General features: G+C 40.6%; 1 protein-coding gene across 3 annotated transcripts; it reads left to right on the top strand.

The window, feature by feature from the left end:
• The first annotated feature begins 41,248 nt into the window (after positions 1-41,248).
• On the top strand, positions 41,249-129,560 carry fat1a (FAT atypical cadherin 1a). 3 transcript variants are annotated; one of them, XM_034687939.1, is made up of 29 exons: positions 41,249-41,359; positions 44,652-47,941; positions 61,870-62,184; positions 78,079-78,140; positions 84,499-84,828; positions 85,937-86,153; positions 88,376-88,515; positions 97,526-97,801; positions 98,032-98,242; positions 98,859-102,932; positions 103,493-103,689; positions 103,826-103,979; positions 106,238-106,471; positions 111,468-111,854; positions 113,207-113,421; positions 115,676-115,813; positions 116,009-116,152; positions 118,016-118,213; positions 118,926-119,519; positions 119,613-119,835; positions 119,922-120,053; positions 120,164-120,321; positions 121,173-121,641; positions 122,367-122,520; positions 122,833-122,943; positions 123,055-123,695; positions 125,058-125,195; positions 126,913-126,948; positions 127,971-129,560. In XM_034687939.1, exons 2-29 carry the CDS (start codon positions 44,680-44,682, stop codon positions 128,645-128,647), a joined length of 13,887 nt encoding a protein of 4,628 aa, XP_034543830.1. In that variant the 5' UTR covers positions 41,249-41,359; positions 44,652-44,679; the 3' UTR covers positions 128,648-129,560. The 3 variants fall into 3 exon arrangements, with proteins under 3 accessions (XP_034543830.1, XP_034543829.1, XP_034543831.1); XM_034687938.1 differs by lacking the exon at positions 41,249-41,359 and adding an exon at positions 43,047-43,146; XM_034687940.1 differs by lacking the exons at positions 41,249-41,359; positions 126,913-126,948 and adding an exon at positions 43,047-43,146.
• Positions 129,561-144,179: the final 14,619 nt, after the last annotated feature.

Genomic DNA, 144,179 nt, shown 5'->3' with positions numbered 1-144,179 from the left:
AAAGCAGAGCTTCAAAGCCAAACGATGACCGTCGCCATATTGGAAACTGACTCAACATAACTTTCAGTAGACCTAAAAAGAAAGAGGTGGAGTTGAGGCAGGTCTTTCACTTCCTGGCTAACAGCTACAATATGCCCACCGGTTAAAAGCAAAACAAGCCTCTAATTATGCCTAATTATTTAGAACGTGTTACCTTGACACAAGCCGCTTGTTGGTTTTTAGATAGCTGAAACTTATTTGGAGTCACCGCCATGATAAAAACATCATATTGTGACCTCATTTCTGCAAATATTCTTATACTCTCTTGGGGTCATTTTCAGCCATGGGCTCTTGGAATCATTCAAACTTCCCTCCCCCCTAAGTTACCCCTGATTGGAGTCATCATTCTAAATATGGCGACTGACATCTTTTGGTTTCATGAAGCCTCTTCATAAACTTTGGATAACGTTACTGAGACTGGGTCCATCTTTTAAACTGTCCGTGTTTTTGACCGACAGTAAGACTTTCTGAATAAAATACTGAGCAGGAAGCAACCGGTGAGGGAGTCAGGACAGTATCTGCTTTCTGACAGGGTAAAACCACCTTTTTATGAGCTGGATGAAAAATAGAGCCACTAGTGAGGCACACCATCCCTCTACTTGAAAAAAAAGTGAAGGAAATAAATGAGAAAGAAGAGCAGAAAAGGAAAGAACAGTGAACAAAAGAGATGAATAATGTCTCATCACAGAGCAGTCAACAGTCTGACACAGCAAACAATCCCAGTGTGTACCTCTTCAAAGTTTCGACTTTTATCAGTGAAACTTTACTCTTCCCCCTCAATCTATTTTATTTTATTTACATAGACATTCTTTAAACTGACCTTGCAGTTTTTTGCTGTGCAATGTGTGATGAAATTGGAATTGATTTTATCGATCGGAGGTCCATATGCATCTTAGTTTCACTCGGCTGCAGTTACCAAGGACTAAGCTGCAGCTTCTTATTTCCACTGCAGAAACTTTGGTGGGTAATGATCATAATATAGATCCACTGATGAGCATGCGGCTTCCTATAATTGAGGAGTGTAGCATTTCCGTTTCAATAGCCTAGTATGCAGAGTGATAATCACATCACAAACGGGCATAGTAATCTTTTTGTACCCCTTTGTTACAGATGGTGCTGCTAACTGAGTGACATGTCTTTGTGCAGCAGCTAATGATGCTTAGTTATAGGGCAACTGTTACATAGAACTTTTCTGCTCAAGTTGTTAATTATTTTTCTCATTATCTTGGACTTTAACACATTCTTATTCAAGGATGTCATTGCTCTGCAAAAAAAGGTCTTTATGAAGATCGAACAAGTCATAGAAAAGTATTACATTTCATACATAACATCCACATTTCTGATTCAGTGAGAGGCTGCAAAAAATGCAGAAGACAAAGAAGACATTGATTGTCATTGATAAAAGTGTTTGATGGTAAAAACTTGACAAATGGATGATCATACTTATCATGCATCACAGGAGCTTCCCTAATTAAACAGTGCTCTGTTCTGAGACCAGAGAGTTTTGTTTCATTGCTTTTCTGAAGATCTGTAGGAATCATATTTTCCACTGAGATTTTGTTGAGATGACAACCAATCAGTCAGAGTTGAGCTTAATATGTGGATACTGTAACACAGAATTGATTGACTGTGAGACTCTAAAATTAGATATCTGATTTCTTCCATTAAAGCACATATTTAAAAATTTTACCACCCAGCCTTCAGACCTCGCTCCCTCTATGCCCCACTTGTCATCAGGAATGTTTCACAAATCAATTCAATCTGTCTGTTCAGCTGCCTGTCTGCCCCTTTCTCACACCATTTGCATGTGCTCACGCCCACACACTCCACTTTTTTTTCCCATCAGCGATGAGCTCCGAAGATCGCACATAAGAGGCTCTCCGCGCCCCCTCATCCCTAATATCAGCCTGCTCTGTCTCCACTTCATTCGACTGGCAGCGAGGAAATTTTCTCTGAGACTGGGCTGATGCCAGAGACGCTCAGTGCTGGTTCACTTTTAAAGTTTTACCACAGCAGACCATTAGGTCACACGTTTATTACTCATGACGGCCAGAGAGCAGAAGAAAGATGGGAGCAGAGGAGATACCCAAAAGTACAAAAAAAATCTTTTGAGGATAGAATAGACAGAATATATAAGAAAGGAAGAGACGCTCTTGCTCCCCTTCTTGCCTCATCCATTTTCCATACTTCTCTTCTGGGCTGCCCTGTTTGATTCTTGAACATTGAACTTATCAGTCTCATTTTACAACAGAATGAGATGTGGTTTGAGAAAAGGACAGTAGTAAATGGTGGTGAAAAAGTCTGTGCTAAATCTATTAAAAAAGGTTATTTTGACTTCTTTGATTAGCATGATTATAAGCTGTGACGCAACTTTTGACTTTAAGTGATACCTTAAAAATGCATGATGGCAAACATGTTAGCAAACAGCCCCTTATATTTAGAATTTACAGAGCCAAGTTGAGAGCTTGACAAATGGAGGATCAGACTTATCATTCATTACAGGAGCTTCTTGTCCTTGAAGTCCACCGTTGCTTCACTTACGGTGGGGGTTAGCAAGGGAGCATTTAAATCTTGGATGTGACTGCTAGATATTGCTGAAATTCTCATTGCTACACACTGTACCTTCAGCAACAGACAGTCAAAGTTCACAATGTATTCAGCTTCTTCCCAAGCTGACATCTAGCCTAGCCACAGTTATTAATTCAGTCCCTTAGCGCCTGATCCTCTGTATGGAGACTGTCAAACACAACTGCATGAGGTACCAGTGTTGCCAACTTAGCGACTTTGTCACCATATTTAGCAAGTATTCAGACCCCTCTAGCTACTCTTTTTCAAAAAAGCGACTAGCTAAAAACTAGCGATTTTTTTCAGGTGTGTTAATGGAGACTTTTGAAGACTGACGTGAAAGCATGTATCGTTGTTACTCTACTCAACGAGCAGTGGATGCTGCTGTGAGTCCCTCCTAGCTGCATTCAGAGCAGGAGGCGTTCACCCCTCAGCATCCAGACTGCAAATGTATCACGCATGTACGAAGACACCGCTGTCTCTTTTTGGTACATTTAGATAGTTAATGTAGATTGTATACAATGATCATCTTGAACATGTTATGGTTGAAAAATGTATTGTTTTACTTTGATTTGTTGTAGGCTCCTAAGTGTAGTTCTAAACATATTAAGGGTGTTTTTTAACCTTTTTTTTGTCTCATCCTCCACGTTACACGTCTCTCCAACAGCGTCCATTACAATTCAGATTATGCAAATTAAGTGACGTCATTTAGCGACTTCTAGCGACTTTTAGGACAGCCAATAGCTACTTTCCTCACTGAGGAGTTGGCAACACTTTGAGGTACACTTGCCCTCTCATCCTATTTGTTGTAAATCTTGTGTCTTCAGACGATGATTGACAATTTTCTTCTTCAAAGTATTGATGTCGATTTGTAGAAAGTGAAACTGCTGGCAAGCTAACTAGTGTTTTTGTACATTCTGTCATGTTCATGGTGCTTTATATGACAGACTTTTAATCTTGCTAGATTAAGTTAGTTTATTAGCTTAAGCTCTACTTATCAGGTATTAACCTTTAGTACCTATAAATATGTCTACTAAGCTGTACATTCTACAGCATGTTCACCAGCTTAAAGCTAATTTTGTGTTGTCACTTGCTAGACAGTTATCTTGCAGTTTTTTTTCTTTGCCATTAACAGCTAGCTACTGTTGTTAAAAACAAGGCTCTAGCAAGCAGCGAGACTCAACCACACAGCTCATTATTTTTAACTAGCTCTATCTTTTATGTCCATCACAACAATTGCTTGTGTCAACACCTATTAAAGTCATTAGTATAGTACCCTGAACCCTTTTCATAGTCACACCAATGACTGTTGATGGACTACGCCTTGTGCTCATAGTTAGTGGAAGTTGAATTAGCTCATACAGACTGCAAGGGACTGTGAAATGACTTCACACTCTTATCATGTAGTGATTTGTGCCGCTAACTAGAGGATGAATTTGGTTGTGTTGCCTTTGGCTGAACACTAAGACTGACCCATATGAGAGTTTTGTTCTTATTAAGTTACAATAAAATAAATCTCTAGTTTGACGTGCAACCCAAGTTGACTTTAACAATGCTGGTGATAGAGTTAAAATTTTACGTTTTATATCTTGTGCACATTCGATCAATTTATCATGCGCACATTCATAAAATTGGAGGCATTAGTCCGAGATTGAACACTGCATATGAGCATGAGAGCACTTTTTTGAAGAGTGATTCCCACAGGTTTTTCTTCCCTCTCAGCAGCGATTTGCAGAGGCTTGCAGGTTGACTGTGATAAATGTTCAACATTAGAGATTATAGAGTAGGCAGTTTTATGATAAGCTGTGTTTTCACCCTAAATTACTTTGGTCTATGTCCTAAGGCTCACCTTATTTATGAGCAAGTACATGAGCAGCGTAAATCAGCCAGTTAATAGCCTGTTCCACATCAATGCTCTTCTTCTTTTATTGACTGACCCGTATCATCTCTGTTGCTGGGACCCTGATCTCAAGCTGGACGCATGGAAACAGGATCCCATTAATGGTGGAGTCATGTCTGATGTGGGTCAAGGACTCAGTTGAAAAGGAAATGTCACCTCAAAGTATGACCTATGAGGGTAGCTACAATAGAAGGGAGTAAATGGGTCTATCTTTTATCATAAGGTTGAGTTTTTTTTTTCTGTAACTGACATTAGGATAAACCCAGCTTTGTTTTTGTTTTTTAACACGAACATTGGACAACTTGCAGTTACGATTCCAAATTTCAGTTCAATGTAATTTCCTGAAATTACTATTCATACTTGTCCCTCTCAGCGGGCAATTGTTCCTGATAGAAATGCTCTTATAACTCAGATTACTCTGGTTTTTGGAGCTAGGTAGGGCATCCAGGAGGAGGAGAAGGAGTTTGCGATAATACCATAGACTATAGAAAATGGACTGGTGTCCGTGACGCCACCCATCTGTTTCTGAAGCGCTGTTTTGCAGCCAATTTTCGGCAGGTGCCATCTTGGAAATGCTGAACACAACCAAACTTCGTCCAAGCTAGTGTGAGGTAAAGAGGCGGGCCTTTAGCCTTTTTTTGCTAACAGCTACAGGGTGCCCACCTGTCAATAAAGTCAGCCATTTCCTTATTTGGGCAAATCTCCTAAGTCTAATATCTTACAAGATAAAGAGTTATAAAAAAATCCACTCCCTGTACAGTGTGTGCAGCTGGAGAAATTAGCTAGTCAGACCTAAACCGTTTTTTGAATCAGGCTGTTAATGTATTTATTTTTGCTGCAAAGATCGTCTTTTTTGAATTGGTGTGTATGTGGTTTCTGGTCTTTCTGGAACCAGCCTCAAGTGGACGCTCAATGAACTGCAGTTTGTTTTGTTTTTTTTCCGTCTTTTTTTTTATATTTTTCGGGCTTTTTGCCTTTATGATAGGACAGCTGAAGAGAGACAGGAAATGTGAGGAGTAGAGAGGGGGGGAGACATGAAGGACATGATAGCAGTCGGAAGTCAATGCCGGGACCTCTGCGAAGAGGACTATAGCTTCTGTATGTGGCGCGCTTAGACAGCTAGGCCACCAGCACCCCTGAACTGCGTTTTTTAGGCTTTATACAGTGCATTAAGACAGCAGGTCACCCTTGGTTAATATAACTTATTTTGTATGTTTCTGCCATACAACCAGTACGGTAGAAACATCGTCACTAAGCCCACTTGCTAGTGCTGAATGTTCCTGCCTATAACCGTCTGTATTCACTCTAGCTCACCCTGACTTTGTATGGACTTCCTAGGTGCTGGCAAGACAAAGTCTGCTTAAACACAGGGTGAATGGATTCAACAGTTTGCTTTCAAACATGTCCACTCTGACACTGTGAAGACATTTTCAGGGGTGCAGTATGTGTGTGAGGGGGGATTTTCACTCTTCTAACTTCTATGAAAATTATAAAGCTGAGAGAGTTCACCTTTGTTATGCAGGTGTGGGTTTTGACTCTTTTGTACCTTTGAGATTCAGGATCCACAGCTCCCATCACGTGGTGAATATGGCACTTTGATGACTGATTTTACCATTTGGATTTGCTGTCTGTCAGAATGTGTGAAACTGTATTTTAGGGCCAGCAGCTTCCAGTGGAGGCAGTTCTTAAGTTGCCCATTTGATGTGCCAGTTAGGGAGCCACAGCAAGCTCTGGATTTTATTAAAGGCAGAGGGTGTAATGTAAAGGACTCATTAGGTTTTAAATCCAGGGCCAGGGAGCAAGGAAGGGAAGATGAGGCAAAGACAGGGAGAAAGTGGAGGGTGGACGGGAGGAGGAAGGGGGGGCAGTACTTTACAGTTTGACTCTGACAGGGAAAAAATGATCCAAGAGGGAGTCGGAATTGAGAAGGAGGCAGTCAAACTTCCTCAGGGGAGAGAGAGGGAGATGATTATGTTAAATGATAGACAGCTGCAGGGGTTGGATGAGCCGCAATGATAAACGATACATAATCCGAGGCACATGAAAATCATGGGGCCAATTGATTGACGGATAGGCCAATTGGTGGCCGACGAGTGGGGAAGGCAGGCTACAAGTCATGACTGAGTCAGAGTCTATCATTCCAGTTCCCGATTTATTTGTCAGAGATAAATCTGTGTGCCCGGGATGACAGACGGAGTGGGCTGTGTGTGGCACTCAGAACGGATGGAGACGGAGTGCAGTAACTCTTTAATATCCTCACATGCAGGAGTCTGGTTCACAAGTCTGACTGGGATGAATTTACAACGTTAACCATTTTCTTTAGTGGCCTGTGGTTATTTTGTTTTATGCAGTGAAGTGCATAAATAACCATTTTTCTGACTTTCTCACTGCATGCAAACTGCACTGCCCTAAGACAAACATAATGCATCTTTTTTTAGCAGCTCTGAATAAAACTCAGATGAATCATAAGCAGGCTTCTTTTAGCAGCAGACCACTTTTTTCTACGCCATGAAATACAATAAATGAGCATTTTAACAGTGAATGAATAACTTGGATGATTTCACAGTTAATGGAAGCACTTCAGGTCTGATGTGCCGGATGAAGTCTTTATTAACAGAGTGGCTCTAAATGTTATTCATTAACTAACCTGACTCATACAACCTGGGTGATTGGAGTGGATACTGCACATTCTAGTTTTAGGTGTGTGTTTTTCAAGCACTTCCTTTTGAATTTATTAGCAATGTGTTTGTGCATAAAACTTGTTTCTTATTTGTGATGCACTTAAAAGTCAGTAAAATAATATTTCAATCTTGTAGATTTCATCAACCACTTATGTTAAATACTTGATTCTGATTGGTCAAAACCCTCTAACAATGGTTATTAATTCTCAACAGGAGAAGCAACACCAGGGACAACCTGATCATACACACGTCAATTCACGTAAAGGGAGTGCAGCATATTTCACCTTTACCTGTTGACACTGGCTGGTCTTCAGAGACAGGATATTATGACCATTTATGGGCACAAATGTGAGAGCAGCCTGAGGATCTACAGGGCCCCAAGCATCACTGATGGGGACTGCAGCAGAGCGGGTGAGTGAATCTCTCAGTTACTGATCACTACAAAGTGACGTAAACCATAAGGGGTGGTGAGAATAGCAACAATGTTAAAAGCTGTGACATACACCTCATTTAAAGTTGTGCCAAATGTAAAGCTCCGGACGAAGGAGAGCTGAATGAAGACAGAAATGTGACAGTAGAAATTCCTGCAGGAGTTTTGTTCACCTTGTTTTGCGTTTCCTTCGATGGAAATGTTAAATGTAGTGTTAATTATAACAAATACGCAAGCTAATGTTTTAACTTGACTATGCATTGAAATGTTCAGTTTAATGTTAATCCTGCAAGACGACTTATCAGAATCAGCTGCTGCGGAAGCGTTATCAACTGTGAAAGGGACGGTTTCTTTAAGTTGATTTAGAGGGTAAGACAAGACTCTTTCGCATCATGTCGGGTCCTACTCACTCTGTCAGGATTCTGATTTGCAAAACATCCATTCACTATACATTATCACGTACTTCATTGTGTCTGCTCACTGTAGGAAGTTGTTTTAACTTGCACTTTTGCATAAACATCCTATGTTATCAAATTAAAAACTTGTATGCAACATTTTTCCTCAAATTAGATGAACAACAGACTACAATTTATGTTCCAAAAAAACATGTTGCTGTAGTTCCTATTCAATGAGGTTATGGATACTTAATGCAAAACGGTGAAAGAAGTTAACACTACTGTTATGTTCGTTTCTCTGAAACAGCAATAATGTTCCTGCGTCAATTTGTCCCAGGACATATTTAATCATCCAAAAGTGTCAGAACCCCAAAAAAATACCAATGCACTTTTTTAAATCTAATTTTTAACCCCATTACTAACCATTTAAATCAAGATTTAGTCCATTGGTGTTCTTTAATTCTCACAGATCATGGTTCAATGAGGATAACTCACTCGTTTTTCATTAAAATTTGTGTTAAAACTTTTCTTAATGTATACTGGAAAGACCTAAATACAAATACAACAGTTTTACATGACATAGATTTTTTTAAATTCTATTTTACATTTTGATCTTTTTGTTTTTATGAAGTTATGTTGATAGATTAACACATCAGCTCTTTTGTCACATGCTGCCCATATTCTTAAACTGCATTTAGCTGGTTTGGAAGGCATATATTGCCTAAAATAGACTTTAGAAATTGTCAATTTGACCCGCAACATAACAGGAGGGTTAATACATCACCAGATATTGGACAACTTCCTTTGTGCTTCGCAATATTTCATTTTTTCTTTTAAACTAAAACTTGGAGTTGTATGTCCTTTAATTCTCTTCTTTACTTCATCAGTTTTACATTTTTCTTACCCCGAAGTGCAAGATATGATATTTTGGAGAAAAAAGCTGTGAAATCGACATAATTACTAATCCATACCAAAGTAGAACTCAGCATGCACAACATCTAAAATGCCATTTGGTCAGATAAGTTGAATTTAAATGGATTTAAAGTGGCCAGTTTATGCTCCCTTACTTCCCCTTGTTAGTTTAGTTTCCTGTAATGTGTGTATTTGTATGTTTTAGAAGATGACTAGTAAAGCTTTAACCATTCTCCTGGTGTAGAAACAGCTGTGTTCACTGCTGTATAAACACGTTGCTCTTTCAGAGTCATTAATCAGGGCAAGCCTGCTGCAGCAGTACCATATATCACTCACCCTAAACACACTTCCTTGTTTGTTACTGAGTAACTTTCCCTGGGAGCGGATTGGTGCATGTTTGTGAACATCATATGACATGTAAATTATAACGGTTATACAACACTCGTGGAATTTATGGCAGTGTCGAGGTTCTGTATCAAACAGTAAATGGATTCCATTGTATGGCTGATAAAAGACTATCGCCTCAGTGAGTAATTTCCTCACCTTCTCCAAATGTTCCTGCCCCAAAGGTGAGGCCTGATTCTTATCAGAGGAGAGAGGAAACTCTGAAGCTTTTCTTACGGGTGACTTGTACTGTTATTTGATTCCTGTGGAAGGAGTAAATGAGCTGTGAAGGTGAGGCAAGAAAAGAAAGCGATTGACACCTTTCTGACCATGGAAATGTGTTTACACTAAACCCCCCCTTACATAACTCAGCAGCTGGGCAGTCCACACAATACACATACAAAGGCAAACACACACATACACACACACATCTCCTGCTGATAGAGACTTCATTATTCGAGGAGAAACAAGCCTTTGTTTGGAGCACAGGCTCAGCCAATTCAGAGCGTAGAGAAGTGGAGGACCGGTCTATTTTCAGCAGTAAATTAACTCAGTGTGCTATTTGATCTGCCCTTTGTGACAGCCTATTGTATCCTATGGATGTGATTTGAAGGATACTGAATTATCAATTTACAGTTTTCTTTTTCATTCTAGCTGGAATTAATACACAGACAAATTATTTAGACAATATGTCCATTTGGAGAATTTGTATGCTGTCTGAAAGCGACTTTATGTGCATTTGTTCTCCTATTTTACTGCCTTTCTGTAGCTCTGCAGTTTATGGCTGGCAGTGCAGGTGGAACAGCATACTGTGCTGGGACTAAGCTCAGAGGTTGCTAACCACAAATCTGTCCCTACAAGCAATAATCAGCAAGGTAATACAGTCTCCCCTCATTCTGCATATATATGTACCAGTAAATGGCTGAAATCCTGTGACCATAGAGACTATTTTTTATTACAACTCCACACATTCCCCTGCAGCACGCCAGTGAAGCCAGATAAATGTGTGATGTGGTACACAGGTCGTATTCTCAGGGAATATCTTAAAGATTTTTGTACAAATTTTAGGAATAAATGACACACTTTATCATATCTAAGAGGCTTGTATCACACAATGCTGGTGGAAGAACATTTGTGATATATCAAAGATTTAATCAAGACATGTATCAAAGGTAGTTCTGGATGAAGCACTGGACAGAATACTTGAGCTTTAACCAAATGCAGTGAAAACCGTAAATGGATGTTATCTACTTTGCAATGTAGAAAAGGCTGAGGCTTGTCCGTGAATGTTTTAGAAGTGTGTGTGTACCGGATCCTGGAAACTGTAAGCTTATAAAGTCTGAGATGCACCAGGCTGAACAAGGAGATGTGTTTTGTCCTAAATCATTGACAGATTTGGAGATGGCAAGCTAATCCAGGGACTGAAGAATAGCTGTGATGTGTTCAGTTGCTTGGTCTTTGTGGGGATCCAAACGTGAGCTGAAGTTGCTAGATAGTTTATTCAGGGAAACAGGAGAAAAGGGTTTTGTACTAGTATAGTTTACAAGAAATACAAACTTTTCTTCAGCCATGCCTGGAGAAAAAGCCTCTGACTAGGTTTTAAAGTTTACTCATTTGAAGTTTGTTATTGATTGGCTATATATGTGTTTTAAAGCAAAGTATGAAAAACACCTTTTTTTTGTTTTTAACTATCTATTCTATGAAAGAACTACTGTGTGTTCATCAAATAACTACATACGTGACCTTAGTTGTGGAAACAATGCTGTTAAGAATATGTTACTAATGAATTAAAGAGGTCTAAGGAGTAAGCCCTGGGGTACCTCACGTTGTGTTTGGTTCCAAACGATAAAAAGAACAGGCAACTGTTCTCTACAAATACAAACATACTGTATGTACAACACATGTTCACAAACAGTCCATGTAAATGTTTTTGCATAATGTGTTTGTTGGGGTTTGTTTCCATCTGAGGTAAAAGGGTTTGAGAGCAGCAATAAAGGTTATTACATTGTACTGCTGAACGTCTGCAATGACCAATCTGCATAAAAAATAACTCTGATCCATGCACCCTGGAGTGTTTTAAATGTAGCGTGGAGGTTAAACTAAAAATATCCTCTCTGCAACCCTGTGGTGACATTGATTCACCCTTTTTATATTTTTGATTTTACTCCTTCTTTGCTCAGTAAACAAGTAAAGCACTGGTCTTCAGTGACCTTTAAGAGGTCAGATGTATGGATAAAAAAAGGAATGACATCCAAAAGATGGATGTCTTGACTGCTGAATGAATGACATTATAAAGGGATGGACTGACCTATAGAAGACTAGATGCAGATGGATGTGTATGGATGACTGAACGTAGAGAAATAAGGAGGGGCAGGAATGAAGGATAACTGAATTAATAAATAAAAGGATTGGATTAAAGATGGGAGGTGGGAAGGATGAATTTACATACATATGTACAGACAGATGGACAGGTGGATGCATAGGATGCACAGAACAGATTCATGAACTGAATGATTAATTGGTGGATGAGTAGTTGGACAGATGGATGGATTACATGGTTGGATAAATTAATTAATAGATGGATATATATGTTGGCAGAAGGTTGTTTGAGAGATGTATGGGTGGATGGATAGATGGACTGATTGACAAATGTATGCATATAATAATAATAATAATAATAATAATAATAATAATAATAATAATAATAATAATAATAATAATAATAAAGTTTATTTATAAAGCACTTATCAAAACAGACATTACAATGTGCTTTACATCATAAAAACCCACAATTAAGAGAACAAAGCAAGGGGGGGTATATGGGCTGGCAATACAATTTAAGAGGAACAGCTGAAAAAAGAGTAAAAAGAGAAACTACTAAAAGCCATTAAAACAATAAAACAATTAAAATCAGTAAAACACATAAAACAATGAGTGAATAAAAGAAAACCATGAATAAAAGTAGATTAAAAATAAATGTAACATTGTGGATACAACAATATTACAGGAAGGCCTTTTCATAAAGATATGTTTTCAGCTGTGATTTAAAAGAAGATACTGGAGGAAACGGATGGATGGAAGGATTGATGATTGGATTGATGGACAGCTGGAGTAATAGATGGATAGATAAATGAATGGGTGAATTTATCAATAAATTAATGGATGAATGGATTAATTGGCAAAATGAAAAATTGGTGAATGGTGATGAAAAGTGCATCTAAAAATGGATGGATCATTCATGAATGGATGGATGGTCGATTGACCGATGGATGAACATATAAATGGATTGGATGGATGGATGGACAGAAGGATTAATGATTGGATTGATGGACAGATGGAGTAATGGATGGATACATAAATGAATGGATAAATGAATTTATCGATAAATGAATGGATGAATAGATAAATGATAAATTGATGAATGGATAAATGGAAAAATGTATCAAAAAATGGATGGATGGACTGATTGACAGATGGATGAAAGAGATGGATGGAAGGATTAATGATTGGATTGGTGAACAGATGGAGTAATGGAGGGATAGATAAATGCGTGAATAAATGAATAGGTGAATTTATCGATAAATGAATGGATCAATAGATAAATGGATGAAATAATAAATTGATGAAATGATCAATGGTAAAATAGATACATAAAAGAAAAATGGATGGATGGTTGATGAATGATGGATGATGATTTAATGAAATGATAAAGTAATGGCTGGATGGTGGATTGAATGATAATGGTTGGATGTTTAGATGGATGGGCATAGGGATGTGTGTATGGATCTGTAGAAGGATGGATGCCTTTTAATAGCTGAATGTATTGATGAGTGTTTTGACAGTTGGATGGATGTTGGATACACTTATTGTTGGATTAATAGATTGATTGACACACTGACAGATATATGATTGCACAGATGAGCAATAGGAGGTATGATTAATGGCAGATGGATGGGCAGACAGATGGACGTATGCTTGTAGGATGGTTGGGTGGATGCAGTAATCCTCTGTCTCAGTGAGAGATGGGCATCAGTTTTAGTGTCTCTTACAGAGACTGAGTCATGTTTCAAACAATAGAGCTGATGTGCTGTTTGTGTCTCTGTGTGTATCACTGTTACCCCATGAGTACCATTGTATCTTAACAAACCTTCCTTCTCTTCTTCAGAGGCAAACAAGTGATTATGCAGCTAAGTAAGCTTACAGGCAGGATGAAGGGAAGTCTCTGAGGATGTGTGTCCCACCATGCAGAGCAAAGCTTTGTGGTTACAACACAAACACATACCAAATAAATGTGGCAGAGCTTTCTGTATGGGAAAACAACCGACCAGCTATGACGAGACACACACAAATCTCTCTAAACATATAATTTTTACAATAAATGTTTACCCATTCTGTGTAATATTGATGGATTTAATCTAACTTATCTATATTCAATTATAACTCAAGCCAAATTTTGCATTCATTTGAATAAATATTTAAGTCAAAGGATATCATGGGAAGCAATTAAAACATGACTGATAAATCTCATGCAAATTTTCCCCAAATGTATTCATGCAATGTTTTTTAAAGTGAACTCTTTAAGTAAATGCAAAGCGTAGCTCATTGTGTTTTCATGTAATGCCTCACACTAACTAGTGCAGTGTGGATGCTGAGTGGTTAATGGTCCATTGGAGGTGCAGATGCTGAGAGGTCACCAGATATGCCCTCGCATTGTTTTCCGCCCTCTTTTGCTTTCATATGCTGACAAGCCAAGCCAGCTGCTCTCTGCCAATGCCATGACTGCTCCTGGATTTGTTGTTACAGTGAGTGTATGTGCAAGGCATGCATTATGAGATTGTATCTTATAGTTTAAAACTGTATCACAGGTTCTAGCAGACTATTTCCTCATTTACTTCAACATTTTCATGAAGAGTTCAGGTGTATTCAGTGTGTGTGTGATGTAGTCTGCTCAGTGGTATAGGTAAAACACATCAATGTTTGTATCATAACTTCATTAGAATAAGTTATATAGTTCTAAAAAATATGAGGCAAAAGTTGTTTAATCAAGGTACTCTCAGTGTGTTTGATTCCACATATGTACCTCTACTTAGTAGTATCCTAGTCGTAATGATTTACTTTTCAGTTTTTCAGCTCTGAAACTCAAAATATTAACAACAACTAATAATTCTTGATGTTCAAAAGCAGCTGGCGAGTTCTGGGATTGAATTAGACATCAAGCTCCAAACTGTCAACATCAGCTCACATGTTAGGACTGTCCTTTGATGTTGTGCCTCACAGCTGTGATTCTGTGATCTCCATGGCTCAACTAGCACCAGGACTCACTAGATATTTATCACTGGAACATACACAGCGTCTGACACCTTGATGCTCTGCAGTTGGAGGTACTAAAAATAATTTTTACCTTAGGTGAAAAGTTGGTCTATTAAGTATGAGTGCCTGCCATTGAGTTGGACCCTGGATGAGATCAAAGAACATATTTCTGGGGTCACTTTTCTTAACTAAATAATGCTGCTTAAATTTAGGGTACGTCTAGTTGTAATGCCAAGAGTCATCAACATATCTTTACCTCCACCAAGAAGGCTAAAGGAATAGGCTTGAAAAATGTAAAAGTCTTCTTTTTATTTTTAAAAAAGGTACAGATAATGACAAATTGATTATGCTAACATAGTCACGTGTGTAAAGAAGCTTGATACTGCAAGCGTAATACATTCCTCTGTGACATACATGTCCACTGTTGTCTGAAAGTCCCAGGGCTAAAATGTTTAGTTTCTTTTTTGACTCTATGCCGTATATACAACCTCCAGGTGCCTCCAATATTTACCAGTTGGTGTTATTGTAATACTTTCTTACTACACGGCTGTGTTAAATACTTGATTCTGATTGGTCAAATCCCCAAACTACAGGGATTGATTCTCAATATCAAAGCCAATGCAAGGGACAACCTGCTCCCACACGTCATATCAAATCAATCTGTATAAAGGACACTAAACTCTGCTTGATCCCACTGAGGCAAAGTTTTCATTGGCATTCTTAATTGGCAAGCTTTAAATATTAGATGCTGTCCAGTAATCCAAAAGCTGTGATATTTGCTGTATTTACATTTACAGGTATGTCAACTGCAACGCCCAAAGATGGAGAACAGAAATGTCAACATGAATATTCCTGCAGGAATCCTGCTCACAGACTATTGTTACCTTCAGTGAAAATGTTCAATTTGACATGAAGTATAAGAAACGAGCAGGCTGTAGTTTCAACTGGGCTATGAATAGAAATGTTAAATTTGTGTTAATTTGTACAACAAGTAGGCTAATAAAAACCCATTGCCAATGGAAGCGTTACAGACCGAGGAAGGGATGATGTTTTTTTTTGAGGATGAGACAAGACCTGTCTCTTCACATCCTGCATGCTCACCCTCAAGGGATTCTAATTTCCATAACCCTGTGCTCACTATACTTTATCTCGTACTTAATCCACAGCTAAAAATAATCCCTCTCAAATTTGGGTACCATTCGCTCCTGTTAAGGTAACATTATTTTTGTGCAGCCTTCATCTACAGTAAGACTACATATCTGCAATATTGATTGATTGACAGAAAACAGATGAAGATTTACACAAAGAAAGATCTCTTATCACAATAATTCATTCTGATGTTGGTGCCCCTTGGGCAAAGTTGTGCAGTGTTTTCTACTTTGAGTCACAGTGTTTTAACAGCAAGTTCCCATATTGTCTGTTCATTCGACAGGGACTGCTCATGCAAACTTAGCCTGAAGTTTGGATCGATACTCTGTCCTTGCTGTGCATTTGGCTGTTGATTGGGAGTCTGACTGCTAAGATTTGGAAGCATCCCCCCCAATCTCCATCTTCCACCACTAACAAACTTTCACTCTTCAGAAGTAGTCACCTGCCTTCAAGCGTAAAGCAGCAGAGCTAATGTTCTATGTCTGCCTTCCATTGGGCTGAATTGTAAAACATTCAGCCAGAGGCACAGACCAGATCTGGAACCAGGCAAGGAGCAAGAGCTCCTGTGTTGATAATGGTATAACTGTGGGATATACCAGATTACAGTGATCACATACACATGTAGGGGGCCACGAGCAGCACTGGTACAGCTGTAATCATGTGCAGTGGAGTGTAACATAACAGCCCCTATACCACAGTGTAATACAGTTTTTTATGAGGGAGTCACCGATGGTCAGTGCTCCATTTTCTTCCCTATAGCTTCCAGCATCTGTGTCATGACACTGTCCAGCCTGTGACATGTCCACACAAATACACACACATACACACACACACATACACACACACACACACACACAGACACACACACACACACACACACACACACACACACACACACACACACACACAAAGGCACATAAATGAAGACATCACACATACATACTGAGCAGCTGTCTGGAGGTTTCACGCTTTCCCTCGAGGCGTGTAGATGATGGATGTGAGCAGAATGTAACCTTATTTAGAAAGCAAATAACACTCTCTAAATGGGAAAAGCTGACATTTCCACTGTCTCAACTCAGATCTTCTTACTCTTTTTGAATACTTTCTTCTGAAGACCCGTTACTAAAACTATCCAAACAAAATCGGAGTGCTTTTTATACTCGGAAGCTCTCCGCTGTCTCTTTTAGGAGTAATCTCCTGTTGACCCTTTTCTATCCTTTAATCTCAAAATCCTAATTTCACATGTTTTGGTTATGGAAATTAGTCCTCATTCTGTAACCAAGAAGAATAAATAGAAACTTCAAACCACAACAAATTCAAACACTCTGCTTTGGGGAAAAATGTGTTAATGAGATGTTTTATAACTTAGGAAAGAGGAGTTTGACAGAAGAGACCCAATTTTTTTATTCCCATAAGAGAAAAGATGATGTCAGTCAATCCTTTTGTCAGTCAGTCTCAAAAATGACATCAGACATTTCATCAGACAAAACAGCACATAAAATGTATCTATTTATGGCGGTCCCATAGGCCTATGTACTTTATTCTTCCCAAAACAGCCCTCCCTCATCCATAGCGTCTGCTGTTTTCCAGTGAAACCTTTTTTTCCAGACATTCTCTGCTTATATTTTACACTGATAACAGAACCAGTTCTACTTTGTTGAAACAATGAGTCTTAGTTTAGACAGAGGTAGTAAAAAAAACAACAACACATTTCTAGCTAGCATCTTTTTTGCTAGCTTACAATTGTGAGCAGATGTTTTTGAGTTTTGGCTATCTAGCCCTCCTATTACCTTATCCTAGACTGTTAATACTGCTTCAAAATGATTTGATTTTTCAAAAGACCATGTGAAGTTAGTTCAATTATGTTCTCATTAGCTACTAAATGCCATGCTGCAGGACTGAGCCTAAAGCTATCTGTAGGCTCTGGCTTATCGTGTTAGAAGACAAGAACCAGCATTGCTTTGGCATTTTAAGGTGGCTGAGACAAGAAAAAAAAACCTAAATGGTCCCTCACTCTCCTATTGAGACATTTAACTCCAAATATAAACATAGTTAGTGATTCATACATCCTAACTGTTTCTCTGTGGAGTGTTTATGAGCTACCACTGTTGGTTGCCAATTAGCTGTAGATTACACGGAGGCAGAATAAACAAAGTGTTCTGTGTAGACTTAACTTTTTTCTCTGTATTTTGAGATGACACCACTGTGAAAGATCTTAGTAATCATTGCTGATCTGCTCCTACTGTATGAACCATCTGGACCTCTGAGGTCATCAGGTACTGGTCTGCTTTCAGTCCCTAGAGTCAGAACGAAACATGGTGAAGCAGCATTTAGTCATTATGCACCACATATCTGGAACACACTCCCTGAAAGCTGTAGGTCTGCTCCAACTCTCACCTCTTTTAAATCAAAGACTAAGACTTTTTTTATTTGTCACTGCCTTCCTATCTTAGCTCATTTTAACTCACTTTAAACGCAAATTTTATTTTAATTTTAAACATATTTCTAATTTTCCTTTTCTTTTCTGTTTTATTATATTTGTCATTTTAATTGTGTTCTTTTGTGCTTGTCTGAATGTTTCCAATGCTTTTATTGTTTTAATGTAAAGCACATTGAGTTGCCCTCATGTATGAAATGCACTATACAAATGAAGTTGCCTTGCCTTGCCTTACTGCAGGGTAATCAAAGTTTAACAGTTGATGTTAGCTGAGCTATAATCGAACATCACTATTCAGGTCAATCACCAAATGGTGTTAAATGACAACAAATCATAAAGTTATAGAATATAGGTTCAATTCAATGTTTGTTTGCTTTTTTTTTTTTTTCCTATTTCCTTATTTATTTTAACATTTTATTTGTATCTACATATTTACTTTATTTAATTTCTATTAGTATTGTCATTGTAATTTGTATTACTATTATTTTATGCAGTCAATTTTCTATGTTTGCATTAGATGTACTGTATACAGTTTTGGGTGTGGGGTACTGTGCACAGGTTTGTGTATTGTAATTTTCTTAGTTTGAACTCAATAAAAGTTGTTAATATTTTTTTTTAATTAAAGAATCTACCAGTATATTTTTAAATCCCATCAGTACTTTGCCAACAATAATACTGTTAGTAGTAATGGTGTTGCAGATATGTTGCTTTTATCATCTGGTGTTTCACCACAAAACACTATTGTGCAAACAGAGCCTCTCTTTATTTATAGCATACGTATACTATTAGTATGTTTGCTTTTGGTTTAGTTGTTACTGTAAACTAATAAGCCATGTGGGTAGATGTCACTGTATTCTCCATAGGATAGATTTGTGCTGCAGATCAAGGGATCCAGAGAGCAGAGATCACATTAGAATGAATTGTTATTTAATTAGATCTATTTGTCATTGCCATGAGTGTGCCATGGGACTGCACCGACTCTGTACTTGTTGATTCTGGTAGCTGCAGCTGTGGGGGTATCACATTTCCCTGGAGTGTCCGTAAGGCGCGGGCGGGCTGAGAAAAGAGTGAGCGCTTGGTGGCTGAGACGCAGACAGACACGGCCTGCTGACCTTTGAGCCAGTTGCTGATTCTGCGGGTGGTGGCATGAGGGTAAATAATGGTGACGTGCCTGTCACCTCAGGGTACAACTGCTCGGAAGTTTGGGGGGAGGATGCTGTCATAAAATCACTGGGGGCCAGATTGGGTGGTCTGCTGGCTCAACTGAAGAATTCCCATTTAGCTGTGCAGTGGAAGCTTAATGAAGTAAATGCAATTGCAGGAAAGAGAGTAATTTCAACAAATCTCTCATCATTAACGTAGGAGCTGAGGGAAAAGTAAACAGAATGGTTGCTTTGAGTGTGACGGCCACAAGAGGACTAAAATGAACAAATTACATTTGTTCTGTTTTGATTTAAAGCTTAATAATCAATATAGTTTACATTAAAATTGAATCAAATGTCAATGTGTATGAAAGGGGTTGCTCACAGCCATAAACACACATAAATATCACTCAGCTGTACAGCTTAATAGAGCGTTTCAGCCCCATCAGACTCATTGTTTTGCGTTTACTGAACGGTTGGGTCACAGTGTTCTCATCATACCTATTTTCACCAGAGGCAGGCAGAGAGGAAAAACAAGCACTGATAAAGTGATCCACCTTATCAGCCCAGTTAAACCAAACAAGAGATAAATGCGGCAACTAGCTGAAGAAGAAAGCCAAATGTCTGAGCTGCTTAAACCATACACTGTAGGACATTTCAAACTGGTTTAACTTGGAAATGTAAGTTCCCCTGCTGCCTTGAAAATGTAAGTTAATTCAACTCCAGACTAGCTTTGTCTTAAACCCAAAATTAAAGTTCAAAAAGTTGATTTAACTATAATGTAGTATGTTTTAACTTCAACTTTTGATATTTCATTGATTTAACTTTATACTGCAAGTTAAAACAATGAATTGTATAGTTTTATGTGTGTAAGTTTTAAGTGTAAAAGAACATAATAGAGAGAAAATAAATTAACCTTAATAAATAGATATAAACTTGTATCAAAACCCCTATTCCTGCTTCTTTTGTTCTTTTATTTTTTAAACTTAGAACTTGAAAAGGCTAGTTCATTGAACATGACAAAATATCTAAATCATCCAAACAATTCATTCTTGCAATTTTTACATTCCAAAACTCATATAGCCTAGTTCAAAGTCTAAAACTTCTTCAGGTTCTTTGAGTTAAAGAAAAAACGTTAATGGATATAACTAATTGGGGCTATAATGTTTTACAGTGTACCATTATAAAGATATAAATAAGTCATTACATAAAATGTATAAATACTTGAATTAATAAATAAGATTTCCTCGCAAACAAAGTTGTTTTGATTTCCTACACTGTAAATTGATAGAGAAAACAACATTTCTGCTCTCTGCCACACTGAAAGCTGTTCAGTCTCAGGCCACCCCTGCTGAAAAAGGAGACGCACACAACAGGAAGACGTTGAAAATTGCATATAATGCACAATGGCCCCAAAGATAAATGCCTAATTCAAATTCACAAAATCAATTCAGTTCATTTGTCTCCCTCCACTGCTAGAATGGTCCCAGCCCCAACATGCTACTTAGCAACTTCTGAGATCAATACAAAATAAAAGCCTGACAGAGATTTATGGTGGAAGCACCATCTGAAGAATAAATGAGTAGGAGGGAAAAGGGAAGCTTGTACCTTTTTGCCCACAGAATCCGGTCAATACATGGGAAATATATACAAGTCGTCTGTGACAATATAATTGTATTGTGGCAATTTTCTCCTGCAGCAAACACACCCCATTTTTCTTGTCTCTGTGGAAATGGAAAGTTGTAATTTCAGACTCTTATCGTCATTGCGGAGTCTAATTGTTTGATTTTTCTACCCTGTAGATAACGCTCAGACACCGTTTCACTGATTTTATCTTGATAAACCCTGACAAAGAAATCCAGTTTCAGAGATAAACAGTTAAAAAGCACATTACTGGTTTAGAGCAGATCGAGATTTACCATTGCTCCTCATGCAGCGGCCGGTAGACTACTAAAGCACACTGCTGATAGAACAGCTGATGCCCTCACCTTTTAAGGTTACTATTATTTCTTACTATAGTGACAGTTAAATGGATGGAGGCAGATGGAAATGTGGTTGCAGGGCATTTTTATATGGTAGCACATAAATATTAAGAAACAAATTCATTATAAGGACTTTCTGTGATATAATGTTGACTTGAAGGTTGCCACTAAATCCTTACAGTCCTGCACTAGGTTGCACCAGCTTTGCATAAATTCAACATAGCCTAATTAAACGTAACTTCTGATTTTAGGATGGAGATTACACACTACTTACATTGCTTACACTAACTGAGATAGCTCCAGTGCTAGTGAAGAGGAAACACAACATGGTTGTTTTTAGATAATTAATATGACAAAAAACTATTAATTATTGTCTGTTTTTATGAAGGATCTGTAAAACCAAATAAATTACCTAAAGTGATGTCATGTGATGCAGGGCAGAATTTGTAAGTTGTAAAAAATGTTATTTAGAGTTTTGTGTTAAAAGACTAAGATTTCGAGACCTTATTCTCCTCACTTAAAGCTCCTGTGAGGAACTTTCTCTTTGTGTCAGTTTTGGTGCCCCCTGTGGACAAAGTGGTACCTCTTACATCTTTAAGGCTGATTTATACTTCTGCATCTGCCTTTTTACTAGTAATTTGCACCACGACCCAAGATGCCTTTAAATCCGGTTAGGCCTGCTGTTAACGTTCAGTTCGTTCCACATACTGGCGTCAGAGTTTCACTACCTGGCTAACAGCTTAAGTGTGATTAGCTGCAGTTTTAGACTACGGTAGTGTGACCTCCTCCCACAGCTCCACAGTTATCATATCTTTCATATATTCTTTTTTCTGCCCAGTGTATCTCAGTAAACAGGTAACAGGTTTAGATGCTTTCATTGCATGAATTACAGGGAAATGGTATCAACATATTAACATATGTTCAACTTGCTATAAGTTTCTCTACTGCTTCATCACTCTGTCTGGTGTCTCCTTTGTCAGCGCCGTCACTTCTGTGTAATGTTTTTGCAGCCTAGAAAAAAGTCTGTGTCGAGTCTACGGGTAGTTACATTTTGGAGGAGGTGCACGTCAGCTATGTGCGTAGGCCTCTGCGTAGGTACAGGAGCTACGCTGACCCCCGGTGTACGCCACACTGTCTACTCGATGCAAAAGTATAAATCAGCCTTAAGTGATGTTGTCCTGAAATATGTAAGTCATGTTTTCTGACAAAAATATCTCATCCTGCTGTCTTTCACAAACATTTCACTCACTGTGAATATTTGCTGCAGAGAAACAGTATAGCATCTGCTTCTTTAGGGTGCTGTCGGTGTCTCACACCTACCCCCTCATAGGCATTAAAAGCTCTGATATAGAAATTGTCCATTGTCACTGATTTTTATCTCTTTTTCTTTTGTAGCCCATAAAGAGGCATCACCGTTAATATCAGTCCGTTTCATGGCCATTGAAACACTCCCACAGGAGCTTTAAACAAATGTATTTTATTACTAAGCCATATAATAGTCCACACAGCACAGGATGTACTGTATATAATTTAAACATGTTATTTTTAGATTGAGAACAATAACATATGGCTGAGCATAGCGCACAGATGTCACTGTATGAGCGCTGCCCTGCCCTTGACTTGTGGGTCACAACATCCGCATCTGTGAAGTGAATAAATATAAAAATAGAGGAATACGCAATTTGTTTTGTGTCTAAGCATGAACCCACACCCCATGGTCATGTGCTCATGATCCTTTAATGACATGCCCTCCCGCACAGGCTGCAGCCATTCACACATGGAAGAAAAAAACACTAAGGGGCATAAACATGCCAGAGATTTTAAAAGGTTGAAGATTGGACTGCATGTCTGGCTAGCCAAGGGCAATTTCAGGGTGGAACTAAATGAATGATGATGATAATAACATCGCAGGTCACCCCTGCAGTTCTGTGAAATATTTTTGCTCAATCTAATGTATTTTTGATTCTCCAGTATCAGCTGTGTCTAAAGGCTCTCCAGTTGCTGGTGCCCAGTTTGCTGCATATTGTTGGCCTGGGATGAAATGAAAGGATGAAATATTCACTTCAATTTCACTAAATTTGCTAAGGCACTGCAACTTTAATGATTTCTTTACTGCTTGTGATAAAAAAGTCATTTTATCTTTATCAATATTTTAATTTCCATGATCCTCACGCCTCACACTAAAAGATACTGATTCATATTCAGCACACATTACTATAAGAACATTCATCTTTTGAGCTGGGCACATACACTTTATCCTAATGTGTTCTAATGAACATGTGGAAGAAATAAAACCAACTCCTTATTCTGACACTTTCATCAAGTATCACCGCAATGATTCAGTGCTGCAGTGCATTACACTCGCACCACATTATGCCGGTATGAAGACGACTTCTTGTCTCCCTTCTTATGGTCCAGATCTCCTCAGTTTGTCTTCAATCCCAGGGGGAGTTTGGAGATAACGCTCTCTGATCAAAGTATTTGAATGAATCATTCTGTAGTCTGTGGGCCTTTAGCTCTGGGGAGAGTCACAGCCTGATTGGATTTTCCACTTTCAGGAGCAATCCTCTGTAATGTCACTGACACCTCACTAAGGCAACACTGTAATACTCTGTTATCAGGCTCAATATTCTCCTATTGGCGTTTTCCTCTCTGTGAAGAGCAGAGGACATGCAAGACAATGAGACATGTAAGGGAATATGCCCCCGTGTTATTTCAAACCGGCAAGAAAGGGAGGGGGGAAAAAAATCGTGTTTTGTTATATTGACAGAAATACAAGGCGGCCTTTCTCTGAAGGGAGTTGACTGTAACAGCGTTTTGATGCAGGTAGCTTTATATCAAACTGTTAGTACAGCAGCACTTCATCAATTATGCTCAGAGGCTAAACATGCAGGCATACTGACTCTCATGGGAACCTTCAGTCAGATCAGTTAGCATGTGTGTTTGTGTATCAGTATCAGGGTATATAGTAAACGCCTGCTGTGTGTGTTCTACTTGTTTTTGTGGGTACATAAATCATACATTCTCTACAGGAAGTTTTGACAAAAACAAATCTTTTAGCTAGAAAATAGACTTAAAAGTAAATGTGGCATTAATACAGTCAGTTTTTTCCCTCTTGCATTGACTCACCTGAAATATGCTGCCAGCTCAAAAATAGAAGAAGCTTTCCTGGAGATTAGTCACAGCAGCCCGTCAATTGTGCTTATGTTACCTTGCTTTTTTTTTCCATCTCTGAAGAAACTCTCCCTGATGTATGAATATCTGATCCTTCTTAGAAATATTGAAGGCCATATTACATTCATGTAACTCCAAATCCAAACCCTCTCCAGTCATTCTCTTTCTTCTCATTACAGTTTTCCTCTCAGGTGCACACTTCTTCTAGCCTGATGTGATTTTTATGAGGAAGTGCAAATGGCTTTACTTTTCCCTGTTGAACATCATCAAAGTTTGACTGAGACCCTAAAATACTGAGACAGTATAGTCATTTTTTACTCACCAGAAGCCACTGTGAATGCTCCCTCTGTCAAAGTAAAGTAATAAAAACATAAAACTATCGCTAATGTAATGCATGCACTAAAAGGTAAGTGTCTGAAACAGGTGAACAAGCAATTTGCATGAGAAACTGAAGAGCAGATGTTTTACGCTGACCAGTTTTATGTTTTATAGAGACATGGGCAGTTTCTCTTTTCTATATAAGTCATATAGAAAAAAATATATAAGTATATCTGTCTTTTATATCAAATAACACAGAAGTAAAAAAGGAAGTTAAAACACTTTAAAGGAGCAGAGCTCACTATGTGACAACAGTTTCCCCACTTTCTTTTCCTTCCTTAGTTTGTTCCATGTTTCATCATTTTCACTGCAGGAGCAAGAGCACAGCTGGATAAGTACCGTATGTAATATCTTACAATTTCAAACAAGGCTGTCTAAATTAGAAATGAGCTATCAGCCAATCTGCACAATGCAGCTCTGATATGATGGATGCTACGGTGTGATGGAGGATATGATAGTGTCACAAAATAATTTGGTCTATTGTTGGAAGTAAGTAAAGTGTGTGTTCATTGGACATGAAATGTATTAAGAACCAAGCAGCCCTTTAATAAACTCTACCAAATCACAGAATGTGAAAGTGTAATTGCTAAGGTTGGACAGTAAAAGATGATTCAATAATACAGAAATGTGATTAATTTTCCAAACAAAAGTAGTATAGGAGAGTACAACTTTTAACATTTTACATGAATGTAGAATTCGTAATCAGACGTCCCCGGGTACCACCCATAGACTGCATTAAATATGGACATAGTATCCATAACGTCACCCATCTGTTCCTGAGCGCTGTTTTGAAGCCAATCGACGGCAGCAGCCATATTGGAAATGTGGAACTCAACCAGGCAGAGTGTGACGTAAAGAGGCGGAGTTTAAGCCTCCTAGCCAACAGCTATGTGTTCCCGTCCAGGAGTCAAGTCAGTCATGTCCTTATTTCGGCAAAAACTTGTAATCTTAAATCTTCTGAACCGTCTTGTTAGAAAAAAAATTCGCCCTCCGTACAGTGTGTGCCGATAGAGAGATTAGCTACGTAGAGCCAAGCCGTTTTTTGTACCAGGCTGTAAACATGTTTATTTATGCTGCAAAGATTGACCTTTTTGAATTGATGTCTATGTGGTTTCTGGTGTTTCTACAGCCAGCCTCAAGCGGATTCTCGATGAACTGCAGTTTATAACACTTCCGCATGGGCTTCATAGTTTGAGACCGGAGGTTGCGGCTTGGTATCACCACAAACTCCTTAGCAACAATTGGCTATTTGCCTTGTCGGAGGTGGGATAAATGTTGAAATCAATTATTTGGGATGTGTTAACAGACTGTCAATAAATTTCTTTCAATAGATAATTGTTAAAGTAGGAAGTAAAGACAGAGAGGGTAAATATGGTGAATGTTATTAGTTTGTGTGCCCCTGTGGGAGCTTGTTAGCTTGTACTAAAAGGAGGGGAATTGCACCTCCTCATATTTTAACGGTTGTCTAATTTTCTCTGTATCTTCAAGCTTGCCAACCAAAGCTTTGCCCATACAGAGCTTGTACAGCTAGAAGAGTAGACATTTTCTGGAATGCTACATGTGGCTAAGCTAAAATTAGCCTGCGAAAGTCGCTTACAAAATTAAAAAACTGCAAGCTAGCTGCTAAAGTCACATTTAATTTATCTATTTCTACAGTTTTTTAAAATGAAAACAAAGGTGCCACATAATTTTTGGTATATCAGTTGAGCAAAAACAAGTAGCATGATATCAGTAATTAGGTTCTGTCTTTTTGAGTGGTTAGAATTTGATGAATATGTCATAATAATTTTCATACAACACATATCAAAGCAGACATTTAATCATATCATCATATTCCCAACCAGTGTTCTCAATCATTCTGCTTACTATCACAAATCTATTTAACAGCTCCTGATATAATGTGAGTCTAATCCGATTTGAGCAGGTATTTAAAAATGTGATTACTTTAGTATGGGGGGAGTAAGACTTTAAACATTTCAAATAAATGTTAAAATACAGTGTTAGCTTAGTAATAGACTTATAGGAGCTGGTTAGCCTCTACCATAATGAATATAAATTTGCTTCCTCATAGCTTAAAAGTTGTTTTATTTAACATGTTTACATACATCGTGAACTTAGCTAGCTAAAGCTTTGCTAACATAGAGCTGGTACAGCTTTCCATCAAAGATAGTAGCTACCTGGAGGGCTACTTGTATTTAAGCTAACATTAGCTAGCTTGTATCTAAAGTAACATTTGTAAACTATAGGCTAGTTAATTAGAAAAGCAAAGCTACACATACGTTTAAATGAAGATGTGCGGGAATTTTAACTGAGCAACAAAATAAAAGAAGCATAATGTCACTTTTCTGCACAATAACTAAGTTATTTATTTATTGTTAAACTAACTAATTCATTTTAAGATGGTTAGAATATTGTGAATATCTGGTTATGTTTTCAACTAACATTAATCAAGGCAGACATATTGACATATTCTCAGCCAATATACTCCGTCATTATGCTTACTATTACCAATCTATGTTGAGCAGTTCCTGGAAATGATGCACAGCAAATCCAATTTATGTTTGCTGTCTTCATTTTGACATCTGTCTTTGTGGATCAGCGTCTCAACATGGCAAAGGCTGGAGTTTTCCAACAATTTCAGAAAATGAGCATGGTTTTCAAATGCTCACCCACCCTGCAGAAAAAAATGTGAGACTTTCAGTCCTAACAGGATTTTATTGCTACAATGCACCAAGAAAAATGCGATAGTTTGACAGAAATGTGGCTGTGCAAAGCAAAGCTGCTAATCCAAACGTCTGATGTTTCTTAAAGCTTAAATGACAGTTTTCTCCTCACCTCGCTGTTACTCGCTCGCTTTAGCTAAAAACACAGGTAAAATATTGCATTTTTTTTTTTAAATCTATTTTTGTTTGTTTACACACTGGAATACGAGACATGTTTAACATTTCAGTGTCTGCTCTCATTTCCCTTTGCAGGGCAGGCTGTTGTGTTGCGCTGACAGTTCTGCTCCTGGACTCTGGGAAACTGCCACCATGCAGAACAGCCTGTTCCCAGGTGCAGTCATATCAAGGCTTGCACACGACAGCGATGTTTGAACACCCTAATCCTCAGCCTTCATTCTTCCCAAACTTCAATAGCCGCCGCTGTTGCCTCTTCCCCCCCACCTCCACAACAACTGCCTCTGTAGTGTTTTGCACACAAACCCAAAGAGGGCCCGGGCTGTGAGGAACGTTCGTTAGACCTTCAAAGAGGAGCCGAACCTGCTCGATGATAAAACACTGTTTTGCCCCATCTCTTTGAAGACTGTTACAATACATGAACTGTACCAGAGGCCTGAGTACACATGTGCTGTTCAAACTCTCTTATCCACACATACCCAGACGAATACACACACATACACACACTCACACACATGGGCTTACATACAAAATGACACAAGCAGAAGATGGATAGCAGAAGCAAGTACAGTCCATTCTGCAGCAGCCTTCAGATCAATCCAAAAAGGGAAAGGGCAGGGTTCTCGGCCTATCCGTATAACAGAGTCTGCTGACCTTTTTAAATGAGTGAAAGATACGCTAAGGTAAAGTAAACAGTGGTTTGTTTGCAGCATCATGGCAAGCTGTATTGATCCCTGTTCTCAGAAAAGGTCATGCACTTGAGAGGTGATTGTTATTAGATAAGCAAAAAAACAGAGCGTGAACTTTTCAGTTTTGCGAGCACAGAGCTAGACAATGACATTTAATTGTTTTAGCTGCTCACAGTTATTCCAGCACTAGGAGTTTATTTCCCCTGAATGCACCTTGTTGCATTATGTACGGTACTTTGTATGGGCTTTGGCCAGACCTTTGCTGAATCAGCAGTAGAGTTGTGTGTGGCAGGTCATTAGCTAACGAGGGCCAGGCTAATGTCTGCTAAATGGCTAATAACTTCAGTCTGAGGGACCGCGGCCAGGAAAAGGATGAATGGACTTTCAGCAGTCTTCTTGCGCTGCATTTAATGTCAATAATGCTTTGTAGTCCATTTGAGGGTTAGGTCACTTTTAATTTAGTCAAATTGATAGTTCCATAAACACAAAGATCATAAATCTCCCTGTCTGCTTCTTTCTTTCTCTTTCTTTTATGTTTATATCTAAAGCAAAAAAGTAAACAATTCTTCAAAAAGCATGTAAAGTACCTTCTGTTCCTCTTTTCTCTCTGCAGGTGGTACTTTCTGTTTAATCTCTGTACTCTAATTAACAGCGTAGACGATCACGTGAATATAAATGAAATGGACAAAGGCAGGTGCGACCCTGGCAACAAAACATTTAGGGCTCTTTGGATTTAATTCAATTTAATTGCAATCACCTCGGGCTAATACCAGCTAATTCAACTCCTAACATGTGATTAGGACAGCTTTTTGTTTCAGTACGACAGCATCGTAGGGGAAATGTATTGACGTGTTTGCCGTGATTGACAGGTGTCTCAGGCCATCACTCTCAGTCGGCCTTTTTTCCCCTCTCCCCAAATTTAAATTTTCTAGGCTTCAGCTGCCAAAATGACAGCAAAGCAAATCCAAGACAACTTCAGACTTCAAAACATCTGCTCAGGAAGTCACACGAGACGTCACAGATGCTGTGTCCTTATTTTTTCCTAACATGATCAACATAGCACATATTCTAATGGCAGATGTGAGCAGCTGTAACTCTTAGCTGGCTTTCAACATAATGGGGTAACATGATGTCAGAGTGCCTGAGAAACCGTCATATTTAATCTCATGACTCTTGCACCTCGTTGTGTAATTATTTAAAACATCTATTTTGCCACAGGGCATTATCCACTTTAAAAAGATACAGTCTGTAAAACATGAGCACTACTTACGCTAGCACTCTCTGTTATGCTGATGAGGTGTTGTATTGAAAATCACTCAACTGACCTGGCTGATGTGTGCAACGACCTGAGCATCTGCATCCACATAAGAATTATATTACAGCAGCATTACCAGTCTTTTTTTTTTTGATCACATTTTTTACTTTATTTAATAAGTTAACCTCACACAAATGAGGGGAGAAGAGCAAAAACAAACCACAGTCAATATAATAAAACAATATTAATAAATGACAATAATAAGAAAATTAAGCCCAAAACCTCATCCCACCCCCCCCAACCCCATTCCAGGCCACCATATATCAACATAATCAATGTAGAAGGGTTTAGAGTTCCATAGAAATCAGTTGCCAAATCTCTATATTTGCTTCTTTCGCCCCGTGAACTCTGGCTGTTGAGAGTTCAAGGTACACGATATCTAAGTATTTTAGAACCCATACTCCAAAGGATAGTACATGCGGGGGTTTCCAGCTCGTTGCAATTAGCTTTTTCACTGCTGTGAGACCAGCTAGGATCACCGTTTTTTTATTAATTGTTAAGCCTGTATTAGCGAGATCATTTAAAACAAGTGTAACAGGTGAAAGCGGCAGCTTGTTCTCAAACATCTTAGATAGATTGAAGGCAACCATCCCCCAAAAACTGGACACCGGGGGCAAGGGCGTAGGATGGATTTTGACATTGGTAGGGACGTAGCGAGAAGGAGTTTTGTGTATAGTACATCTTTGTTGAGTAAATGAATAAAGTTGAAAGAAGAAAAACGTCCTCCCAGCGTCCGCCTGTGTATCTTGCTGCAACAGAAACGATGTTTTTCATTCATTAGCGGTTGCCTATGAGGGGGGACTGTTTTCCTCTGGTGACTTACTCTTTGTTTGTTGAAATAGCTTCTAATGTCCATCTTTATTTTCTTACCTGCCGACATCCTCAGACACGAGTGCACCGTCAATACTGGCGAAACCTGCAAGCAAAACAGCCTACTGGGAGCTAAGCCAATCAAAAAACAGACTGGTCTCAAAAACGTATTTTTAAGGAGGCAGTGCCGAAGTGGGAAAGGGTTTAACCCTTTGTGTCGCATGAAGCGCATTTTTTTTCCCCCTTCAACCTTAATATTGGTGGGGACATTTCAGCCATCGTTTGAGATCGGTAGGGACACGTCCATACAGTCCATACACAATTCTACGCCATTGACCGGGGGGCATTCCCAAAACATGTGTGTAAAAGTACCAGAGGCGTTCTCTCTGGGCACAAAGTGCAGGAAGGGTCAGAAATCACTTTCATTGAACACAGCTTCCTTGGTGTTAAGTAAACTCTGTGAACAAAGTGTATAATGTATCTGTTGATGGTCTAGGTTTCTAGATGTCAATAGAATGTTTGCCCAGACTTTATCCCAATCAAAAGCTGGGTCAAGAGCATTACCAGTCTGAAGGGTTCATTTGTGTTTATACCACTGATACAAAAACTTTTAGATTACACTGTAAAACTGCTACAGAGGGGACAAGTCCATTCTGCAACAAGTATCAAAATGCCACCAAGTATTGTGTGTGATGTCATTCTTTTTAAGGAGAGAGGGTGGAAACTAACGTTTTAAAAATAACCATGGGCACTACTGCAGGCACATTTTACCCCATTATATTTAATTGAATGACAGAAAAAGCTTTCACTCATAGAGCAACTGAAAAGCTCTTGCAGAGCAGAGGAAGTTACAAGCTTTTCAGTTAGGGTCTTTTTATTCTTTTAAAATGTTTACATATGATTCAGAACAAATATGACACGGTAATGACCGCCTGCGCTCAGATCGACTGTGTGTGTTTGCCTCTTCCTCGTCTCTCCGTGCGGTCCTGAGTTCGCCAGATTGCCACTAAGAAAGAACGAAGCCAATCAAACATTGATGAATGCCACTCTCTGCCTGCTGCTCCACTGATTTGCATCCCTGGCTCTGATTTCCTGCTCTGGGTCTCACAGAGGGGACTTCAACACGCAAATGCTCGTCAATTAAAGTCGGTATCTTGGAGCCAGTTCATTTATATTAAGCATGACAGGCACAAACACACATACACACACAGACACACACACACACACACAAACACACACACACACACACACACACACACACAGAGGAGGAACATTGCGATGTATTAAACTGAATATGCTGTTAGGGCCTGAACTGCAGCCCTCTTTGTGCATGTCTTGAGGGCATATTATTTGCCACTGAAGCACTTTGCTATTTTACTTCTGCAACTTTTGGAGGAGAGGAGTACAGATGATGTTCATTTGACAACTGGCTTGTATGCACATACTGTATATATGAGATGGTCCTGATAAGTTAATCTGATTGTACAAGAGGCATTGTATAGGTGCTGATCTTGTGTACAATATCACTTTGTCCCTTTAATGTTTGCTACTTTGGGAGTCAAGTACGTTCAGTCAGGTAGACTACATTTGCACATAGCCTACTTCTCCTTCTCCCTCTCTCACATGCTCACTCACTTCTTCCTGCTGTCATTGTCAAAGGCATCATCATTGGTTAATCAGCTGCTTCATCTGCACTCTCTTCAACCAACCTCTCTTTTTGAATATGATTCTTTCTCTGACTCTCGTTCCTTCATGGGCCCCCGCCCGGTATCCGCAGAATCATCAGTCTTCATTCATCATCAATCCAGTCCTAGCAAGTCATCAGCCATCACCACCACCACCAGTGTCCGGACTCCAAGGGGGGATTTTTTTGCTGCTGCTCATAATCAGACGTCTCAAAATCTCCCTGTAAAGACCTTTTGTCAAGTCACATTGCTTCAATATTTTTGTAAGAAATACCTTTCATTCTTGAACTTGTCTTTCCTGATTGAAAAATTTTTGTTTTGGACCAACTGATTTAAAGGTAATACATGTAATTCTTACGTTGATACAGGGGTCAATTTACCATTCCAACTTGTTGATCGCTTTCAAAACTCCATGAGTCTGATTTAATGCAGTTTCAAAAAAGCTATCTTGTTCATTCTCACAGAAAAAGATCTGAGTAAGGTACACGTTGATTCTTAAGCTTCTGTACTTAGTAGCCTACGCACCCTCACTACCTGATGATCTATTAAAGACATAAAATACAGAATTATTTTATACTGCAGTGTGAAGGACGAGTAAAAAATATGTATTACTTTGAGTTAGATGTAAAAAACATGTAAGTAATATTGTGTTTAATAATGCGGTTTCATCCACATCTTAGAAAATAAATTACATTAACAACAAATATATAAGTTAATGATCAATGGTTATTTGGCAAATGTTACACTTGTTTCATTTCAATCAGGAGAGACACAATTTGAAGATTAAAGGTTATTTATTACAACTTAATGAATAATGAAACTTGACAGAAATCTTTGGCGTAAGGATTCTATGTGGATAATTTTGTGAGCGTCCAGACACTGGTGGTGGTGGTTGATGAATTCCAGGACTTGAAGACTTTTTGGAGACCCGCTCGAGATGGGGAGGTGGAGAGGTGCGCTCCATCAATGCAAGAAGGATCTAGCTGGAGAGAGAGACACATTTAAAAAGACAGCAGAAAGTTGATAGGCTGACGATAAGGGCGGGCCACTGAGCTATTGGATGACAGGCACCACTGATTAACCAATGACAGCTCCGGAGCATGCAGCTGGAAGCGGGTGAGCTATTGAACGAGGGAGAGGAGAGTTAAACAACTGCTGTGATCGCTTTTATAGTCTTCCTGCCTGAACTTTCGCTAGAGCTACATTTGTATTACAGAAACCTTTTGAAATTACAGTTTTCACATGGTCGCCATTTTCCCCTTGTGCTAGATCATGGTCGATAGCTTATGGCTATAATGTAGAACTGCTGTATTTCAAACATAGTGCATGGTCAATTTGTTTATTCTCCACATCAAAAAACAACAGTAGATGGCAAAAATCCAAAGGGACATTGACACGTTTCAAGGTATAACATCATATTTGGCCGCCCATTTGCTTCTGTGGGACAACGACTGATGTTAGCATTCAGCCACTTCCAAGCTAACATTATTGTTTGAGTGTTACTCAATATGTTTAGGAAGGAATCAGTTAGTTCTGTAATGCTGCTAGCGTAGAGGTTGTTGAGTGGCACCACTGGCTGTTTAAGATTTTCTCTTAGCATTGTTGCTGATAAATTGGGAAGTGGGCAAATGGTAATAACTTACATGAGTTCCGACATTTAGGGGTACAGCTGTATTAAATGTAGTAAGCCAGTTAGCCACAAATGCTAACATTTGTAGTTTTCAACTTTATCAATTTCTCTTTTTTGTTTTGCTTTGATAAAGGCTAAAAAGAGATGTTTTCTAATTCACATGCCTTGTGTGCCTGGTCGTGGTTGCTACGCTGTGATTGGACAGTGCTGTGTAGGGGAGGGGTTAAGCAAATAGCTAATTTAGCGAGAAAACCAACACATTTCAGATTACCTGTGACAAAGAACTTGTGATTCACAGACTTCAGGAACTAGACGCTCACAATCACACAAGTCTTATTTGTATTTCCTATTATTACATTGTCTAAACATTGTGGCCCGTCTGTTTGCAGTGGATCAGATTACACAAAATATCGCCTGCAGGCAGCACCCATCCTCTGTTGTGACTGTGCCAAAGATGTACACACACATTATTCCAACACTTAGTCACAGAAATGTTGTCTGTTTTCTACATAAGATGAAGAGAAAAGGGGAAACAAGGGAAACTGGTCCTTTTATTCACTCCCCAGATTGATATGACGTCCTCCAGATCTGAGGATTAGGAAGTAGCACAGGGGGCCTGTGGGCATTCTCTAAACTGTCTAAATCTGAGACGTGATATGGCTCCTATTAGATAAGCAAATGTGTCTGTAAATGCATAATACATGACCGCCAGAGGACTATGATTGGCTTGTTTTGGTTTAAAGAATGTGACTAAGGAGGGAGGCGATGTCTTGTGGAACCATAATGAATTCATTGTGAAGTACTTAATGGTTTTGTTTTATTTGCATTTTTCTTTCTGAACACCAGTTTGTTCGAGGGAACATGTGGGCTGGGTGAGAGTGAAAGGCAGCATCATCCTCAGGGGGTTCAAAGCACTCCCAATCCTCTGTATCACTGTCTTAAAGCCCTGAGCTGCAAGTGATCATGCAGCATTGGGTGTCTGTTGTTTTAAATGGCTCGTTGACATGTGAAACCGTCCTTGTAAAGCACAACGCTTCCGACTTTGGCATCTGTTTCTTGCTGATATATACAAATTCACAACTTTTATGGCAATGAGAAATTATTTGTGCTCCCCGGGTGGGAGATGAGTAATGTGTGTTAACATGAAGTGGATCATTTTAATGTGCGACAACAAGAAGATGGAGGTTTCTCTGCAAACACGAGCCTCCATTACAAGGCTTTGCTAATCCATCCATGCAAATCCATGTCCAAAATGCGCCTTTTGTGTATAATCCCGACACAATTTCTGTGGGATTAGGATTTAGCGAGGGAGAAAAATGACTAGTGGAATACAGTACATCAAAAAATATCAGTCAGTGTTGTGTTCAATTTGTTGTTTATCCTCACTGCCTCTATATATTACATCACATCAAAGAGATGGCCTCTTGAGGGAGAGACAGCTGAAGGAGGTGTGCTCCAGGAAAATCAAACCGTATTCTGTGTGTTGGCATGCTGCTTTCGTGCGACAGCAACATATATACTGCAGATTCAGAGAAGGAGTCTGCATGTAAAAGCAGATTAAATTGCTTTATCCTAAACCATAACAATTTATTCTACTTCAGTCTGACTTTTTGCTTGACACTGCATAATAGACTGCACTGCATATGGAAAGCAGGCATGATATGTTTAGCTCACACTCTTCAGAGATATTATCTCTCCAAGCCACCTACTCTAGTAGTCAGTCAATCAGCACTCCAGAGTCCAGAGCCTCTGGAGGAGAGAAGGTAATTTGACAAAAAGCGAAGAAAAAAGACACTTCAATGCCACAGAGCTTCATATTTAACAAGATCAGTTAAAATCATTCACTAATGCGCTTAATGGAATAGTTTTATAATAAGAGAATCATTGCTTATTCAGGTTATTTTCAAAGGTGACGTGAAAATGGAGACAATCCATTTTTTTTCTATTTACTATGAAACAACAACGAGCAGTTTACCCAACATATGACATATTAGATTAACTGATAAGCCTGGGGTTGGTTTGATACCTCCGGGAAATGTTAAGCTAGCTTTCCCCACCTACTTCCAGTCAACATGCTTAGCTAAGCTAACCAGCCACAGACTTAAACTACATGTGTATTACCATCAGTGGATGTCATGTGAATGTGACGAGTAGTGTAAAAGTGTTTTCAGTGGTTGTAAAGACTAGAAAAGCGTTACATAAGTAAGTCCATTTACCATTTATCAGGCATGTAAGCTGTTTCCAAATTAAGGTTAGGATCCAGCTTTTGTTAGCTTGCGCAGACCGCGGAAATGAGACGAAAAATGACATGTGAAAAGTGACATGAAATAAGATGGTCTCAGGTGATTGTTTGGGTCTCCAGCTGTTGCCGCCCTTGCATTTGTGTCACAAAACACTATCCCTGTAGCCTAGCAGAAGGTAGCTACCTGTTTAACTAGCTAACATAGATAATATCACTTAACTTAGCCACAATCACCATCATTTTAAAGATCATTTTAAATTCCAAGGTGTCAGTCTTTAACACTTGTTTTGCTCTCTATTCCATTGAGATGAAACCAAATGCTTATATTCAACAGTGTATTACTTGGCTGTGTCCACCATCTGGTTTGAACTGATACTCGATAAATCCCAGGATATGTTGGGCCATGAAGGTTTCACAAGATGCATCCTTCGCGGAAGTGAAATGAACTGAAAGACGCATTTGACGGTCACATTTAAAGAGCGTTTGATATGTTACAGCCTTCGATGACGCTGTGACGCATTTTCTTTCATTAGCTAAAAACAAAATCGTACTGCCAAGTAACCTGATCTTTCTATATTTGTTTGCTTTTTAGGATTAAAATAAGGCATTATGTTATTAATAGTTAGCTTTACAGTGACTGGTAGAGAGGTACCAGAACCACTGGACCCAGCTATGCTAGCTGATTTCTCCTGGTCTTAAAACTGCTCTTTAAGCTAGTTCAATACAGCCTCCTATTCCACAAATTAATATGAGAGGGGAGTTAATTTTCTTGTTATCACAAGAATGTGAAAAGCATTTATCCAAATTGCAAAAGTAGTCCACTTCATATTGTCTGCAAATGGTTGAGTAACATTAGTATTGTGTTTAGTTAGAGGCCAAACTGTGACACAGCTTTCTGTGTGGTTGAAATGCAGAAACAAAAGTACTCTACAAGAGAAAATTAAAAAGATTAAATTATTATCAAAGCCTTTTTCTCCTTTTGTGACTAAATGGACTTTGTTTTCCGGGCTAATGAGTCAAACACTGTTTACAATACATTTTGAATGTACTACTGCCATCCACCTGGGGACATCCCCAGGGACAGCAGTGTTATTTGGGATATGAACCAGTGAATAACAAAGAGCTTCAGCATGCAACCCAGTCCGAGTTAAATGTAGAGTTTATTAGCAGGGAAAAGGGGGCTTATTGATTTCCCAAAGGGCACAGCACAGGTATTCATGATGGCCTTGAATGCAGAGAAAAGTGCACCAACCTATTTCACAAATTCTCTTTTTCACTTGCATGCTCCCTTAAAGTAACAACGGCCCGATAAATAATGCAGTACTGTTAAATCTCCAAACAGGTTGCTCCAGATTTAGCGTAGTGTATTCTTGTGTCTTTTTTTTTATTTTAGGTAATTACGGAAGCTTCTACAACCAAGGGGCTTTGCTTAGATAATCTCCTGCTTTGCTCGAGGCAATAGAAGACTTTATTTTCAGAGCACAGCAGTTTGTCTCCAGCTGCAGGGGAAATGTCTCTTTTTTTGTTATAATTTTCAGATATTATTACACTCTTTTCTTTTTTAAAAAAACCTTCCTGTACCAAAATAGTGTGAGGTGCAACGTCAAAACATAGTTAATTTTCATGGCAAAAACATTACTTTAGATGTAGCTCAAGCTGCGATTAAGTATCCTCTTTCTCTTTTTGCACTGAGGGTCATCTTAAGCACCAGGGTCAGTGTCTTTACTTGAGGACACTACAGCAGGATGGATATTGAATTATTCTAATCTCTCTTACAGTTAAGCTCTGCCTCAGGTTCCAGATTCGGCAGTGATTGGATGGTGGGAGAAACAGATACCTGGATGCTCCATTGCTGCAGGCGCACCACAAATCATCTGTATCTTTTTCTTGATCTCTATCCAGTTTCAAGTCGCAGGGGGGGGAACCTGCAGCTTAAGACATTAGTCACAGGGAAAAAGGGAGAAGTAACTCACTCAGCAAGCCTGCCCATGCCCATTCCTAACACCTCTTGACAATGTAAGGACGACATGTAGTGGATAAGGGTGATTTTAAGAGGAAATTGAGCCTTGGAGTGTGTTACATGAGAGAGAACATACAGAAACGGTAGATGTTAGCATGACACATTTGAACTCACCTGCTGTGCTCGGATGACAGAATGCTGTGAAGAAGAGCACTAGTAATAAATAATGTTCTCACATTGTTGTTCTGTGCTTTTGTTATTTATTTTAATGATGCTGCTTAAAAATAGGAGTTTAATTACGTGTTTTCTATTTCCTATGCTGTATTCTTTCGTTTGTTGCTTTGCACCAAAACCCTGCAGATAAATTGCTTGTGTAGCACCTAACTTCTATTTCAATTTTGATTGTAATCAATCACAACTCATCAGCGATCGTATGCGTAGTATATGGTGTGGTGTAACTTCTGGGAGTGATAGCCAGCTTTCTACAGCTTCCAGTGAAGCCAGCTGTTACACAACGTCCTAACATATGGCGCCCAAGCGGCAACCTCCGGTCTCAAACTATGAAGCCCATGTGGAAGTGTTATAAACTGCAGTTCATCGAGAATCTGCTTGAGGCTGGCTGCAGAAACACCGGAAACCACATAGACACCAATTCAAAAAAGACAATATTTGCAGTATTAATAAACATTTTTACAGCCTGGTTAAAAAAACAGCTTGGGTCTACATAGCTAATTTCTCTATCGGCACACACTGTACAGGGGGGTGAATTTTTTTAACGTGACGCTTCAGAAGATATTAAAATTACGAGTTTTTGCCCAAATAAGGACATGACTGACGTGACTCCCGGACAGGAACACATAGCTGTTGGCTCGGAGGCTCAAACCCCGCCCCTTTACGTCACACTATGCCTGGTTGAGTTCTGCATTTCCAATATGGCTGCCACTGTCGTTTGGCTTCAAAATAGTGCTCAGCAACATGGGTGACGTCACGGATACTACGTCCATATTTTATACAGTCTATGATGGCGCCATACAAACAGTATGCAACAAGAGCGAGCGTCATGGAAAAACAACAGTGACGCACAGATTGGACAGGAACTGAATGTGAGTTGGATGGAAGTGAAGAAGAAGTGTAGGTCAAAGCAAGATTGGTTTGTTTGAGCAGATTCTTGTGGATGGATTGTTAAAAAAACCTCACAAAAGAAAATACATTTGAAATTTGATGGGTAGCTGCACAGAGATGCAGAGATCTGCAGATATCTGCGTTAAAAACTTTAATTGAAGCTAACTCATTGTTAGATGACCATTGATGAGTTCTGTGACTGGACTACAACTGGTGCATTTTGCCACATTGCTCTCCACGTGGACTGTTTTTCTGTGTACAGCAAATGTTCACTGACATGCAAATGGATAATAATACTTTAACTAAATAAAACCAGACTACCCCAGATACCCAAATCCTTTCCTATGCCCACAGATTGGTTACTTTCATGTAAATAGAGATTAGATGCTAAATTTGATCAGTCATTGAGCTTTCATGCAAATGAAGACAGAGTGACAGGAGAAAAGGAAGTAATCTCCAATAAAAGCCTCCCCAGTACCTCCTGGTTCAAAGTAATGTTGATTTTTCTCTCTGTAGTTGATTTAACTTGTGACTAAGGGCCTGGAAGTTTTCCCCAATGCAAACAGTGCACATCCATAATGTCTATAAGGCACTCGGACCTGACCCCCAGCAGCCAGGACTGCAAACACTCTGCAAGATCAAAGCAGTGGAACCAGCCCTGGGCATCACCTGACCTGAATTCAATTAAAGCTTTACAGGCAGATCAGAGAGGAGGCTAAGAGGGAGAGAAAAAAAAACGGCTGTTTCAGACATCGAACATTGTCCAGGACAAAAAACTGGGCTGAGAGATAGAAGTGAGACCAAAAAGAGAGGAGAGAGAGATGAAACATTTCACACTTCGCTCTCTGACACACAAGCTTAATCTTGTCCCTCCCCGTGTGCACACACCAAACCCATAGGTCTTGTTCGTTTACTCAGCCTGTGGGCAAATGTGACTTTAATGAGCCAGTGCTGAATGGACATTAGGCAGAGATTCTCACGCTGGAGCTGAACCGCCGGCTCCAGCAGCCCCTCCATCCCCCCCTGACTCCGCTTTGCCATGCTCTGGCATTTTTTGGCAGCAACTTCACAGCACGGTGTCAAGTTTAGTCTTTAACCACATGTTCGAGGAGCTGGATGAAGACGCTTGCCTTTCCGATTCTCAAGTGTATCTGCTGATTACTATTAGAAAACCAGGCAGTGGTTTACGGTTCTTGAATAAAATTAGTAAATTAAATGAATTGAAAAAAAGTACAAGAATTCAGTGAGGCGGCTGCTTTGATTTGTACAAGATAAATACAGCTAAACAGCAGGATGCACACTGAGCTGGGCACGCAGGGAATAGGAGAGAGGGATCCCAGACGTCAGATCCAAACTGAAGGTGTCAAATCCCCTCTCTCAAATCCTGGGTGGCTTCAGGATATTCTGATATTCCTTTGCTTTCAAGCTTTGTTTTTTATCTCTGACTTAGACATGTGTTTTTAGGAATAGATATAATAGAAAAGAAGCCATTAAAATATGTTTTAATAGCTCTTCATTATTAAAAAAATGCATTACTCTTGGCCAGGCAGAAGAATAAAATATGCACCAGACTTGCAAGTCACGTTTTCATTAATGCATTAGCCTAAGGGGGATTTGTCTGACAAATAATTAGATAAGCACAAATCCAAAGAAGAAACATATGGCCCAATAATCAAATACACCACTTTCTCCATCATGCTGTTGAGTCCTTTCACTCCGCCCCCCTCAGAGGCTCTGCCACTTTTCCAAACGGGAGACAAGGAAATCAAGACAGCTCTTTCCTTTTTTTTCCCACCTTGTGCGCTCCTATCTGGGATGCGATATTTCCGATACCACCTGAAGGCAGCAACAGCATGCCACTCCACCTGAACCGTTGTGCAGGAGAGGAGCGAGGCAATCCGTAGCCTACAGCTCTACTGTCTGAAGCCACCAAGTGGGATGACTGTGAGCGGAGCGGAACAGAGGGCTCAGAGCACCGAGAAAGGACTGAGTGAGGACAAAAAAATCTGACGGATTTCCACAAAGAGAAGCCTCCCGCATCTGAGAGATGCTTGCGAAATATATTCATCAAAAACTGCTAGGATTCATGTGAAGTTTTGGAGCGGCAGCCGGCGATCATCCAGCTGGTCTGGTGAGTAGATCTGAGTCAGATTTGAACACATGGGGATTGGGCTTTTCTACTGTAACCGAGGTTAAAGCGACTCTAAAACTTTGTGCTCAACTCGGAGCATCTCATAGAAGACGCAAAAGATAAGTACATGTTTCTGTATGACTTGTGCCAGACATCCAAGCGCGCAAATACGCACGCTTAACGCGCTCACACGCAGGCAGTAACAGTACAAGTTGACAAGTTGTCAAGCTGCATGCAGCAAAGGCTTTCTGCAAGCGCTCCAGCTGTATCACTGCAGTCCGGGAAAGAGCAGTGAGACAGCGCCATCAATCGCATAGCAGCCTCACTCCTGTAGCTCCTGTAGAAGGAACGTGGTGCAGCTCTGGTCTTGGAGGCAGTCTGTATGTCTGTGAGGAGTGGGGGGTTGATGGGATCAGCGTCTGCATGGCGTGTACCTCAACCATCAGTCACCCTGCTCTAATGCCAAAATACAAGCCCCGGGACGCTCTGCTGGGCACTATATTTCCAGCCTAAACCAGGATTTTAAAAACAATACCATTAGTGAGAGTAATGAGAGGAGGATAATCTCCAGAATTGATGTGAAAACTCATGAAATGCAACAGCACGCGCGAGGAAGTTTGCATTTGCAAGTATTATAAGCCTATTTATCATCATCAGGGATGCCCCGAACTGCGAGCTCTGGTTGGAAAATAGAGTTTCTTCTCCTCTTTATGCTGACAACTAAATTATGATGTGAAACCACGGGTCATTTTTCAACAAAGCGCGCATACATTCTCATCTAATTGCAACTGTCTTTGTAGTGTTTGTTTCCTCACCACAAGCTTGAGGTCACAATAAACTCACCTTTTTGCGCTTTAAGTGAACTGGTAGCGGCACATAAAGTGTGTTGGGCTGCATTTGAACACTTGAACAGTGGATTTAGGTTAGACCCATATGGGATGAACAAGGTTTTGCTCTGTTTAGGGACTATCTCATGTGCGGTGACCTAACCACAGGGAACTAGTTAGATTTAGCGCAATGATTTGATAAGTTAAGATGGAAACACGCACATGGAATGAAACTGAGCTATATGGATGGGGGAAATTACATTTATATGGCTGAATAACACATAACCTTACAATTTAAAGGGCCAGAATTAGATTATGGGGAAAGGCATTATTAATACTAATTATAATTATAATAATAAAACTAATAAATCAAGCGAGTGAACGAGGTTTGAAAGTTTGAGAGGTAAATAATTCCTGTAAAATGACCCTTATTAAAGAACATGTTCTTATTTGTACAAGTTAAGATCGATGTGGTTTTGTGTAGCTCAATCTGTGTTTAAAAAGAATACTTCACAGAAAGTAGTCACAGTAAATCTAAGGAAGGTTTAGGCTTCTACCCAGGTCCTGGGTTCACCGTGGGGAGGTTTGGTCCCGCTGCGAGACAGTAAAGTAGATCCGGACGTGCGCAGCGCGGAGAGATACCAGCAGCTCCAGTGTGGGAGAGAGAAAAGGAAGCGGTGAGGGTAGAGAGTAAGAGAGAAAGAGAGAGAGAGAGAGAGAGAGAGAGAGAGAGAGAGAGAGAGAGAGAGAGAGAGAGAGAGAGAGAGAGAGAGAGAGAGAGAGAGAGAGAGAGAGACTGCCTGCCTGCCTGCCTGCCTGCTTGCTTGCCTGCCTGCCTAGTGGTGGTGGTGGTAGATGGAGTAACGGAGAGGAGACGGGTCCACGTATTACCATGCCGAGATTTGGACTACTCAAACTACATGCAAAACCTCCAAATATGCGAGATTAATACAAAAAGAGGTATGTAGATGGTTGTTTGTGTGTATGGTGGTATTTGAGTCTTGAGCGGGTTTGTGTCTCTGTCTGTGGAACGTGTTGAAAAGTTGAGGTAGGTTCGCTCTCGCTATTGTGGACGCGTAAAGAAACCAGGCGCCGCTCTGCTCTCTCTCGCTCTGCTTCTCCGGGGAAGTTCAGCCTCTACAGAAGTGTCCGTTTATCACCGTTTGAATAACTCTCGTGGTTTTATTCCCCACAGTTTAATCCGGACAGTAGTTCTTGCGTTGCTTGCTGGAAAAGTGTTTGGAGCATATTTCTGCTCAGCGCGAGGCTTGCCATCGTCTCATAAAGTGAAACGGGTTGAAGTTGGGGGATGGGGTTTGAAATGAAACAGTCTGGAGGCACCAAACTTTACTTCTTCAAACATCCCGTGCTTTATGATAAATAAAAAAAGTTTATTCCGCGTGCAGATGAACTGAATTGCGCAAATTAAAAAGCAATTTCCGTGCATTTGACGCAAAAAACTAAAGTAGAAGAAGCTGAGATTTTCACTGGAATTTTTTTTTTTTTTTTTTACAATGGTCGCCTACAAGCAGATGGTTCTTTTGTACCTGCAGGCTAAACCGGGATACATCAAGATCTGAGGTAACTTAAGCAAGACTCTGTTACTTATTAACCCTACATGATGCATTAATAACTAAACCATGGTTGGGTCATTTTTACTACGCCTAAAGTAAATAATGTCGCGTTTATATCCATCACTCCTGTGCAGACACAGCAGCGTCTTGCTGTGATTTGTCTTTGTACGGACTCCCACGCAGCTCAGGAGGTTATGAAGCGGCTGTAAACGAATGAATGTGCAATTTTAAAGCAGTTTCACCGCAATCTCCCCCAGTTGTTATACCATTGACTGTATTCGATGAGTTGGAGAGGTTTTCTGTAAATGTGTCACTGCTGGTGGTATCGGTGTGTTATACAGTTGTTGCAAGTTGAGTAAAATAGACTTTGAAATCCTCAGTGTGTGGACAGATTTGTTTTATTTTTTCTTGCATGCAAGATAAAGATAATGCATTACTAAATGTGTAATCAAATGTGCAAAGAACATTTAAGATGTATTTGCTTTTACTGCCAGTTTCCCCCTGAACTCATTAGCCTGTGTTTAAATTAGACTCCTCTGTCATGGAGTGCACATAGCTGGCATCTGGTATTGTGCAGACAGGGGAGCAGAAAGCACAGATTTAGATCCCCTCACCTGACTGCCTGCTCTGCTTTATCTTATTTCCACATGGAACATATTTGGCTATTCATCAGCTGGTCTATCACTTGTCAAGACTTTAAAAGGAGTCTAGGAAAGTGCACTGAGAAGAAAGGAATATGGTTATAGCATTAGGAGTATCTTTCCATGGGGGATGATAGTGGAAAATGATTTCATGTGCTGTTTTAATCTGTTTTAGTTTAAACCCCACTTTGCTTCATTTGTACTTTATTTTGCATGTTTGATACTGACCTTTTTTATTTTGTCTTTCTAGGTGGTTCTGTGAAGATCACGGTACGATAATGGGGAAGCACTTGGTTTCACTGCTTGTGCTGCTCCTGCAGCTCCTCTGTGGCTGCGCAGGGAACCAAAGGACGGTGGGGGCTGACTCCATGCAGTTCACCCACTCTGTTTACAATGCCACCATATACGAGAACTCTGCTGCTAAGACTTACTTAGAGAGTCACACCAAGATGGGGATCTACATCACAGACCCAACCTGGGAGATACGGTACAAAATCATCTCTGGAGACAATGAGAACTTGTTCAAAGCAGAGGACTACCTGCTGGGAGATTTCAGTTTTATGCGAATAAGGACCAAAGGAGGCAGCACTGCCATACTGAACCGGGAGGTTAAAGACCACTACATGCTGACTGTTAAGGCGTCAGAGAGGAGCACTAACTTTGAGTGTCGCACTAGAGTGAAGGTGCAGGTACTGGACACCAATGATTTAAGACCTCTCTTCTCGCCAACATCCTACAGCATCTCTCTGCCTGAGAACACGGCCATACGTTCAAGCGTGGCCAAGGTCACGGCAACAGATGCAGACATCGGTACAAATGGAGAGTACTACTACAGTTTCAGGGAGTGGACGGACATGTTTGCTGTCCATCCAACAAGTGGCGTGGTGACGCTGACGGGTAAACTTGACTACTCTGAGACAAAGCTGTATGAGTTGGAGATCCTCGCTGTGGACAGAGGGATGAAGCTGTATGGCAGCAGTGGTTTCAGTAGCATGGCCAAACTCACAGTGAGGGTGGAACAGGCGAATGAGCATGCACCTGTAATCACTGCGGTAACCTTAGCACCCTCCGACGCAGACCATGACCCCACCTATGCTATTGTGACAGTGGAGGATAGTGATCAGGGACCAAATGGAGAGATAGCATCATTGAGTATTGTAGCAGGTGACCCTCTTCAGCAGTTCAAAGCTGTGAGAACCAGCCCCGGGAGCAAGGAGTATAAAATCAAAGCAGTCAAAGAGGTGGACTGGGACAGCCAGCCTTTTGGTTACAACCTCACTTTACAGGCGAAGGACAAAGGCAGCCCCCCTCAATTTTCATCTGCTAAATTGGTACATGTCACTTCAGCACAGTTCAAAGTGGGCCCTCCTGTATTTGAAAGGGCCGTTTACAGAGTCAATCTGAGTGAATTTGCCCCTCTTCACACACCTGTCACTATGGTAACAGCCATGCCAAAGCATCCACAGCTAAAATATGCTTTTAGACACAAATCTGACAAGAACAGATTTACTATCAATCCAGATACAGGCTTAATCAGCACATCAGGACCAATCAATGCTGACACTGCCCCGCGATTTGAGCTAGATGTGATTACCAGTGACAAAAAAGCGGCCACAAAAGTAATCGTTGATGTGATTGATGTGAATAACAATGGACCCGAGTTTCAGCAGACGTCTTACAAGGCCACTGTTGATGAGAATGTACCCATAGGGACCAGTGTGGTTACAGTTAAAGCTACAGATCTAGACAAAGGCGAGAATGGCTACGTGACCTACAGCATTACCAATCTGATCCCTCAGCCATTTGTCATCGATTACTTCTCTGGTGTCATCAGTACCTCAGAGGTCCTCGATTATGAGCTCATGCCAAGGATTTACTATCTAAAAGTGAGGGCATCTGATTGGGGATCCCCTTTCCGGAGAGAGGTGGAGGCGTCCGTCACTGTAACATTAAATAACCTCAATGATAATAAGCCTCTGTTTGAAAATGTGGACTGTGAAGTGACTGTGCCCAGAGATCACGGCGTTGGAGAGCAGATAACAACAGTATCTGCCATTGATGCTGATGAACTGCAGCTGGTACGGTACTATATTAAAGCTGGGAATGACCTCGATCTGTTCGAACTGAACCCAAACTCTGGCATGCTTTCACTCAAGCACACGCTGAGTGAGGGGGAGGCAGCTAAAGTGTCCCTTCATAGTTTACGGATCATTGCGACTGACGCCGAACACGAGACTCAACCTATGATCATGAACATAACTGTCATCACGGCACGCAAGCCTGTCCAGTTGAAATGTGTTGAAACTGGTGTCGCTACCATGTTGGCGGAAAAGCTACTCCAGGGCAGCAAAATCCACACGCAGACTGAGCCGGATGACAACTTAATGGACATTCACTCAGTAAACCGGTACTCTCCCCAGTATGCAGAGTCTTTCCCCAGTGTTATTGAAGTTAAAGAGGACCTCCCTGTTGGGGCCCGGATTGTCCATTTGAGTGCCACAGACTCTGACAGTGGCTTCAATGGGAAACTAGTGTATGTTATCTCAGGAGGAGACACAGAAAGTCGCTTTATTGTAGATATGGAAACCGGTTGGCTTTTGGTTTACTCTCCTCTGGACAGGGAAATGACAGACTATTACACTCTCAACATCACAGTGTATGATCTGGGCATACCGCAGAAATCCTCATCCCGCCTCTTGGGCATCAAGATCACAGATGCAAATGATAACAGCCCTCAGTTTCTGCAAGATTCATACTCTGTTGAAATAAGCGAGAACACACCTGTTGGAACAGAAATCATCCAGGTGGACTCAACAGACAAAGATCAAGGGCATAATGGAGTTGTGAGGTACTCTATTTTGGGAGGGACCAATCATTTTTCGATCAATGAGGAAACCGGTGTGGTGACTGTGACCAAGCCGCTGGATCGTGAACTCCATCCAGTTTATGTCTTGAAGATCGCAGCACGTGACCAGGCTGTGAATGAGCCTCAGCTAGTGTCCACTGTGCCGCTTAAAATCACCTTGGAAGACGTGAATGATAACCCACCAAAGTTCGTTCCCCCAAATTACCGTGTGAAAGTTCGCGAAGACCTTCCCATTGGTACTGTGATTATGTGGCTGGAAGCTCATGATCCTGATGTAGGACCTTCAAGTCAGGTACGATACAGCCTTACTGATAATGGAGACGGGAATTTTGAAGTGGACAAACTAAGCGGTGCTCTGCGGATTGTGCAAAACCTAGATTACGAGACCAAGCAGGTGTTCAATCTGACAGCTAAAGCTAAAGACAAAGGGAAGCCCATGTCCTTGTCCTCAACCTGTTTCATCGAGGTGGATGTCGTGGACGTAAATGAGAATCTGTACCGGCCTTTGTTCCGATCGTTTGTGGAAAAGGGATTTATAAAAGAGGATGCACTCGTTGGGACTTCTGTGATGACTGTATCGGCAGAGGATGAGGACACGGGACGAGATGGAGAGATCAGATACTCCATACGAGATGGATCCGGCCTGGGGATATTTACCATCGATGAGGAAACTGGTGAGTTTCTTTTCTCATTTTATGTGAAGCCTGTTATAAATCCTGAAGTGGGCAGCTTGAATGAATTTGCATTGGGAAAGCTTCATGCAGTTGGAGTTTATTCAGCCATGATGCTTTGTGGAACAGTGAGGTAAAGGGAGTCTTCCTGCAGACGGTTAAGGGTCCTGATTCCAGTCATTTTTCTTCTTTTGGAGAATTGACGGCATGAGCAGATGGACCAGCTGTCTCTCAGACCTGTGTTGACATTCCTGAGTGGTTGCTGTGGTACTAGGAAGACTGACTGATTTCACCTCTCTGGTGTGCAGCTATGCTCTCATTCTGTAAGAACCTTTTGAAATCGCTCCAGTTGTAAATTAGTAATATCTTTTGGACCTAAGGTTAAAATATTCTAATAGCATTCCTACACCAGCACATTTCCAATACTGGAGGCAGGATTTGCTTGTGGGTTTCTTATTATTTTTCAGAAAAATGTTAATACGTACCCAGCTGCCCAGAATGATTTTAACAGCTGACTCAAATTAGCTTAAAATAAGCAGTCTGGAATTCCAGGAGTTCCTGCCCAAAACCTTGCAATCACCTGATTTGGATGTTTTGGACTTGGCTGGCCGCCCCCCTTTTGAATGTGGTAACCACATTCCAGGGCAGCTTAATGCTACTTTTTCCGTGAGACTAAATTTCTCTCTGAATTATACATATTTAATGTCTAAATGAGGCGGTGAAACTCAATGCATAATACATTGATTTCTCTTCACACATGTAACCTCAAAGGTTCAAATCTGCATAAGAAAGCTGGGAATGAAATGTTATGGTCTGCTGCAGACTTTTACTGCCGCAAAAGTGACATATAGCTCTGGTTTAATGTTTATTACAAATCAGGTGTATGTGAATTATTCAGGAAGCTGACAGGAAGACTCTTCTGTTGGGACTCTGTTGGGAAATACTTTCTACTGCCTGGTAAATTTAGCACGAGAAGATGAGTCTTTATGAAGGATTCGTCCTCCAGGGCTTTGTGTCAGCTGTGATGTGTTTGTGATTATTTCTGTGGTCGTGGTTGGGTGTCTGATTTTGTAATAATACCTGTTTTATGAGCAGAGATGCAGAGATATTGAAAGATAGGCTCTCTCTGCTTTCATGCAAGTATTAAAAGTAGCAAATGCGGTCATTTTTTGTTTTATTTGAATAGTAAATTGACTGTGATAGAAGTTGGATATGCATAAAAAGGAATGGAAGATGGACTTCAGTCCTGCAGACCAGCATCTAGTTCACACCCAACTCTGCATCCTGAGTCAGTTACAGCATCATGGAGCCAGGTCTGATCTCCTTCTTAATCCCAGAGGGCCTATATTAAGTGATCGTCATGAGGTGCAATAATTGCATTATACAGGGTGGGGTCCTGTTATTATAGATTACATCTGAGGTCAGTAGACAACTAAATACAGCCAAGGTGGTAGTGCCCCTCCTATGATTTAACTGCATGTAGGGTGCGGTTCTCCAGGCTACCATATGCATTTAGAATATTTGCTACTTCGAGGAAAATATAAGCGCATGCAACCCGCCATATACCCGCTGCTGCAGCTGCATGTTGTGAACTTAAACCATAATGTTATAAATGGTTTAAAATTGGAAAACAAATGAAAAAGCGGTGTGAGGAAAAATGCCAAGAGCCAAACACCTTCAGTTATGGAATTAGTTTGTGGGAATGAGTCAAGGATGGAAGTGTTTTCTTGTTGCACTTGATGCTTGTGATGCAGTTGTGTTTGTACCTAAGCCTGTTGCAGGGTTTCATCTTTTGTGTAGGGCTTGGTATTTTTAAGGATCTCACAATTTGGAGTGGGGCTTCTTTACAATGGAAATAATCACTTCATGGATTGTCGGAATCCATATTCGGAAAAGAAAAATATTGCAATGCACTGATAAATTGATTGTTTTTACTAAGCCCTGCTATTTTGTAGAGCATTGTTTGCTCAATCACCACATTATGCATTTCCGTTCTTTTAGCTACTCTCTTATAGAAGGATCCAAAACAACAATCCACTATCAACAATACCACTTAGTGGGTAACTAAGTGTTGGTGTGGAAAACACTACACTCTGTAGTGCTTGATGCTAGAAGACAGTGACTGAATCTCATAGAGTAGGTGTCAAACATTTCTGAACAAAGGTTGTATTTTAGAACTCGCTCTGCTTGCTACCCACTTCACCAACGTTCCCAAACCACACGAGGAACAATTAACTTAGTTGTTTGCTTAGCATTGCAATTAATTTAAAATGTAGCTTGTGTGATTGTGGTTTATTTTAATGTTATCCTGTTTTTTTTTATTTGCATCAATTACAAGTAGAACCGCTTGTATGCAAGCCACGTCCTTCTCTAGTTATGGGTACTTTTCTGTCAAGCTGCTCTGGGAGTCCATGGCAACTGTTGGCCCAGACATTCTCTGTGTTATTAAAAGCTCTGTGGTCACTGGCTTGGTGCCATCTTAATTTAAACTTACTCATATCAATACTCTTTTTTTAGGCCCATTCCCATGCTGTAAACCAAATTTACCAATCCCTGTTTTTATCAGGAACATTTAGTAATAGTCAGGAGATTAGAGACTAATAAGGACCTAGAGGACTTGAAAAAACACGACTAAACTTTGACAAACTGAAATCTTTTTTAAGAGCAGAAATAAATTAAGTTTTTGTTCAGCAGAAAAAGAGGGGGATGGATCTTCTGCTGTTGAATATAAATCTTATATTAACTTGAGTCCTACTTTATTCAACTTAAGAAATAGATATTAATCTCATAGTTTGTGAGAGTTTTAGCTCCCAGTCACCTTTTTCACTTTTCCCCCATTCCATAACAGGAAGGAGGCATGCACTTCACTTTTGATGGCTTGTATGTCTAAAGTAGCCAACTACAGCTTTACATGCTGCTGCCCTGGAGGTCAGCCGATATGGGTTTTCAAGGGCTCATGCCAATTTTAAAAAGGCAAGTGTGGCAAATAGCCGACATGATGATTTTTTTTTTTAACCAGTTCCCATCAGAAAGGCCTTGCAGCTGGTGCTCTAAAACCATGGAAAGCAATTTTTAAAGATGTTAGCGCTCCCTGGCTGGACTCCCACCCTCAACTGTTAACGTGGCTGTAGAGTAATCCAAAGGAGCACTGCTTTCAGTATGTGGGTCAGTAGTTAAGATAGTTGTGAGGATTATAATTCTTTGTACAGGGCCCACATATTAGATATAGCCTTTAAAGGCTCAGCTAATTTTTCAAAAAGCTCAGAAATTTAAAGGTAGTCGATGAAACCATTTAAGGTCAAAGTCCAGCGCTCATTGAAACAGATGCATAATAAAGCTCTTATCATCATGAGCCCTAAGCAAGTCTAAACTCCATAAAACTCACCTGACTCACTCAGGCACACCTTGAAACAGGCACGCTCAAGCAATAAAACAAAGGTGAGGGCATTTTTTTATTGCCAGTGAGCAATCGTCTTCTTATTTCCTGCCGTCTGCAATGACTGATAAAGGGCTGGGCCCTAATCAATCAAAAGTTAAGGTAGATCATGCCAGGAATATGGTCAAGACAAAGGGAAAGGTACAATTAACAAACTCATTAGAGACCTTTCACCACACTTTTACATTAACCATTGTATGACTATCTTATGCTGTAGGATAGATATGGTTGGTGAAGAATCTTGGTGGCTTGAATTGAAAAGTTTGAGACCATGATGTGCTTGGAAAAAGAGACCCAAACTAGTCCAGAATCTGTATCTAGGACTATTTGAGGCCAAAATTAACTCTGAAATTAACTCTAGTGCTTTAATATCCTATTACTTACAAAGGTCAAGGGATAGAGAGGATTTATTAGCTATGTCTGATTACATGTGATGGATGGTACTCTGCTATTTTATACTCAAATGTAGTACCTTAGTCATTAACCATAGCTACTGCAAAATGTGGTGTATAAGACATACTTTTAATACAAAAACATCTCCAGGCGAATTGTTAGTGGTCTGTACCTCCCAGCTATCAAAGTTACCCTAGTCTAAGCTTAGGTAGCATACTGGTAGCTACAGGGATTGGGAGCTCACAATGACAAAAACAGATGGTACTAAAAGGACCAAACAGCTGCACAGAAACTGCACATTGTGGATGTTACTGAACCCAATGGAAACCCTCACCAATAAAGATAGTTGAAGCTTTTTCCTCTACAAGATCCCCCAAAATTGACTTTGTCTTACAAACGTTTGCAACTTATTGACTAGACTTAAACTGAATATGTTTACTGATGATAATGAATTTCATTACATGCATACATTTTTAGCTCAGTACAATGGTTATGTGGATGTTTAGATGGATTACTCTGGAGTACATGTTGTGGTATACTGTATATCATCCAATCCTTGAGGTTATATCAGCTAATGTTGGTCAAAGGACAAACAATATCTGTGCGTTTCCATCAAAGCACCTCAAGGTGAGTTAAAGTTAGAAAATAGACATGAGTGACTTTGAAAAATGCCTTCAAAGCAGCTTGCCTTTGTGTCTGCAAGAAAGTAGACATTTTTCCTGTAGAGAAGGTGAGCAGACTAGTGCGTGTTCAGTCAAGATTAGACACAGATGCTGATTGTATAATGTATGCAATGACCTTTCTTGTTGGATAATATATGCATTGCCCTTTCACTTGAAGCTCTTTGCAGCCTGTGCTGTAAATGCGTCCTTTGTGCAAAGCAAATGAAACAATTTTGATGCGCAATGACAAAGTCCTGTTAGTGTTGCTTTCCATTTCAACCCCCTAAAAATGCCTGTCACTTAACTTCTTTTTCCACTGCTCTCTTGTTAAAGCAAACACACTCTCCCCAATAATGAGGGGACGTTTGCTCTCTTTTTGTGGTGTGTCTTTTGGTATCAAGTTCAGTTTGCTGACAGTTAGAGCAGTTGCCTTCTCTCCCTAATTTTCCATTCAGTGCCTACATGTTTGAGATAAAAGTGGGACTGCTAAGTGGCACATGATTCCAAATAGTCTTTGCTTGAGTGCTGTTACTGTGGAGACGGGACCAGGAATGTGCAGCGGGACCAAGTTGATTGTAGGTTGCTAAATGGAAAACACACTTCCCCTAGTTAAAAGTATGTTGTTCTCTCAGTCCATTAAATCTTTTTAAAGAAACCTTTAAGGCTGCCTTGTGCAAAGGATGGGCTTCATTGTGTGTTAATTATTGTCATGCTAACACTCATGAATAAGATCAATATTTTTAATTCTGTTGATGCACTCAGGATTGAAAGCAGTCTCTTACAAATGGTCCCAAGGGAGATCCATAATTTCATTATCGTGTAACACACATCAGCTTATTCAATTAAATAGAACTCCAATGCCCCAAAATATTTAACCAACACTTTCAGTTTGTTATTTCATACTCCAAATACTTCACATCTTCATCATTATCTGCAGTGATGCAGGAGCATTTTCCCCATAGACGCATCCAAGCATCTTTACCAGGGGCTCTTATTCTCTCGCTAAGCTAAATTATGTCAAAAACATAAGAGATACTGACAGGCTTTTATCTCTTTATTCAAATTCTAGCGACCATTTCAGGCATTTAAAGCCAATTTCATGCTGTCTGATACTTGACGAGTGACAGTCCTGACCACAGATGCACTCAGGTGCTAGGAAGTGGGTGCACAAAAATACACTGCCTGTTTGTCAAGTAGTGTTTTGTACACCATTGTTGGTGTATATATATTTTTTTCCTTCTTACAATTCAAGTTATCCTCTTAATCTTTGGTGATTTACACATTATACTGAAAATAATGTTGCACAGTGTTGGCAGTTTTAACTTTTTTTTTTATGTTTTCCATGGTATGGAACAGAAAGTGATAGAAAAGAGAGAAAAGTCACTGTTTGTGATTGTGTGTTAAACAGGAGTCCATTTAAAAATCCCTGTGAGACCAGAGTCTTAAATTAACAAGGACATTACACACAAATTTAGAACGCTGGGAGGTGGACAAAACACCCAAATTTACTTGCATTAAAGACATACCCTGAAATACAGAATATAAGTTGCACTGGTATATAAGATGGAGTAGTTTTTGGGGATGTCCCAGAGGGAAAAAAATGTAAACCATACTCCAAAGAAAGTACTTCCATTGCTTTCACCAAGTCCACAACCTGCAGATTCTGTGCCAGCTACTACCTGCTAATACCATCTGTTTTCGCTATCTTGGATTTATTAACTAAATAGTATACCAACGCTTTCTTTAAATGTATGATTATGAGCTAATGAGAGGGGAAGTTTTTAACAACTAGTGCTGCTAAACTCAGATTACTAGCTATGTATTCAGCTTACTTTGGCAGCAAAGTGGTCGCTTGGTTCTTTGAGAGCCGGGTCTGAACAGACATGAGAGTTATCAACCTTTCATTGTATTTTTGGGGAAGAAAAACATTACTTTTTATACCCTGAAACTGTAGATTTATTGTTTTAAATGGGATTATGATTCTGATTTTGAAAACATTTAACATTTCATCATGTTAAGTTTTGTTGGTGATAAAACTTGTTCCAACCATCAAAGCGGCATTGATCTGTAGTCATAGACTTCTTTGGTTAGTTTGGCTTTATAGATTTAAAGCAACAGTTTCACTATTGTAGTATCTTCAGAGAATCTCCCCACATAGTGTGCTGCCAGCTGAAAGACCACATCCAACCCTATCAGGGTTGCAGTACACAAAGAAAGTGTATAGAAAGCAACTGTGTAGATAGATACACATAGAGAGGAACGGGGTGATAGAAATGAGGATGGACCCTGTGTTCCCCCTCATTGTTATCAGAGACACATGCAGAGAGCTCTTCAGGGCTAGAAGGTAGAGTAAAGTCTCCTCAATACGACTGTGATATTGAATCAAGGAGCACGGCTCTGAGGCCTGTTCAAAAGCCTTTGAAATAACGCTGTTCCAAGTAACAATGGAAGCTTTGTATTGTCAGCTAACTCCCAAAAGCTATCTCAACTGGAATTATTAGGCAATTTTTTAAAGAAATAAGGAAAGAAAACCCCATTCAGTCAAGCATCACACAGATGCAACAACTGTATCAAAAGCATTTTTTAAAGTCACGTCCCCACGCTCACAGTCAGTGCACAAATAAATGATTTTGATGTTCTCTTTAGACTTGAGTTTTACTCCGGCTGAAGAAATTCTGAACTCATTTTGACTGCCGGCTATGAAGCAGTTTCAGATCCCACTTTGAAACAGACAAACAAAGAAATGATAGGACTACTTTGCTTTACAGAGTATCAGGATTCTCCATTGTTTGCTGCTAATGGAGCTGGTCTTAAGTATACTTTTCCCTTGAGCCAGCTGTTGACAGCAATTTTTATGTCAGGACTGGATGTATACAGCCAATGCAGTGACGCATGAAGTAGTGATGGCTCAGTGGATATTGAAAGGGATAAGAAAGACAGGGCTTTTTGTGTGATACTGGATCATCATCATCATCATCATCATCATCATCATCATGATAATCTCTCAGCCCTGTACTAATGTAGTATGACCTCTGTGTGCCCTTAAAGCAAAACAGAGGAATTAATTTAAGTCAGGGCACCGTGTAATAAAAGCCTGTACACAGCATTACAAACAGTATTCATTCTAAGAAGATCAGCGAACATTGAACTCTGAGGATATCAAATAAGGAATATTTACATTTTAACTACAACATCAAAAATTTGCAATGTGGTTGTATGCTAAAACTGAGCATTGCTACTTTTTGTTAACTAAATAGAGATTTTTAAAAAAAGCTACATTAAAATGAGTTATACTTGAAAACGTAGTTTAAGGGCTTGTGTCCACTGACAGCATTTTCCTTTTGCATTTTTTGCACTTACATTTCAGAGCCCTATTTCTATTGTTATAACAGCAGGTAATCATGCAATGGGTTAATGTGACATGTAATGTTGAAGCACTTTGGATGCTTAAAAGACAAGAGAAGGGTTTATACAAACACAGTCCATTCATTTAGAAGAGACAATGGTGACACTTGCTTCGTGAGTGCAGGCATCAACCAATGCTTATTATTTCAATATGCGATTAATCAGCTAAATGATTCATCCATGTGCCTCTAAAAGATCCATCTTTTATACACAAACAAACATATTTTTGACAACAATTTAAAGCCTGTTTTGTTTTTTCCTTAGAACTACCGCACCCTGACGCACTGGCATGATGAAGTCAGTGCGTTTTTCATACAATAACAACAACACATATTTTTGTGTTGACGTTTATTTGGAGTTTTTCATCAGTTCAGACATGAAGACCACTAGACTTAATATCTTTGAAGAATAGATCAGATGTCTGTGAATTTAATGATGTGATATTAAGTAGTTGGGTAACAGAACGTTATGGACTCTTTCTATTACATTAGGCCTAACAACGTAGAGGTGGAATTTGAAGCATTCTGCCTGGGCTGTGGACAGAGAGGGGGGAAACGCACTGGGAAAGTTTATGTAAGCATGTGAGCTAGAGGCCTGAGAAGGCTGAGGAATGTGGGATAGGGGTGAGCAGAATTAACGAAGGTAGTTCAAAGCAAGCCCCAACTTCTTCAGCTGCATAATGAACAAGGAAGTCGTGGTGTTCATGTTACTGGCTGCTCAGTATCACAGATGTCTGAGTGAATAGTTAATGGTCAAATAAGCTAAGTTCTCACAGTCATGAGGAAATATATAATCAGCATGAGAAACAACCTGGGTTTTGTGCTCTTCACCTCATATTGACATGATATATACTATATTTAGTCCTCTACTTTGTTTCACTAGACAACTTGTGACCCCGCAGTGAGCAGTTTCAAGCAGCTTCTCAAAAGCAAATTTCACCCCGTTCAAACTGTGGCAAACTGAACCTTCACTGTAAGTTGCAGAAGAATATAGTCATTGTGAATCTGCACAGGATGTGGCTTTAAAGACAGAGATACGTAAAATACCTGCTGGCCTTGATAATTCGTAATCCTCTGGCTGTCTGAAGACTCCAGCACTCTGCCACTGTGCTCAAGTAACTTTGAAGAACAAAGCCAGAGGGAAAAGAAAGGAGCAAGAGGGGGGGAGGAAAAGCGGAAAGCAAATCTGGCAGAGGCTTCTTGCACGGTCTGTTTTTCTTTCTCTTGTGGCCTTAGGGCAGGTTTTTGCCTCTGCCTTAGTGGGAAGGCAAGGTATATGGGATGGGTGTGGCTTCTGAATTCTTCAGATTCACCTTTCAAGTGCTTTGTTTGTAACTTTTCAGCCACAGGCCATGGCAGATAACCTCTCATATTCTGTTTTTCAAATGTAGGGTAAAGTTGATCTGTTTCTGAGCTTCTGCAGAGATACATTTGGACAATGAAAGCTCTTTGGCATTGACATTTAGTTTAAAATTCACAGTAACCTTCCTCTTGCAGCTGCAGCTGCATTCATGTTGCAAGTTTTCCCTGCTGCAAAATATAAAGATATCCCCCGCATGCTGATAGATAAAAGGTTAAGAACTATGAGAAGGAAGCATGACCCTGCTGAAAGTGGAATTGTTCAGCTCTGCTGGTGTCAGCCAGTCAAACAGTCGAGCACTCATGCATAGGCATCTCCCTGGCAGAGGCACAAGAGATGTCTCATACTTTCCTTTTTGTCTCTCCTTTTCTTCTTTTGACTTCATCTTAGAAGCTCACGTGCATGTGCATACACGACAGTGATTTTCTCAGCTGCACCTCCTTTCCTCACACCATCCCTTTTTACCATTCTCACCTGCCCATTCTTGTCTTAAGCACTCTCTATTTAATGTCCTCTTTACCCGCTAATTCCCTCTCTGCGGGTGGCTGAAACGTTTATCCTCCTTACCCTTTGTGTCTCTGCGCCAGTTTGCTCACATAGCTCTGCATTTCTTATTTATATCTAATATTTTTAGTTACCTGCACATTTTTTCTTCCAGTAGAGATTTGTAACATCCGTCGCAGCTTGTCAGTAGGCTCATAACTAAGTAATTAACACATTTTTTTATTTAGTTATTTTTGTGAAAAAGTCCTTGGTTGCTTCTTCAGCTTCTAAAAAGTCAAGTTTTGTATTCTGTGTGTATTTTCAGCTTCAAGCCATTAGTTTGATTATACAAAGTAATCTCATTTACATTCCCGATATACCTGCCAATGTTGTTTTTGCTGTGGGACCGCTGGCTTTTAGGAAACATTAGGGAACTACCTATTTTTTCCCTGCCTGACTACCCTTCTTATTACATGCCTCGAGCTAAATTGAGAGAGCTATAATGATGACTAATGACAAGAGAGGATCCCAGGCCGAAAATGCAGTGACGCTAAAGCAAAGAGGGGCGGGGGAAATAAATGAGCTGTGCCAGCCAAACTCCCCTCTCCGTGTTAAATTTGAGATTTTTGTGGCAAGCCATTAACAGTGTTAACTCTTCTCTGACAAAATCTGTCATTGCTGAAAGCAAGTTGTTTGACTGGTCTCAGTTACACTCTTTCATAGACGTTCATCGAGTTACAGTGAGTGAAGAAAGGCAGCAGCAAGTAGATAGTCTGTGTAAACCGTTGGGAACTTTGAAATGTTTGCTTATGTGAATGCTTTTGTTGAAGTCCCTTCTTCTTATCTGGACCACAAGGAAGTGGGAGTGTGTAATAGAACCATACCCATTGTAGAAAATGGAAAACACCCATACTTTAACAGCAGTGATAAGACTTTGCCTATACCATGAGTCACTTTTATTCTTTTCAGATAATAAAAAGCAAATATAGCTGTAAATCTTCATTGCACTTATCGAGGTTATACAGCCACAGCAAACAACACAGACACGGAAAATGGGTGTTATTATAAAGTTGTCATGGTTTCTTTTGTCTTGAAGATATTTGCGTTTATCAGGCCGAGCTGCTCGGTGCTTTATAGCTTCTTGTTCAAATAATGGGACCTCAACAACGCAAGTTATCCACATAATACTGTTGTTTCATTATCAGCAGCTCCTTACTCTTTTCCCCCTCACCCCACCTTTCCTTTATATTTAAAAAAAAGAGAGGAAAACACATCAGACTGTTTTAAGCCTTTATTTACAACTTAACGTGACTGTAGCAAATAAACAAGGTAATTATACCGTGGTGTAGTATGTGTGGTAGTGTGAGAGTTTTGTATTGTGTTAATGTGGTAGTGTATTACAGGGGTTCCAAAGGTGGGGGTCGGGACTCCCTGGGGGGTCTTGAGATACTAATGGGGGGTTGCGAGATGTCTTCCAGAATTTTTTAATATGTTATTTTAAGTAATCTTAAATTGCATATTTCCCCCATTATTGTAATAATATCAACAAAAAATAGAAATTAAATTTGAAATAAAACCAAATTTTTTCATTATTTTCTTTGTTGACAGATGACTCCTAAGGTTAGGGTTATTTAACACTTAATTAAGCATCATTGGCAGCAGGTTAATTCATAACAGCACAGGAAATACAACCACATGTGCAGGAAGGTAGCTAATTTTCCGCAGAGCAGCCAAATGAAGTATGAAGCAACATTAAATCACTTTGAGGGACAGTGGGGTCGCAAGTTTCTAGCACCTATATATTGGGGGTCCTGGGTTGAAAAGTTTGGGAACCCCTGGTGTAATAGTGTGGTAGTGTGGCAGTGTAAAGTTGCTTGCAGAGGGAAATGTTATCTTAAGATTATGTTTACCAGAAAAGGGTTATGTTAGCTATTTGAAGGGAATTCTTATTAGCTACAGTTAATGTTAGCTACTTGAAGGGAATTCTTATTAGCTAAAATGTACATTAGCTACCTGAAGGGGAGGTTAATTAGCTTACGTAAATTATAGCTACCTGGTAGGGATGTTGATTAGCTAAAGCAATGTTAGCTATTTGAAGGGAATATTTATTACCTAAAGTTAATTTTATCTATCAGAAGGGAATGTTTTTTAGCTAAGGTTAATGTTATCTATTTAAAAGGAAGTTTGAGTTAATGTTAACTAGCTTCAAGTCAGTTAAACTAGCTAAAGTGAATGTGTATTAGTCAAAGGTAGTGTTTGTTACAGAAGGTAAAGTTAGCCATAAAGTGGTTTATTGCTAAAACAGATAAATCATCGTAGTTTGTCAGATTTTGTACATGTAAAGTAGAACATTAACCTGAATTTGATCTTCACACTCTTAGCATAAAATGAAAGGAAAATGGCCGCTATGAATGTAGCGATAGGCTATATGGTCAATAAGCCTTTTTTTTTTAAATTCTAAGTGGTGTTGATTTACACTTGCCTTTTGGTGTCTTGTTAATCCGTTGATGAGGTTCACTATGTTCCTGTCGAGGCTTGAACAAAATAAGAGTAAACTAGGATGACACAGCATTGAGGCTTGAAAATGTCAAATAAAGCAGCTGCTGTATTCCATCAGTTGATTCTTTTCTTGGGTCTTTGCTTCGCTTGCTTCACATTCAGCTAAATACAACCACTTTGTACCATAGTTAGCCTTTTTCCACCTTTTCACAGAAATTCTCAGGGGGGCAAATTAGATGCAAGTGAGATCTGCTTATCTGGGCAGAATAAAAGCCAGGTAATGAAGTGAAGGTATTCTAAAACTGGACTAAACACTGACACTGACTATCTGTATTGGACCGATTGATTTGACTACTGAATGTTTCTGTTTAAAGGCATTCAAGGATGTCGTAGCCATCAGATCTGTAACACCAAAGACAAGAAAAATGCTTCAAGTTGATGAAAACACAATTGGTGTTAATGTTTTCATTGTTTCATATAGCACAGCAGTCTTTGTACAGTCACCTCAGACATAAAAGCAAAGCTACTCTTTGTTTATACAAGCACGCTTTGCATCCCACTTTAATTTATGACATTTTTATTGCTCATGAGGAAAAAATAAAGAAAGTGCAATACTTTAAAAGATGTAGGCCCACTTAGATCTGTCACTCAGACCACGCTTACTCCAATTTAGGGCGATTAAAGGGTAAAATTGCATGTGACAGCAGCAATTTAGTTATCATCTCAGGCTGGTTGTATTTGAATCATTAGTTTGCAAGTAAACACATTAAGAATCTCTTTTCACCGGCACACCGAAACATAGGAGTGTGCATACAGACTCCCTCACCCTTTAACCCTTTTAAACACACATAAAAGTGAAACAAACACTCACACACTTCTCCCAAATGTACCTGCTGAGCACCTGGTGAGTGCTGGTAAGTGGGGTCGGGTAGAGATGAAAAGCACTAAAGCAAATTCTTCACTCTGAACTTTTTCTCGGAAGGATCAGCAGAAACATTCAAGCTGTTAGGCAGTTTCAGCCATTTTAACATGTTATGCAGTGTTTACAGGTGTTTATGTGCTTAAAAACTGCATTATTTTTGTTACATATAACTATTATGTTCATGTAAACATACACCTTTGATTATTTTGTTGGCAGGAATAAGACTGTTATACCTCCTTGAATAAGTGCTTGCTTACACAAAACATCTTTCTGCTATTTAACCTTGTTTCATAACGCATTTAGGGACGTTTAGTCTCTCAGTTAGCTCCATATTTTCATAAACCCACTTGTAGTTGCTTCATATTGCCAGGCTTACCCATCCTCCACTCCTCCATTTAATCATCACACAACTCCCAGGCCTCTGAAAGCTCTTTTGTTTGCTCAGCTGAAGGCTACAGCCCCCACATGGCAGTAAAAAAAAAACTTCCCTGCCAGTGAATGTAAACAGGAGAGCTCTGCCTGGTTGTTGTTAATCTATCACCTTGACATGTTTCAGTCAACGCGGCCTCAACCAACCCGTACAGCTGCCTGATCAGGGTCCACTGGTGTTCCAGTGTCTGTGCACTCCGTTGCAAGAAATCGATTCTTTTTTTTCCAGAGATCAGTGATAGTGCAGCAAGTGATGTGAGACTCAGGGCACGTGTTTCACAAAAAAAAAATCTCTTACATGACCAAGGCTAAGGAGTTTGTTTACTTCTCTCTCCTCTCTTAGGTGTTATCCGAACCCAAGAACTGCTGGATCATGAGACGACCCCTCACTACTGGCTCACGGTCTACGCCATGGATCGTGGCGTGGTGCCGCTCTCCGCCTTCGTTGAGGTCTACATGGAGGTGCAGGACGTCAACGACAATGCCCCGCAAACCTCAGAACCCGTGTACTACCCTTCTGTCATGGAGAACTCCCCTAAAGATGTGTCAATCATCCAGATTAATGCAGTCGATCCGGACGCCAAGGCCAGTGATAAACTCACTTACAGAATCACCAGCGGCAATCCCCAGGGTTTCTTCACCATCAATTCCAAGACAGGTAAGACTGCTGTTACTGTGTTGGCTATTGATGTGTCTTTTAATTCGAATCCTCAAAGCAGGAAGCCTCATTCTGAGTCAAGAGTTTTTATTATATCCCTTTGACTAAAGTCAACCTTGGATATGCCTGTTATCTTCAGAAAGGAATGTTTAAGTACTAAGAAGAAATCATCTTATGAGAAAAAGCTTTAAAAAGAAGTCTTTTTCAAGTTTATCAAGACTTTGAGTTCTAAACTATTTAATATTAAATGCTCCTGATACAATATGTATTATTACGTAACGTTATGTTACATAGCAATACGATACAATATGTTCTGATACTTTGCAGTATGATATGATATGCTACTTATTGTATCGTTATGCTACGTAACATAAGGATACGTTACAATACGATATGTTATAATATGATACCATACAGTGACATTTCAGTCAGGACCACTATTGTATGAGATATTTCCATGCAACAAGTTATATTTGGTAATTTGCTCTCTGTACTGGGAGCTCCCAGCCCTTCCATGTGCCTGACTGGAATGCCAAAGCCTGAGGTGGGGAGAGCACACTTCCCCTCCCTCTCATATATAATAACATCTCAGTTAGGACCACTCTTGTCAAAAGAATGAGATATTTGCATGCAATAAGTTATATTGGCAGTATGGCTGTGTAGTGGGAGCTCCCAACCTTTCCATGTGCCTATGTGGAATGCCAAAGCTTGATGTGGGGAGAGCACACCTCCCCTGTCTCGTGCTTACATGAAAAGCCAAGGCAAGGAGATAGCAGCAGCAACGACCCCTTGGCTACAGAACAGAGTTGGCATCAGTGACAATATACAACACTGGTAATGTCAGACACAGCATAAAGGGGGTGCTTTGAAGGAAGTGGGTTGCAGGGGAAGCAGCGAGAGAGCAGAATGCCATTTTAATGTTTGACAATTGGGTGAGTAGATGTAATCAGCTGAGCTGTCAGCTGATGGGTATGGCGTTAAGAAAAGCTGATGTTCCGTGGGCCGAGCTTGACTTTGTGGCCTGACGGCACCACAGTACGACATCCTGCTAATTTCTTCCGTCATGCCACCGTCAACTATGTCCTCAGCCTTCACATTACCCTCATTCATGTCATAATCACCACTGTGATGGGTCAGGAAGTAGTGACACGGTGAGTTAGATTGGCAGGGAATGTCGGTATTTAGTGACAGCACGCTAATTGTATCACACAAGACAGCACGACAATATGTTACAGTTTCCATATTTTTTCTCACACACATTAAATTCCAAAGCTTGTGTTACATCTCAAAGGTCACATACTGTTGTTCCAATAAAGCAGAGCTCAAGCAGGATATCCTGATTCATCAAAAACAAACACTTTACACAATCTGCTACATGGTTTTCCTCATCGAAGACATAAGCTTCTTTAAAAGTCTTGAACATAAAACATACATGAAGAAGTGCACTACATATTAAATCATCCTCTGAGGCTTAGGGCCAGATTTCGAGATGTACTATAACTTCCATGAGCTTCCTGTTCCTGTTTCAGCGAAAAAAGGAAGAGCAGTGTGAACACAATATTTTTGAACCCAGGACAGGAGTGGGTTGAGCCTACAGGGGTTTTTTCCACTCTAACACTCTAAAGTGTGTTCTCGCATGGTGCTCTAGAAATGGTGTGATGATTAATATTTCATTGAGTTCTTTTTAAAGTTGCAGGAGCAGGCTATGTTTAGTTGAATAGCAGAGAAAATACTTGTAATAGGTGCAAAGTGAAGCTACATGTACAGACAGAGCGGCTCTATAAAATGTACGGATTTAATCATGTTGAGCTGGGCTCAGATGTGTGCTTCTTTTTGAAGAACTTCCTCTTTTTGTCTGTGTTAACACACTTGGAGCTATTTAGCTTACATCTGTCAAATAACACATCAGTTGGTGTAAATTCAAAGACTTCCATTTTCACCAAACTTTAAAAATCCCAGGATTCAAGCCCACCTTGGAAACTGCAAATTAGTGAATTTGTTATTCTTTCTTACCTTGCATACACACATTTTTTTCACTGAACACAACTACTCATTACGCCGAAAAGAGGAATGTTTAGTGAAGCAGTTGCTCCAGTTCGTCCTCACTCACTCACGTGTGTGGTCCTGTTTCCCAAGGTTGTCCCATCAACATGCTGGAGTTATTTTTGTTGGAAGTAGCAATGTGAATTTTCTGACCAAATAAGGATTCATCATGTAGCATGTCTTTCCAAACAAGTCTCACAGTAATGCAGGGCAGAGCAGCGGACAGGAAAAAGAAGAGAGACAAAATAAACGTTAGAGAAGAAAAGGGAAACCTTGGGTATGCGGACACAAAAGGTTGATATTGTGTCCGCATGCATGACACGATCAGCGTACGTATGCTGATAAGGAGTCAGGGGAGGCTGGAGGAGGCATGAAGTGGGGAATTGAAAATTTATCTTGCAACAAAGCAGTCATACATAACACTGTTTTAAGAGCAGGAGGAGACCTTGAGCTGTGGAGCAAATATCTCCACAATCATTTTTGTCATCAAGATATACTCAGGGCTTTCCTGCCCTTTAACTCACGAGTATTGTGCGGAAATGTTGGTACCGTAGCTGGAACGACATGTTTACACTGAAGCAGCAGATTTTTGACTGAATGAAATAGCTTTTTGCTGCAGAAGAGAGCGTATTATCATTTCCCCCCCACTAAAGCTGATGAGATGTTGGTTAAATGTTCAGTTTTCCACATCTCGGCTTACACTCTTCTGGCTTCCAGGCCTTCATTTTACTGTGCTCTGCCTCTTTTATTTAATAAATGCCCACAGTGAACCTTCAGTACATCACTTATTGAGCAGTTGAATAAAGTCTTCTTAGCCCCACATATCTGAAGTAATTATTTCCTACTCCCAGGATTACAGATTTTTCATGAAGCTTATGTCCAAGTCCACTGTGGGCAGGAACTCTTTACAGGCTGTATCTTCCAGTGGTTCTTTTTTTTATAAGCTTCAGAGTAGCTCTGAGGAGAAAAAAAACTGTTTATGGAGGACAGTGAAGCATAAGGATAAGACCCTTTCATGCATATCAAAGCATGTTAAAACTTTAATCAGTAGGACACCAGAGCCCCTTGCGTCAGGTTCAACAAAGAGTGCTTTTAACAAAGAAAACTTCATTAAATCACTGCTTTCCTGCTTTGATTCCTCTCCCCATGTGTTTTTGAATACTGCAGCTGAGAGTGGCGGTAGAGAGGTAAGTGTGGAGAGAAAACACAAGGAGACAGACTCCTGGAAGAGACTTTGAGTTCAGAACTGGTTTGAATGACTTGGGTGATTACAAATTATGTTTTATTTTCTCAATCTGTGGTATTAAATGAGATGAAAATAGACCTGATATCTCTCCACATTATCAACCCAATATGGCGTTTTGACCGCATATTACAGGTTTTTGAAAATGTTTAAATTTACAGCATGCAAGTCTCTGTAATTACACGTTCTAAAATTGCATTGGAAGCATAGGCCCTGTCTTGGCAAGTCTACAAAGCCCCACAAAGGGGTGGGGAAAAGGAAAAGACGTTAAGGCCTGTGTTTTGTGTGCGGCTTTTGGAACGTTGTTGGGTTGTGTTCCAGGCTAACTAGCTAGCCTGCTATCATAGGCTACAGCCTTGAGTAGCTTTTCCGAGCAGCCTGTCAACCTTAAAACACATATGAAGGCTTCGCTTTGACGCCTTGGGTGGCGTCGGCTGCCCTTTTTTTTTTTTCCACACAGACCCACATTGACTCTGTAAAGCCCAGGATGAAAGGCTTAGGCCTACTTTATTTCTGCCAAGTAAACAAGTCCTGCTGTTTCGGCTGTTCTCTGACTTTAGTTTGTCATTTAAGTGCAAGGCCAGCTCTCCCCTCTCGCAGAGACAGTATTGCAATCCCACCGTCTGAGAGCTTAGAACTCGACGGTTTTTGATACAGCTTGCTATAGAAGGGATTGAAACAGAGAGAGGCAGAGCTGTGTGGGGTGCAAATTGTGCCAGTCAGCTGGATATGAATTATGTGTTCTCAATCAGTATGAGATCAGTGAATTTGAATAATGCTGTTGGGGTGTGAAATTTTAAAAGATGAACCAGCACTCAGTTGTCTGGTGGCACAGATCTCATCCCACCCACAGACATGACCACGGCTGTTCAAGGCTCCTAAGCCCTGATTTGGTGGCTGAGGAGAATTGTATTTCCTGGATAAGGACTCATAGGCTTGTCAACAGATCACAACAGGATCTGGGCTGTGTGAGACAGACAGAAACATAATTGTATGTGCTCTGTGTTAAATGTCACTTGGTTGTACTGAGAGTTGTTCCAGTGTCTTCAATACTTCCCAGAATGCTGTATGCGGCATCAGCAAGTGTGGGGTTGGGTTCTGTCAGAAAGAATCCTGTTTTTCAAAGCTGACAAAATGGCAGCACTTTGTGTTTTTCAAATAATCATATGTATTCGTTGTTCTGATACTTATAATAGTCTTGATAGTGGCCTCCACTACTACCTGAGAAAGCAGTATGAGTGTCGGCAAGAACACTGGGTATCAACGGTCATAAAAGTATATGAAGGTAATGAGATCATGCCACAATTGTCTCATCTTGTATGTACATTTCTCTGTGGTTATGGCTGTAATGCAGTGCTTCTGCCCAGGCGGTGGCTGTAGAGCATCTGAAAGCTGTTTGCCAACCCAACTGAATAACAAAAGGAGACCAATGCTCACAGCTTTAATTGACTAAAGAGGAAGAATGAAAATGAATGAAAGCAGTAGAAGGCATTAGTGCTACTTCCCAGTAATATGGGTGTGGCGCTTTGAGATTTGGAACTGGAGAAAAATGTTGAGACATGGTACATCAGTCTATGTGAATAATATGTAAACATGCATGTAGGGGTGTCCTGATCCAATATTGATATCTGATATCGGTCCGATATCAGCAAAATAACAAGAATCGGATTATATCGGCCTGCATCCAAAATCTCTGATATAAGCACTTCCATACAAGCAGTCCATTCCAGAGACTCCACTCCAGCACTTCTATCCAGCAGCGCCAGGATCCAGCATGCAGAGCCCACGTGATCACAACAGCTGAGCTGCAAAACTTGTCATGCACAATTTTCCCGTGGTGGCACAGAACCGGGAAAGTTTAATAGGACCAACCTCATCGCGCATTTGAAGCAGCATCACAAAGAGCAGCATGAGAATGTTTGCAAGACCACAGGGGCGAAGAAACAAACCTCTGGCTCCCTCAAACAACCAATGCTGTCCGAAACATTTGCAAAGCGTGACGAACTCCCACGGGATGACAAAAAGGCATTAGCTATAACAGAAAAGATTGGCCAATTTATTGTGCTGGATAAAATAAGTAATAAAAGTATGTATGATTCGTGCTGATATCATATCGGATCGATATCGGTATTGGCCAATACTCAAGGCTGCAATATCGGTATCGTATCGGAAGTGAAAAGGTTTTATCGGGACACCCCTACATGCATGCCATGCTGCGCCACAGACACACCTGCATGAAGCCAGAGTAGTTCCCAATGAGTACTGAATAATATTTTGGCTAGAACTGCCCTGATGCAGAACTTCACAGGTAGGTAGACTGGCTTACATAGTTGGCAACTTGGAGCCAGCTTCCCACAATATTAAGTGCAACCAGTGTGCATATTGTTTGTTTAAAAGGACACTGTAGAGTAATAACGTTAGGAGGGCCCTGTGATGTTGTATGCTTGGCCCACTTGACCATATTGCAGAGACACAAGGGAAAAATCCAACAATGTCTCAATTGATCTTCAGAATTGGAACACAGCTAACGGGCTACAGGTGTGACAAACAACCTGAGTGGGGCACTTAGTAACGGCCAATCCTCAAAGTCTGTGTTTGGGGATTCATTCTAGTTGTAATGTAGAATAACAAGATGTTGTTTGTTACTGAGGTGTGGTATTGGATAAAAAAAGTTTGTGCGCACAGAAACATAAAACAGCCAGCCAGTCCAGTCCAGTTTTGTTTCTGTCTTTATGACAGAGTTGTCAGATAGCTCTGAGCCGGTCCGTCTGAGTTGTTTGACATGAATTGCCCATCTTTTTTGTTGAAGAGTGAGTAATGTTCTTTCCCTGCTGAATCTCTCTCTCTCTCTCTCTCTCTCTCTCTCTCTCTCTCTCTCCTCTCTCTCTCTCTCTCTCTCTCTCTCTCTCGCTCTCTCTCTCTTTCCTCTGAAATGCTGTTGCAGGGCCATGAATTTCTGGACTTTGAGCAGAGCTCTTTCACCAGAAGTTGTGTTAGGAAAGGGCAACCAAGCAGAACATGTAGTCTGAACGCAAGCGCACACACACACACACACACACACACACACACACACACACACACACACACACACACACACACACACACACACACACACACACACACACACACAGGAAGTTTTTCATGTCAAAGCGAAGGACAGAGCTGGAGCAAAGATCACTGTGATAGGTATCTTATCTTGAAAATGCTCATTACTCTACTTCCTGTCGTGCCCAGTCCACCTCTCTGTGGGTGGCATTAGCACAGTCTGATTACCTTACTGCTGACAAGTGACTTTCAGAGCATGTTTTAATTAGTTTATGGTGACCAGGCATATGATATTTGTGCCAGAACCCCACCCTATAACAACGGCGCCGATATGTAATCGCCACCAGACAATAGGGGTAGTTATAGACATCAGGAGCTTGCCTTTAATAGGACATGGCTGTCTATACCTGAGTGTGTTTGCCCTTTAATGGCAGGTTTGGCTCCAATGGTTAAATCTTAAATGTTTAAAGATACACCCAGGTGAGTTCTTATTATTGCACCACACAGATTTGGCCCATCCTTTTTTATTCCCCTGAAGGGAACAGCTCATTGACAACAGTTGAAAAGGAATGCCATGGGTGATGCTTTGGCAAGCTTGGATACCTTCCACAGGTTTTATGAGCATTTGTCATCCCTGGGGGGGTTGAATGAAAAGGAAACGGGAAAACGGCCACCAGGACTTGCAGCTGCGTATACACTTTTTGTGGTGCGCACAGCAACTTTCAGTTTTTAGGCTGAGAAAACCCACACACACAAACACACAGAGGCACACACAAACACACGGCTGTTATCAGTGGTTTACCAAAGCCCCAACCACTATCAGGGGAAGTGAGATAGGAAATGGATACTTCCAACAACTTCCTGATGTTTCCGGTGATTTGGGGGCCAAACAATTGTCACAGCTCTCAAAAGAGATTGTGAGAAGTAAACGTGGAAATGAAAAATAGCTGATTTTTTCTCTCTTCAAACTTCAAAGAGCCGTCACGGTGGCTTAGTTGGCTAAGATTCATTTTCACTGCACTATCTTTGAAACAAATCCAACCTGGGACCTTTGTGGCACGATATCTTTATGTGGCATTCATGGTCTTTTCAAAGAGTAAAGAATCCCATATCCTCCAGTCATGGGTGTCTGAAGAAATCACGTTATCTTGATTGATTTCTAGGAACATTTGAGTGAGAATTAAATGGAAAGAAATTCAGCCACACATCAATGTGGAGAATTTCTCCTAACAGGGAGGGGGAAGTTGACATTAATGCACCTCTCGACACAATCAAACACCACAGGAGATCTGTTATTTATTCAGTGCTAAGTGTAGCTAAAATCTGCAAATGCCAACCTTTATTTGCAGGATTACAAACCTTGTAACCTTAAATCGAAAAAAGAACATTTTGGGTCCTAAGACGGATAAGGGAAAGTCTTTTAATTCAACTTCTGGTCTGTTGATTTTCTGGTATTTTGAAAGACTGTTTTTATTCAGCACCAGGAAACCTGTGCAGGATTACAGAGGCTGAGGTCAAGACAGTGTATTGACAAATGTGTCACAACAGGGAAGCATTGCTGTCACCGTGACAAGTAAGGCGGAGAGGTAAACCAAAGCTTTCAACATCTCAGCGGATGAGACACTGTTGCTGACACAGTGATATCACTACAGACTTAAATTACAATGTGCTGTGCTTTGGTATAAATGTTTGAACACTTAAAATGTTCCAGGTTTAATGTTAAATTTCTCTGACACACCTCTGCTAAATGCACCTGGTCGCCCCAGTGGGTGCAATTTCGAAATGCCTCACCTACTCAAGTGAACCAAATTAAATGTTGAAGGTGTAAAGGTGCTCGTAAATAAAGCACAGTACAGAGCTACAGAGGGAAGTTCCTGCAAAAATTGTACATAGCAACACATGTGGACCACATTTTTTGACATTTAATTCATTCTGAGCAATGTGTTGCCTTTGGTCCTCATTCATACAAGCTTATGTTAGAGACTGTGAAAGGCTGGTCAACTCTTAAGGGGGTACAACAAAACTCAGTGGTATGCCTTTATAGAAATATACTGATCCAGAAACTTGTAGCTAATGAAACTGGGAATGGGCAAGTTTAGTGGACTAAATGATTAATCATCGTTACCCTCGTTAGTCAGCACCTCAATTCTAGTTGGTTAAACTAGTTACTTATATTCCTATTCTTGCAGGCCCAAAACACAAATTAACTATTAATTAAAATTACCCATGACTGTAGCTCCAGTAATTGATACTGCCATTATGCTATATTTAGCTACCACCTGGAAGTAAACAAGCACAGATGACATCTCGTAGCCAGAGTGGTTTGTTAGTATTTTGATCCACAAAATAGAGTAGTATGTAGGCATTGTCTCGTTAAACTGTCATAAAACCAGCACAGTCATGTTGCTGTTTACCTGCAAGGAGGACTGAAGGCTGGTGGTGCTAGCTCTGCTAATGTTAGCCACACTCTGCAAACCGCAAACTGTGATCCTGTGGTCAACCGTGTTATACAAGTTGTGCTTAGTTTTGACAGTTTTCTTATCTTCGGACTAGTCAGTTTGTCGTAATTTTAATTTACATTGAAATAACTCAGAAATAAGTTGCTCTCCAGTTGAAACTACAGTGTAGCTGGCAAGCTAACTTCTGGCAACCACAGCAACCAGAAATATGCTAGTTTTAGTTCCTCACCAAGCCACTAGCTTTTTTTCCCCAGTTGTTTTTATTATGCCATCAGTTTCATAGATTTATGTAGTGTTGCCTGATGGTTCTGCTCCACCAATACATTTTGTGCAGATTTACTTGTTACCAAAATGAACTTGTTTATCTATTAAGAAATATTTTTTTACGTCCTTGATGCTAGTGTAACCTTCAAGCTTTGAAATACATCAAATTGTACTCTGTATTTACAAAGGAGAGCCTCTAAGTATTGTATCAACTGAGTCTTTGGTGGAAAAATGTGCCTATAGAATCCCCATGTGACTTAAAAGGCTTCTTTTAGATACTTAACGAATATCCAAAAACTCATCAGTAAAATTTTGATCATTTTTAATCTGTCATTGTTTGATTGACAGTCGCTCAACAGTCTGATCAGCCTTGGTCAAGTCAAGCCCACAACAATGCGATGTAGTTGGTTGTACATGTAAATTTGACAGCTGAATAAAAGCTGACTAATTTATCAGGGTCTACAAGTGAGGGAGGGGAATATAATTAAACAGGACTGTCTCATGTATCTAGACAATTAATTTTTTCAACATGCAAAAAAAAAAAGAACAACCTTGCAAGATGAAGCCCAGCACATTATTGTACTGTTAATGTCTTCATTACCACGACTTGTCTTAAATAGCTCTCAGGTTTCATGTGTACAAATTAGAACTGGCATAGCTCAACACTACAAGTAAGCACTTTGGTTCTTCAGCTGCTCCTCTGCCTCTAAACCTCCCATCCATTCACACACTCCCTAATAACATTCACTTTCATAAGCGCATAGGAACCCCAATCCCCTGTACCCCCGAGTCTTCCATGACGTGGTTGTCTTTCCAGATCACAAATAAGCCTTGCAGCTGTGAGGTGCTGAGTTATCTGAATCCCAATGTAAACACTGCCTCTCCACTCATTTTACCGTCCTTCAAAGACCCCTATTCATTTAGAAATGTGTTTGCAGTAGGTTATATGGCATCTCTTTGTTGCATTTGTCAAACTCAGAGTCTTTCTGGTGAGCAGAAGAGGACTTAATTCAGGCCACACAGGCTTTTTAATGGCATGCCAAGCATTGCTTTCCTTCAAAATAAAAACGATGGTGTGTAGCGGCATTTTGCAGACTCAGTTTAAAGCAAGTGACAAACAGCTCCCACTTTGATGTACCAATCCCTTCTTAAACTCCCACAGTGCTTTGGATTTTGATGTCTCACAGTTTTCATTTTAGAGTGTCGATGGCACCACGAGCTGTGAAAACAGATCCTTTTCACAGTGTTGTTTTAGGCTCGAGTGGAAGACACTTAACTCGTAATGAAGCCCAGAATATTGATATAGTTGTTTGGAGTTGAACATTAGGTTTCGGGATAAGTAATTTGTTGCAGTGTTCATTACTTTCCTCGCACAGGAGAGGAAGAGCAAGGGGCTTAAATAATGAGTTTTCATAGCTTAGTGTCAGCTCATCAACAACGATGCTAAATATCTGAAGGACTTAAAAATTGCACAACAAGTCCAGCCGCCACAGAGACACAGCACATTCCCGATTGTCTGGAGTTACAGCTAAATGTGTGTCATGCAAATATGTGTGTCACTCCCAAGAGTGCTAATCACAGCAGCAGAGGCTGAGAATGAAGCGGCCCCAACAATGTCCTGGACTCCTTAACTCCCTCCAGGGCGTCCATTTTGGAGCAGCGGTTGTAGCGCTCAAGGACATGGTTGAGAGTGCCACTGCTGCCTCGCTGTTGTTTTTCTCCCCCTCTCAAAACAGCATGGCTATAATTACTGTCGGCCCTGCTCGGCCCACGCCTCAGGATGGCTTTTGTGTGTGTGTGTGTGTGTGTGTATTTTGTCAAAGACTGCGGGTTGGAAGTGCAGACTTCATTGGCGAGCTCTGGCTTTCCAACCACTCATTTTACAGCTCTTTAACATTTAGGTAGAGTTTGAACGGTATGCACCTTTACAGCTGGAACGTCTTTGCAAGCAAAGTGCTGCACACGAGAACCATTCCTGGTAGGCATGCTGCTTTTCCTTGACTGAGTGGACTTCCAGATTAGACGTGGATTTTTTTGAAAGTTAGCCATTTCAGAAACAAGCTGTTGTGACTCGTGTTCCGATGGTGATATCAGTGGAGTGGGCGTCGAGTCCCGTGGTCAGAGATCTGGCAGCGTGTCAGGCAAAAATGGGATCAGAAGCAAACAGAAGTAGGTTCAGCTACAACACCACGTTCATCAAAATAGCTCCAAACATCCACAACAGAAGCAGCTTCTTTTTTTTTGCCTTCTTCAGATTTGAGAAACTCCTTCCAGACATCTTGACATCTTGGAGTGGATGTGGGTTATGTGCTTCATCAAAAGTCTTAAATACTTTAACCGTAGAAATGTGGAAGGGCCATAAAGTTGTGCTTGTGGTTTGAACCATTAAAAGAAGAGTTAAAGCCCCAAAACCACTTAGCTGACAAGAGTAGAGATTACATAATCAGTGAATGAATCCATGGAACAAAACGAGATACTGCCGTCCCAAATTTTGGGGGGGTTTATACTTTGGCCTTGTGGCACTGAAGACGTCACATTGAATGTAAGGAAGCATTTATCCGTAGAAAAATAAACAGACATTGTAGTCCCAGACAACTCGCTACACACTCTTGTGATTGACAAGAGGAACCTTGGACAGACCCCTCCTTTAAAGACAGATGCTCTCTTTTAAACTGGATAATCTGTTGCATTTGAGACATATATTAAGAACATCCAGTCTGTCAGGGAACATCACTGTCCTGCTGTGAGGTCTGCACCCCGCTGTTCCCAAAAGCACAACTGTATCTGGAGGGAGTCCCATATTTATCCAACAGCCTTGATATTTATGACACCTTGCCAAATGTATAGCAGCTCCGGATAGTGACAATTTATCTCGCACAGGATGTGAAATCCGAGCGTGCTCACCGACTTGAGGTTTGCTGTCACTATTTTCATACATCAACCAACCACAGTGAAATAAAATCCTCCAAAAAAGTTTCCACTCCGTCTTCTTCTTCCTGGCTGTCTTGTGTGCTTGTGCACTCCCTCAAGCCCGGTTCAAAAAACAAATGTCTCATTTTTATTTGCAGCTGGAGGTAGCAGGGCTAATTTGTGCGTCCGATGGAGAATAAAAGAGAGGAGGAATTACTCCTCCTGAGCCAGAATGTAGGGGAGAACGGGGTTGGTTGTCACACTTTTTACTGTTTTAATGATTGCTCATCATCAAGACATCTTTCAATAGTCATTCCTACATTAAATTGAAGCTAAAGGTGTTGGCTTGAAATGTGTATCCCTCTCATTTTCCAACTCATTGTAACAAAGAGGCAAATAACTATCAAAGACACTCTGACACATCGTGACAACCAACCCCATCACAGGGGTGAAAGGAGAAAGGAACATGAACAGGAAACACATCTTTAGTCCAGCCTATATAACAACATAAAGAACAAAACAAATAGGCCTAACAATAATGGTCTACTCAACTAGGCTACATGCAGTCACTGTCTGAGTTACAGTGATGGCAGATGTAGGGTCTGGACACTACAACTAATTTCACCAAGCAGGTCTTACTCCAGAGAAGACTATGTAGGTGAGCTCTGATCCTAATTCTGGAAATGTCCATACCCCAATTTGAGAGACAGTGCCCTCTGGTGGCGAGATATAACAAGTGTGCCAACCAACCTGTGTGACAACCAACCCTGTTCTCCCCTACAAGATTTTTGAGCAAGCCCCTGCGACCATAAAGGGAGTGTCCAGTTATGCCCCACTTTGTCGCATGAAGCATCCAGTCTTACCAAGGCTGGACTTAAAATGCTATGATCCAGAGTGTGCTTCATTAAAAGACATTTCCTGTGTTTTTCTTTTCCATTGTTACATTTATCTCAGCGCTGCTCTTCTGCGTTGAGAGCGCACAGTTTCCATTTCAAGCACTGTATCTGTTATGATAGCTGTAGCCTAGGCTTTGATTGGGCCACTGAATTGCAGAGGAATTACAAATCAGAGACCCAGACTTGGTGTGGTTAATGCTGTCATCTGTATTCTGCTCAATAATACATGTACAGAGAAAGGAGTTACCTAACACAGCACACAGGGGAGCGTAAAAACATTATCATCCATCAGCTCCAGCCTCGCTAAAGCACATGAATAATTAGTCAGCGCAGTCTGTTTTGATGTGGCACAGCAGAACTATTAGCTTTGATGGTAATAATCTACAGCTCGCTGGCTCATGAAGCGCATGCTGATCCTCTGCAAACTTTCTTGCAGACATCATGCAACGCTGCAGAGAGTAAATCCTGCTAGACGTATGAATTTATTGAACTTAATTTGTGTCTTCAGTGTTGATGCACCTCTCTTCCCACAGTGAGGGAGGGGGTGTATTTACTAGAAGTGTTGTAGGGCTGCAGAACGAAGCTTCTCTTGGTGTTAATTTAGATTTTGTAGGCGTTGTTATCACTCAAACATGATCCTTGTCTCCATGTAGGCTTGTTGGATGAGCATCTCGTTGAATTCTTTGGTGTCTTTTATTTTTTCTGACAGTAAATCAGTAGCCGTATATCTTTACAGCTCACTGTGAAGATTAAATAAAGCCTAAGTAGGAGAGGATAAAAAAAGGGGGATGGAGCATGAGTGCCTCACTCATGTGCCTCAATTGCAGTGCTGAGGGAGGGCTATTTCAGGACCCGTAAGTTGTGGCCTGCTATTCCCGTTGCAGGCATATGTGCCATTGATGGGTTTGGGTTTCGGAAATCCTTTGCTTTATGCTAATCAGACGCAGTGTGGCAAGCAGACGGCTCTGCTGCGGTGGAAGTTGGCATGTCTACTCTACACTCAGCGTCTCTGCAAAGTTGCAATTACGCTGCTAGTGAGAACAGAACGCTGCTTTTAACATAGCCATGTAGCGATATCCTTCCCCCCGCTTTTCTTCTCTCTTCTGCTCTTGTTTTTTGAGTTTCATTCAAATTGGATTAGCTGGGGAACTCAGGACTCAAGCTTGTTTTTAATTTTACTTTTTTCCTTCTCAAATTCTGGCTTAACAAAGTCGCCACTGTGTGATTGATGTCACACGGCATCAGTGCTCCAGCTTGAAGTGAACGATAGAGCTCAAAAAGACTCTTGAAACACTTCAACTTGCAGCAGGATCTTTTTCTAAAGTTTCCTTCACTCTGTTTGAAAAAGTGCTGAAAACTCCAGGCGATGTCTGTCTGTCTGACTGTCTGACTGTCTGTTTATTCAGCTTGAGGGAGAAGTAAAAGCAGGGTGTCAAGGCTGTGCTGCTGTTTGGGCGCTATTTGCAGACCTTTGTGATATTTCACATGTGTAAGGCAGTGTGGTGGGCTGTCTGGCAACTGGTTTAACCAGAAACAGTGAAGAGCTTCAGAGGGAGCACTCCTCCAGATGAAAACTCTTTACTCATGGGTGACTGATTAGATAACCAGCAGGGTTCAGATCACGTCACCCAACAGTGAGTAGGAGGATCGGGTTAAGTTGGGTGTTTTATTCAGTAAATATTGTTTTTTGTTCTTTGAACTACTCAAGAACTTTAACAAAGTGTCTCTTTGGCTCTGTGGTTTTCATTCACAGACAACTCAAGCTTCACTTCGACTTATTTGGCCGTAATGAAACTTGATTTTTAATTGGATTTGATTTGATTTGATTTGATTTGATGTCTTTATTTCAAACATATAAAAGTAAAAATACAAAAAAAAAGCATACAAGTAGAAAAGAAGAAATAGTTATGCAAACATACAAGAAAAAAAAAGAAACAGTTTTACAAAAGAAACAAAATCAATATTAGCAAGCAGTGAAACATTTTACTTTACATGTGCGAAAAGGAGTTGGAAGAAGTTAAAACTTATCTAATCCTACCCCTTCATTCACTGTTATCTATCATTATGCTAGTGCACTCCAACTAGTCAAATCTTCATATATTATCTTCATATTTACACAGACAAACAAAAGTAAACCCCTTGTGATTCTCAACACTTGATTTTTACTTCTGGTATTGATATTTGAATGTTCATAAAAACCTAGTAATATTTTGGATTGGATCTTATTTGTCTGTATATAAACACATGATATAAAAATACAAATGTAGTACTAAGGATTTGTGACCAGATTGTATTTTTATTCCTTATCAGCCAACATGAACACTAGTACATTCTCCAAAGTGAAGAGTCACCAGGATATGCAGGGGGGTCATAGGAACTCAGAGGGAAGAAGAGAGAAATTTGATGCAAAAGAGCCGCCATCATCGAATACCACCTTGGCATCTAAAACTTGTCAGAACAAGCAAGTATAGTTTAAGTATAGCTTGACTAAAGAAAGTAATAATGGCTGTAATATCTCAAATCTCTTCTCAAAAGACATTTATTGTTTCCAAAAAAAGAGACACTAGATGAAATGAAAGAATGACAACATTATTAAAGCTCCAGTGATGAGTTTGTTGCTAGTCATTAAACAGAATTAAATTAATAATGAGGCTCTTTAAAACCTGGCCAAAGCAAATAAGACCATCAATACCACAGTGGCGATTTCTATACAGTTATTTTTAATGTCTGAAACCACTGACGGACACATCTGATTGTTAAAAGACAGCAGGATGATGGTTTTCATCCAAAGGCACAAATAACACATGTACATGACCAAACCAGCAAAGACTGCTTTGTCCACAGGGGGCGCCAAAGTTGACACAAACTGGAAGTTTCTCACTGTTTATAAAAATACAATATATGTGTGTATGGTATATGTTGACAAGGGGGGTTGGGGGGGACCCGCCAGTGGCTGTATTGTAAATGGGGATGCTTGGCATGATACTTGATACCTCAGTATAATTAACATTATTTCATGAATTGTCTTTCACAGGTCTGGTTGCGACTACTTCAAGAAAGCTGGACAGGGAGCAACAAGATGAGCACATCCTGGAGGTAAGCCCTTTATTTCAGAACAATCAACTGTAACGCAACTGTAGCAGTGGGGCAGTGGAGATGACTCTGCCTCTTTATTTATGTAAAAATGAATCAGTAACGTGATGATCAGGAACCCTTAAAGGCCAAGAGAAGGAATTTCTGTATCTGAGCTTTTGGCATTTGGAGCGAGCCTCGGCTGAGCGGCACATGTTTCCAACAAAAACAAATCTGTCTGTATATAAGAAGGGGTCAATTTGGAATGATTTTCCTTGCACTGATTTCCGGACGGGGTGGGAGGGGAGAGGTGGGAGATACCGGTGACTGTTCCTTTGTTCATTCCCACTGTTCCGTCTCGTGGATGGAGCAAGCTGGGACAGGAAGCTGTTGTCAGACCAACGGGCCGATGTCTAAACTTGTGGCTTTTAATTGAGCGGGGCTCTGTTCTCTCCTGATGCCCCCCCCCCCCCCCCCCCTCCTCTCTCTCTCTCTCTCTCTCACAGAGGTTCATAATAGTTGTTTTAATTGTGTTTCTGGTGCTGACAAGGAGCAGATTGGACGCCTTTTAATTATTGTTAGAAGTTACACAATTCAGTGATCACTGGGGGACAGTTAATGCTCATGCATCTGGTGCCAGAACAGAGTCGTATTTCATTTTCTTCTTGAACATTGCGTCGCACTAATCACATTACAGGACTGAGAGTAATTGATAGGGATGAAAGTAGGGAAAAAGGTAAAACGAACCTCCTTTGGGGATCATTTAGCCGATGAATTGAATCAAAGTTTGTCCTAAAAGAAGTCAAATTAAATCATCTGTGCCACTCTTGTTGCATTTGGGACAAATGTTGCAGATCAAGGTCAGAAAAAAAAGATTCCACCCCTTCTCATTTAGCAGCAGACGTAAAGCTGCTAGGTCCAACATGTGGTTGAAAGCTGTAGAATTTCCATATTGAAAAATGGTATGCGATTCAAAGTCTTTGCGTCTGCTAGAAAAAAAGAACAGATCCCCGCCTCAGCTGAGTTCATGAATGTTCTTCATTTGTCTCATTTGACAAAATGCCTCCAGACACACATTTAATAACCACATTAAACACTTAGCTCAAACATTTTACGCTTTAATGTAATGCCAAATTCAACATGCCTATTCTCTCCATCCTTTCTTTTCTTTGTAATGTTTATCACTCAAGCTTGCAATAACACAGCAAAAAAAGCCAGCGCAGGGAAACTAGAGTCTTCTCTAAGCATTACTAATTAAAAGTTTCTCTTCTGTTTAATTTGACTGTGAGTTGGAGGGATAATTTCAGGATGCAACTTTTGACCTAAATAAGTAGAAAGTGTCTGAGTGAACACAGCCTGGGAAGAGCTGTGTAGCCATGGTGACTCAGAAAGTTTGTGCTTGTTGGTCACAGGTTTTGGCGTCCAGCAGGAAGCTCTTTATAGGGCCAAACATTCATGAAGCAGCACAGACCCCTTCGCTCTACAGTTTGCCCTCCCCACACCCACACACACACCTCAGTGTATCCGGCTAACGGAGGGTTAATCATGACTCGGAAGAATGCATGTGTGCACACACGCCTTTGTGTGCGGAATAAGTGCTGGCGGAGCAAATCAAATTGAAGTCCCAGCTTGTGTCGAAGTTTTTGTACAAGCTTGTTGTAGGAGAAGAAACCAAACATGTGGGGCCATGTGGAACATGTGGAGCAATTAGGGTGGGGGCTGTGTCAGCATTGTTTGCTCCAAATGCCAAGAGGAGGTGGAGGGAGCACAGAAGGGGAGGGGGCTTTAGGCTTTTATGATGAGATGGATGGGGGTTGGTAGGTGGTAGTTGTATATCTGTGTGAGAAAAGAGAGAGAGACAGGAGAGAGAGAGAGATAAAGGCAGACAGGCTGTGGGGGAATTTGAGAAAAGGCAAAGCTGCTCCTGATGTCTGAGTGTGGGCTCTAGCGGCAGGATGAGAGGCCTCTGTCCCAGGAAGGAGGGGGGTGGGTAAATAGCAAAAGTGGGACATGCCAGGACATGCTTGAAATTCAGGCCTGGGACTGCAGAGAGAGCATTATAATGGGAAAGCAGAGGTGAATGGGCTGCTCACATCTGTTGTCTGGAGCCTATCCCAGCATGCAGTTGGCACGAAGCTGGGTACAATTGTACCTGCATGTTAGATCCTTTTCAGTCTATTCCTCCTCTTTTTTTACAAGCTTAATATCCTAAATTCCCAAACATCTTCTTTATCTCAGAGTGTGACAAGTTTCAAAAAAACATAAAAGTTTTGAGTTTTTCAGACCAGAGAAGAAGCAACTTGTAACACATGAGAACACTTTAATGTTTAGTTTGTTGTCTATTGTTGCATAAAAGACAAAACCCTGAATATTTTGTTAATTAATCACTGAGACAAAACACTCAAACAGAGCAAGGATACAAAAAGTCTTAATAATATCAGTTAGTATGAAGGCAGAGCGGCACCCTTTGATTATTTCTGTTTCCGCTTCAACATGTGAAGAAGAGTGAAGATCAAGCAAATTAGCCAAAAACACAAACCAAAATTTGATTTTCTCATATGAGGATATAACACAAAGTTGCTCCTTGTATTTACTTTTAATTAGGTTTACAGTTTCATTCATGTTTTCCACTCAAGCTGCACACTTTGGCCACTAAGCGGTTGGTTTGTTACAGTTCAATATGTTGCACAATTATTAGGGTTTCTATTAACCAAATTTGGGAAAGGTACCAAAATAACTATCGATAATGTCCTACTTTTTTGGCCCCCTTCTGTTGGGGTACCAAGTGTACCAATCCAGCCCTGAGTAGTGGAGCTATACACACTGCAAGCCATCAATGGAGAGAGAGAGAGAGAGAGAGAGAGAGAGAGAGAGAGAGAGAGAGAGAGAGAGAGAGAGAGAGCAGGGGGAAGGAGATTGTAGTCGATTACACTAGTCATAAGTTTGGGAACACCTTCTTTCAGCGGTTATGTATTTATTTTAATCATTTTAAACACTGTAGATTAATAATGAAGGCATCAAAACTATGAAAGAATATATATGGAATTATTAAATTAACAAAAAAGTGTTAAACAAAGCAGAATATGTTTTATATTTTAGATTATTTTAAGTGGTCCCCTTTTGCCTTAATGACAGCTTTGCACACTCTTGGTATTTTCTCAGTCTGCTTCATGAAGTGGTCTCCTGGAATGGTTTCTAATTAACATGAACCTTGCTAAGAGTTCATTAGAGGACTTTTTTAAAACTTTTTTAATGTGTTTGAGACCATCAGTTGTGTTGTTCAGAGGTAGGGTTAGTACACAATGGATAGCCCTATTTGACTACTGTTGTAATCCATATTATGGCAAAACCAGATTATTTCATAGTTTTGATGTCTTCAGTATTATTGTATGTCTCCTAGCCTGATGTATTTTGAGCAGTAAATTACAGACTTTAATGAATTATGACTCTGTTTAATGAATGTTTTTATTCATATCAGGGAATGCTTACAGGTGTTGGGGTTGGTCTTATCGGGAAACAAGCATGTGAGAAAAAGGGTGCTTAACACAGAAAGCAGCTGAGCAGAGAGAGGGTCACAGAGATGGATGTGAAGCAAAAAGGAGATTGCACAAGACAAAATATGACGTATTTCATGACTTTCCAACAAAAGTTCCTCATTGGCTCGAATAAAGGGCAGAAATAAATATAGCCTACTTCTTTTAACAAATAACAGTCTGTAACACAACTTCCGAATAAAAGCATTGTGTGAAAACAAGGGGAGTATCTCCACAGAAAAAATACAGATCAGGTTTTTCTTTTGAAAAGCATCCAGGAAGTGCTTTAATGCTATATCTATTGGACATCATGCAAGCTTTAAAACTTTAACTTTGTCACACTCTTTCAAATATAAAAGCAAAGCATAATTTAGCTTTATGCAGTTAGTGTCTTCCAAAATCCTGCACACTTCCCCAGGTTATTTTAATTAACACTGCAGCATTAAAACAACATTAGTTACATATGGTTGGTCAGAGTAAGCTCAAAGTTTTGCAATAGATAATAAGAACATAATGGATTGGCTTTGTTCCCTTCACTTCACACCAGACACACTCCCTCTGGTGTATATTTTCAGACTTTTCTGTGGCTCCCCTAATTATCAAACAATGGCTTTTGATGACAAAGTTCCACAGAGAGGCACAAAGTGATGGATGGCTGTGTAGCTATAGTAAGCCTGCCCACTGCTAAACACAGAGCAGTCTATTTTCCAATACTAATGGCTCCTTATATAAACAGTGTGTCCTTTAAGAGTGATCACAGTCATTGTATGCAATATGTACATATATGAGGCCAAAGAGCTCATGTAGGAACAGGACAGGTATCAACATGTCCTCACTGAGAGAGACATTCACAATCCAGTTTCATTTTATTTTGTTTAATGAATTCTGCCCGTGTGAATTTCACACACAGCTGCAGACACTGTGAGGAAAAACAAAAACACATTACGTTAGTAATTGAAACGATGAAACCCAATGGTGTGTGTGCCTGGCCTTGGATTCCTGACTGTTTCAGTGAAGCACTTAACAGATGGTTTTAAATGACTGTGACATTTGTTCTGCCCTTCCACAGTTATTCTGCAGCTTGAAGCTAGAAGTGCTCCCATCACTGCCAGAGGCCAGAAGCACAAGTTCAACCCTTGAGCCCATTTTTTTGGGACTAGATATAAACTTGTTTGTTTAGGTCAGCCTGTGGCTCCCTGCTTTTGATTAAGCTCCTCAAACTGTCTGAAGAAGCGTCACAGTGTTAAATCATGGCACGTAATACAAAGCGTTAGCTTGCCAAACGTTACACTGGATGGCATGATTTATATAAAGGGCCTATTAATGATTCAGTTTCACGACACTGTCTTTCACACAGAGTATTTATGGGAGTTAAAAGAAGCTCCCTGCCTTTTTGTAGAAACAATAGATAAAGTGTTTTATCAGGAAAATCTTTGTAAGTTTGTCACACAACTGCAGATAAGTGTAGCAGCCGCTACCAGAATGAAGAGGTGCAGCTAATTAAAAATAATTAGTTCTGTTGAGTTTTTCTTGAAGCAGCCACACAAGTTACCAATGCCAGGAAAACAGAGGAACAAGTTACATGTTATTTCACATGAGGGAAGTCTTAAGTAAAGGATGATATGTAGTTAAATGATTTAGAATGTTAATGTGAATGTGAAGTAACATTTTGCCACAGTGTCAGCAGGCTGAGGTGAAATGTGCTGGACCCCTTTCCGCCAATTAATTTGATATGACGTGTGGTCAGGTTTTCCTCAACATCCCTTTTTCCATTAAGAATTAGTTATTGTTGTTATCAGGTTTTGACCAATCAGAGTCAAGTATTTCAAACAGCTGAGAAATAAGATGATTATAACATTCTCAATGAAAACAAATCGTGGTAACAAGAACACACCAACATCAACTAGTTGTTACGTAGGGGAAACATTGGGTCCAGCATTATTTTATAGTATTTCACATTATTTAATTTCTATTGGTGTAGGGATATTTGACTAACAGTTATATGTGTAAATAGCCTGTTATTAAAGGAATAATCCCTGGATTTGTAAAATGTTCTTTAAAGCCTAAAATGTTGCTTTTAAACCTTAAATATACAACATCTACCTTTTACAAATTCTATCAAGTCTTGTACATTTCTGCTGGAGAATTTTGCCTCCCAAGATTGAGATTTGTAGCTTTGAAAGAACTCCCATTTCACAACAGTAGGACATATTTTGACAGAAGAGGAGCAGGCTCTGTGGAGTACTTCATGACTAAATGTTTGAATGGACTCTTTTATTGTACTGTTGAGATGAGATTATTAGTATAAGAAATAAGAAGAATATTTTGTCATGATTTATTTATGCATGTAAAACAGCCTTTTACTGATGTGTATTTGTTTTAGTCAACAAGTGTATGAGAAAGACCCCATGACTGTGACTCTCAGAGGGGAATTGGATTTATTTTTGGCGGCAGAGTAAGAAGAATGAGACACAACTAAAGGGAAAAAAAAACACAGTTCCCCTTTTCATCCTATTTTTGGTTAAATCTAGGATTTGGAATGATGAATTTGTTGGACGGAGCTTGCTTTATTTTTACAGACTGCAATGAAAGCTGTTCATGAGGCTCAATGATATTGTTGGAATTACTCAACGATCAAGTTTTCCCAGACTCAGATATTGTGACTCATGCTTTGAAGTATATTAAAAATGATAATGAAAAGAAAGAATAGCGGCATCCTTATTTAAAGAGATAAGTGATACAGAACACAAAGTTCACACCATAAGCTAAGCTTTGCATCCCTTTGTGTAGACTTAAATCGGTAAATCAGTGTATGCTCGTCCTCATCTTACTTTATTTTGTCTCCACAGATCACAGTCACTGACCACGGCGTTCCCGCAAAATCCACCACTGTCCGCGTCATCGTCCGCGTCCTGGACGAGAACGACAACAGGCCGTTATTCTTGGAGAAGATCTACAAAATCAAACTCCCGGAACGTGAGAGGCCAGAGAAAGAGAGAGCCACAAAGAGAGACCCGGTGTACCGTGTGATTGCTTCAGATCGTGATGAGGGACCTAATGCAGAGATTTCCTACAGCATCGAAGAGGGAGATGAAAACGGAAAGTTCTTCATCGAGCCAAAAACCGGCCTGGTGTCTTCCAAGAAGTTTTCCTCTGCTGGAGAATATGACATTCTTACAGTGAGTGTAACATAATCCCAGGGCTTCACACTGCTCTCAACCTGATATCTCTCTAGTGAGCAGTGAATTTCCACAACAGATGCTTGTTTATTGTTTTACTGCTTTATTCCTCTCGTCCTCTCATGTTTTCTACCCCCTTGTGTTTCTCTCCTCCCTTTATTTCCTACAAGAGACCCAAAATTAATTGGTCTGCACACTTTGTTTCACAAGTGTATAATAAAATGACTCACAAAAAGCATTAACTCTTGGCTAAATTTAAAGCAGCAGTTCTTAAACAGAGGCTCACTATTATCTCATTTTTACAAGTGTGCAGAGCTTTCTTACCATGGTTTTTTTCTCTGGGGTCCTAGAAATCAAATAACGAATTAGTCAATCATTGATGTGTCACTACTGTTTTGGCTGTTAGCTAGCTGTGAGATAGTACAGCACTTAAGAAAACAATTTTCTACCAATGACAGCTGTTTTTTTGGAAGACTGCTGTAGAGTTACAGAAAAATAAGTGTCAGATTGTGAGAAATTTAAATATAATTTGTCAATCTTCCACCTGAGAGATAAAAAGCAAGATTGTAACTGTGGTTTAGTCATCAAACTTGGCTGTCATGAAATTCAAAAACCCCTTTTAATTTTTTGCTTTACTGATTCGTACCTCACGCATTCATAGTCGTTGTTCCTGCTGTAGGAAGAAGCTGCCCACTGCGGCTCACAATTATAGAAGTCCACACAAAGGGTTGGATAACAAAAGATTACAGCACAAAAGGTGCTTTGTTATTCAGAATAAGCAGTACCTTGCCATGTGGACAGCTCAGGGGACAATTGTGATTAAGATTGAGACACAATCCATTCTGAGAAGTTTTTCCTTGAATCAGTGGTTCACATACAGTGTATATATCCACTACATATGAGTGTTACTGACAATATGTATTGACTGTGTGCAAGATGTACTGTTCTCTCATGTCTTTTATCTGTAAGTACATCACCAGATTTCTCTGTTTATTTCTAAAGAATTTCAGGCAGAGGACCTGCCAGAGAGCTGTGCCGAAACTCATTTGTAACAAACAAAATGTTACATAACACCAACACAGTCATTCATTCTCTGTCCCTCTCGCAGATTAAAGCTGTCGACAATGGGCGTCCTCAGAAGTCCTCCACTTGTCGCCTCCATATTGAGTGGATTCCCAAACCGGTATTGCCGGCAGATGCAGCCCCCCTGCTCTTCGAAGAGTCCCCCTTCACCTTCTCTGTGATGGAAAGCGACCCAGTGGCGCACATGGTGGGCGTTGTTGCCACTGAATCCTCAGATGTTCCAGTGTGGTTTGAAATCACAGGTATTTTTCTTTCTTCATTTAAATCTTTGATATGTTTTTCTTGTGTGCATGCATACTGTGGAAAAGCTCTCTGACATAGAAATGCTTCAGATGTAGAACAACTTGTAGACTTAATGACTAACAGAGTGTTTGTGTGTGATATGGCTACAAAGTATTTCTAAAAAACATTGTTTAGAATACAGTTATGTTTTATAGATCATAAAGAAAGTATGTACTTTTTCATATCAACTGTATGACAGTCAGAAGTAAAGTTATCAGCTGGCCTTTTCAAGTTTCCCAGTAAAAAACTGTTCGTGTTAAGGCTGATTTATACTTCTGCGTCGCTGCATCTGCTGTAAATGAGGGAAATACAATGCCGCCAAGCGGACCAATCACAGGGCTTGTGGTCTGCGTTGATTCTACGTGTAGTTACATTTTGGAGGAGGTGCACGTCAGCTACGTGTGCAGGCCTCTGCGTAGGTACGGCAGCTACATAGACCCCCGGTGTAGGCTACACCGTCGATTCGATGCAGAAGTATAAATCAGCCTTTAGCCATGTTGGCTAACTAAACATTACAAAGCAAAAATTCCTACATTATAAGTCACAGTTGAGTTTTCTTATTATTTCACCACATTGCACATGATAATACTAAATAAATGTACAACAATGTGAAACCAGCATTTAAAATAGTCAATACTGTGAAACAGCTTAAAGCAGAGGGAGATATAGCCAGTGTAAGCTAGCAAGGGAGGTAGATAGACTAGCTTAAGCTCAAGCTAAAACTACATTGACTCTTACTCTTACTGTCTGCTGTATTATGTAATTATCCACTGATGAGAACCAACATCTTAGTGAAAGTGTTATTCATATAACTAAAAGATGCTGTTTATGGATACAACGATGAAAGAAAAAGGCTTACTAGCTAACTTGCTAACAAGGCAACTAGCATAGCAGAGCAGAGTTACAGGAACAATCATGTCAAATTTTTGGAAAATAGGGAAATTCTTGTGATTTTAAATTTGTATTAACTACTTTTCAATCACGTATGTGTATATTCTCAATGGTAGATACTTTGTCATTGTTTCAAATATGTTATTAATTTACAAAGCAAAATAGCATGTGCTAAACAATAAAGCTTAAGCAGATTTTAATTTTAATCTTTATAGCCAGCCCACTTCAAAACTCTTTTCCTCACTTCGCTGTTTCTGTATTTGCTCTCTGTGTTTGTAGAGCACTTCAGATGAGAGAACACATCATGGATTAATAGGCCACAAACAATTAATATACATGTTTTTCACAGCTTTCCTCAGTAAGCCGACTGAAATACAGTCTATTTCTTTACAAGTTTAATTGGCACCCCTTTTATTGAAGTGCTGAAATTGAAATAGTCCTCTCTTCAACGATGATAGACACTGAATGCATGAGAAGGCTTAAATTGACTACTTCCAAAAAGAATTGCTTGCCTCTTCTCCCTCCCTCCCAGCCTGTCCGCCCTCTAATCAATGCCTGACTGACACATCTCTTGTCTTCTTTTCTCTGTCTCTCTGTGCTCTGCTTCTGCTTCCTCCTTTTTCTCTGGAATGTTCTGTTTGGTTGGATTTTTGCAAGACGGCATAGAGGATACTGAGATGTTTTACATCCTACAGATGGCTTGTGACCACAACTGTACAGCAGAAGGTAGCTGCTGGGATCTCTTAATAGGCTGTGCTGTATTAAGAGATCATCCCACACTGTGTGTTGGTGCTGCCTGTGGGCTGTGGTTCAATTGTGTTGTGCTACTGGATTGATGTTGTGCTACATTTTTTTTCCCTTAAAACCTGTGACCTGATTAAGAACCTCACACAATCCTCCTCTGCTTACATTCTGTGAATTAGATTAATTTGTGTAACATCATTTTATACCCACATCTTGTGATTTATCTTAAGGGATAAGCATTTAATAGCTTCTAGAGGGATGTGTTATGTTGTTAGACATTCATCACTATGTTTCCATTCTGTGCATTGAGGGTTAATTGCATGAAATAGCTACTATGTGGATAAACAAAGTAATTGACTCTACATTAGTGCATCTCTTGATTATGAAGTAGGACATCAGTGCAGCAGAAAATTGATGTTTGTATGTTCAGCTCAGCCCCCCTCCCTTAAGTGTTTGTGTAACCTTGCAACATGCAGACAACCAACTGATGATTCAACACTAATCTTTTGTCCTCTTTTTTTGTTTGTACAAAAAAATAATTCCACAGGTGGTAATTATGACAGCCGCTTTGACGTTGGCAAGGCCAGTGGAACCTTGATTGTTGCACGGCCTCTGGATGCAGAGCAGAAATCAAATTACAACCTGACGGTGGAAGCCACAGATGGGACACGAACTGTCAGCACCCAGGTAATTGAAACACTAATGAAATGGTTGGAAGCTGATGAGGCAGTTGTCATGGTCCTGTTTTTTTTTCATGTGAGGATTGGCAGGGGGGGAAGTGATGGGTAATGAGTGAAGCGGCGGCCAAACCGTCCTGTTTGTTGGGATATGTTTATGTTGTGATGCTATCAGTGCTCTCAACTGGCCCCGAAAAAGTCACAGATTATTGGTTTGGGTTTCATTACATCCCTACATGACCTGACTTCTAACACAGCCGGCTAAAAAAATTAGCCGATAATACTTGCATAAAAAACCCGGGATGAGGCATACTAAGGCTGCGTAGTGTTTAGAGATCTTATAACGCTGCCTGGAGCGGCCTGTGGGGAGTGATTAAATTGTGTTTCATCACTAGGTTTGCTTTTGTATTTTCACTTAATAGCTCTAAAGACGGGAGAACAGATCTTTATATTTAAAATGAAGTTTGAGATGTGGGAAAATATGCTTATTTGCTCTGACTAGATGTAGATGAGAAGATTCATACATCTTGAATCTGCTTGTTCAATGAAGGGCCACTCATAGGTTTTGCTTTTATAAGCTGCCTTCAATCTATATCTGTCTAATAAAGGTGGCATTTTTATGTTAAATCTTAACCCTACAAAGAGAATAGTTAGTGTTTATAGAATGCTTTTAGGGTGAGGTTTTTGCAGGTTACTACTTCTTGGCCAGATACAGGGACTTCCTGCTGTCATAGCTCGTTGTCTTCACACAACAATACTGAATAGATGCTGTTGTAAATCTTTCTCTTCCCACAGCAGGGGTACCTTTTTCTCCCACTGCTAGTTTTAAGGCTACAATAGGCTAAGAATCTTAGGCAGGACATTCCTGTTTATTGTAAAGACATTGTAGTGGTAATTAAATAAGCAATCAGATTATCTAAGAGAGTGAATCACTTTTTTACACAAAGAGAAACTGAATCTCTTCAGTTCAGCCTCAACTGTCTTCTATAGAATTGTCTGACATGTTTTACAGAAAGGAAGGAAGAAAGAAAGAAAGAAAGAAAGAAAGAAAGAAAGAAAGAAAGAAAGAAAGAAAAAAATATAATAAAAGAAAGAGAACAAATAGAAAAAAATAATTTAAAAGAAAGAAACAAAGAAAAAAAGGAAATTACAGAAAGAAGGAATTAAATATGAAAGAAAGAAAGATGGAAAGAATAAAAGCAAGAATGAAAGACAAAAGCAAGAGAAAAATAAATAGTGAAATAAAAGAGACAAAGAAAGTAAGAAAGAGGGAAAGAAAGAAAAAAAGTATGATAAAAAAGAAGAAAAGAAAGGGAACAGATGGAAATAAATAATTTAAAGAAAAAAAGAAAGAAAAAAAAGGAAAAAATGAAGTTACAGAAAGAAGAATAAAAGCAAGAATGAAAGAAAAAATGAAGAGACAAATAAATAGTGAAAGAAAAGAAAGAAAAGAGAAAAAGAAAGAAAGAACGAAAAATATAATAAAAAAGAAGAAAAGAAAGGGAACAGATAGAAAGAAAGACAGACAGACAGACAGACAGACAGACAGAAAGACAGAATGAAAATGGAAAAAAGGAAGTTACAGAAAGAAGAATAAAAGCAAGAGAAAGAGAAAAAACAAAGAAGGAAAGAAAGAAACAAAAAGAAACAAGAATACAAAGAATAAAAGAGAAAAGAGAAATGATGAAAGTGTATAAAAAAGGAAGAAATAAAGTAGTGGAGAAAGAAAGAAAGCAGAAAGAGGGAGAGACAGAAAGAAATGAAAAGGTGAAAGAGAAAGAAAAAAGAGAGACCAAGAAAAGAACAGACAGAATGAAAATTTCCTTGCAGGTTTCTGGAGTTTTTCATACCACAGTATAGGCAGTCATTGTTCTCCACCATCTCAGTAAAGCGTTGAACTTCAGGAATCTTCCATTGTCTCATTCCTGACGCAGAGCTGCTGTGATGATGGTGGCGTCTAGCCAGAGTCTTTTTTTTTAAGTGTACATTCTTCAGCTCCCTCCACCCCTCCCTCTCTCTCTCTGTGGTGTCTCTCTGAACCTGCGAACCTTCTCTTACTTTACTTTGAGAGGAACAGATGGCCTCTGTCTTTCCTGAATAGACTCTAAATAACCAAACATCTAACACACATGAATATGCACCTGTTACAGTCTAGAAACTGAAGAACAGACAGACGTGCAGAAAGAAAGCTTTCTGCTCAAAGAACTAAAAAGAACTGGACTCTTTAAACCTATGTGAGCCAGAAAGATGAAACTAGAACTTATTTTCAAAGCAGTAGCATACTTTCATTTTAATATATTAATATGCTGATTTATTCCTACTTGCATATATCTTGCTCCCCAGCTGATAGCGAAGCTGAGCCGCCATAATACACGCTTTTAAGTATGCAAGTTGTCTTCAGTTTTTGTTCACATGGTCATGCCTTGTCCATGAGATTTTGAACATTTGTACATGGTAGTTGGGTTGGTATGGGATGGTTGCATTGAAAATGTTTTGTCCTTTGTCCTCAAAGGGGAGCTTCAGAGAACTGTAGCTGGAAAAGAATCTATTTGTTGTCACTCCGTATGAATAAAGCCTTTCATCATCTGGCTGCTGTGCTCCACTGAGCCTCGGATGAAGCGCCGCCTTCTCTGGCATTTTGCAGCTCATCCACGGAAGCAGCAGCACGTCCTTTAGTTCAGTGCAGAACTTTAAAAAGCAGCCACAAAGTGCCTATTTTCTCATCACTGATTTCCTCTTTCCACAAAACACTTTCTTAAGAGGCACAGCAACAGACATTTATTTAAAAGCCTCTCAGCAATGCTGCATGCTGTGGCATTGTAAGTCAAATTAATGACAGTCAGAGGTTAACCCATTGAAAAGGTCTGTTTCTCAGCGGGGTTTGATTCTGTGCTTGAATTTACAGGCAGTGATACGATTCATATAGTGCTCAAAAACACCGGTCAATCAGTGGACCTCAAAACTCACTTGTGTCTTACTGACTCAGCTGAAAAGTATGTACTCCACAGACAATTTAAAAACATCAGGTGTGCTTACATGGAATTGAGTCGATACCAAGTAAGGGTTAATGAATGGTTAGTTGTCTCCCCCTGTGGTGATGATTAAACTGCTGCTATCATCACTGCAGCTCATTGCTAGGATTGCTGGATACAATATGTGCCGGAACTCCTTTTCGCGGATTGATTTGACATGACTTGTGATCAGTTTGACTCTGGTGTTGCTCTTGTAAGCAAAAGTTAATCACCATTGTCAAGGGGTTGTCAAGAAATTTTGACCAATCATAATCAAGCCGGAAGATCAGTAAGAAAGCCGAGAAATACAAGCCGACAAGAATCTGCTCCTGATGGACGCTATTACTGTTTCTTTGATTGCAAACCAGAGCACTCCTGTGCATGAAGTAATGTCTTCTTCTCCATTATGAAGTCTCCACCCAGCCACTGGAATGTCAGACTAAACATACTCTCTGGACTGACAGCAGAAGCCTGAATGTCTGTGGTAAAAGTTATGTCACTGACTTTGAGTATGTGTAGAGATCACATCATGCAGGGATGGTAGGGACACATCAGGTGACTCTAAAGATTCATGTAAAACTTGAGGACTTTTAATCTTTCTCAATACTTCAGGCATGTTTGCTAATCTCCATCACGCTATCTTCCTCTGAAACACCCACACCAGTGACGCCATGAACCATGAGATGGATTCTCCATGCATAGCCGACTTGCGTCATCGGGTTCCAGTCGGTTTGCGGGAACTCGCATACAGAAAATTAATTTAATTATCTTTATTTAAACTTGAAAATCATTGAGAGCGAAGCCCTCATTTACTATGACATTGAGCATATAAAAGAAACTTTAAAATGCATGACAAGCAAATAAAATATAAAACCTTAAAATAATGATGATCAATTAAAAACAGACAACAATTAAAAAGTAATGTTAAAACCATTTAAAAGTAATGTTAACACAAAGTCAGTTAAAATAGGTGCAATCAGAGGTTAAACAGTTTAAAACTAATGATTTAAAATGAACATCCATTAAAATAAAGGATATGCGTCATCAAATGGGCATTCATAGCTGTGATAAATACACATGACCGATGAGATTGTGATGACTGGTCATGTGATCATGTGGATTTGAATGTGAAGCTACACTTGTTTTCACAGCATGTAAATATTAGAATTCAATGCAGTGCATCAAGCTCTTATTCCCTCAAACTTTGCAGGTATGATGTGATAGAAAGAAGTTTTATAAGTACCATTAAGGACAGAACTAGGTCACACTCTGATCACTTTTACGGTGCATCACATGAGCTCTTTCCACACTGCAACAGAGCTCTCCTTCTCCCTGCCTGCAGATCTTCAATGTGCATAATCTAGCATTTATTAATAGAGCTGCAACTGATAGGCTGTGCTGCGGATGTGTGTTAGTGTGTCAGATACAGTCATGTATACCCAGCTGACTGCTGGAGGTCAGCTGGTTTCTGTGGGGGGGGAAACCAGATTTACTGAATCTGTGTGCTCCATAAACCAACTTTGTGATGTAGGCCAGCTGCCTGGGATATCCTCCAAGCCAGATATGTGACGGAAAGAGGCAAAGAGTGTCAGCTGAGACTGCGGCAGTCACGCAGATTTGATACGCTACTAATAAATCAAATAAATACGTAAAGGAAATGCAGAAAGTGTTTTCAGCAGTTCACCTCCAACAATTAAAAACAAGACCCGTAGCTGATGTTGGCCTGAGATCTGAGCGCTTCACATTTCTGGAAAGCCACCTGAGTGTTTTGGCTACTGACTTGTTTATGTGATAACATTGTTCAGCACTGTCTGTAAATGTACATCATGCTGGGATGTGCGTGTTTTATATAACAGTAAGAAGTAACCAACAGGGCAAAGGTTATGGAAAGGTTGTGGCAAACCACACTGAAAAGGATTAATCCACCTCCTGGGTTAGGTTTACTGTTTGTTCTTTCAAAGCAGCCAACAATACAAATCAGTTAATCTGAAAAAAAGTATCAGAACAAGTGTTGAGTAATCAGTTCTTCTTCTCTTCCTTTGTGCTTGCAACATGAACGAACGCAAGGTTTTCAGTAGGAAATCAAGTGCAAAAGAGTTGTTTGTTCTGTCTTTTGTTTTCTTTGGGAAAAGTATTTTGTTTACGATTTAAAACAATTCACTGTAAATTAGATCCACCTGATCACACACACACACACACACTCAAACACACGGCACCTCGTGAAAGCTCAAAGTTACTCTTATCTTTTCCTCAAATCAAAGTCATGTGGAAGCTCTGCTGCCAGACGCGCTGGCCTATTTTCTCACTCCTTGATTTTTTTTCCCTCCTTTTTGTTCTCTGTCTCCCTCTAGCCCTCTTTGTCTTTCCTTCTGATTTTCTTCTTCCTCCTTTTTAAAGAGAGGAGCCGCGCATTCATTGGCCGGGGTGGTGCAGCGATGATGATTATTCTGTTTGGGAAGGGGAAAAAGCACAAACGAGCGCTGGACCTCTGTGGGTAGTGGGCTGTGTTAATCCTGTTTTGGGAACATGTTGGAGTGCTCGGTGCCAGTGCCCTGCCTTTGCCCAGAACCTGCCACCTGGCAGGGGGGGCTTCCTCTCTTACGCATGGCACAGGAGGACAACGAGCACAATGAGAGCTCCCGCTTGTCTTGTTTTGGTGTAGAACAGAAGAGGGGGTTGGTTATTTAGAGGGCTTTGTTTTCATTGTGGTCATTTGAAGCACACCTTTTCTTTCTGAGTGTCTCTTTTATGCTCAGATTACAGCGATTAACTATAAACTGAACACTGGGAATAATATTAAATCCAGCCTTACTGTAGTACAAAGCTCCCGGTCTGTGGGAGGTGAAGCAGTTGGCTTTCCGTCATGTTTTCCATCTGACCGTTATATTTCTACGAAGGCGTCTGCAGAATCAGCTGATGCATTCGAGGGGTTTTGCATTCTAGCTCGGGCACCTCATAGCCGGAGTCTGCGCCAACGAGGCAGCCTCGGCATGCAGCCCAGCCTCCCTTCCCCCATCTCCAGCTATATGACATACTCCCTTGGCCGTGCAGAAGCACCTCAAGCTGTTCTGCACACAATCTGTTCCTGGTCTCCTGCTTCTCATGTTATCTCAGTCCACATTACAAAGACTTCCTTAATGTCTCTCTGAAAGGTTCACCTATCTCACTTATGCGTATTCTATTGCTTCACTTTCAGTATCTAGGACTCCTTTTCTTTCCATTTCCTGGACTTCTTTTTTGCATCATCTTTTGTTTGTGCCTTTTTTTTCATTTCCTCCCACAACCTGTCTTTTTCTAAGTTTGACCATTTCCCTCAGCTTTCTTTGCCTTCTCGCTGTCACATCTCTTTCTTACTCTCATCTCAACCTCACAGCACTTTTTTTTTTTTGTATTCTTTAGTATCTCCATCTGTCACGTCTGTGTCTCAGTCCCAATCTAGTTCCTCTCCAGCTTTCCCAGAGGAAGCAATACACAAAGACTGCAGAGCTTTTATTCCTCCACACCAGCGTTTCTGCTGCAGTCAGGCTGTATCATGCCGTTTCGTGATGTTTGGGGGCAAAGTTCCTTTTGAAGTGTTGTAGAGCCTTCTGGCAGAGGGAAAGCCAAGTTTGTGTGCAGATGGGGGATATGGGAACAGTGCTGAATAGCCTTTTGTGTGCCTTCTCCAATGTATGAAATAGTACACTGTGGATGGATGTGGACACTACTGACCAGGTTCCGTTCCTTTCTGCTTCTTGACAGCACTATCAGCCCTCGCCACCTTACTTCGCGATTCACACGACGTGTTATCTGACACTTGCCAGATTGAGACACATTGGACGGCCCCTTTTGTGCCGTTGTATGTGAGGCAGTGAAAATTTTATGAGCCTGGGTGTGTGTGGGTGCATGCATGTGCATCGTTCTTTGTGAGTTGGAGGTGGATTGTGAGACATCAGGGATCTGGTGCTATACGATGTTTGGCATGACATGAGAAGACACGCTTGGAACGAGATGGATTGCCAGCCTGCCGATGCTGCAACGTACACCAGAGGCCTGGTTTCTAACGCTTTTTTGGGGGGTTAATTTCTCATTAGGAAAGTGGATTTATTGAGAATTACACATCCTGATTAGCAGTGTGACATAGGTCGCTTGTGACTTGTGGCAAACAGCCAGCTAACAACGCTGACAGACAGCACGCAGCCCAGTGCTCCCCCTGCAAGATGACATCTGTGAACCTCGGCAGCATTGCCAACATCACAGCACACAGCAGATTGTAAATGTTATCAGTGCTGTCAGGTTGAGTCTATATTTGTCTCAGATATAGGCTCATAGTGCTCAACAAACAGTATTATAACAAAAACAGCATCGGGAAGTTGTGTTGACCCCAGATCTGACAAATCCTGGTCAGCCGGCGAGCTGTCAGCTGGTCTGAGCTCTGAGCTCTCTGTGTCCGTCGTCCCCTTCTCTGTTCCAGCACTGAACAGCTCGGCCCGGTCTGTTTCCTTACGGGACATCACCCCCTTGTGTTTGGTATGCAGGTGTCTAATCTGGGCTGATCCTTTTGTTCCCCGTGTTTGGCAACGGTAGAAGCCCCCCTCGCTGGTCTGGGAAGCAGAGATGGCATTCCAGCAGCTCTCCATAATCCTCTGTCGGAAGTCCAGTAGACGAGTGGCTGGTGTTGATAAAACATGCTCCCAGTGGAATTTTACAGTTTGGGGATGTTGTCTTTGTTGTGTGTGAGGGGAAAACACAAAGACTGCACTTTTTGCCGTCCAGAGAAAGAAGAGCATATGTTCAGAAATGTGTTTCACTAGATTTGGACTCGAAAGGTTGTTTGTGGATGCATTTGCAGAATGTGTTATAGCAGCAGACAGAACCAGAAAAATGTTTGAACATCATTACACTGATGTCACTTTCTGTGATACAAAGGCCTCTGATGTGCTGCTCCTGCACATAGGACTGAGCTCTCTAGATTTATCATGGTCATGTAGCACTGAGATGATTGCCTTGCCCTCAAATGCATCAACAAAGTTTATACCTTAACATTGCTGCTGAACACACTTTCTAAATGCAACAGGTATTACAAATCCAGGCTACTTTTTTGTAAATCATGTTAACTATCAAGTAGATCTACATTAACAATAGTATTCTCATGCTGAGGATCACACAATTGAATAACTGTCATTATATCAAAATAACTGGCAACACAGGATTTATTCTGACTGGTTCAACTGTCTATGAAGTCTTTCTTTAGCTCGGTGGTGGAATCAGCCATCTTTTTTGGAGTAGTCTGCTGGGGCAGCGCCATCTCTGCTGTTGACAGAAAGAGACTAAACAAACTGGTGAAGAAGGCCAGCTCTGTCCTGGGCTGCCCTGTTGACCCTGTGGAGGTGGTGGCTGACAGGAGAGTGATGGCCAAGCTATCGTCTCTGATGGACAATGTCTCCCACCCCCTTGCAAGAGACTCTAACGACACTGGGAAGCTCGTTCAGTGACGGGCTCCTTCCCCCGCGGTGTCTTACGGCGAGATACCGCGGGTCCTGCAGTGGTCAGACTTTATAATCAACGATAATCACTCTCACCAAACAGACACAAGTGCGATAAGCTCCCCAGTCTATTATCACTGCACTTCATCTCACTCCTAAAACATGTGCAACTTCTTTCTTGTATCATTGGTTCTGTAAATAGACTGTACATTTACTTATTAGTTCTGTACATATTTTTCTTCAGATGCACTAATTTACTTTTTAATTACAAACGTTTAAAAATGACAATTTTTATATGCTCTTTTTTATAATGTTAGCATTCTCCACTTTTCTGTTGTAACACTAAATTTCCCTGTTGTGGGACGAATAAAGGATCATCTCAGCTTCAATGATAACACAAAATGAAAATAACACTACAAGAAGGCTTAATTTGAACAGCTCATAAAAATCTTGTCCACAAATTTGATCTGAGAGACAACAGAAGTCTGGAGTCATAAACTAAATAAAACTAAAGGTTTTCCACATTCTTGTCTTCCTCTTGTAGGTGCTTATCCGTGTCATCGACACCAACAACCACCGGCCACAGTTCTCTCAGAGTTATTACGAGGTGAACGTGTCTGAAGACGAGCCGGAGGGGACTGAAGTCCTGCAGATCAGCGCTGTGGACAGAGATGAGAAGAACAAACTGATCTTTACACTCCTGAGCAGCACTGATCCATTCAGCCTGAGGAAGTTTAGACTGGACCCAGGAACGGGTATTCTGTACACTACTGAGCGACTGGACCACGAGACGATGCACCGACATGTCCTCACTGTCATGGTAAGACTAAATGCATGATGACGTTTAAACAGGGGTTAGTTGAAATGTTACTTTAATGGATTTATTTGGGTTTATTTATTTGTGTGTGGAAGGTAAAACTTTTCAAAATATGAGCATTTTGCTGTTTCATGGAGGACTTAATTATACCTTTAGGGTCCTCATGCTCTCCCTGTTTTTCTTCCTTCTTCCTCCTTCCTCCGTCTGCTTCCTCCTTAATTTCAAATCTCTAGGTTCGAGACCAGGACATTCCTGTGAAGAGAAACCTTGTCCGTGTTATTGTCAACGTGGGTGACACCAATGACAATGCACCCTGGTTCATCGGCACACCTTATTCAGGCCGTGTGTTCGAATCTGCAGCTGTCGGCACAGCCGTGCTGCAGGTCACAGCACTGGACAAAGACAAGGGCCATAACGCAGAGATCGCCTACAGCATCGAGTCAGGTAAACACAAAGTTGCTGTGCCACTCTGTTGAGCCAGACTTTCCCCGGAGTTTTGTCTCATGGCAGAAAGCGTTCATTGTAACCTAATGCAAATGAAATCAGCTCGTAAAAATGCATGAGTCATCTGGAGTCCTGCAGCCCACTGGAACTTGATCATGAATGGAATACTTTACAAAGAGTAGGAGAATATTGAAGACTTTGTCTTGAGGGTCTCTAAATACGTGGGAGACGGGCAGATCCCCGCTCAGAATTTCCCACGATGGCTTTCTACTACAATAAGCTGTTCTATGAGAACAAGACGCATGCAGCTATTAGCTTTTTGGGATCTGTGCATATTTGACATAGCTGAAGTGACTCAATGTGTCTGAATTATGTGTCACTTTGTTTTTGGTCAAACTCAGGGCTCAGGATAATTTGATTGGAAAGGTCATCAGCATTTCTGACCTTTTTATTGATAACCTAATTAACCATATCTCCCTGATACGACATGGAAGCAAATGCTTTAAACAGCATTTCATTTGTGTGTGTTTTGTATATATTGCCAGGCATGAGTTAGGGATCAGAAAGAAAGCACAGCCACATAAATTAATTATTCGTTTTTTCTCCTCTCTTACAGGAAATTTTGCAAACTCCTATGCCATCGACCCAGTTCTTGGGACCATCACAGTAGCCAAAGAGCTCGATCGAAGCAGCAAAACACAGTTCGAGCTCATCGTTAAGGCATCCGACAACGGATTATCTCCACTGTCAACTACAGCAACTGTGCACATTGTGGTGACAGTTTCTGACAATGCAGCCCCCAGATTCACTGAGAAGGAGTTCTCTGCAGAAGTCAGTGAATCAGTCCATCCTGGAAGTTTTGTGAGCTTGGTGACAGCTGTCAGCCAGTCTTCTATTTTCTATCAAATCAAAGGTGGCAACATAAACAATGCGTTTGACATAAACCCAAACTCTGGAGTTGTTGTGACCCAGAAAGCTCTGGATTATGAGACCATCCCTCAATATGTGCTCATTATACAAGGCACCAATATGGCTGGACTGTCTCGCAACACTACACTGCTGATTCATCTGAAGGATGAAAATGACAACGCTCCAGTCTTTCTCCAGAGGGAATTTAAAGGAGTGATAAGCGAGTCAGCCCCTGTCAACAGCATCGTTCTGACTCTAGAAAACACTCCTTTTGTCATCCGTGCCACTGATCCTGATTGCGACCAAAATGCCATGCTCATCTATCAAATCGTCGAACCTTTTGCACATAACTATTTCGCCATTGACTCAAGCACTGGAGCGATCAGGAGCACAACAGCTCTGGATTATGAGCAGAGGAATGTTTTCCGCTTCACGGTCCAGGTCCATGATTTAGGAATGCCACGCCTGTTTGCAGAGTTAGCCGCGAATGTCACCATTTCAGTCATCGATGTTAACGACTGCTCTCCAGTTTTCAGCCAAGAACTGTATGAGACGACTGTCATAGTCCCAACATACAAAGGGGTGGAGGTCATCAAAGTCAATGCAACAGACTCAGACTCTGGGCCTAACTCCAAACTTCTCTTCTCCATCTCTGAGGGCAATATTGGGGATAAATTCAAAATGGATCCAATCACAGGCATAATCTCTATTCAGAATGTCACCCAGCTGAGGAGCAGATATGAATTAAAAGTCAGGGTTTCCGATGGTAGATTTGCCACTGTCACTACAGTAAAGATAAATGTGAAGGAAAACAAAGAAAGTAAGCTGAAGTTCACCAGAGAGTCCTACAAAGCCTTTGTCCAGGAAAACTCATCAGAGAAGAAAACAATTGCAGTCGTTGCCACCGTTGGGAACCAGCTGAACGAGCCTTTGTTTTTCAAAATCTTGAACCCTGACAGCAGGTTCCAAATCAGCCGCACATCTGGCGTCATCTCAACCACTGGAATCCCCTTCGATCGTGAGGCACGGGACTCGTTTGATATAGTAGTTGAGGTCACCAAAGAGGATAAATCTGAAGACGGGGCTCATGTTCTGGTAACGGTGACAGTGGAAGACGAGAACGACAACAAACCTATGTTCGTCAACCTTCCCTATCACGCCCTTGTCCAGATGGATGCAGAGGAAGGCCAAGTCATTCGACAAGTCACAGCAGTGGACAGAGACATGGGCCCAAATGCGGATATCCATTACAGCCTGACGGAACACCAGGAACACTTTCAAATAAACCCCTCTGGTGAAATCTCTGTCAGAAGGAAATTTGAGACAGAGTCGCTTAATGCAGACTTTGTCATCGTTGTTATAGCAAAGGATAATGGAGAGCCAGCACTCTCAGCTGAAGTGGAAGTGCCAATAACGGTTGTTAACAAAGCAATGCCTGTGTTTGAAAAGCCTTTTTACAGCATTGAAATCCCTGAAAACATCCAGTTACACACACCAGTGCTTCACGTCCAAGCAAATGATTCCGAAGGCCCTCGTATTGTGTACACAATCTCTGAGGGAGATCCTTTCAAGCAGTTCTCAATAGATTTCAACACAGGTGTAATTCATGTGGTTCAGCCTCTGGACTTTGAGATGCATCCTGCTTATAAGTTAAACATAAGAGCCACAGACTCCCTGACTGGAGCTCACTCTGAAGTGTTTGTTGATATCATACTAGAAGATGTTAACGACAATGCTCCTGTGTTCCTTTCAAAGACCTACTACGCCAACATTTCAGAGGCCTGTGTCATCGGTACATCTGTTTTGCAAGTTGACGCCAAAGATTCAGACACAAGTAATAACCAGGAAGTGTTCTTTCAGCTGGTTGAGGAAAAGGGGAAGAGCTCAGATTACTTCAGTGTGGACCGTGACACAGGAGTGATCTCCACAGCTCAAGTTCTTGATCATGAGGAGACCCAGCAGCACAAGTTGAGAGTCCGAGTCGTGGATGGTGGAGTCCCAGCCCTCTCTAGTGATGTTATCGTGACAATAGACGTTACCGATCTGAATGACAACGCTCCTTTGTTCACAGAGCATTCTTACAAAAGTACGATCAGCGAACTGGCTCCACGTGGGCACTTCATCACCCAAGTCCAGGCAGCAGACGCTGATAGTTCAGACTCAGACAACTTGGAGTTCTCCATCATATCCAGCAATGAGGATCAGAACTTTTCAATTGACAAAAGAACAGGCGCTATCGTCATCTCCAACCATCGCAGGCCACACATGCAGCCTCTTTACAACCTCAATGTATCCGTGTCGGATGGTGTTTTCAGAAGCTCAGCCCTCGTCACAGTAACAGTTATTGGTGCCAACTTCCACAATCCAACATTCTCTCAGGACGACTATGTGGTCGAGCTCGTTGAAAACTCACCTATTGGAACCTTGGTGGCAGAAGCAAAGGCGACAGATGAGGACGAAGGCATTTACGGGCAGATCACTTACCAAATCGTCAATGACTTTGCAAAAGACAAGTTCTCTGTCAATGAAAACGGAGAGATCTTTACATTGGAGAGCCTTGATCGTGAGAATACAGCCGAGAAGGTCATTCCTATTTCCCTTGTAGCTAAAGATGGCGGTGGAAAAGTAGGCTTTTGTACAGTCAATGTGATTCTCACAGATGTCAACGACAATGCCCCGCAATTCAGGGCGGCTGAATACAAAGCCACCATTTCATCAGACGTTCCAAGGGGAACCTCAGTGGTTAAAATTGCTGCTTCAGACATGGATGAGGGGAGCAACGCTGACATCGAGTACTCCATCGAAGCAGATGTTGAAAACGTGGAAGAGAACTTTGAAATTCACCCAACCACAGGTGTCATTGTGACCAAAGAGAGTCTCATTGGGCTTGAAAATGAGCTCTATGCGTTCTTTGTTAGGGCGAAAGATACTGGAAACCCACCCAAACATTCAGTCGTGCAGGTTTACATCAGGATTGTTGCACCAGAGACGGCAATCCCCAAATTCACTGAACCACACTACCGCTACACAATTGCTGAAGACCTTCCCATTGGCACAGAGATTGATGTCATTCAGGCCCAGAGTGAGCACCCACTTGTTTACAGCCTCGTCAGGGGCAACACCCCTGAGAGCAATGAGGATGAGGTGTTTGTTGTCGACAAGGACAGTGGAGCCTTGAAGCTGCAGAAAAGCCTGGACCACGAGACAACCAAGTGGTACCAGCTGACTCTGCTTTCCCAAACCAAACAGGAGAACCAAGAGTTAGTGGCGTTAGTAAATGTGAACATCCAAGTCAAAGATCTAAATGACAACAAACCTCTATTCGAGTCAGACCCTTACGAGGCTGTCATTGTGGAAAACCTCCCAAGTGGCACTCAAGTGATCCAAATCAAAGCCAACGACCAAGACTCTGGAACCAACGGCCACGTCGTGTATAGCCTGGACCCCAAGCAGAACTCTCAGGAGATCTCTGAGCTGTTTGCTGTCAACAGTGAGACTGGATGGGTCACCACCTTGAAAGAGCTAGACCGTGAAAAAACCAGCACATACACAATCGCTGTCCTCGCCACAGACCAAGGAGACAAGATCCAGCACAGCACTGGCACCAGAGTGGAGGTTACAGTCGCAGACGTGAACGACAACCCGCCGCGCTTCACAGCAGAGATCTACAAAGGCACAGTCAGTGAAGATGACCCTCCTCCCAGTGGGGTGATCGCCATCCTCAGCACCACAGACGACGATTCAGAGGACATCAACAAACAAGTGAACTACTTCATCACAGGTGGGCACTTATTATTTTGCAAAACAGATAATTAGTAAGCCGCCAGAGTTTACTCCCTGCTCCTTTGTGTAAGTTTTCATAAACAGAGCTTAGGGGGGATAATCCGTTTATGCCACTTAATATGATGATAATATCTCATCTTTGAAACATTACGCAGGCCTATTATCTGTTAGGAGTCTGAGTTATCGCCTAATCTTCTGAAGCTCAAGACAAATATTTAGGTCATCAAAATACAGAAGTGAATAATTATTTGAATAACGCTTTGAAATCGGCTGGGGAAGAATACTTCCTCTGGTGCTGATTTGCATCTGTGAGGAACTGCCAAGTATCAAGAGGAGGCAAAAACCTGCAAATGATATGTTCTTGTTATTTTTAGAGTTTGCAGGATTGCATATCTGCTACACATGTTAGATTAAGATGCATGGGTTGTGTAGACATGAAAAATACTCTTGCTGTCTTGATGTCTTGAAATTCAGCACAGATTTGTATGAATCAGTCATTTATGAGTCTAGCTTCCTCCTTTATTCTCAAGTGGTGTATTTCCTTTTAAAACCAAACAGGAGGGGACCCACTCGGCCAGTTTGCCATTGAACACGTTCAGAATGAGTGGAAGGTCTCTGTCAGGAAGCCCTTAGACCGTGAAGAGAAGGACAACTATCTACTTAACATTACTGCCAGTGATGGCATCTTCACTGCCAAAGCCATCGTGGAGGTCAAGGTACTGGACGCGAATGACAACAGCCCCGTGTGTGAGAAGGTAAAAATAATCTCTTCCTCGACTTTGTTGTGACTTCAGTGATTCATTCCATTTGTATGTGCCGTTTTCTTCTCCTTGTTCAACTTTAATTTTCTTTCCCTTTTTCCATTTTCCTCTCACTCCATCTGTCCCTCAGTCCTTGTACAGCGAGAACGTCCCAGAGGATTCCCCCGCGGGCAGGCTCATCTTGCAGGTCTCTGCCACAGATGCTGACATCCGCTCAAACGCCCAGATCTCTTTTGAGCTGCAGGGAGTTGGATCTGAGTTGTTCAGCATCGATTCTGTTACAGGTGTGTACATGTGTGATAACAGGAATGCATGGATGTGTGTTAGAAGAGGAGAAATGATTGTGTTGTGTTAAAAGTAGCAATACTGTAAGTGAACACAAGATTTATACCTGTATATCTTTCACCTGAATTCTCTGTAGGTCACAATCAGGATTGGAAAATAATTAACTACATTAACTTAAGTTACTGTGATTGACTAGCTTTCATAAGTGTTTTTGAAATCAGTACTTTTATTTTTACTTTATTATTTTTTGCAGAAAATATTGTTATTTTCTACATACTGCATCGACGTTCTGTTGAAGTTACATGCAGCAGATTTGAAGAACATGCATGCCTGTGCTGAAATCAAAAGAAATGCTCTTGTAAATAGGAAAAACATTCACAGGTTCGTCCCTCCCTGTTCAATAACTCCTCTGCAAAACATTGATTTTCCAAACTGGTCACCTCTTTTCAACCATAGTGAGGTAGACAATGAGCCGCAACAAGGTTTTCATGGGTACGAGCTGGAAAATTTACAGTGAAGACTCAATGCAGGGAGACCGTGAACAACGTGTAGTACCACAGAAAAGATTAAACAAAAATATTCAATAACTTTAACCTGGATAAATCAACATGTTCCCTCCTTCTCACTTTATTAGCTCCCTGTTGGTTAGACTTCAACAATTAGTTTAGGGAGATATGCTTTTACATAATGTGCAAGTCATATCCTACTTATGAAATCCCCCTCGATCCCCACCCTCAGATTAAAAGTAAGCACTCAGTACTCACTACTTGAAATCAATTTTAAATAAAGTGCTTTTAGCTTTTACTTTAATTAATTCACAGGCTGGTAGTTTTACTTTTTCATCCATCCATCCATTATCTTTACCTACCGTTTATCCCGTTCTGGGTCGCTTGGGACTGGAGCCTATCCCAGCTGTCAATGGTCAAAAGGCAATGTACACCCTGGACAGCTTGCCAGTCCATCACAGGGCTAGTTTTATTCTACTAAATTAAAAATTCATCAAAGTAACAGAAGTTTTTACTTGAATAGAACATTGTGGTACTCTTTCCACCACTGGTCCCTATTCACACTGAGTTAGATTGCATCCTGGCTTTCTAACAGGTTATTATCAGTGTCAGGAAACAGACTGTGGCACACTCAAGTGAAACTATCAAATGAAGCTCTTGTTCCTCTTCGCTTCTAACGACACAATCCAAATGTCAGCTCAGCATGACAGCAGTCTCACAGGCTAACACTCTCCCCACTCAACATTGTTATCCTCCTGCAAAGTTGGAGTTTCCCTTCTTATTTCTGCTTCTGACTGTATGTGCATGAATCATTATGAGCAACAGAGGTGGAGAGCATGTTTTCTTGTGCCCAGTTGTTATTTACTTATTAAATTTTAACAGCCTCAACAACATTTCCCTGCAGGGCAACTGAGAGACTCACAGTGGCACTCAAATGCAGAGTTGCACACTGAAATTGAATTTATGAGTGCTATACTTCTCGCCTGCAAATAACATCTTACCTCTAAATCTGAAGTTCCATCTGGCGAAAAAAAGAGAGATGGAATAAACGAAAAACTATCCTGTTAATCACCACAAAACTGATTAGAAAAAAATTGCATAGCCAGAAGATTTAATTAGCTGTACAACACAAATGCCAACAGTCAGCCCTAATTTGCAGAGAGATGGACGTAAAAGTGAACGTTAGATCACAACACCATCCAGTGCTACTCTTATCAAGCAGACATGGTATGTATTTTTTACAGTGCAGACAAGTAGCATTATTGCAGATGAGGACCGCCAGCAGACCCTGGAGTTTTCCAGAGAGGTTGTGGTAATGTTGGCTGCCTCACATCCCAGGACTCTTCCAAGCTGCTCTCAGCTTGCCAACACTGATGGGTTCCTTCATCAGCCCACTCTCGTCTCCCATTTTCTCCCTCCTCTAGTGCTTCAATTACTTATTTATTCACCTCCTCTTGCTCTCTCTCTCTCTCTCTCTCTCTCTCCAAAGCCATTAGTTGCTTGGATGTTTTATACTTGGTTAGTCGACAGTAGACAAGGGGTTCCCAGTGCCAGGGAGCACATATGGTTCGTCCCCTTTTACATAAACTTAATCTCTGAATAAATTGCTTCCACAGATTTTATAGCGGTCTGTAAATCGAATGGTTTTATGCTGTTTAACTACTAAATGGCATCTTTCTACTCTCCTAAAATGTGTCCTTTTTGTGTGTGCGTGTGTGTTTTACTCAAAGTTGTTCTTTTTAATCTTTCAGGGGAGTTAAAGACCTCACAGCCACTGGACAGAGAGGAGAAAAGCGAGCACAGGTTTAAAATGCGAGCAGTGGACGGAGGAGGGCGGTACTGCGAGGCCGACATCCACATCACTGTGGAGGACGTCAATGACAACCCGCCACTGTTCTCATCGGATCCCTACACCATCACGGTCTTTGAGAACACAGAGACGGGCACATACGTGGCGAAGCTGCAGGCGAATGATGTTGATACTGGTGAGTCCTCAAGCACTGGTAATAATCATTCACTGAAACAAAAAAGTCTTTAAGCTTTAAATGTCCAGTGAGGAAAGTGAGACCATTAGGCAGTTTAATTCACTTACTTGGATTAACTTTCCTTCAGTTAAAAGTCTATTTAGTTCAATTAAAGTAAATGTGGGTCTCCCATTTGCAGTATTGAGTCTAAAAAGACGTCTTATTAGACTGTCTCTGCTTATGTCTCTGCTTTCTATTTCAGCTGAGTATGTGAACACCATGTAGACACCTGTATCTCTGGTGCCAGGTCCCCTCAGTTACAAATGCTATGTGTTCAGCTGTCAGTGGTTAAACAGCATTATGCAGACAATGGGGGCAGATTAACAACTCAGAATTCTTGACATTGGTTGATGGATGCAGGCCCCCCCACACACATTCACCAAAACATGTCCATTCTGCAGACACATTTTCAACACAAATACAAACTTGATTTATGCTTAAATAATGCATAAAGATTATTCAATAGATGCAATAATGTATGAATGAACTCATTTAGATTTAGTTATACATTTAATTTAATTATAATTTTCAACAATTTCAGTTTTTATTTCAGCATTGTGTGTTGTGTTTTATTATTATAATACAGTATTACAACAATTATTATTATTGTCATTATCATTTATATTATTATTATCATTGTCATTATTATCATTATTATACATATCATTACAAATATTATTATTAACATTGCTATTATACATTTTATACGTATTGTTATTATCATTATTATTATTACTATTCTTATTATCATTATTATTACTGTCATGATAAATATTATTATTGACATTATCATTATACATATTATTATTAACATTATTATTATGTAACTTCCTCATCATAAATTCCATCAATTGTTTTTATTTGAAAGGTGATACACAAATAAGTTTATTATTATTATTATTATTATTATTATTATTGTTGTTGAGATGATGCAATTAGAATAACTATATCATTTCATTAGAATAAAACATAAATTGAGCGGAAGTTGTGACATTGTTAATTTTATAGAAAAGAAATTGAGGATATTTATGGAAACTATTTTTTAATTCAACAAAAAACAGGTTAAGCAAATATAAGGTCATACACTAAACTCATACATCCAGCTTATGTATGAAGTAACAGTGAATTGAGGTTCGTCCACTGATGATTTATAGTCAAAGTAACATAAAATTACAACTTATGACACATCCCAAAGAATTCAAGCATCAAATAATCATGACTCATGCATTACTTAAGCATTAATTACCTATACAATTGGTGCTGTTATTGTGAAGTGTTACCCATCTTGCTGTTGGAAATGAGAACGTATCAGCTGTTGTTATGGAGCTTGTTAAGTTAACATCAACCTAATGAGATAATGGAAGCGTTGTGTCCAGCTGAGTATTTAAGGTCTCCAGCTGGCTCCTTTCAAACAGAAACCTTGTAAAATATGCTCAAATATGTAAAAATATGCCCGAGGCAAAAAGGCAACATCCTGAATTTGGTTTTAGAAATCCATGAAAAATGACTTTTTCTGCAATTAATTATCTCACTGAACAAGACCACTGAGCAGATATTTCATCCAGGAGTTCTACTGCTAAGAACGCTGAAAATAAGTCAGTATAATATGACTCCAGAAACCTTGAACCCTGAGAAGTAAGAGGAACCCCAGACTTGAATCCATCACATAACTCAAGACATTTTTTCAGTTTGAAAACTTCCTTTTAAGTGTCCTCAAATACTTGTGCTTTGGCTTCACTGCCACAGTGCTGTGAATGGATAATGAAATATTTAAACTGTGTGTTAGATAAATATCTGAGTGCTCTCACTGAGGCAAAAGAAAGCATTTGTGTGGCATCATGCTCAAAATGCAATTAATGGCAGACATGCATTCCTTGAGGTCACGTAAAGAGAAGTGTGTGAGATTCAAGAACAAACCTTTAAAAAGGGTTTTAATCACGACGGTGTCCGGAAGCATACGCGTCCCCACTAAACGCTAAATCACGATACAGAGGTTATTATCTCTCCTTTCTCCGGCTGCATTACGCTAAATGGCAAGAGGGAGGGATAACAAATGTGGAATTTCATGAATGATCAACCCCTCAAATTAAAAGCTCCATTACACTCTAATGAAATTCTTCTCTCTTCGAGCTGAATTCTCCAAAGGGCTGAATGCAATTTTCTATTTGCCTGGTGCAAAGCCACAGGGCCACATTATTTATCTCAGGGGTCTCCGTCTTTTAAGCAGCCATTGCCAAACACCGAAAAAGGCTCACATGTGGATAAACTGAGGACTTAAACCACGCTGTTAAACAGCGCCGGTTAAGCGCCTTGGGACTTTATCCCGGAAGCTATTGGACCTGCCGTTTCAGATTACACGTTTAGTTTATTGGAGCAGGACATTTCTGGCTCCAAGAAACATTTCAATGTGAGAGACTCGACACCCTCTTTTTCTATTCCACGTTTTCAGGCCCTTGTTTTGGGCAGACTGACAGCTTGACAGAATGAAAGGGAAGATCAAATTGGGCCCTTCAGAGTAAAGCGCTAAATGGTAAAAGGAAAGAGCTGGTATTAATACATTTTTTTTCCCCTTAGGCTTTACTGGCACAAAATATGCTACAATGCTCCACTATCAAGGATAAGGAGAGGAGACTTGAAGGAGAGGTGGGGGAAAAAGAGTTGCTCCCTGCTGTTTAGCCGGGGGCAATAATTATTTAGAGTAGCACGGAGCGAAAGCTGAGGGCGGATTTGATTAGTATTTCCCTCACACGTGTGGGAATGGCACACATTGACTGTTCTCTTTAATTTGTCTGTCTAGTATTAGATTTTCTTGGTGGAAGTCCCGACCAAGGTTAGAAAATAGGCCTTGTAGCTTTGACCCAGTTCCCTCAGGCTTCAGTCAACTGTGTTCGCAGCCAGCCGTGACAATGTGAGCCTCATGTTAAACTCCTCCTAAGAGAAGTTTTTGTTTTATCTCCCATTGATATTTCACTCTGCATATCTTAGAGAGGACCCGTTCTTGGCGCTGGCTTCTTTTGTGCCACAGCCTCTATGATCTGTCTGCCCATTTGGCTGGAAGATGCTTGATACTCACCCACATTGCTGCTTCTCAGTTCAGTCTTTGGAAAGCAGCACTTATCAGCGAGGAGTAGTCATGAACCAGACAGACAAACAGACCCAAACTGGTGCCCTTGATCTTTGATAAACTTGAAGTTATGTGAGCACACATTCCTTCTCTGCTTTTTTTTTTTTTTTTTTGTCCTTTTTTCATCCGGCCTGGATGTGAGTGTCTTCCTGTGCTGTCTCCTCTGCCTTGCTACTGGTGTCATTTTCTTCATTCGATTGCAGTGTGGAGGAATTTAATCATTTTCTGCTTCTTCCACCTTGGTGCTGTGCCAGATTCATACAAGTTCTTGACAATCTTGCCTCCAATACTGTGGAGAAAGATGTTCTAAAGCACCAGCTGTCCTCCAAATGAAATCTGTCTGTGTTGTTGTAGAGATCAGTTTGTGGTTAGCAGATTAGCTTTTTGCTGTATTATAGAGATTTACATGGAGAATCCTGCTGTACAATACCACCATGATATATTCCAACAAATTAGGATTATTTTGATAGATTAGCTCATAATTTTATGACCTGATCCAAACAGGTTCATGCAAACAGCTCTGTTAAAAAAAATAGTCCAATATTATTTTATTTTCAATCAATCAATCAATCAATCAGACTTTATTTATATGCAATAATAATAATAAAAACAATGAAAATAAAATTAAAAATAAAATAAGTAAATAAATAAATAAATAAGTTGCTGAACCAACTGAGGAAACGCTCTCATGCTATCTTTATGAGGAAACACTAGAGGTAAAATAAGATGTTAAAACTCAAGACAAGAAATTAAAATCACGAAAATAAAATACATTTCTAAGATAATAAAACACTAAAATATTAAACCATTAAAAGAAAATAAAATGATATACTTAAAATTAATAAATAAACAAAGTAAATTACAAAGATAATAAAGCACTAAAATATTAAGCCATAAAAGGAAAATAAGATACTATACTTAAAATAAATAAATAAATAAAATACAATAAAAATGACTACAATTTTGAACTAGATGATAAATAAATAAATAAAACTGTTATAAGAATAAAACTCAGTTAAAGGCGAGACTAAAAAGGTAGGTCTTGAGTTTGCTCTTAAAAATGTTAATGCTCTGTGCAGAGCATTACTCAGCTCCACTCCATAACTTAGACATAATCACATTAACATCATACATGAAAAAATAAAGTGCTCATTTATTTTCTATTAATCAATAATCCTGAATGACCGAGACAAGCCTACAATCATAAACATACATGTCTGAGTCCAAACAGCCAATCCAGTTCCAGCACAACTCACTTAACCGCCATTAACCAATCCTCTGAAGGCTGATGGGCTCAGATAAAAGTGATGGGAAACCATCTGAGCAGGCCTCCCCGTGGTAGTCTGTTGAGCAGGATAATAGGATCCACAGAGGACAGGGGCACTTACCTGATAAATGGGAATATAATAGCGTATTCCAAATGGTGGCCACCTGCAGAAAGGCATTATGATTATTATTGTGATCCGTCTCTGTCTCGTTGCTGGGAGCGTCTTGCTGGTGGGAGGACATGAGTTATGAGGATGGCAGGGATTAGACTGTTACAGCACCTGTTTATCAGAGGCTCTGAGAAAGATGGATGTTTAGGGCCGAGAATAGACGGTGACGTTTTTAATCATTTAAGAATCAATAAGTCAATAGAGGGATCAATACGCTTGTTCACGCCCTGTGCTTAGCAGAGCGTTTCTCTTAATGTGGCTGTCGATCTCTGTGGTGGGAAACTGTTTATTGAGGGGACTGAGAAACATCAAGAGATGAGCTGAAGGCTTGAGAAGTATATAATAAGACACTTGTTGCAATAAAAGGCACTGATGATTCCTTTCGCTTTCATTCCAGGTGGTAACAGTGACATCCTCTACTCACTGGTTGACACTGTGGATGGATTTTTCTCCATCGACGAGCACACCGGCGTAATGAGCCTGGAGCGTCCTCTGGACCGCGAGGTGCAGTCCACGTATGAGCTGAAGGCCCGCGCCAGTGACCAGGGCTCCCCGCGGCTCTCCTCGCTCTGCCAGGTGGTGATCTCTGTCCTGGACATCAACGACAACCCGCCCGTGTTTGAGCACCGTGAATACACGGCCACCGTGTCTGAGGACGTGGTGGTGGGCAAACAGCTGCTCAGAGTGCAGGCAGCCAGCAGGGACACGGAGGCCAACGGAGAGATCACGTACGGCATCATCAGTGGGAACGAGCACGGCATGTTCAGTGTGGACCCACGCACTGGTGAGTGGGCGTAGATTAGCTTTTACTGTGTTGCACTTGGAGACCTTTCCATTTGAGTTATATCTAATAGTAAACCTGAAACATTATTTAAAATTATTCTACCAAATTGAATGTTGTATTTTTGGTTTAGGGGTTAAAGGGACCCTGTGAAGTTTTTGACCTCTGGTTGGGCTGTTGAGAAATGTTTTCATGAGCTTCTTTCCTGTTTTATTTACATTGTTTACTGACACGAGGGAGCAGATGTTAATGTTCCATTGAAAAACAGTTGTCGCAGCACAAGATAAAAAAGCCCAACATTGGTCCAACAAATTCAGTCCCACAGAAAACTGCTGACCGGCAAACATTTATATAAAAGAGTTGAAATAATCAGTTGGTTTTAGTTGTTTTTAAAGGAAATAATTGTATTTTTGTTTAGTTTAATTAAGTTTAGTTTATTTATTATTCATTGTGTCATGCACCGAAAAGGTGCCCAGCCCATATGGACTTATAAGACACTACAAAAACAAAACAAAATAGGAGCAACAACATAAGAAGAAAAAGAAAAAAGAAGAAAGAAGAGCAGTTACAATACTGCACATGTCCAGCAATGACCTAAAGTAATTAAAAAGCATAGTGGTACACTTCAGACATTTGACAGTGACAACAACTAAATCAGACATAGAGTGTGATGTCGAGGGCTCAGAAATAAGCACAACATACTTAATTTAGTTTTCAAGAGCATTCAATAGCACACCTTCAAATATGGAGTTAAGCATCAAGACACTCATCACCCATACCATCTTATTTTTGTTGAGTCTGCAGTCTGCATTCCTGTCTTCACACTATCACGGCATCATGTTAAGTAACTACTCTGACAAACAACAGTAAGAATGTCGGTCTCAGACATCTTATCACATGTAAGAGCTTTGTAGTCATTTAAGCTTGGTCCAACCTTCACTAAATTTTGACATTAATTCTAAACACATCACAGTGTTTTGACGGAGCTGCGATTAGCTCTCAGCATCACTGCAGCACACCTCCAAAGGAAACAGACAGGATACTGCTCTGTTGTTTAGCTGCAAGCAAGTTAGCAGCTGAGCCGAGCATCAGTTCTGAATTTCAAATGAGAGTAAATGAAGGATGACGATTTGACTTGTGCTCTGTGGTGCATGTCAGCTGAGAGTGTTTGCAAGTGGAGTCGTAAACCTGTTTACAAAAGTTATGATCGGAGGAAACACATTAACAACTTAAAGTAAGGTTACTCCTCTGCAGGAGATTTGTGTTGCTCTGTTTTTTTCTTCTTGTGTTTAAATCAAATATTAATATTCCCTCCTCTCTGACTCTCTGTCCTCTTTTTTTTTTTTCCCCCTCAGGTGACATCTTTGTGATTGAGCCGTTGGATTACGAGGTGTCCCATGAATACTACATCACCGTCGAGGCTACAGATGGTGGCTTGCCGCCGCTCAGCGACATGGCCACAGTGAACGTCAACCTGACGGATGTTAATGACAACAGACCTGCCTTCAGCCAAGACATCTACACGGCTGTCGTCAGCGAGGATGCTGAGCTGGGGAAGATTGTGATGGCGGTAAGAAGACAGAGATATGTTGTGTATGAGAAAACTGAGAGACAAGAAGCTGTAATTAAAATCTGAAAATGCTTTCAGAGTGAAAAGTGTTCCTCAGCTCTTTCAACTTTCCTTATTTTGCTCACCTTCTCCCTGAGTCGCTCATTTCCTCCCTCGCTGCCTCTCTCCTCTCTGTCCATTACTCACTGCTTACACTATCACATATCAGCACCTGTGGCAAATCACCATCTGGTGGCACAGCTAAATTAGCACCAATGCTCTTCATGCTCACTGCCTCCCTGTTCTTGTGCATTATCTGACACGCATGCCCAAACAGCTTTAATTTAAAAGCATTTGACTCATTAAGCACCCATCCACGATCAGCCTCTCTCTACCTTCTGCATTTCAAATTTTCACCCTATTTCTGTATGCCCTGCTCGATCCCCTCCTCCCATAAAAGACCTCTGCTTATGGCCGTTAATCTGTGTCTAATGTAGCTGAATATAAATTATGCATCAGAAAATTTGATTTTAATACCTGTCATTGTCTCATACTTGTAAATCTTCTCTGTCTGATGATTTCCCAGAGGATCCCTTTCAGTGTGTGATGCTTGGTGGGTTTTAGGACTCTGTGTGTGTGCGTGTGGGTGTTTGAGTGTGTGTCTGATGGAGGTGGGGAGAATGAGCCCTACTCATAGATACAGACATAGTTTGAGTGACGTCAACCTTTGGTTTCTGAAGCAGGATTTTTAAGCCAATCTAAAGTAGTCACCGTAATGGAAATGCTGACTCAGGCTAACTTTCAGTCAACCTGGAAACAGGCTGAGAGATGGAGGTGGAGCTGAGGTGGGTCTTTAGCCTCCTGGCAAACAGTTACATCGTGGCGTCTTTCAAATCAACTCGACCCCGAATCACCCATAATAATGAAAATCCAGGCATAACGCTTAGTCTTAATATCTTCCATTAGGATGCTTAATTTTTTTAAAAAGACTTAAGAAAATTAAGAAATATGAATTTTCAGACCAAAACCATTTTATGTACCAGGTGGTGAACATGTTTCATTTTTCTTTTTGGGAATCACATGGATTCACAATTCTACAGATTACAGTCATTATTTGTCATCTATAGTAATCCACCTTCTTAATCTTCTATGTAATAAGACAGAACTCAAAGGAAACTAAAGAAAGCAATGACAGAACATGGGGTTTCTGTTCCACAAGAAAATAACAAGTACAAATACTTTGATACACAGAAGTGTGTTTGAATAACTATTTAAACCAATAAAGGTCGTTTTGAGGAAATATATGACATCCACTTTGTCCAAATTTCCTCAAACTTGGCCTTCTGTAGCTTCTTAGAAAAGGTAATCTGTTTCATGATTTATATCATACTAGTCATTGATACATCGTGGGGCAGGTTTAAGCTATTTTCTGGTAAAATGGGCATTTTATAATGGATGTTTTTTTTTATGATTTGAAATGTATTCGTTTTTACAAACATTCAAATAAAGACACAAATAATGAAAACACAATAAAATAAAAATAAATAAAAATACAAATAGAATAAAACAAAGACAAAGCAAAACAAACATACAACAAAAAACAACAACAACAAAAAACAGACAAAGCAAATTCAGACAAAAAATATAAATTTGACCGATTATTTACAGCAAAAAACAGTGAGCATAACAACTCGTCTAAAGAGAGAAACTTATAATGGATGTTAATGGGTCTTCCTGGGCTTTTGCAGCCAGCCTCAAGTGGACACTTTAGGAACTGCATTTTTTTTGCACTTCAACTTCGGCTTCCAATTTTGCAGCTCGGCCCTAACTTACAACTATTTCCATTACTGAGTGATCAGCAGATGACTGATCTGAGTTATTTTCTTCATGAAATGTCAGAAATGATTATAAAAAGTCTACTCAGGTTCCAGAGCACAAGGTTAGGGCCTCAACTCCACCTCTCTGCCGTGTTCTAGAGTAGTCAGAACTCACATGGAGTTGTGTTTTCAGTACAGTGAACACCATCTTCTGGCTTCACAATCACTCTTTAGAGACCTATGGGTCACTGAGACAACGTCCATGATTGTTTTAGTCTACACACAAAACACAAACCCAGTTTCTTTGTATTAAGATCAAGAACTGCTGAAAATCTGACATCAGAGAATCTGAAAAGAAGTAAATGTTGGGTATTTTTCTTTAAAAAAATAGGGATGTGGCTGATTGATTATCACCTCACTGTGATTGATTGTTGTTCTTCTGATTGTTTGATTCCCAGGTGATGGCTGAGGATGTTGACGGGCCCTCTTACAATCACGTGCGGTACTCCATCGTGGACGGCAACCAGGGCAGCCCGTTCACCATCGATCCAGTCCGAGGGGAGCTTAAAGTTGCTCGCCAGCTGGACAGAGAGAGAGTAAGAGAAACAGCAGAGACAATGCTGACTGTACACAGAGAGTTTAAACCACAGAGCAACTAATTGCACTCTATGCAGAATCCAATCAGAGTCATGTCAGGCCTAATAGGGCAGCTTGTTTACTGATCTCCCTTGCTTTATTGCTTACGAAAGCAGCTTTTGCCTGTATGGTAATTCTCTCCCTCTGCGTCTCAGACTTCTGGGTACACTCTGATGGTGGTCGCCTCGGACAACGGGGTGCCCTCGCTTTCCAGTAGCGCCAAGATCAACATCGACATCTCGGACGTCAATGACAACCCACCGCTTTTCTCCCAGGCTAACTACAGCCTCATCATCCAGGTGAGAGAGTGGGAAAACAGAGTCGGTGTGAATGGCTGATTAGAGGTGGAGGGAAGGAGGATGAGGTAGATGGAAAGAGAGAAAAAGACGAAGGTACGGGGGGATTGCAGTGGACACAGAAAGAAGGATTAACAGGGAGAAATAATGGGAGACTAGTGTGCGACCAGAATGTCAAGAAGCAAGGAGGAGGAAGAACAGAGGTAAGGACAAGGGAGGAAGAAGGGGGAGGTGAGGAAATGAGAAGACAGTGGCTGAATCTTAAGTATCAGGATGCAGATAGGGGATGAAAGGGATCAGGAGTGGGAATGAGGAAGATACAAAGCCAGGAGAGGATGGGAAAATGTGGAAGAAAGAGAAAATTAAAGGAGACACCTGTAATCCCAGTTTGCTAGATCAAAAGAAACAGAGAAGAAGAAGTACTGATTCCACAGATAGGAGGGCAAATGACTCATTTCCAATTTTCCCGTCTGTTTAGAAGACTAAGAAAGCAATTTAAGAGAAAGTGTGAGGAGAACACGGTACACATTTCATACAGCACAAGCACTTCAGGATGAAACATTGTTTTGACTTTGTTAAAATCCTGACTGGCTTTATTTTACTCGCCGTGCAGCTTTGATCAAAGTGAAGCACAAAATCACACTAAAGCAGAACAAGAGGAGAACACGAATACGAGGCACATATTGTACACAACACCAAGAATATCAAGAGTTCTTTTTCAATGCCGGGTAATTAAAGTGAGTTTTTTTAGTCAGGACCTTAAGAGTCAACATAAAGGACAGATCTGAAGCCGTTTTCAGGGACACAAAACACAAAGCTTTCACTGTGAATCTGACATGCTGCTTCGACCGGAATTCTTCAGAAGCAAAGCCACATTATGGACCAGCTGTAGGAAAAGGACAGCTAACAAATACTAGCGCTAGAAAAAAAACAGAAGAAGAAAGTCAGTCAGAACTGTCCACAAATCTCTTATTTCTCATAAATAACTGGAACTTATTTTTTTATTTATTATCTATTTTCTTTAAGTACATTAAATGATATTTGATGTTAAAGGAAGAGTTAGTAACCGCCATTCATCTGATTGTTGGTCAGATTTTTTTCTGCATGAAACTCTCCTCTTTGGTTCAATTTACCCACTTTCATGAGGCTTTTTTTTGCAGCAGACAACGAGTGAAAAAGAGATCAAGTGTACAGAACCTGTACAAAATGTATAGCTAAATTTGGCCGTTTAATTATGTTGCATTTAGCTAAATTTGGGAGTTGGTAGGGACCAAAAATGAGCAAAAAGCGTGCAAATTCTGAGATTTTGCTCACTTGGTGTTAACAAACAATGAAGTGTGTAAACTTAAGGTGACATCATGCAAATGTTGTCTTCTTGATTTGTTTGGGATGCCCCTAAGTGGAACAAAAATCTGTCATTGCAGGTTTAATGTAAACAAACATCTGTCCAAAATGATTGCTGATCAATTTGTTGAGTTAATATTAACTTAACTGGGGCGCCGTTGGCCTAGCGGTCTAAGCGCGCCCCATATACCGAGGCTATAGCCCTTGTCTCAGAGGTCGTGGGTTCGATTCCAGCCTCGACCATGTACTGCATGTCCTTCCCCACTCTCTTCTCCCCATATTTTTCCTGTCTCTCTTCAGCCGTCCTATCGATTAAAGGCAAAAAAAAGGCTCAAAAAAAAAATTAATAAACAAATAAATTTACTTAACATCAATGTTCTATTTTCCATTGCAAAATGAGGATTCAGTTGTTTTTATTCCAAATCAACATTCCTCTGTGCATGCCTTCAAATTTCATCAAACTCAAGAGTATTGGTAGAGTTACCTCGATTATTTAACGCTCCCCCCTCTTGTATCCCACAGGAGAATCGACCAAAAGGCACGAGTGTTCTCCAGCTCACCGTGACCGATCGGGACGCTTCCCACAACGGCCCACCTTTCACCTTCGCCATCGTGGACGGGAACGAGGGCGATGCTTTCCACATCAATCAGCAGGGAGCTCTAGTGGCCGTGGGGGTGCTGAATAGGAAAAGTAAAGAACACTACCTACTTCAAGCACAGGTGAGTCACTACACCGGAGAGAAAGCAGAGTTGAGAGGTTGTATTGATTTCACCGTCAAACCACAGCAACCCGATCTATTTGTCTTCCCTCTTTTCCCTCCCTCTACCTTTTCCCTGTCACACTCTCTCATTGCTTTTTTTTTTTCCACCCAGCTAGTAAATGCTCATCCCTCCACCTTTTAAGATTTATTCCAAGTAAAGCTTTCACCTTGTTTAAAACTCCATGTGAGATGCCAAATTGAAACGGGCATAAAATAAAGCCACTGCAACAGAGTGCGGCTCACAGGAGAATCATAAATCAAAGAGGTTTGTTTTGAGTTGGCGTGATCACGTGTGTTGCCGTGTGTTGATGTGTCACCTTAGAGGAGAGAACAGAGGGAAAAAAAAGGAGTGGGCAGATGGGATATGAAATGTAAGTGTGATGTCTTTTTACACACAAGATGCGCACTCAGATTTGAGTCATAGTTATCTTCTCCTTGCTGAGCTGATGACCGTCTTTCAGTGAGTGTGAAAGTTAGAATGTAAGATTTGAACATGTTTACTTTGTTTTAACATCCTGTACAATTACAGTACGAGGTTGCTGTGAGTATGGAGTAACATGGAAAGAGCTTGATTGCCCTCTGCTGTTGGGAGAATAAAGCTTGCAGATGAACACTCATGAGTGCACAGCTCTGTCTCATGCATGCACCTCTTTTTTCTTTTTCATGTTTAGGTGTCAGACAGCGGCAAACCTCAGCTCTTCTCCACCGCTTTCATCAGCGTTCGCATCATTGAGGAGAGCGTCTACCCTCCTGCCATCCTTCCTCTGGACATCTTTGTCACCACAGCTGGGGATGAATACCCAGGAGGCGTTCTGGGCAAGATCCACGCCACCGACCAGGACATCTATGACACCCTCACCTACAGCCTCGCCCCTTCTTCTCAATCCTCAGACGAGAGCGGCGCCTTGTTTTCAGTGTCCTCCTCCGATGGTAAAGTCATTGCCTTGCGACCGCTCGACGTGGGACACTACCCGCTCAACGTGACGGTGACCGACGGGCGCTTCACCTCAGCCGCAGATGTCACTGTGCATGTTAAAGAGGCAGCTCGTCAGGCTCTGGATAACTCCATCTCGGTGCGCTTTGCAAACATCGCCCCCGAGGAGTTTATCGGGGACTACTGGCGCAATTTCCAGCGAGCGTTAAGAAACATCGCCGGAGTCAGGAGGAGTGAGGTGCAGTTAGTGAGTCTGCAGCCTTCAGAGCAGGGAGATCTGGATGTGCTGCTGACTCTGGAGAGATCTGGCAGTCCGTACCAGTCCCAGGAGGTAAAAGCAATTACCCTGTATGATTACAAATTAAAACTGTAGACGTGTAACTTCTTAAAACAACTTCAACAATTCTTCTTATTTGTGTTTCAGGTCGTCTTCCGTAAATTAAACTCCTCTGCCGCCGTGATCGAGGAGATGACGGGGGTCCGGATTGTGCGTGTGGTGCAGAAGCTGTGCGCAGGTCTGGACTGTCCTCTGCGCTTCTGCGATGAGGTCATCACCCTGGACAAGACGGCCATGTCTACTCACAGCACGGCTCGCCTCAGCTTCGTCACACCCCGACACCTGAGGACCGCAACCTGTCAGTGTGAAGGTAGGAATATCCCCCCCTCTGCTCATCTCCACATTTATCGTCTGTTTAGAAATACTGAGTGGTAGTATGTGTGTGTGTGTGTTTAGGCGGCAGATGTCCTGTGTTGAACAACCTGTGTGAGAGCAGCCCCTGTCCTGAGGGCATGGAGTGTGTGCCAGATCCTAAAGATCCTGTGTACAGTTGTGTTTGTCCCGAGGGCAAAAAGGGGAAATGTTCTGGTAAGATCACCCATCTTTTTGAGAAACACTCCCACACATCCACACTCAATCCTTACTTTCCTTTAGCTGGATCTTCCTTTTTTTAATACATGTCTGTCTCTTTATTCCAGACGGACAGTCTCTGACGTTCAGTGGCAGCGGTTATATTAAATACCACCTGATTGAGAACGAGAACAAGGAGCTGATGAAGCTTTCTCTGAGGCTCAGGACCTTCTCCAGCCATGCGACTGTCATGTATGCTAAAGGAACAGACTACAGCATCCTTGAGGTTTGTGTGTTTGTCTGTGTGTGTGTGTGTGTGTGTGTGTGTGTGTGTGTGTGTGTGTGTGTGTGTGTGTGTCTGCGCATGTTTCAACATATTCATCCAGCCTTGTTACTCAGCTATAATACTAAATTTGTTTCTCCAGCTGCTTTGATATTGAAATGAATACCTTGCTTATCATAATTAAGTCTAGACTCGCTCTGCCTCTTCATTACAACCCAGCATTTTCATATCAGACAGCCTTGATAAACTCATAACTGACCCCCTCCTCCTCCTCCCATGAGACCGTGCCAGCTCACTGTGCTGGAGGGTTCAAAAAGCCATTTTTAAAACCCCCCTTTCACATGAAGGACTATGGGAATGTGGTGGTGGGTTGAAAAAACTCGCACACGAGAGCTATTTTGGTGCTGGGAGGGAAACAGGGAGCACTTTTCCACACATTCCTTCTCCAGCCTGTCTGCTGAAGCAGTCTGCAGAGTAAAAACCTGTCTGGCTGAGAGGCGGTTATTGTTTTCCGGGCTGCCATGTGAGGCTTTTAATATCTGCACACTGTTGCGAGGCATGAGCAGAAGTTTTTCCGGTTTGGGCGTCCAGAATTCATTCGATGCTTCTGACAGTACAAGTGTGTTTGCTCTCTATTAAGATGTCATTATTTTTTGGCATGCTGATAAATTGATGCGCACAGCTTTTTCTGATAAGGAGTGATTTATCACAGAGCCACACATTGATTTGATTACGACTTCCTTCCTGGGTTTTAATCTATTAGAGTCGTGATGAAAAGGAAAACAAAAGAGAAAAACTGAAGAGGATCTTTAACGGTCTCATAAATGTTGAATCTGTTCTCCGTGTGTTTTCAGATTGTGAACGGACGTCTCCAGTACAAGTTCGACTGCGGTAGCGGCCCCGGCTTGGTGTCAGTCCACAGCGCTCAAATCAACGACGGCGAGTGGCACACCCTCACTTTGGAGGTGGACGGTAACTACGCTAAGCTGGTGCTAGACCGTGTACACGCCGCCTCAGGCACAGCACCGGGCACCCTGCGGACCCTCAACCTTGACAACAGCATTTACTTTGGCGGTCACGTACGGCAGCACGCCCCCGCTCGCCACGGACGCAGCCTTCCTGTCACCAACGGGCTTCGCGGCTGCATGGAGGCCATCATCCTGAACGGCCAGGAGCTGCCTCTCAACACCAAGGCTCAGCGGGCGTACGCCATGCTGGAGGACATCGTGGACGTGGCGCCGGGCTGCGCTCTCGCGCCTGCTGAGAGCTGTTCCAGCAATCCGTGCACCAACGGGGGGAGCTGCACCTCGCTGCCTAATGGAGGTACATTATGTCCTGCTCAGGTCATTGCTCACACTCAGATTTCTCCTGAAGAAACGAGTGAAACTTCAGGTTTCTCTACCTCAGTGAGTCCACATTTACTGGAGTTAAGGAGTTTTACATGTGCTCCAAAAGAACTAATTACAAAACCCCCACCTTCGCCACCTCAGACATAGCTGCTGATTATTGCAGGTGTAGCAAATATCTCCACAAGCGTCTTTAATCATAGCTTTGTAAGAAGTGGCTCTCTTCCTGCGCTGTGTTCATTTGCAGTTTGTGCTGTTTACGCATGCACACTCATCACTTCTGCATCTGTTACAAATTAAAAACCAGCCAGCAGTTCAGAGAGCAAAATCCCTCACCGTCCCTGGAGGGCTTTCTTTTTGTAAAACATCTGCAGGACGTGTTGTGTTTCAGTAACATCAGCTCAGTCACAAAAAAAAAAAGAGGAAACAGTTTGCTGAGTATATCTGGACTCTGTCAGTGTGATTCTGTTAGTGGTGTAAATTATGCAGAATTTAAAGAGCGGGCAATTCAAGTTAAAGGTCGAGTAATTTGGTACTTTCCCCTGACCTTTACGAGTGGCTGACCTTTAGCTGTTGTCAGAGACGACTACATGTGGTTGTTTCCAAAAGTGGCATTGATTTGAGGATGTAGTAGGTTAAACTGTGCCCCTGTTTAGTGTCATTATCTTTATTCATTAAGCTGTTCTTGTCCGCACTATACAGGTTACTTCTGCAAGTGTCTCGCCTCCTTTATGGGCACCCACTGCGAGATCGGGATCAGCCCCTGTGCCTCCAACCCCTGCCTGTACGGGGGCACCTGTGTACCTCGTGCAGGTGACTTCTACTGCCAGTGCAGAGGGCAGTACTCAGGACAAAGGTAGTACAACTTGTCAAAAACATCTCTGAATACTGATCCTGACTGCATTTCTTTGATGTTTAGTGGTGTTACCTGCAGTTTTCATTGGATCTCCACAACAAAGTGAATTTGTACTGCAACATGCATTCATGAAATATGCCTTAGACATTGTTACATCCTTGTATGTCCCACAGAAACAAACAAAAATCAGCATTTTTTAATTATCACTCTTTCTCAGATGAATACAAGTCTTTCGCTCTGTGTCAACATGCTTCATAAACGCAACTTTGATACATGTTTGTGGTTGTTTAACTTTTCTTGATCTGAATTCAGGTGCCAGCTGGGCCCATACTGCAGAGACAACCCCTGTAAAAACAGCGGGAAGTGCATCGACAGCCTGGATGGTCCAGTGTGTGAGTGTGAGGCAGGATTCCAGGGAGACAGGTATGTCACTTAAGTACACTCATGAACAAAACTTTGTTTCTGTCATGTCTCCGACAAGAGGAAACTAAACTCCAACTTATCCCCCTCACCTGCTCCCTCTGTGTTGTCCAGGTGCCTGAGTGATGTGGATGAGTGCATGAAGAACCCGTGCTCAAACGGAGCACAGTGTCAGAACACGTACGGCTCCTTCAGGTGTAACTGCTCTCTGGGATTCAGTGGGCAGATGTGCGAGCTCCGCGCCGAGGTCCGCAACGAGTTCGTCTCCACCTCCTGGAACATCGGCCTGGAGGAGGTGATCGGCATCGTGGTCTTTGTGTCCAGCATCTTCATCCTGGTCCTCCTCTTCATCATCATCCGCAAGAGAGCGTGCCGCAGCAAGTCAAAGAACGACGACGACAAGCGCGGCGGGAGTTCAAACGTGCCTCACTCTTTCCTGCAGAGGCCGTTCTATGACGTCAAACTCAACAAGAACATCTACTCCGACATCCCGCCTCAGGTCCCCGTCAGGCCCATCTCTTACACTCCCAGCATTCCCAGCGATTCAAGGAACAACCTGGACAGGAACTCATTCGAGGGATCAGCTATTCCAGAGCATCCAGAGTTCAGCACCTTCAACCCAGACTCCATGCACGGTCACCGCAAGACTGTAGCAGTGTGCAGCGTAGCACCCAACCTCCCCCCTCCCCCACCCTCCAACTCAGTGTCAGACAGCGACTCCATCCAGAAGCCAAACTGGGATTATGATTACGACAGTAAGTTTGATTCAGGTAGCTTTACAACCTGTGACTAGGAAGGAGTTTCACACTAAAATGAAACTGCTTTCATTGCATCCAACACTCGATGGAATGTTTCTCTAATTTCAGGTGCACACGTTTAAAGTAATGATACCAAGGGGAAGGATTTTTTTCCCCCTAAAATTAGCATTAATTTTCAGTTTAATCGTTTTGTGATGATTTTTAATTAAATTCTTGGTAACACCATTTTATGGGCTCTTAATTTCATAATTATTTCCTTGGAAGGGTCCTTGAAAAGCTGTAATTTGCGACTAATTGCAGGGAAAATAGAGGAGATGTTTAATTGTTGCTCTTCCATGAAAGTAATTCTAATCATTTGCTAGTTTGAGCTATGAATGCTTCTGCAATAAAGCACACAATTAAATATTCAAAGCAAAATAAATATCAGTAATTCATCTGGAAAAAACATAAACTTCCTATCAAGTCAGCATAAAGTGAAGTCTACTGAATTAATGATGTGACACAAGTTTATATTTGTTCCTCAGCAGTTCATACTTCTTTTTTTCTTCTTTGAAACTTTTTTTATATCATAAATTAGTCTATAAATTATAAAGTTCATTCATTCCAAGTTCATTACAAACTAAATATCATGCATGACAATTGAGCTCAGTTCCTTTAACACAACAAAAATGTGGTTTGTCATTAATACTGAAACCAAGAAAAGATGTTATACTCTAAATTACATGGTACAACAATCCACAAACAGAAGTTCAATTCTTGTCCAATGTTAGTAGTTAGATTTTAAGGGCCTGTGTCCACTGACAGCATTTTTTTTGCACTGGCAGCACCTATTTTTCATACCAAACCAATGCAGTTCATAATTTTCTGTACTCGTCAATGTCACATCTCCATCACCAAACAGTGAATACTTTCCTGATGTAGAGCTGCTGCTAATGCTACGACACAGTTTTTATCAATTGTTTTATGTTTTCCTTGTAAAATTCCTCAGAATAAAAGTAAATGTTAAGCACACAGAGCAATTTAAAACAGACAGGGGACTACCTCGTAACAGCAAGTATCAGTGAGAAGTGCTAAAAATGATGTCGCTGGTTGTTGCCGGCACAAAAACTGCTGTTAGTGGACACAGGCCCTTATTTGAGGAAAAAACAAAGGTTCAGATAAAACAGTAATAAACATTTGCTTATACAAATACCCAGGTGGGATAACAGAAATCAGTTAGTACAGGAATATAGAACAAATTCACCTTTGATTAGAGACCTTAAGTGTTTTTTGTTGTATTGCTGTGCTCTATACGGGAAGTTTTTGTATCTCATTCATATTCTCATTCACAGTAAAATCAATCTGTGCCTCTTTTTCTAGCTAAAGTGGTGGACTTAGACTCATGCCTGACCAAGAAGCCTGTGGAGGACAGCGCATGTCACCCTTACAACACCCGGGGCAGCATGTCTGAGGTCCACTCACTCAGCTCCTTCCAGTCAGAGTCCTGCGATGATAACGGTATGTTAGACTTACTAATCCCTTGAAAACAAAAAAAAAAGAACTTGATTGATTATTTTATTATACAATATAATTTTGTACTTATAAAGAGTTGTTGATTTTCTCCTCTCAGACCTGCAGAGTTTAGCGGCAGTTACTTTGTGCTTGTTGATTTTCATGCTAACACTGTTTCTTTGCATGCTCAGAGTGGATGGCCCTTAAAAATGGTTTCTCTGGGGTCACTTGTTCTTTTCTCTTTCTTTTTGCTGCGGGGCTTCAGCTCCCATATGGATCAAATCAGTCCACAGATCCAGAACAAGGTTTTAAATAGGGGGTCCGGCCTGTAAGTCTTCAATCACCTCCGGTACAGACGGAAGCAATCACAACATCTTGTGCCGTGAAATTCTCCCTGGATTAAATACGTTGGGTTTTTTTTAAACACATGTCCGTGCTCGGTCGCTCAAAAAGGAGTTTGATGACTTACTCAGAAAGCAGTTATGTTGTTTTTGAAATCACTCGCGAGTCATTGACTTTGACAGATTTAATGTTCTTTTAATTTACATGCATGCCTTCACTTCTTTTTTTTTTCTTTCTCTCTGTTTTGTTTGTTTTTTCCAATACATAGCTAAAAAAGGATGTTTGAAGCAAACATCACGGAATAAACCACAAGGGTATACACTCATTATGTATACATTACCCTTTATGTTCTCCGTTTCCTTTTCATATCATATTTATTTCCCCCATGTCATTACGAGGGTATCATGTGGGGAATGTGCTTCTCATAAGTCATCAAACCTTCATCTCTTACCTCCAAAATCAGATTGAATTAGAAATTGAATATTCCTATTTCGTTTAACTGTGTTCAAACACTCTCAGGATTTTCTTTGTTTTCATGTTGGAAATGCGTTTTTAAATCTCCGGGGAATTTCACTGATTCTTCCATCTGTACTGTCAATGGCACCCCATAGCCTCTCCGTATGTTGTTCTTGTGTGGTATCTTGCGCATACAAAACCAGAGCCCTCCCTTCACCACTTTGTCTCCCTCCATGCCGTCTTGTGCCCAAACCATGAATCCCCCCACTCTCCAAAAAAAGCACTCCAAGTGAAATGTGTGCAGCGACGTCTGTGGGATGGTTGGCGTTTGTTGGCATCGCTCCCACCATCATCATGCACTCCATGCGTTTTTTTAATTGTTTTATCATTTCAAAATTCTGAAAGCATTTGTGCTAATGCTGGATCTCTCCACCCACTCCCTCTCCTTCCTTTCACAAGCCTCCATAGTGACAGTAATCCACCTTGTCAACCGTGCTGTTGACTCGGTGGAAGGAGAAGGTACTCTTTTATTGCTTCCATCTGCTTCTAGTTGTGTCCTTGGTGTTGAGATGTGGAGTGTGGGATGTAGAGCTGCCATTTTCTTACACTGACGGAGCCTCCACGTCTGCCTCCGTGTTTAAAGCTTCTAATTAAAAAGACAAACAAACAATTAATTAAACCGGCATTAAGCATGTTCCAGTATCGATCCTTGCCAACTTGTGATTCCACACCTCCAGGAGTCTGTTTAAGAAAATGGCAGAAGTGTAGTCCATTACCGAACCTGTCATTCTCTTGATTTATTCCCTCTTTGAGTGTTTCATTGTCCTCATTTCATCTGTGTTCTCAGCCGATTGTTCTCTCCTCTCAGGTTTTAATGTGACTTGTTCTTTCTCTCTTTCTCTTGTCCTTCTCCGCTCCTATAAAGAGTCTTTTTTGGCTCATGATCTCAAGAACCCAAGAGGTGACTTTTTACGTCTTTGTTTGCCTGTTGTTCTCTGCTGTTTCCCCCCCTCTTAAGTTTTAACCACTAACATTTAAAGCTCCATAAAAACAGAAGGTGACACAGCCTCTGTGAGGAAGTGTGACACCGAGAGCTGTCGTACTACACGTGTTGAGTCATTGTGTCTCTAAACTGTTAATCACAATTATCGCCTCAAGAAAACATTCACTTGCATGGTTTTTGATTCTTAGACAACATTAGAAGAACAAATGTTAACCTGAGCTTCGTTTGATCAAAGACGTAACAGGAAGGAATCATTTGTGTATGTTTCTGTTAACCTCCAAAAATTCCAGTCTTGACATCACACTTTATTAGTTTGATTATTTGATTGTTAAAGTGGAGGAAGAAAAGACATCACTCCAGTTTAAGGTCTCAGTCTTAACTACATGTAACCAGAGGGAATCAAATTAAATCTGTACATCTGATTGGATGGCCCCGTAGTGGACATTACTTCTTGAATATTGTGGCTCCGTATGGAGCTGTAAAGAGATACAGAGATGTAGACAACTTCCATTCTGCTAGCTACAACAACCCACCTGCTTACAGGCATATCAGGTTGGATCCATTAGACGGGATATGCAGGCCTCAAATCTGTTTAATTGAATCAGTTTATTTGAAAGACATGCCAAGATGATTAAGCAAACACTTTTAACATTTTACAGTGAGTAAAAGAAATCTGGATTAGCTTTGATATACTCATTTATTTGATGTTTTCATGTTATTTTTGCACAAACAAGAGATAACTAAACATATAACAGACAGATCAAACATTCGTTCTACAGTGTGTGTAAGTCTGTCGATGTGTCTGCAGTGTGTCGCTCTCACAAAGTGCTGTGAAGTGTTTATTAATGAACAACCCGTTGTGTTGGTGTGACTTATTGTGTTATTGCATGGTGTGGGTTTTTTAATATTAACACACTGTTACTGATGTAGTTTGCTTTGATGCCAAACATTAACGACCGTGTTTTTGCCTCATCAAACAGGATATCACTGGGACACATCTGATTGGATGCCAAGTGTTCAACTTCCTGGAATCCAGGAGTTCCCTCAGTATGAGGTTGTGGAGCAGCCCGCCCCTCTGTACAGCGACCCGAGTGCCATCGACACCGACTACTATCCCGGCGGCTTCGACATCGAGAGCGACTTCCCACCGCCGCCGGAGGACTTCCCTGCAAATGACGACTTGCCGCCGCCGCCTCTGCCAGAGTACGCCGACCGCTGCGACACGCTGCGGCCTATGGGCAGAGATCTGGACCCGTCTGCGAACGGTCCAGGAGGCTCACCCGGGGTACGCCAGCGCCCGGCTCTGCCCCAGCTCTACAGCCTTAACCAGTACCTGCCGCAGCACTCCTACGCCAGCGACTCTGGTGATAATGAGGGCCAGGGTGCCACCACCTCAAACACCACCACCCCGGCTTCCACCATGGGCACCAGCGGCTACAGAGGGGGCTACCCGCTGGGTTGTAGTCGGGACTTTGACTCGTCAGCTCTGGACAACATGTCCATGTCTCTGTACACGTCCACAGCCTCCTGCTCGGACATGTCGGCGTGCTGCGAGGAGTCCGAGGTGATGATAAGCGACTACGAGAGCGGCGACGAGGGCCACTTTGAGCGGCTGGTCATCCCAGGGCTGGACTCCCAACAGCACACTGAAGTCTGACACTGGATCCAAACAAAAGTGCCTGAACCCACAGCTACACCTTATGTTCCCCCCGCTGTACACACACTATATGTGCACACAGAAAACACAACAAACAAACACACACACACACATTCAATGAACTGAGTCATACACAGGGGTTGTTGAGACTGGTTTTAAAGGCCAATCGGCTGAGAAGATCTCATGAAGCTATAAGAGAATCTCTGTAGCATCTTAGCGTCTGCTCAGTCCAACTCCTGCCCCATCGCTTTATGTAACTGTCATCATTCACAGGAAGTGGATTGTCCGAAAGATCATTGTTTTGGTGTAAAACAGGAAAAGCAACAAGAGAAAAAAAAAAAGAATATTCATGACAATATCTTTGTTTCTATAAATAAAAACCAAGCAAAGTTTTTTTTATACAACTCCTCATTTTCAATGTAAATTTAAATGTACAGTTTTTGATTTCAAAGTTTACTAGGTTTTGTAGATATTCTATGCTTTTATTTTCAACAAAAAAAGAGTTAAATGGTGTGACATTATCAGCCTTACTGTGCTTACATTCACAAAAAAAAGAAACGTTAAAAAAGAGAGAAGAAGAAGAAAAGAGCGTGGCTTTTCCGGAAACACACAATGTACTCGTAAAGTTTATCGTCTCCTGCTCATTTCAAAAAGGGTCTTCAATGAACGACTGCATATTCTTGTGTTGTTTTTTTTATTTGTTTGTTTGTAAATTTTGACTTTGGAACCTCTTTATTTTTCCACCAAGAAAATGGGACCCAATATATTTATAGTGCAGAGTTATCCATGGACACGTGACTTTTTCAGGTGTCTATGTGTGTGTGAGCAATGCTATGGTCTTGTTAAGGTTTTTATTGAATACTGCCACGAGCTCACGCTTTCCTACTGGCAATAAATTATTCCTAAAAAATTATTCTGCTTTCTGTGCCTCATTATTTACAAACTAGAGTGTGTGGGGAGAATCAAGTTGTTGGAGAAAGCAGTAATGTTGATATAATACCTTTGCTGGAAGTTTGTGAATGGTATGTGTAGAGGCCAAGCCAAAGCTTTAAGCCACTGAGGCACTGCACCTGGAATACCTATCTGACGCGCTGGAATACCTATCTGACGCGCTGGAGTTACCGTGTTTGATGAATTAAAGTCCAAGTCACATTTGCCAGTTGAACTCTTGGTCCGTTTATTTTCGTGACATGAGCTCCCAAAAGTGTCCAAAACATGACATTGCACAGACGAACATACACGCATAACTCCCGCAGCACCATGCTGCTTGAGTGGTCAAAAACTGTTTTACCTTCTAGGCGGAACACCTGACCACACAACAAAGGTTCCTACCTTAAATAGACAGTGACCCCGTATGACCTTAATTACAGACACAGGTCACACACACATTCATTCATAATCTGCCTTTGCAGTATGTTTGAAAGTATGAAATAAGAACATAAACTTTCAAAAAGGCCACTTAAAAATAAGTAAACCGGTAGACCAGTTCAAAAAACAACCATTGACAGGCGGTAACACTGTAGCTGTTGGCTAAGAGACTCACAGCCCGCCTCTTCAGCATTTCCAATACGGCTCCCACCAACGACTGGCTTCAAAACAGCGCTTCAGAAACAGATGAGTGACGTCACGGATACTACGTCCATTATTTATACAGTATATATGTGGTACTTACAAAATACTACTTCAAACCATTTGTGTGACTTTTTTTTTTTTACTTAAATTGAGCACTTTTTGAAATAACTATCAATTTATCATTTATAGCAGCACGAGCAAAAGTGTTTAAATACCTTTTTAGCCTTTATAATGTTTATTTATTTATCATTTAAAAGGACCATGCATATTAATTAACACTTCTGTAAATATGCCAGAATTAGTCAAAAGGCTAGTTTACATCCGTAGTCCCTTGCCAGATGTTAAAAAAGCTCCCTGAAAGATCAAGATTAAACAAAGATAAAATAGGGTAAAATAAGATCAAAATAAAAAGGTAGATTTGAAACCAAAACACAAACAAACAAACAAGAGAAGAAAAGAAAACTAAAAGCTACATAAGGAGATGACATGACAGTCTTTGAGAAAGTGTCCATGGATATAAAATACACGGAGCAGGACAATCAGGAAACAGCAGTGAGGAGATGTTAAAGAAGACACATGCAGACATTTAACAGTGCTGTACACATTTGCATCAGGCAGTGACTATCAATCATTGAACTAGCTGCATGCAATTCAAATGAGGCAATGTATAGACTGAGCAACAATATGTTAAAATATTATTATTCCTATAGTCAATTTTAGCTTTTGTGAATAGTCATGAACATTTTAATATATTTTACAGTAATGGCAATCATTTATTAAAGCTAAATGTTGCACAAAAATGAGCAAGATAAGAAGACCTAGACCAAGATCTATACTGAAGCCAGCCACCAGGGGGAGCTTTAAAAGTTTGAGCTTAAAATTGGATTGCTGTTGCTCTGCTCATGGTCATTAAAACTTCAATGTTACATTAAGAGCTTCAGTTTTTATTCTTGTGGAAAACTTGTTTCAGGCTAAACCTCTTAATCACCATGGAACACTGCAGCAAATTAAGCATTAGGTTATGTTTTTCATATTTCAGTTACAGTAGTGAACATACAGATCTGTATGTAGAACACTGTCAGACTGTGTGAAATGGAGTCTCTGGTGTGGCCTTGTGGTTAAGTTGTTCACCCTATGTATAGAGGGTACGGTCCTCAAGCAGGCGACCCGGGTTGGATTCTAACCTGCAGGCCCTTTCCCACACGTCACTCCCTACTCCCTCTCCTGGTTTCCTGCTCTATCCACAGTCCTCTCTGAATAAAGGCTTAAAAGACCAAAATATATGACTTCTATAACTTAATAAAAAAGACTGAAATAATCAGGGGAACAGGAGTCAGAACTACATGGAAAGATTTAGGATGCTGAACTCTGCATCACATCTTGTTTGAGTCCTCCACTCAGTACGACAGCTCGGTGTCACCTCCCCCCTCTGCCTCCCTGCGGCTGCGTGTATCAATAAAGCCTGCTTGTCTCACATGAGGATGAGAAAGTAACATGACCTTGATAGCTCCAGGCCTGATCCAGTACTTCACTCACTCTGTGTTTCTCACTATTTGGCTCAGTGCACTGCATTGACCCGGTCACAGCTCCATGCAGGACTGACTGTTCCTCCTTCTGGGCTCTGCAGAGTGAAGGATGACCTTTGACCTCAAGCCAGGACAGCGGAGTCACTTCATATCTGTTGTAACAGGCTGACAACTGTCAAGACATCTCTGCTCCATCTCTCTAATGAATCATATCATGTCACAAAACTGACAGCCTGTCTGTATGGTGGTGGTTTCAGATGTACTGCTAGACTGCAGAGTCTGCCAAATCTGGGGTGCACACTTAATGCAACCTCAGCTCCTCCTTCAAGTGAGATACCACCGAAAAGAAGCTACAAAATCTCTTTATATTATATTATTATATTGATATTATTGGCAATTTATTATTGCTTCTGAAAGGTGAAAACCCTGGGAACAACTATTAGGTTGCCATGTTGTTAAGAATGATGTTGTACTCATCCAACAAAGCTTCCTTTGACTCCTCATGAGGAAGAACTCCAGACCTACAGCGTTCTTATAAACATAGAGAACCCATTCTCCTGAGTGATGACTCACTCTCTTTAAAAGATGGCTTTAATCTGAAGTTATAAATCCAAGCCATTGATACTTGATTAACGAGTCTTAGTTTATAATACACAAGCTTGAAACTGTGATTTTCATGAAAATTATATTTCAGCATTTCCTCATTGATATATTCAATGTTAAGAAAGAAACTTCAACAAAGTATGTAAAGGATCTCTGAGATCAGTTTTTACTTGTTGTGAACTATAATATGTGAGCTTTAAAAAATGAGACAATGCTGAAGTGAAACAAACTGCAGTTCCTTGAGTGTCCACTTGAGTGTCCACTCACTCCAAAAGCCAAGGAATCCCCATAAACACGCTAGAATGGCCATTTTTCCACTACATAATTAAACATGTTCATAGCCTGGTAGAAAAACTGTTTTGGTCTAAATAACTCATTTATTTATTTGTACTGTGCAAGGCAAGGCAACTTTATTAGTATAGCACATTTCATACACAAGGGCAACTCAATGTGCTTAACATTAAAACATTAAAAGCATTGGAAACATTCAGATAAGCATAAAATAACACAATTAAATGAGAAATATAATAAAACAGAAAAGAAAAGGAAAATTAGAAATATGTTAAAAATAAAATTAGGTTAAAGTGAGTTAAAATAAACTAAGATAGGAAGGCAGTGGCAAATAAAAAGGTCTTAATCTTTGATTTAAAAGAGTTGAGAGTTGGAGCGGACCTACAGCTTTCAGGGAGTTTGCTCTAGATATGTGGTGCATATTGACTAAATGCTGCTTCACCATGTTTCGTTCTGACTCTAGGGACTGAAAGCAGACAAGTACCTGATGACCTCAGAGGTCCAGATGGTTCATAAAGTAGTAGCAGATCAGCAATGTATTTTTGGCCTAAAACATTGAGTGCTTTAAAAACCATCAGCAGGATTTTAAAGTCTATTCTCTGACAGACAGGAAGCCAGTGTAGAGATCTAAGAACTGGAGTGATATGATCTGCAGAGGAAATAATATCTTAATATAACTCATCACATTATGGCTAAGAGTTATGCATAGATTTGTACTTTTAGGGGCTTGGCTGGATTGACTCGTCTTAGCTCCACCTCTTTGCCTGTTCCTAGTTTTACCAAAATTTATGTTGAATGTACGTCTGGCATTCTCATGTTGCCCAAACAAAAACCCAATCTTTTTACATATTGTTAATTTCAAAAGTCCTTGAAATATAACCCAACACAATGTGACAGCACATCTGTTTACCTTTGTTAAATCTAGTAAAGAACAAACAAATCAAATCAAAACAAATATTTGATTTACTCCCAAATGCAATTTCTCCAGTGTCCATTCAATAAATTAAACGGAAATCTATCCAGGAATTCTTGAGATGCTTTCCCACACGCTGTGTAGTCATGCTGCTCTACTTCTCAAAGCTACACTAAGCAGATAACATTCCTCTGCGCTGAAACAATTAACTCCAAGGTCTATCTATTTATTTCTTCTCTTCTTCCATACTTATTTTTACCCTAAATAAGACTGTTGCTTGGATCCATCCCTGGGAATGAACCATTCTTTTTCAGCTGGACTGCAGAGTATGAAACATTTCCAGAAACAGTTCCACAGTCTGGCAGGTTTAATGTGGAGAAACTCCAGCAGTGGTTGGTAATGGAACCACTTTGCAGCCACTCATGTGCTGCTTAATCTCATGCTTGGTGGATCCAATTAACTGTGGAAATGGCACCAGGTGTTTTTCCATTAAATAAATTAAGATTTTCATACCTATTAATGCATTATTCATATAAGTGAATCACGGAAGCAGTTCTGTTAGAAAGGAGGTGTTCTGCTTCAGGGATTGTGCTTATTAGCCTCACTGTGGAGACTGTAATACTGTTTGATAGCCACAAGAGGGCTGCATATGACAAGTCTTAATCAGAAGGGATGGGAGCCAAAAACAGCAGAGGAACATTAGGAGGCACGTGCAGCCCCATTAAATGATTTCACTCACTGGATCCTTCTGGATGAATGAAGGAAGACAAATCAGACTATTCATGGATCAGTTGGTGAAAAATCCTGGTTATGTGTGCAAATACGTGACATCAACTGAAACGCTGCATCATTTCCCCCCACAATGCTCCTTCTATGTGTAGGTTATACTCAAATATATTCACTCTAGGATTTATGTCCTTTACAAGATCTACAAAAAGAAAGTTCCAGCAGTCAGAATGATCCAGATCGTATGACAGCAAGATTACTCTTTCATAAGTCAAACATCAAGCTGTGATTTGCTGTTTGTTCAGATTGTGTGCACAAGACTGTTAATAAATGCAAGTAGAGGTTCCTCATACGAAACGCAAATATCACACGTCTCAAATATCGAGTCAAGTCAAACACAACTGTCTGGTGGAGACACACTAGAAGGAAGAAGGTGATTAACAAGAGGCTAATGTGCTGTTTAAATACGTCTCCATAGAACTGAATGTCTGACAGGGCTAATCTGACCAACAGGGCCAAAAAAAAATCTGCCCTGTCATTTATGAGAATGACGCCAAGAACCCCCTCTCCCCTGACCCAGAAATGTCTCTACTCCACACAGAGACCAGAAGCTGATATTAACATCGACCCACCTCAGCTGTCCGACGCTGTTATTATTCTCAGACAAAGCAGGCGAGGTGGAAACTGCGGGCGGCTGCACGGGGACAAAGACACTTGTTGAGGTCAGCTGGTCACAACAGAAGCAGCGAGCATCACAATCGAAGGAAGGATTCCCGCCTTGTCTGTTGTAGCTGCATTAACACATCTACACGACATGCCTCATGTTGGTGGAATCATTGCAGTTGATCTGTGTTTGTTTATTACGACCGGATGAGTCATTGTTGTGGGTTCTTCGAGCCTGACAGTCATACTTTCATGTAGAGAAGAAATGTAAAAGAAAATAGTGACAGAAAGAATGGAGGAAGGTGGAAGTTATGGGAGGTTCACTCTCCTAAGAGCACTTTTGCAACATTGTTTTTTAAATGACAGTTGTTTATGTCTTTCTGAGTATGTTCAGTGATTTGGGGAATGCAACAATACTTTAATTACCATGTATGAACAGTAAATGTGTCTACCAGTGCTCCCTAATGACTAAGCAATCCCAGCCATAGGAATGAGTGCCTTTGTTTTCGGGCTGATTCAGTTTGATTAACCTTACAATTTGGCTTCCATATATTTCTATTGACATTTGTTCTTAAAGTGTTAATGTATGGTGAGCAGGTAGTCATGTGAAATAGAACCCATCAGGGTGGACAAAAGCTCCTCCAATCACACAAACACTTCGCGTTGTTTTTAAGTGGCTGCTTTGTGTCCATTCATTTATTTTGTTTGACGTCTCTTCACTCTGCTTCTTGTGTGTTTTAACATTCCCCGCTCATCTCTGGATGTCTTATCCTCCACTTGTCTTGCTTTCTTGACTGGTGGCAGGCTAGCCATTAACAACAAATCTCAAGTTTTGCACTCTCTAAATAAGTTTGAGTCATATTCAAAATATCCTTGATGTTGTCTACAGATGCTATCAGAAACTAACGTTTTTGCCACATTGTCAACAGGATGTGATCACATCAGTATCTATATGTCACATGTGCAGAACTCTTTTCAGAGAATTGATTTGATGTGACGTGTTTGACTGGTTGTTTGTGTCGCTTTTGCTAGTCAGAATGAATAAGTAAGTAAGTAAGTACACTTTATTTAGTATAGCACCTTTCACAGACAAAGTGCTTTACAGAGAATCAATGTCGACAAGACAATACAATGAGCAATAAATAAGATAATAAAGAAAGCAGACAGAATGACATCAAATTACAACAGAAGGTCGAAAGCCATGGCAAACAAATGTGTCTTAAGCTGCTTTTCAAAAGTCTTAGTCGAATCAGCACAGCACACTTGGGGCGGAAGACTGTTCCAGAGAGATGGAGCCACATGCTCAAAGGCAAGGTCACCCTTAGTTTTAAGCCTGACACGAGGCACAGCAAGCAGACCCTGATCTGAGGATCTGAGGGGTCTACTGGGGTTGTAAGGGTGGAGCAGGTTGGAGATATAAGAGGGTGCTTGATGATGGATTGCTTTGTATGTTAATAACCTTTGACCAATCAGAATCAAGTATTTAAGACATCTGGTGATTTGTAAGAAATACAGGTTATAAAACCGTACTCATAAAGTCATATTGGAATTATAACTCAACTCAACTCAACTCAACTTTATTTATAAAGCACTTTAAAACGACCACAGCCGGCACAAAGTGCTTTACATAAATAGACAAACAACGCAGGCATAAAAACAATTAAAACACAGGATAATAAAACAATAATAAGTAGAAATTGAGTGAGAAATGTTTTCAACCTTGTGATCTTTGGGGATTTGATTGGTATAGCTAGCACTAGCATAGTTGTTAAATTACTCAGATTATGTCAGGGGGTCTCAAACTCCTCTGGCCTGATCCGCCTTTGGTAGATGGAAATCTTGTCAACCCAACCCCCCTCGGTGATGGAAATCTTGTCAACCCAACCCCCCCTCAGTGATGGAAATATTGTAAACCCAACACCCCTCGGTGATGGAGATATTGTCAACCCAACCCCCTTGGTGACATTGAACCGAAAAACCAAATAACCACTTTTACAAAAGAAGTAATTAAAAGTGACACAGCAGCTGCTAAGTATTTAATACGTGGGCACCCCTCTGTGGTGGAAGTCAAATCAAGCCAAACACGAGGCATGACTCGTCATCATTTTTCCATCTTGTTCTGGTAGTTGTGACATTTGGTGTAGGTTCATTTTTAACCTTATTTTTATCTGGCAGTATTTTTCCGAATAAGTCATGCTTTGCTAGCAGGGCTGAACTGTGAGCCACTCACTGCCATAACTCCCTGTTTGGGAATCACTGGATTAAGTGAAGGATGGAGTGTGGAAAACTCCTCGATTTTACCATCTATATCATTTTAAACCATTGGATAAACAAAAACAGATCACTTTGACTACCTTCAAATGGAAACAAGAAACTTAATAAGCAGTTGTAAGAGGAACATTTTAAAATAGTGCAAAAACATTCCAGAGTATTAAATTATGGAACAATCCCAAAACCAGTAAAAATACTAAACTATAAAAGGTTTAATTATGTTGTCAGTCAGTGGAAAACAAACTCATCGGGGGATTAGACTCCATGGGTTAAATAAACAACAACAACAAAACAAAAACAAACAGTCTGGCTCTACTCATATTAGATTAATCACTCACTGTATTGTTTTGTGTTTGTGTGTAATCATGTGCCATGAAAAAAATGCCTCTGTATGTGCGTGAGAAAGACACTCACACACACAAACGCAGAGACCACTGACCCCAATAATCCTCTTTCTACCAGCATTCACATCTCTTTTTCCTGGGTGGAGCTCCGCTGTTGTCATGGCGACCGGCCAAGTGGAGGAGGGGAGGATGAGGAAGATGAGGAGGAGGTGAACGGGGAGGAGAGATGAGGGGGCAACTGCAGATACAAGCAAACAGTCGTGTTTCTCTGTGGGATGTAGTGATGACCGGTGAAGCAGCAGAGACACGCAGCGCCTGTGTCGACATCGCACTCATTACATTACTGCTGTCTTCTCATCCTGCTGACAGCTCTCTCAAATGAGATTCATGTGTGTGTGTGCATGTGTGTGTGAGGGGGGTCCTCTCAGCACCTTCCTGTCTTCATCACGGGTGCACCTGCCCTTTCTCTCTCCCACACATAGCACTTGTCTCCCACTCTTCTTTTTTTTTCTCGTTCACCTTTCGCCTTTTCATCCCCTCCCTCCCCCACAAAACTCAAACGGGCTCACTTGAACCTGTTTCTCCTTTTGCTTTGATGAAGCTGTACAGCTGAGTGCATCATCAGGTCTTTTCAGTTTTTCTTTGTTTTTAGCTAACGATGTCCGGAAGCTCTCTATAGTTTGTATCAGTGACTGGACAGACGAGTGAATTCTGGTCATGTATCAAAATTAATTCATTGGCTTTTACGTTAGCATCTAGTCGCCTACTAGACAAAACCACTGTTAGCTAGGGAGCTAACTTTACTGTAAAAATAATTTTGTGCAGTAGAATAGGAAAGGTTCATGTAAAGTTAGCTTGAGAAATGAATGTACTTCATAAGGCGGGTACACACTACAGGATAATCGGGCTGATTTCTGTCCCGATCTCCCCCTTACGATCAAAGCCAGCAAAGGCATGAATGTCTGATGTTTGCAAACGACATCATATCTCATTTTCCTGTGGTGTTGGGTGAGTTAAGACCAAGCGGCAACCTCCGGTCTAAAAATATGAGTCAAATGCGGAAGTGCTATAAACTGCAGTTCATCGAGGATCCGCTTGAGGCTGGCTCCGGAAGTACTGGAAGTCACATACACATGAATGGGAAAAAGACGATGTTTACAGCAGAAATAAACATGTTTACAGCCTGATACAAAAAACGAGTGTAATCTGGATAGCTCATTTCTTGATCGGCACAAACTGTGAGGGGGGTGATTTTTTTTCTAACGCAGCAATTTAGAAGATATTGAGATTACGAGTCTTCCAATGAGAGGCACAGCTGACTGTGGGAACACTGCAGCTGTTGGCTAGAAGGCTCAAACTCTGCCTCTTTACGTCACACTGGCTCGACAGAAGCAATATTGCTGCCACCGCAATTGGCCTCAAACAGCTCTTCAGAAGCAGATGGGTGACGTCACGGATACTATGTCCATATTTTATACAGTCTATGGTTAAGAATGAGTGATTTTATCTGGTTGGAGCCGCTCGGAAGGCCTCAGAAGGAGAGATCGTGATTAATGAACATATTTAATATTTGCAACTAGAAAATCCTGTAGTGTGTGGGATACTCCAAGAGGAGCAGAGCACGCACAGTGTGTAATGTCACGTGTACTGGAGCAAAAGCCAATCAACTGACGGAAGAGGGTCTCCAAGCTATCTTTAATACTTGTGACAATTTATACTCACCATAATCGTTTTTCTTTTTTGTGTGTGCTTTCAGAAAAAGTAAGAGGCCAAAAACAATCATCATTGCTTCTTCCTGTTCGTCCGCCATGTTTGTTTACACAGAAGTCACGTTTTACTACACAATATTTGGAATATTGAGCTTGAAGAACCTGACACTCTGCTGAAGAATGGGTTAATGTGTGGTGTGCTCCGTAGTGCACACCACACACACACGTCTTTTTTTTTTGATAACTTTTTTTGTTGGAAGCAGTTTCACAGGTAAGGATCAGTACATGTGGTACAGAGGACTTCCATTCTTTCCATTTTTTCCCTCTTTTTTTCCCTCCCACAAAACCATCCCACTTCAAAAAACAATATGTAAACAATACTGAATACATACAACAATTACACAAAAAAGGAAAATAAGAAAATCCAACCCAAATGTAAAAATTAATAAATAGCAATCTGTCTTTCTAAATATGTGAAGGCTTGAAGAATCCTGTAATGTGTGCCAGCCTTTAGCTGATGTAATGTTAGCTTTCATCATGTTATCTACAAAGTGCTTTAATGCTAACAGTAGCTGATGACTAAAGGTAGCTAACAGTAGTTTTCATATTTTGCTTTACTCTGAAATATGGATGCATTTCCCTCTGAACTTTTACTTTCAATGTTTTCTGTTCAGTTGCTCATTTATTTGAAAGTGATAGCGATTATCACGTTCCCAAGAAACGATTCACTGCTCCTCTACTTCAACCTGAAATACAGGAGCATGATGTTGCAACAGCATTTTAACCTTTCCACCTTGAGTATGTTTGTGAATATTGTGAGTTGTCATAAATATCCAACTCGTGTTTTACCTCCGCTCTTCTTTTAAAGACAGTAGAAAAAATGGCATGTAGCAAAAGCAAGAATACTTACATGCATCTTAAATCCTGTTTACTCTGTGACCTCTTTAGTGAAAGTGAACTCTTGTAGCAGCCGCATGCTCTCCTAAAAGCACAGGAGTCAAAACAAAACACAGTTTCTCCCTGCAGATACGTCTTCCTCTCTTTCAGAGGCCTGTTCATTACTTGCCGTGGGCTGGGTTACATGTTCTATGCTTGCTCCTCTGCCGCTTTAATTACTGATTTATAAACCACTTCAATTATCCATTAGATAAAGGTCTCATTGCCCAGGAAGCCCATAAAGACACAGCAGGGAAAACACTCAACCATGGACTCAAATAGAGGATAGAAGGAAACAGGAACTTACAGTTCTAGTATACATGAGGAAATATTTACACATCATATCATTACAATCTATTGTTTATTTAGAATAACCAAGAATAGTTCACAACATCTCTTCAATTTCAACTGGTGTTTGCCATAAGTATCTTTGTTTTGCGTAATAGCTCTGTGACTCACACCATAATGTGTTGTGATTAGCGCACAAGTGCTTGAGGTTCGAGGTCGCGGGACTGCTCATTTGTTGGAGTTTTGACAAGCTAGTAATTTATCGTCAGCAAATCTGAGCCAATGAAACAGAGGCAGCCAACTATAGCCAGCCTCCTCCTTTCAGTGATGTGGCAACAACACATCACAGAGGACCAGATATACCAAGGATATGATAAGAAGGAGATAGCCAATAAGAAAAGTTTAAGATGAGTGTTCTGCAGATTCATCAAAGAAATGAAAATATATGATCTCATTTACAAAATGTTTACCAAGTCAAACCAGAAAAGAAAAAAGAAGAAAAACCAATAAAGATTCTACAAATGTTGATTGTGTCCAGAAGTTTGTATTCTTCAATTTGTGTTCAACAAAACTTGAACTCTGTAGTCCAAGTTTTCTCTGTAATTCCTCTATAGTTCTTCTTTGTCCAAGTAGAAAACGTGGTGTTCAGATATTGCTCATAGGGACATCTATACATATTTTTATAGCTGCTTCTCTCAGCTGAAATTCCCCCAACACATCGTCAGCACCCCCCTAAGACTAGATATCCTCCTGGTCTCAGATTGCACCAGGAACATCATCATCATGGAGCTGACAGTGCCATGGGAGGACCGCTTGGGTGAGGCCCACGACAGGAAGAGGTCCAAATATGAACACCTGGTCATCGACTGTCGGGCGCAGGACTTGAAGGCAAGATGTATGACCATCGAGGTTGGCAGCAGGGGATTTTGGGGCGCTCATCCACAAAGCCCTAATTGCACCTGGCATTACGGGAACAGCAAGGAGCAGAACCATCAAGAACATCACCAAAGCAGCTGAGAAAGCCCTGAGATGGCTCTGGATCTGGAGAGCAGAACCATGGGGAGAAGTGACAGAGGCTCAACTCTGATCAACTGCAGCTGGGTCGCCTGTGCGAGGGTGTCTGATGTTGAAAGACCCGAAACACCCAATGACCCCTGGTTACATCACTGATGATGTGTTCAAGTGCATCCGAAGATGTATTCAAGAACAAAAAAATATGATTCACTAAGTTTGTCTGTAAATAACAATGGCGTTTGTTGGTTACTTTTACGACTTGCTATGCAACCACATTTCTGCATTTCTGAGCCCTTTTCAATTAGTGAGCAGCGTTGTTCAAGCTGCACTTGATAATGCAATGCCAGTCCAACATCTGATCAGTACTGTAAACAGACTAATAAGACATAACTTTATGACTGTGTGGCTCATTTTGGGTTGGTCTGTAACCCCATACACAAGAAATGTTGATGCAGTGTGTTCCACCCCCTCTATTAGAACAAGCTTGAACTTTTCCACAGTTTGAGCTCCAGTAGTTCTTCTGTTCGATTGGACAACACATGCCAGCCTTTGCTCTTCATGCGCACCAATGAGCCATGGCCACCCATGACCCTGTCGCCAGTTGACTTCTTTCTTTGGACCACTTTTATTTATTTATTTATTTATTTATTTATTTATTTATTTTATATTAAAGTGATGCTTAACGATACAAGACAGGTGAGAGACATGACAATAACATACACAATATACAAAAAGTGAAAGACAAGACAACAAGTGAACATTACAGAAATTAGTGCGCAAATGTGCGCGTGCGCGTGTGTGTGTGTGTGTGTGTGTGTGTGTGTGTGTGCGTGCGTGTATGCGTGTGTTCATTTGTGTGAGTCCGTATGTGTGTATTTGTGGGCATTCGTCTCCCCGTATGTACAACTGCATCAAAATAGGACAGTAATTTGGGACAAGCTGGGCGGGAGAAGGCAGCGAAGGCAATTCGGGAGGGGAGGGGAGAGGGGGACATCCCAAACCAAATCATTAGAATAATAGATAAACACAATAAAAATAAAAATAAATAAATAAAATAAAATAAAGGAGGGGTGAACTAGTTCAGTGGGCAAGCAAGAAGCCCGGTCAACCATAACAAAGGGCTACAATTCCACAACCACCACCACTAATACCAACAATAATAATAATAATAATAATAATAATAATAATAATAATAATAATAGTATTTATAGTAATAGTATTAATAATAGTATTATTAATAGTAATAATAATAACAAAAAAATAAATAATAATAATAATAATAATAATAATAATAATAATAATAATTAAAATTAACAATAATTCTTTGGACCACTTTTAGTAGGTACTGACCACTGCATTCAAGGAACAAAGAACACCTAACAAGCACTGCAGTTTTGAAGATGTTCCAACCCAGTCGCATATGACAGTTTTAGTCTTTGTCAAAGCTGCTCCCATCTTTCTGAATTCCCATTTTTCTTCTTCCAAAACATCAACTTTATTAGAAAATTAGTGCCATTATAAAGAGGTGAAATGTTGTTCAAGCCCCCTTTCTTTGGCCATAATGTTAAAGCAGATAGGTGAACACAAACCTGAAAGTCAACTCGGTTGAGGTAGATGAATGTCTAACACGAGTCTGGTTCTGCTCAAGGTTTCTGCCTGTTAAAGGAAGTTTGTCCTTGCAGCTGTAACTTTCTAAATGCTGCAAAGTGCTCTGCTCGTGGTGGATTAAGATGATATCAGACTATAAGAGTCCTGACTGGAAGATGGTACTGGATGCTATATACACGTAAATAAAGACTGATTGATTGAAAGTGTGTTGTGCCCAATCTTGTAAAGTTGCAGGTATGTCAGTTTTGATACAAATGAGAAAATTACTTTTTGTGTCACCATTTGTTTGCCAACAGGGCTGTAATATTCTAAGTCTGTGGGTCAACTTATCAGCTGTCAGACTCAGCTGGTACTGGGAAAACAACAATGCAAAGTTTTTTACTGAACAAAATAATGATGAGATACATAATACTTTATTTGTGACACTGATATTGCAGAAACTGTTGTATATTAATTTAATAAGATTGGATCATGTCAGTATGAATTACAGTATTCATGACTAAAGGGTGGCCGAGGACTCATCTGATGATAACAAAGGAAGCTTTGAGTTCAGCGGAAAAACTATTCAATGATGATATTTTATATCCAGTGAAAAAGACAGTATTTGAGGCTCTTATGAATTCTACTTTCTCTGCTGATGCTGTATCATCTTTTATAACCAAGCACACAGGAACTCTATAACATCAGCAAATGTTATTCAAAGATTCAGTCTTCTCTTCATTCACTGTTCATTACAACACTCTTTTTTGTCCTCACCTTCAGCTATAAGCATTTAAAATGCTTTCCCCCTTAGCTTTATTTTGACACACAGGCTGATATAAGACTTTCTGTGATGTGTTTCTGAATGCACTAAAGATTACAGCGTGCTGATCAATGTCTGCCAGCAGAGCAGTTCACTGTGAAGAACACGCTGACCTAAAATGTGATATTGAGAGATGAGAAGAAAGAAATAATGATCGTATTTTGGATGAATGTAATTCACAAATAATCTATGATAATGAGTTGTTAGTGTCATGAAATGATGTGACAAAAAGGCCATGAGATGGGGGAGAAAAGGAAAGTTCAGGA

Source organism: Notolabrus celidotus, chromosome 7 (genome assembly GCF_009762535.1).
Source record: "Notolabrus celidotus isolate fNotCel1 chromosome 7, fNotCel1.pri, whole genome shotgun sequence".
NCBI lineage: Eukaryota > Metazoa > Chordata > Actinopteri > Labriformes > Labridae > Notolabrus > Notolabrus celidotus.
The sequence above is the reverse complement of the archived record's forward strand: the minus strand, read 5'-3'. Positions and strand labels throughout refer to the sequence as shown.

Excerpts from the sequence above, each read along its gene's own strand:
- fat1a (XM_034687939.1), top strand. The coding sequence starts at position 44,680 with ATGGGGAAGCACTTGGTTTCACTGCTTGTGCTGCTCCTGCAGCTCCTC. Across the intron at positions 106,472-111,467 it reads GGCGAATGATGTTGATACTG|GTGGTAACAGTGACATCCTC; the intron begins GTGAGTCCTCAA and ends CTTTCATTCCAG. Across the intron at positions 122,521-122,832 it reads GGGCAGTACTCAGGACAAAG|GTGCCAGCTGGGCCCATACT; the intron begins GTAGTACAACTT and ends ATCTGAATTCAG.